Source organism: Macrotis lagotis, chromosome 5 (genome assembly GCF_037893015.1).
Source record: "Macrotis lagotis isolate mMagLag1 chromosome 5, bilby.v1.9.chrom.fasta, whole genome shotgun sequence".
Lineage (NCBI taxonomy): Eukaryota > Metazoa > Chordata > Mammalia > Peramelemorphia > Peramelidae > Macrotis > Macrotis lagotis.
Window position 1 is genome coordinate 219,986,870 of NC_133662.1, and position 144,179 is coordinate 220,131,048.

At 38.9% G+C, this 144,179-nt stretch overlaps 1 protein-coding gene across 1 annotated transcript; it reads right to left on the reverse strand.

Moving 5' to 3' along the window:
• Positions 1-39,284: 39,284 nt before the first annotated feature.
• NGF (nerve growth factor) lies at positions 39,285-118,389 on the reverse strand. Its single transcript, XM_074188510.1, has 3 exons — positions 118,361-118,389; positions 51,651-51,791; positions 39,285-40,125 (listed from the first exon to the last, which is right to left on the reverse strand). Exon 3 carries the CDS (start codon positions 40,111-40,113, stop codon positions 39,376-39,378), a length of 738 nt encoding a protein of 245 aa, XP_074044611.1. The 5' UTR covers positions 40,114-40,125; positions 51,651-51,791; positions 118,361-118,389; the 3' UTR covers positions 39,285-39,375.
• Positions 118,390-144,179: the final 25,790 nt, after the last annotated feature.

The following is a 144,179-nucleotide window of genomic DNA, read 5'->3' on the forward strand; positions in this document are numbered from 1 at the left end:
AGTCATAAAATCTGGGTTCAAATCATGTCCCCTTTAAGCTAACTTTCTTTACTATGTAACCTTGGATAAGTCTTTTAACAATCTTCTGTTTTCTATCTGTAAAATGATGGGGATAGATTAGATGACCTCTGAGATTTCTTCCAGGTTGAAATCTGAAATCTATAAGCATCAGTTTTAAAAATGTTACAAAGCTTTATTTTGAATGACAGCTTCAGAATACAAAATATCTCAGCAGACTGAAATGAATGGATCCTAACCAAGAAGTTGAAATTTAACAGGGAGAAATGTGAAGTTCTGGATTTAACTTCAAAAAAATCAGGAGGAGAAGTATACAGTGGGGAAGATGGGTCTTGACAGAGAGACTTAAATGGCTTTAGTAGAGTGCAAGTTTAGTATAATTTAACAATGTGTCTTGGCAACCCCAAAAGTGAATATGATCTTAAGATGCATTTGTAGAAGTTTTGTCTCCAGATTGATAGAGGTAATAAACAAGACCACTGTCCTCTGCTCAGATCAGACCATTATCTGTGTTGTGCTTTTCATTTATGGTCATCTAGTTTAAGAGGAACTTGGCAAGCTAAAGTGGATCCAGATGAGAGCAAACCAATTGTAAGGGATTGGAAAACCATATCATATGAAGAACAGATGAAGGAGCTGGGGATGTTGAGTTTGGAGGCCAGAAGACTTAGAGAACATGTGACATTTTTTTCCAAGTAATAGAAAGGGTTTAGATTTATTCTGTCTTGTTTCAGAGTATCATAACTTACATTTAGAGATCACTTGATGGTTTGCAAAATGCCTTCCTTCAATAACTTGGTGAGCTAGGTACTATGACTATATCCATTTTATTGATGAGGATGCTGAAGCAATGAGTGGTAAAGTGATTCACAGGATCATAGATTTAGAACCGTAAGGTACCTTAGAGCCCTTTGAATCCAATCCTACCTTTTTGAAAGAACCACAGATTTAGAGCTCACAGTCTGAGTTTCTCTTAAGTGGCATGTTGCATGTTGCCTTGTGATATAGAAAATTCTCAATAAGTATAAGTGATTAAGAAAAAATTGAATGATCAGCTATTGACAGGAATATTATAGAGGATTTTCTATATTGGCTCAGAAGTTTAACTCTCAAATGAGTGATCATGTCCCTTTCTTTAAAATTCTATGAGAATGTGAAAGGAAGCATCGCATCTCTGCCTTGGGTTCAGTCTCTAGGGACAGTTTTTGTTAACAAAACCATAAATTTAGGTCTAGTAAAAGGGCACGAAGAATTGGACAAGCATTTATGAATCAATTGAATTTTGAGAAAACTTTCTGAATAATTAGAGCTGTCCAAATGTCTAGTAGGATACTTCCAAGAAACCAGAAAGTGACTCATCTTTAATGACAAGGTAGAAGGAGGCAGCTTCTGTTCAAAAAGGCTTTGGATTAGATGCCCTTTGCAATCTCTCCTAATACTAAGAAGCTACTATTCTAGGGTCCCTTTGTAGATTTGTCAGTGAAATGTTTCCACCATAGCATACACCACTCAATCTGTCTCTGCATCTATTTACTTTCCACACTGGGGAGAATGTCTTGGAATTCCCTTGTTCCACCCCAACTTTTTAAATGAAAAAATGAAACAAGTGCTTTTAATTCCATAGAAATTAAATAGAAATCTGCCATTTACTTTTCAACTTCATTTTTCTCTCTTCTTTCACATCTTTGCTAAAGCAACTTGGCCAGGGGCTCCCTGAATGTTGCCCCAAGGCTCTGTTCAAGTTTTTATACAGATGTTTTGGAAATCTAAAAAATTTAGATTTTGTCCAAAGCAGTGGTCTGGAAGTGATGACCTGTTTCCAACTAATGTGGTAATCCTTTTCAATTCAATATTTAAAAAAATTCCCATACCCAGAGAACAGTTTAATTCTTTGGTATAACTATCCTATAATGAACACTTTGATATTGTTATCATTACTTTCTTTGGGGACTGTTACTGCAATGTCTTTAATAGGAAGTCACTTGACAAGGGGAAATATATCCTTAGCTTGCCATAGTGGATAAAAGTAGGGGATTTGGAAGGAGAAAGACCTGAGTTCAACACCTATCTTAGACTTGTACTAGCTCTATTATCTTTGGCATCATACTTAACTTTTGATTGAATCAGTTTCCTATTGTGTAAAATTAAGAGTTGTTAATTTTGTGATAAAATATAAAACCAATTTCTTTTTTTTTTGTTTTTAGGTTTTTGCAAGGCAATGGGGTTAAGTGGCTTGCCCAAGGCCACACAGCTAGGTAATTATTAAGTGTCTGAGGCCGGATTTGAACTCAGGTCTTCCTGACTCCAGGGCCAGAGCTCTATCTACTGTGTCACCTAGCCAGCCCTAAAAGCAATTTCTTAAAATAATATAAAATACATTTCCTAATTTGTAAAATATCTTATGTGTAAAACTCCAAAAATTTGTTGTAAGGACCAAGTCAAATCTCTATCTTTTTTGTTCTTTTAAATTTTTAAAAATTTTTCTTTATTTACACATCACTAAAATATTCTTGTTTAAGAGTAAACATAATACCTCCCTCCCCCACAAAAAATATAAAACTTCATGAGAAATAAAGTAAAAGAAAGAGAACAAAAATGTGTTTCAGTCTGTGTTCTGATACCATCAGCTCTGTCTCGGGTGGATCACTTTCTTTATCATACATCCATCATAGTAGTTACTTCCATATTTTCCCACAGTTGCTGTCGCTGATTGTAATTCCCTCCATCCATTCCTCCTCACTACCATACATTATATTTTCTCTCTCCTTTCACTCTGTCCCTCTTCAAAAATGTGTTGTGGAGCAGCCGAGTGGTGCAGTGGACAGAGCACCAGCCCTGAGGCCAGGAGGCCCCAAGCCCACATCTCACCCCAGAGACCCAGCAATTGCCTGGTCCTGTGGTCCTAGACAGATCACCTAATCCCAGCACCTTGCAAAAAAGTAAAAAAAGAAAATGTGTTATATCTGACTATCCTCTCCTATGATCTACCCTCTCTATCACCCACATCCCTCCCTTCCCTTTCCCTGGTCCCCTTCTTTCCCTTTTCTTCTAGATGTCTATACCCTATTGAGTATGTTTGCTGTTTCTTCTCTGTTAGAAATTTCCGATGAGAATGAAGACTCCCTCATTCCCTCTTGTCTTCCCCTCTTCCATACCATTGCAAATGCTACATGAAATATCTTTTACATGAAATATCTTTGCTTATTCCAACTCTCCTTTCTTTTACTCCCAGTATATTTTCTTTTCACCCACTGACTCCAGTTTTACAATATATCTTCAAATTCAGCTCTCTCTAGTGCCTCATCTATAAAATCTCCTTCTACCTGCTCTATTAAATGAGAAGGTTCATGTGAGTATTATTAGTATCATCTTTCCATTCAGGAATACACACAGTTCATCATCATTTAGTCCCTCATAATTTACCCTTCTTGTTTACTCTCTGTGCTTAACTTGAGTCCTGTACTTGAAGATCAAACTTTCTGTTCAGCTCTGGTCATTTCAACAGGAACATTTGAAATTTTCCTATTTCATTAAAAGTCCATCTTTTTCCCTGGAAGAGGACATTCAGTTTTACTGGGTAGTTGATTCTCAGTTGTATTCCAAGCTCCTTTGCCTTCCAGATTATTATATTCCAAGCCCTATGAGTCCTTAATGTAGTTGCTGTTGAGTCCTGTGTGATCCTGATTGCAGCTCCATGATAGCTTTTTTTAGGTTTTTTTTTTTCCAAGGCAATGGGGTTAAAGTGATTTGCCCAAAGCCACACAGCTAGGCAATTATTAAGTGTCTGAGGCAGGATTTGGACTCAGGTATTCCTGACTCCAGGGTTGGTGCTCTATCCACTGTGCCACCTAGCTGCCCCAGCTCCATGATATTTGAATTGTGTCTTTCTGACTGTTTGTAATATTTTCTCTTTGACTTGGGAGTTCTGGAACTTGGTTATAATATTCCTGGGGTTTATTTTTTTTAATCTCTTTGTGGGGGAGGTCAGTGGATTCTCTCAATTTCTATTTTGCCCACTGCTTTGAGGGTATCAGGGCAATTTTCCTGTAGAGATTCTTTAAAAGTGAGGTCAAGGCTCTTTTCCTGATCATGACTTTCAGGGAGCCCAATAATTTTTAATTATCTTTCCTGGATCTGTTTTTCAGATCAATTGTTTTTTCAATGAGATATTTCACATTTTCCTCTTAATTTTTCATTCTTTTGGTGTTGAATTATTGTGTCTTGATTTCTCACAGTCATCAGCTTCCTTTAGCTCCATTATACATCTGAAGGATTTGTTTTCCTCAGAGAGTTTTCTTATTTCTTTTTCCATCTGGCTAATTCTGCTTTTTTTTTTTTTTTAGGTTTTTGCAAGGCAAATGGGGTTAAGTGGCTTGCCCAAGGCCACACAGCTACGTAATTATTAAGTGTTTGAGACTGGATTTGAACCCAGGTACTCCTGACTCCAGGGCTGGTGCTTTATCCACTGTGCCACCTAGCCACCCCCAATTTTGCTTTTTAAAGCATTCTTCTCCTCAATAACTTTGTTTTTAGATTTTTGGCAAGGCGAATGGGGTTAAGTGGCTTGCCCAAGGCCACACAGCTAGTTAATTATTAAGTGTCTGAGACTGGATTTGAACCCAGGTACTCCTGACTCCAGGGCCAGTGCTTTATCCACTGCACCACCTAGCCACCCCCCTCAATAACTTTTTGAACTGTTTTATCCATTTGACCTAAGCTGGTTTTAACATGTTCTTTTCTTCAGCATATTTTTGAATCTCCTTGACTAAATTGCTGACTTTGTTTTCATGTTTTTCCTGCATCTCTCTCATTTCTTTTCCCAATTTTTCTTCTATCTCCCTTACTTGATTTTCAAAATCTTTTTTGAGTTCTGTCATAGCCTGAGCCCAACTTCTATATTTCTTGTAGTTTTTAGATGCAGAAGCTTGAACTTTCTCATCTTCTGATTTGGTCTTCCATGGGACCAAAGTAATTGACTATAGTCAGGTTCCTTTTTTTCCCTGTTTACTCATTTGTCCAACCTGTGCCTGGTTTGGGGGTGCTTCCTGAGTTTTTGAATATTATTGGGACACCTTCCCACAAGAACCTCAGTGTGTGAGGTTCTAACTGCTCTCTTGGTCTGTGAATGACCACAAGCTCACCCCTTTGCCCCAGAGGCTGTGGGGGGGGGGGAGTCCATGCTCTATGGGGGGGCCTAGACTGTGACCAAGGTCTGAATGTGGTCAGAGCCCCAGAGTCCTGTTCCAGGGACAGAGGACAGACCTCGGCAGTCTCCCTTCACTCCCTTACTTTCTGTGGGCTGAGCACTCTGGAGGTTGTCTGGAGACTCCTGTTGGGTGGTTCTATGGGCCTTATTCCATATCCTGGGATCTGGACTGTGCTGAGGGTAGTGCAGGGCCATGCTGGCCTGGGTTTTGTTCTCGCTCTGGCAGAGATCTCCTTGCTGATCTTCCAAGTTGTGCTTGGTGCTCCCTGGGGTGGCAGGTCAGGAAACTGCTTCTGCTGCTGGGAGCCTGTGCTCTTCCCACTATTTTCCAGGTTACCTTGGGCTGGAGAATTGCCTCACTAGATCTTTCTATGGGTTCTGTCTTTTGATAATTTAGTTAGTCATAATTTTGAGGTTTTTGAATTATTTTGGAGAAAGCACCTAAAAGAGGCTCTTCTGCTGCCATCTTGGCTCTGCCCCACCAATTTTTTTTCTATTTAAAAAAAACACCTCATTGGATCCTATCATCCTATATTTCTCTCCCCTTTCACAAGCAAACACCTAGAAAAAGCTCTATTTATCAGTTGCCTCTGTCCCTCTCACTCATAACCTTGCTTCTGATTTCACCCCTTGATTGAAGATTTACTTTCTTCAGTTGCTGATGATTCCTTTCTTGTCGAATCTGATATCCTTTTCTCCATCATCATCTTTTTCAATCAATCTGTATCATTTTTTGCTAATGATTTCCTTCTATTCAGAGATAATTTATCTTTTCTAGAATTTTTCAACACTTTCCTCTCTTGATTCTCCTTTACCCTATTTGTTCATTGTTAATTTCTTTTGCTAATTCATTTTCCATATCACTCTGACTAATTATGAGTGTAACCCCAAGAATCTGTCTCATCTGTTTTTTCCTTCTCTCTTGGTCTATACAGTCTTATTTGGTGACCTCATCAGCTCCAACTTTATGTGAATGACTCCCGAATCTGGATATTCATATTCAGTTTCTCCTAAACTCCAGTTGTAAATCTTTAATTGCTTATTGGTTATTTCTTCTCCTCTCCAAACATAGTTCCTTTTAAATTTCCTTATTTCTATCAATAGACCATCATCCTTCCAATCACTCCTCACTCTCCTTTTCACATACAGCTTTCAAGTTTTGTTGTTTCTTCTGGTATAATTTTTCTACATCTGTCCCCTTCTTTCTACTTATCTGTTCCCCAGTCTGGTTTGGTAATGATAGAACTACTGAAATAGTATTAGATAGAACTACTGAAATATCTAATTAATTTTCAAGCCTTAAGCCTCTCCTCTCTAATCATTTTTTTTATAATAGAGTGAAAGTCTGATCATATTATTCCCCTACTTGCCAAAATTTCTTTTCCCCAAATTTATACAGACTTGAAACGTGCATAAAAAGATCTAGGTTGTAGGGGTAGGTTCAAATTCTACCTCCGACACATACTAGTTCTGGGTTAGTCATTTAACCTCTGTTGCTTCAGTTTTCTCATTTGTAAATTGAAAGACCTAGACTGGATGGTCTCTAAGATATTTCCCATTCTTAGTTTATGATGTGGTGATCTCTGACCCCTTTCTTTTCTTTAATTCTAATGCCCAAATTTTCATCAAATCCCCATAGATATTTTATTCATAGTATCTCTTACATTTACATTCTCCATTACTACCTTAGACCAGGTCCTCATCATTTTCTAGATGGATTATTTTATGTAACAGTATAATAACTAGTATCATAGCCACCAGTTTCACTCCTACTATATTCTACCTTCTATTCAATTGTGATAAATAGCCTGAAATTTTTTTTATTGCTCAATATCCTACAATGGCTCCCTATTGTTTATTACCAAAAATCCAAACATCTTTCTGGACTCCAGGATTCTCCATCAATTTCCTTTTAACCCTTCTTTCCCCATCATCTTTTCCAATTATCTTTGGAAAAATGGGGGAAAAGAGATATATAATAATTCATTAAAGAGAACTAACTAAAAAATTAACCACATAGAATCTGATGTTCAAAAATTTACTAAAAAAGACCTCCTTATAAAGTGGAATTGGCAAATGGAAAAGGATATCAGAAAACTCACTGAAAATAATTCCCTAAAAATTAGAATTGGGTAAGTGGAAGTTAATGACTTCATTAGACACCAAAAAAACAACAAAACAAAATTTTAAAAATAAAAAAATAGAAGAACATGTTAACTATCTCATTGAAAAAACAACTGATCAGGTGAGATAATTTAAGAATTATTGCACTACTTGAAGACCATTGTTAAAAAAAAGACCTTGGACAGAATCTTTCAAGAAATCATCAAGTAAAATTGCCCTGTTGCCTAGAACAAGAAGGTAAAATAATTAAAAGAATTCAGTGATCAATCACCTCCTGAAGGAGATCCCAAAATGAAAACTCCTAGGGATGATATTATAGCCAAATTGTAGAACTCCCAGGTCAAAGAGAAAATATTTCAAGCAACCTGAAAGAAACAATTCAAAATATGATGGAACCACTGACAGGATAACATAAAATTTATCAGCTTCTAATTAAAGGACTGGGGATCTTGAAGTACAATACATGTATGGGCAAGGAACTAGACTTACAACCAAGAATCATCTCTCAAATAAAAGGAACATAATCCTTCAGGGGGAAAATAGATATTCAATGAAATAGAGGACTTTTAAGAATTAGGGACAAGCAGAGCTTAACAGAAAATAGGACTTTTTCATAAACAAGACATAAGGTAAATATGAAAGAGAAATTGTAAGGGATTCAATAAAGTTAAGTTATTTACTTTCAAACATGGAAAGAAGATACTTGTGAATCCTAAGAACTTTATCATTATTAGGACAGTTAGAGGGAATATACATAGAAGATATGGAAGTGAGTTGAATAAGATGTTTAAAAAATAAAATTAATGAGTGAGAAAGAAAAATGCACTGAGAGAAGGGGAAAGGAGAAGTAGAATGAGGTAAATTGTCTAACATAAAAGAGGATGAAAAGAACTTTAACAATATAGGGGAAAATGGGAATAGAATTATTTGAAATTTACCATCATTAGAACTGGTTCAAAAAGGGAATATCACACATATTCAGTTGGGTATAGAAATCTTTCTTAAACTACAGGAAATTAGGAGTGGAAGTGGATAAGAGAAGGGGAGGTTTATAGAAAGGAAGGCAGTTTGGGGAAGACTGTAGCTGAAGCAAAACACTTCTAATTTTTAAAAAATGTTTTTCCCAACTACAAGCAAAGATAGTTTTCAATATTCATCCTTTTGCAAGTTTTTGTATTCTGCATTTTTCTACTACCTTCCTTCCTTGCCCCCTCCTCATGGCAGTAAACAATCTTTTATAGGCTATACATGCACAATCATATTACACATGCTTCCATATTAGTCAAATTGTGAAAGAAGAATTAGAACTAAAGGGGAAAAACTATGATAAAGAAAGAAAAAATACGAAAGAAGTTTTAAAAAGTGGACATATTATGCTTTGCTCTGCCTTCAGACTCCACAGTTTTTTCCTTTGGATATGGATGGCATTTTCCATAACAGGTCTCTTGATCAATGAATTGCTGAGAGGAGTTGAACCCATTATAGTTAATCATCTCAGAATGTTGCTGTTAATATGCATGATGTTCACCTGGTTCTGACGCAAAGCATTTTCAGTGATGGACAGGGTAAAGGGAGAGAGATTAAGAGTGGGATACACATGGGGAAAAATAGGATGGGGGAAATGCACAGTGATTATAACCATAAAAATTATAAAAAGTTTCTTTGAGGGCAGCTAGGTGATACAGTGGCATCAGTCCTAGAGGTAGGAGGACTTGAGTACAAATCCAGCCTCAGACATTTGACACTTGCTAGCTGTGGGACCTTGGGTAAGTCACTTTACCCTGATTATTTCACAAAAAAATGAACCTTTTTCTGAGAAAGTTCTCATTTTTGAAATATATATAGAGAACTAAATAAAATTTATAAAAAATATAAATGGTCAATGTATATGAATAGACAGTTTTCAGACAAAGTTATCAGACCTATCTATATTCATATAAAAAATGCTCTGAATCACTATTGATTAGAGAAATGCAAATTAAAACAACTCTGAAATGCCACCCACACCTATTGGATTGATTGATAGGATGGAAAAGGAAAAGACAAACATTAGAAAGATTGTGGGAAAATTTCAACACTGAGGTACTGTTTGGTTTTTTTTTTAGGTTTTTTTTGCAAGGCAAATGGGGTTAAGTGGCTTGCCCAAGGCTACACAGCTAGGTAATTATTAAGTGTCTGAGACTGGATTTGAACCCAGGTACTCCTGACTCCAGGGCCGGTGCTTTATCCATTGTGCCACCTAGCCACCCCTACACTGATGTACTGTTGATGGAGTTGTATAGCTATTTAACCATTCTGTAGAGCAATTTGGAATCTACCCAAAGGGTTATAAAAGCATGTATGCCCTTTGACCCAGAAATACCACTACTAGGTCTGTATCCCAAAGAGATAAAAAAAAGCCAAAAAAGTATAAAAATACGTATAGTAGCTCTTTTTGTGGTGGCAAAAAATTGAATTGAAAGAATACCTGTCAGTTAGGGAATGACTGAACATGTTGTGGTATATGATTGTGGTGCAATATTAATCTGCTATGAGAAATGATGAACAGGAAACTCTCAGAAAACCTGGAAGGATTTGTGTGAACTGATGCAAAATGACTTGAGGAGAAGCAGGAGAAAAATATATACATTAACAACTATATTGTGCAATGATCAACTTTGAATAACATTACTATTCTTAGCAATACAATGATCAAAGACAATTCGAAAGGAATTATGATGAAAAATGCTATCCATCTTCAGAGAAAGAACTGATGGAATCTTTTTTTTTTGCTTTGTTTTTTACGTTTTTTGCAAGGCAAATGGGGTTAAGTGGCTTACCCAAGGCCACACAGCTAGGTAATTATTAAGTGTCTGAGACCGGATTTGAACCCAGGTACTCCTGACTCCAGGGCTGGTGCTTTATCCACTGCACCACCTAGCTGCCCCAAGAACTGATGGAATCTTAAAGCAGATTAAAACATACTTTTTAAAAGTTTATTTTTCCTTCCTCACTTCCTCCCTCCTTCCCTCCTTCCTTCCCTCCCTCCCTCCCTTCCTCCCTCCCTTCCTTCCTTCCTTCCTTCCTTCCTTCCTTCCTTCCTTCTTCCTTCCTTCCTTCCTTCCTCCTTCCCTCCCTTCCTTGCTCCTTCCCTCCCTCCCTCCCTTCCTTCCTTCCCTCCTTCCTCACTCCTTTCCTCCCTCCCTCCCTTTCTTCCTTCCTTCCTTTCTTCCTTTCTTTCTTCCTTCCTTCCCTCCTTCCTTTCTTCCTTCCTTCCTTCCTCCTTCCCTCCTTCCTTGCTCCTTCCCTCCTCCCTCCCTTCCTTCCCTCCTTCCTTGCTCCTTTCCTCCCTCCCTTCCTTCCTCCCTTCCCTCCTTCCTCGCTCCTTCCCTCCCTCCCTCCCTCCCTCCCTCCCTTCCTTCCTTCCTTCCTTCCTTCCTTCCTTCCTTCCTTCCTTCCTTCCTTCTTTCCTTCCTCCCTTCCCCCTTCTTTCCTCCCCTCCTCCCTCCCTTCCTTCCCCTTCTTTCCTTTCTCTCTCCCTTTCTCTCTCTCTCTCTCTTCTTTTCTGTTTTCTTTTTTAACATGAGTAATATTGAAAAATATTTTATATGACTACACATGCATAGCCTCTATCACATTGCTTGCCTTCTCAGTGAATGGGGTAGAGAAGGAATGGAGGGAAGGTCAGAATTTGGAACTCAAAATTTAAAAAAGTTATTGTTAAAAATTATTTTTACATGTAATTGAGAAAAAACAAATTAAGAAAAATCTCTGAGGAAAAGCACTTAGGGTCCTGGAGCAAAACTCCAGAGTATGACTAAATCAGATTAAAATATAATTAGGATATTTTAACAAAATAAATGACAATATAATTAAAACACAGAAAATAAATAAATGGTAGCTTTTTTATTGTTATTACTATATGTCAAAAGAAAAAGCTTGGGATTAGTCAGTCACAGTTTGTTGTTTGCTTAGGTCCACATTGTCCATATAGATTTGTCTCAAAGCCCCCACAAAAGCAATTTCTCAATGAACCACATTACAGATATATTCAGCTGATGGTGGATTCTGCAAAGGAAAACCTGAGTCTGGTCAACCTGAGTTTAGCTCAGGGTCTAGAAAGTTGAGTTCAGAAAGTTGAAAACTCAGCAGAGGAAATAACATAGCAAATTAAATGGTTTTGAGCCATAACAAAGAGAGTTTTCCTCGGAAACTGTCTTTGTTTCCTTTAATCAAAAGTAATTCCTCCCAGACTATAGGAAAATGCAAACCAGAGCTTTGGTCAATTTGAATAGTCTGCTCTCTCAGATGTCAGACAGTCAGTCAACAAACATTTATTGAGTTTACTATGTGCTGGACACTGTGCTAAGCACTGGGGATATGATGATGATGATGATGATGATGATGATGATGGTGATGATGATGATGATGTTTGTTCTTCATTCTTTTCTAAAATTTAATTGAATTTTTTTAAAGAAAGATTTTATTTTGAATTTTATAATTTTCCCCCTAATCTTGCTTCCCTCCCCCCCACAGAAGGCAGTCTTTTAGTCTTTACATTGTTTCCATGTTATGTACATTGATCTAAGTTGAATGTTATGAGAGAGAAATCAAATCCTTAAGGAAGAAACAAAGTGTAAGAGATAGAAAAATTACATAGTAAGATAATGGTCTTTTTTAAAAAAAATTAAAGGTAATAGTTTTTGGTCTTTGTTCAAACTCTGCAATTCTTTCTCTGCATACAGATGGTATTCTCCACCTCAGATACCCCCAGATTGTGCCCAGTTGTTACACTGATGGAATGAGCAAGTCCATTAAGGTTGACCATCACCCCCATGTTTCTCTAAGGGTGTACAGTGTTCTCCTGATTCTGCTCATCTCACTCAGCATAAGTTCAGGCATGTTCTTCATTCTTTTTTTTTTTAGGTTTTTGCAAGGCAAATGGGGTGAAGTGGCTTGCCCAAGGCCACACAGCTAGGTAATTATTAAGTGTCTGAGATCAGATTTGAACCCAGGTACTCCTGGCTCCAGGGCTGGTGCTTTATCCACGGCACCACCTAGCCGCCCCTATGTTCTTCATTCTTGAAGAAGACCTTGACATCAGGGATTCCATGACAAGTGAGTTGTATTTGAATGAGTTAGGTACTGTGCTAAGTCATCAGCCTAACTTTTTCCTCCAGAGTCATGTGGATCCAGTGACAATATATAAATCAGAATGATTGGAAATGACCCTTAATAAAGAAAGGCAAAAGAGAACCCCTGTTTTCAAGGAGCTCCCCTTCTGATGGAAGAGACAACAGGCAAACAATCATGTACTTCTGACTCTAAATATGAATGTGGAATATAAAAGGCAAGATCTAGGGCATATTAACTTTGTGGAGAGAATATAAGAGGCAGGGTCAAAGGGGTATTAACTTTGGGAAATTGTTTCCTTTGCTACAGAACCTAGAACTAGAAGTGACTTGAAAAGTAGGCTAACTTCCTTACTGTCCATTTTACAGATGAAGAAACTGAGACTCAGACAGTAAATGAATTGTCTAAGGGGATACAGGTAAAGAATGGCAATGAACCTCAGTCCTTTCCCTCCAAATCTATTCTTTCCACTGTGATATACTTCTGTTTGAGATTTCTTGGTAGATCTTTCACTTACTAGGTAACCAGATGTCTTTGTAAGGCCAATGCATATCATTTGTTATTGTTATTAGACATTAGCGTTTGATCTGTTCTAACAATGCTGTACTCTGGAATTGTGAAGCCTGGGTGTTAGTGAAATATCCAATATGTTGTTGCTGCTGTTGCTTGTACTTTGAAAGGAGGACAAACAACAGCAGCACCAACAACTTGCTGAGTCTGTTTGAACAACTCAATTATCCCATATGTTGGCCAGTATGACCAGATAACTGACAAGCCCACAGAAGGCAGGACACAATAAAATGACACTTTTGGTTTTAGTAGAGTTAGTTTCTTTTATTAAAAAAAACATAATTGTATTTTTTTCCATTTGCCAACAGTCTGTTTTCTATCCTTCCCACCATTCATCCATTAAAAAAGAAAAGAAAAACAAAACTCTTGTAACAATTATGCACAGTCAAGAAAAACAAATTACAGCATGTGCCATATTCAAAAATTATATGTCTCACTCTACATCCTGAGTCCTTCATGTCTCTGAGGGGGTGGGAAGCATTTATCATCATTGGTCTTCTGGAATCATGGTTGGTCATTGCATTAATCAGAATTTTCAAGGTGTGTCTTGCCAACGTTATTGTTATCATTGTAAGTAAAAGTGTCAAACCCAAAGCTTGGGAATAGCCAGAATCAGATTAAAATGCAATTGGAAAATATAGAATAAAATGAATAAAAATGTAATAATAAATATATTATATATAAAACATAAAAAATAATAAAGAAAATAGGTGTTATTAATAAGTAGTTTTTAACATTTGACCACAGGGAAAGGGACCTTTTTGTATGGTTTAGAGGTTCTTAGTTTTATTTTTTATTTTATGTCTTTTAGTTTGTTTTTTTGCAAGGCAATGAAGTTAAGTGCCTTGCCCAAGATCTCACAGTTAGTGAGATTCGTGTCTGAGGCTGTATTTGAATTCAGGTCCTCCTGACTCCAGGATCAGTGCTCTATCCACTGGGTCACCTAGCTACCCCTAGTTCTATTTTTTAAAATAGTATTTTTTCCAATTACATATGAAGATAATTTTTAACATGTATTAAGTTTTGAGTTGCAAATTTTTCTCTCTTCCCTCCCTCTCCTTAAAATGGTAAGCATTTTAATACATTCATATATGTTCAGTCATGTAAACCATATTTCTATGTTAGTCATGGAGTGAAAGAAGAAAAAGATAAATGAAAAAATAGCCATGAAAAAATAAAATGAAAATAGTATGCTTTGATCTGCATTCATAGTCTATCAATTCTTTCTCTGGAGGTGGATAGAATTTTTCATCATGAGTCCTTTGGAATTTTTTTGGATCATCATTGTTCAGAAAAACTACATCATTCATAGTTGATCATTGCACAATATCTATCCCTATTTCTATATGCATTAAACATCATTGGTATAATTTTTTCCAGTTCTGCCTCCTTCACCTGAAAAACTGCTTTCTGCATGAGCTTGGACCCTAAACAATCCCAAATATTGATGTGCATTAATACTAGCACTTCTCATTTGAGCTAAGAGTCAAGAATTATAGGAATTGTGGAGTCCATCTTGAATCTTTAAAGTATTGAAGAAGCATCTCTCTCTCATAGCTCCTTCCCCATTCTCCATAATACCACAACCCATCTTCTGCATCCATGATTTTGCACAGGTTGTCTATTATACATGGGAGTCTTGCCCTCACCTCTGGCTCTTGGGATTCTTGACTCATTCAAGACTCAAATCAAATGGGACCTCCTTTGTGCAATTTTTGCTGATTTCTTTCCATCAATTAGTGCTCTTGACCCTTAGTAACTTTTCACTAATTTGCATATAATTTATCTCATCTATATATGTATTATTTTCTCCTTCCTCTACCCCACTCCAATATTCATTCAGTAGAATGAATGCTACTTGAGGACAGAAGGATTAGTTTCATTTTTGTCTTTGTATGATGCCCCACAAAGTGCCCAAAACAAAATGACAATTTAATGAATGCTAATTGAATGGCAGGTAGTGCCAGGCCTGGAGTCAAGGAGACTCATCTTCATGAGTTCAAATCTGAGATCAGACACTTATTAGCTGTAGCTAGCTATCACTCAAACCTCTTTATCTCAGTTTCCTCATCTGGAAAAGCAAATGGCAAACCACTCCTTATCTTTGCTGAGAAAACCTCAAGTGGGACTATAAAGAGTCAGACATGACTGAAAATACTGAACAACAAAGATTTTTTTTTAATGTTTATTTATTCTCATTTTGTACAAATAATGAATTTTTATACATTAATAAAATATTCTTGTTTAAGAGTAAACAAAATATCCCCTCCCCCCTAAAAATATAGACTTGCTTGAGCGATAAAGGGGAGAGAAAAAATTAAAATTAAAAAAATAGTAATAATTGTAGGTATGGCCAGCTGGCACAATGGATGGAGCACCAGTCCTGGAGCTAGGAGCACCTGAGCCTATATCCAGCCCCGTACACCCATCAATCACTCAGCTGTGTGACATGCAAGCCACTCCAACCCCACTGCCCTGCAAAAACCAAAAAAAGAAAAAAACCCAAAATAAAATAAAATAGTAATAATAGTAGGGGTGGCTGGGTGGTGGACAGAGCATTGGCCCTTGAGCCAGAAGCACCTGAGTCCCAATCCAGTCTCAGACACCCAAGGATCACCCTGCTATGCAGCCCCAGGCGGGCCACCCAGCCCCATTTGCCCTGCACCCCCCAAAAAAATAATAATAATAAAAAATGTGCTTCAGTCTTTGTTCCAATACCAGCAACTCTGTTGCCGGTGGATCACATTCTTTGTGGTAAGTCCATCACAAAAGTTATTTCCATATTTTTCCACCGTTGCCATTGCTGATTGCAACTCCCTCCTTTCACATTTCTCCACTACCATGTACTATATTTTCTGTCTCCTTTCACTCTGACTCTGCTGCAGGGTAGTGCAGCAGACAGATCCCCAGCTCTGGGGCCAAGAGGTCCCGAGCCCCCGCTACCACCCCTTAGGCCCAGCATCCACCTGGCCCTATGGTCCCAGACAGGCCATCCACTCCCAGCCCCTTGCAAGAAGTAAAAGAGAAAATGTGTTATATCTGACCACTCTCCCCCCATGGCCCATCCTCTCCTCCATCACTCACATCACCCCTCTTCCCCTGTCCCCCCCCTTCTTACTCCAGATGTCTATGCCCCATTGAGTATATATGCTGTTTCCTCTCCTAGCCACCTCTAATGAGAGCGAAGATTCCCTCATTCCCCCTTGCTTTTCCCCCTTCCATATCATTGCAATAGTTCATTGTGATAAAGAAAAATCTTATTATATGAAATATCTTGACCTATTCCCCCTCTCCTTTTTCTTTCTCCCATTACATTTCCCCTTTTTTCTATTGACTCCATTTTTACACCATATTTTATCTTCAAATTCAGCTTTTTCCTGTGCTTCAACTATTAAAACTCCTTCTACCTGCTCTATTAACTGAGAAGGTTCATATGAGTATTATCAGTGTCATTTTTCTATACAGGAATACGTGCAGTTCATCATCATTAAGTCCCTCATATTTTCCCCTTCTCCTCCAATCTCTATGCTTCACCTGAGTCCTGTATTTGAAGATCAAATCTTCTGTTCAGCTCTGGCCATTCCAACAGGAACATTTGAAATTCCTCTGGTTCATTGAAAGTCCATCTTTTTCCCTGGAAGAGGACATTCATTTTTGCTGGGTAGTTGATTCTCAGTTGCATTCCAAGCTCTTTTGCCTTCTGGTATATTATATTCCAAGCCCTATGAGCTTTTAATGTAATTGCTCCTAAGTCCTGTGTGATCCTGACTACAGCTCCATGATATTTGAATTGTGTCCTTCTGGCTGCTTGTAATATTTTCTCTTTGACTTGGGAGTTCTGGAACTTAGCTATATTATTCCTAGGGATTGGTTTTTTGGGATCTCTTTCTCGGGGGCATTGGTGGATTCTCTCCATTTCTATTTTGCCCTCTGCTTCTAGAATATCAGGGCAATTTTTCCTGTAGTAATTCTTTGAAAATGATGTCAAGGCTCTTTTCCTGATCATGACTTTCAGGTATTCCAATAATTTTAAAATTATCTTTCCTAAATCTGTTTTCCATATTAGTTGTTTTTTTCAATGAGATGTTTCACATTTTCTTCTAATTTTTCATTGTTTTGGTTTTGAAGTATTGATTCCTGATTTCTGGTAAATTCATCAATCTCCCTGAGTTCTATTCTTTGTCTGAAGGATTTGTTTTCCTCAGCGAGCTTTATTATCTCTTTTTTCCATCTGGCCCATTTTACTTTTTAAAGCATTCTTCTCCATAACTTTTTGAACTGTTTTATCCATTTGACCTAAGCTGGTTTTTAGCATGCTATTTTCTTCAGCATTTTTTTGGATTTCCTTGACTAAGCTGCTGACTTCATTTTCATGTTTTTCCTGTATCTTTCTCATTTCTTTTCCCAGTTTTTCTTCTAACTTCCTCATTTGATTTTCAAAGTCTTTTTTGAGCTCTGTCATAGCCTGAGCCCAATTTCTATTTTTCTTGGAGTCTTTAGATGCAGGAGCTTGTGCTTCCTCATCTTCAGACTGAGTATTTTGATTCTTCTTGGGCTCATATGTGAAATATTTCTCAATGGTGTTCCTCTTGTTTTTCTGCTTGCTCATTTTTCCAGCCTGAGGCTGTTTTTGGGGTGCTTCCTGAGCTTTTGGGACACTCCCACAAGGGTCTCAGTGTGTGAGGCTCTGTCCTCCATCCTGGTCTGTAAATGACCATAAGCACCCCCCCTCTGCCATGGGGCTGAGGTGGGGGGGCCCTGCTGTTCTATAGGGGGGGCTTAGACTGTGATCAGGATCTGAATGTAGTCAGAGCCCCAGATTCTTGTTCCAGGGGCAGAGGACAGAGCTCAGCAGTCTCTCTCTCTTCACTCCCCTCCCTCAGCTCAATGGGCTCATGCCCTGGGGGCTCCTGCTTACCAGTTCTGCCTGCTTCTGTTTCCTGGTCTGCCTTGGCCACCCTGCTGCTTGCTGCTAGCTGTGTGCCCTGAGGGATGGGCTTCCTGTGCTCGCTCTGACAGAGGTCCCCCTGCTGTTCCCCCAATTTTTGCTCGGTGCTCCCTGGGGCACAGCTCAGGAAACTCCCCTGCTGCTGGGAGCCATGGCTCCCAGTGCCCTGGGGCTGCCTCTGGGAGGCTGAAGTTCTTTTGCTCTGGTGGCCACCCCTCCAACCCTGGGGGAGCAGAGCCTTTCTGCTCTTTTCCAGGTTACCTGGAGTAGGAGAACTGCCTCACTGGGTCCCTATGTGGATTCTGTCTCTCGAAAGTTTAGTTAGAGGCCTTAGTTTCCAAGTTTTATGAGAGAGCGCCTAAGACAGGATCCTCTCTTGTGGCCATCTTGGCTCCGCCCCCTGAACAACAAAGGTTGAAGGAAATTTGATTGGATATTACCTGACTGCCTTGACCTAGATCCTGGATTATTTTATATGAAATTTTGAGAACTAATGCTCATTTCATGATCATGACAAGAAACACAGTCCTAGACTTTGAAGAGATTTTAGAGATCATCTGGACCAATTCATTGCCTTCTATGTATCTCTTCTACAGTGTCTCTAGTTTACATAGGGGTTAGACACTAACCTAATCCCTGGGGGATTCAAAGAAATGTGAAAACACAATTTCTACCCTTAAAGAGCTCACATTCTAATGGGGAAGACAACAGGCAAATAATGAGAGTCAGCATGGACAACTACATGCATATAAGATTCATATTTTGCAAATTGGAGTTAATCTCGGTGGGGAAGAATTAGCACCTTTATAGCCTGGAAAGGATCCTTGTAGAATGTAGGATTTCAGCTGAGCCTTCAAGGAAGCCAGGAAAACTAGGAGGCAGAAGAAAGGTGGGTAACCATTCTAATCATGAAGTATATGTACATGCATTCCCCTCACTCCATACAATTCATGCAGGAGTAACAGCAATGAGTTAAGTCCTGGATATGAAGGACTTTCAATGCCAAACAGACTACTTTTCAATTTTTAGGTAATAGGGAGCTATGAGAGGTTATTGAGTGACTGGATGATTTAGGAACATCACTTTGGCAGATGTCCTGCTATTGCCAATGGTTAGAGAAGACTGGCTATCAAATGGTGGAATTCTAAAAATTGAGGGAATGTAGCAAGCCTCATCTTGTGAATCACCTAACAGTGTTTAATGTTTCCTTGCATTACTTGCAAGGCTTGCTTTGGAGAATTTGGTCTTTTCCTTGGACATTATCACATCAAGGCTGGGCCAGTTTTATGGCTCCTGGGAGGGCAATGAGCTTTGAAATGTCCCATCACAGACACAGGATCTGTATGTCCCAGCAGCCTCCTTGCAGAGGTATGCTTCTTCTATTCCTTGTCCAGTGGCGACAAAGATGATTTCACATAAGGACAACCCAAGAAAAATATAATCAGGAAGGGCAACTGGGTGCCATATCAAAATAATGTTTGTATGGATGAGCTGGGGATTAGTTGAATAACAGATCAACGTTACTCTAGATAATTGAGAACTGACTCTAATTCAAACTGGGAGCCAAGGATCCACAACTTGTTACAGTTCACATTCCTGAAAGTATGAAACTACAGTGGCTTTCTTGATCTCAGTGGGTGTGTTTGCCCCTCTTTCTGTGTACATAACCCTTTAAGAGAGGTGCCATCATTTTAATCCTCTCCTGGAATATCAGGTTCTTTATCTGTAGGAGACAGTGATATTAGATCCCCTATGTCCTGGCATCCCAAACACTCTGCTTGTCAGGGTTTCAAACTTTCTGTCCTTGAGACTTGGTAGTTTTGGAACAGTTACAGAAGGGAAGGGGGAAGCTGGTTTGTATTAATTCTCTGTGTTACCCTTGGGGTATTATGACTAAGATTTCAGTTCATTACTGGGTCTACAGAACTCATCTCAAAGATCAGGAAGGTCTTTACACTGAATTTTCCTTTGTTCAAATGAAGGTCTAAGCCCAAGAAGGGCCATTTTCTAGTCTTGACCTTGTGCTTAATGGCTTAAATTAGTGGGATAAAGTTGAGAAGACCTTCAAGGGACTGGTTATTTTGCAAGAGTCTTATGGTAAAGTCAGTTGAAATGCGACTTAATTTTTGAAAGAATTAATTGATGGTTGCTATTGTGGATGCTGATTCTTGAGAGGCTACTGTATTTGTTGACAGAAGAGGGTTAGAATAGGACAAGAGAGGAGGTCATATGGCATGTGGATTGGGTGTAGTAGTGGGAGAAGTGAGCCATTGGTTATTTCCTTTTCTAACTTCTTGCTGCTCAGTTATTTCTAACCAAGTGCTGTCAGTACCTTCTAAATTTTGCCCCCGAGGCAATGCTGCAATCGCTCCACCTTGGGCATATCTCTGATGAGTCTTTGTTATGTAAAGAGTCTCAGATCCTTAGAAGAAAAGTAAGTGATGAGAAAAGAAATTTAATTTGGAGAATGACAATTCATTATCAATAATACACCCTATGAATGTAAGCTGATATATAAATCCTGAGATCATTTCTCCCTCCTGCATCTCCCCAGTTCAATAAGTATATATTTCAAGAGTGCAAAATTACTATGATGTGCACTTAAGGAAAACCACACAATAGGAGAATAAATCCTTTGGAGAAAAATGCTATAATACTTTCAAAAGCTACATTAAAATGTTTCTTTTGATTTATCATAGAATTATAACTGCTGCTTTGGATAATTTAGGTCACTCCCAGCCACATAAGGAAAGGATAGTTATGTGCAGTTGGTTGTATTTGTTCTCCTGGAAAGTTCCTGTGTTTAATAGTCTTAAGTTTTTGCCAACATATTCAGGCTGAGGAAAAGTTATCTGTATGGGTAATCAAATGAAATAATATATGCAGAGTGCTTCATGAACCTCATTAATTATGATGCTAACAACTGACATTTACATAGTCTTCAAGATTTACAAAATTATTTATATGCTGTATCTCATTTGCTCTCCATAACAACCTTATGAGGCAGATCCTATAGGTGTAATTACCATATGAAATCACAGATCTCTTCATATATTCAGAGTCTTCACTATCCTGCACCTGTTTATATAAGTAGATAGACAGGCAGACAGATTGGTAGATAAATAGATCTATGGATAAGTAATAAATGAATAGATAGATTTGTTGTTGTTTGGTTATTTCAGTCATGTCTAACTCTTCATGAGCCCAAATGGGCTCATGACAAAATACTGGAGTGGTTTGCCATTTCCTTCTCCAGTTCATTTTGCAGATGAAGAAAACGGGTTTAAGAGAGTTGTTCAGTTATATAGCTAGCTGAGTGTCTGAGGCTAGGGTTGAACTCAGGAAGATGAGTATTTCTGATTCTGGGTCCAACACTGCCACTAGATGCCCCTGAATGGACAGATGTATGTATATGTGTATGTGTGTATATATATATATATGTATATATATATATATATACATATATATATATATATACATATAGATGGTTAGATGGTTGGAGAGACAGACAGAAATAAATGGATAGACAGATAGATAGGTGCATGGATGGATTGGAAGAATAGATAGATATATGAACTGAAATGTATATGAAAGAGACAAACATGGATTGATGAATAGATGGGCAGATAGATGGAGAGAGAGACAGAAAGAGACAGAGACAGAGAGAAAGAGAGACAGAGACAGAGACACAAAGACAGAGACAGAGAGACAGAGGCTCAGCATATAGCCTTTTGCTATGCCAGTTAGCGTAATCTGGGCAATATTGTGTTTTTCTGCATGGATAGTTAGCTCAGTCTCTTTTTCATTACACTGGATCTCAATGAGGAGGTTTGGTGCTGTTTTAAGGTTTTTTTTTTTTTGTTGTTGTTTTTTAGTTTTTGCAAGGCAATGGGGTTAAGTGGCTTACCCAAGGCCACACAGCTAGGTAACTATTAAGTGTCTGAGGTTGGATTTGAATTCAGGTACTCCTGGCTCCAGGGCCGGTGTTCAATCCACTGTGCCACCTAGCCGCCCCAAGCGCCACCTAGCCACCCCTGGTGCTGTCTTGATGCTCTTTTCAATTCCTTCAATGTTAAGTGTGATCTCCTTTTCTACAACATCTACAGGTATGTTTACCCTCCACTCTCCACTCTCCACAACCTCCATCCTAGTTCAAGCCCTCATTCCTTCTTTACCTGGAAAATCCTTCCTCAAGTCTCTTCTCTCTCATTCCCAACCATATTCTAGAGGCACCAACATGACTTTCCCATGGTGCAGTTTTGATCATGTTGTCATGATACTTAATAACTCCAGTGGTTCTCTGTTACCTCTAGGAAAAATATATAAACTGTTTGACATTCAAAGCGCTTCCTAAATTTTCCCCTTCCTCACCTCCCAGTGTTCTTACACTTTTCTCAGTTCCTCTCAGCCTACACTCCAACTATAGTGATCTACGTACTGTTCTACAGAAATTTTACTTCTCTATGTTTTACTTGGATAAACACCATTCTTGGAATGTTTTCCATATTCACCTCTGCCTCATACAATTTCTGGTTTTCAGAATCAACTAAAGTACCTCTTTCTTCAGAAATCCTTTCCTGATCCCTCCTCCCTGATATGCAAGAGGTTGTCTATCTCTCTTTGAACTATTTTATATTCATTAATCTGTATTCTCTGTATAATCATAAGAGAACATGTTCCTTAAAGTTATGAATTATTTTATTTAAGCCATTGTTTTTCCAGTATTTAACACAGTGCAATAGTAATGGCTTAATAAATGTTTGTTGATGGATTGATTAAGTTACAGTAACAGAAGTGTATTGTACCAAATCACCTGCATGCCTTCCTGGTCAAAAAAACCACATCTGTACTCAAGTTTAAAGAGCATTGGCAAACTTCAGTGAGTTGAGAGGAGGACAACCAAGATGATAAGGGGTCTGAACATTGTTCCATATGAAAGTCAGTTGAAAGAGCTGAGAATAATTGGGTTGGTTTAACATATTGTATATTTTAATGATACTTCCAGTCTAAAAGCCATTTTAAATAATATTGTCTCATTTAATCTTCACAACAGCTATGTTAGAGAACTACTACCAAATGAGGAAGATGAGTCTGAGGAAAATTGTGTGCCTTGCTCAAAGCTAAGTAGCTAAGTAGCCAAGTTTCCATTTGAATGCAGGTGTAGCACCACTTGAATCTCAGGCTAGGAATCCTTGAACCTTGGGAAAGATCATAAGATGAGCTAGAGAGAGGTAACATGAGAACTCTCTTCAAATTTTTGAATGACTATTAAAAGAGAGGAAATAAACTTTTTCTGTGTTCTTTTAGAAAACTGAATTAAGAATTAGTGAGTAAAAATTCTGGAGAGGAAGATTTGGGCCTAATATAAGGAAAAACTACTTTGATTTCAGAACCACAGAATTGGTTGTCATTTAGTTCCATGAAAAAATGAACAAGAATCCATGTGATATCCAGTTGTTGCTGCTTGTCCTTAATTCTTGAAGAGGACCATGCAATCAGGACCATGACAGGACCATGAATGAGGGAGGGCTATGGATCAGGATGACTCTATGGCTCCAGATGCAGTGGGAGACCTTTTTTTTTTTTTTTTTTAAGATAAGGTCTTTGGATCCTGTTGAAGTGTTGCAAGATGTTTTGGAGTTTATAGACTAGATTTCTTTCTTAAGGACCAAGCCTTAAGCTCAAATCATTCTGGTTCTCAGTGGTCCCAATAGCCTTAGACTGAAGATCTATTGAGGGGGAAAACCAACTATGCTTTTAAACTTATCCATGCCACCATTGCATAACTATAATTGTTAGGAAGACCTTTCTTGCATAAAGCCTAAATCTTTCTCTTATTCTGCCCTCTGGTAACTTTTGGGAAAACATCTATAGAAGGAAATAAATAGTTAAAGAAACTCTATGAAGAACTGAATTCAAGTCATGCCAACATTTATTTATTAAGGACCTACTATGTGTTAGGCACTGTGCTAAGCATTGAAGAGGTGAAGAAAAGTAAAAGATAATTCCTCTGCCCAAGGGGTTCACAGTCTAATGAAGGAGTTAATATGCAAACAATTATGCACAAAACAAGATATATATATATATATATATATATATATATATATATGTAATAAGAACTAATTAACAAGAAGAAAGACATTAAAATTGAGAAGGGCTGGAAAAGCTTTCTGTCAGGCTTCCTCGATTCTTTTGCTTTTCAGTTCCCATTTATGATATTGTCTTTCTGCTTTACAACATAAATTTTCAAAGGGCAGGGCTTGGCTTTTTGCTTGTATTTTCATCCCCAGGTCTTAGTATAGTGCCTGGCTCATTTTTGTTTTTGTTGTTATTGAATCATTTCAGTCACATGTTACCCTTCAAGACCCTACTTGGGATTTTCTTGGCAAAACTATTGTAGTAGTTTACCATTTCTTACTTCAGTTCATTTTACAGATGAAAAATGAGGCAAAAAAGGAAAAAATGACTTGTTTGGGGCTACACACAAATGTATGATGTTTATGAGAGCCTCCTAATTCTACCAGTCTCTTCTGTCCTTAACTCATTCTCCTTAAAACTATTGGTAAAGTGCAAGTCTCTCTCTCTCTCTCTCTTTCTCTCTCTCTCTCTCTTTATATTTTTTCAAGGCAAATGGGGTTAAGTGGCTTGCCCAAGGCCACACAGCTAGGTCATTATTAAGTGTCTGAGACCGGATTTGAACCCAGGTACTTCTGACTCCAAGGCCGTGCTCTATCCACTATGCCACCTAGCTGTCCCGCCTCTTTTCTTTATAAGAATTTTCAACTGTTCCTTTTGACCCATAGATTCAAATACACACTATTTAGCTTGCCATTTAAAGTCCTTTGGAGTCTGAATTCTGTCTGGCTTTCTAGATTTATTTCATATTAATGCCTTCACTCACTCAATGTTCTGCTCAAATGATCCTTTTTGTCATTTTTCAATTAAATATTTCATTTCTCTTCCTCTTTCTTTTGCACAGACCACATACTTGGAATATATTCCCTCTCCTATTCTGCTTCTTAGAAAGGAAGGAAACTATGGATTTATTAAACGCGTACCACCTTCCTGGCTCTATGTGTGTGTGTGTGTGTGTGTGTGTGTGTGTGTGTGTGTGTGTGTGTGTATGTAAACTTTACAAATATTATTTTATTAGGGATGTAGGCAATATTATTGTCCCTATTTTGCAGTTGAGGAAACTGAGGCAACAGTGATTAAATAACTCTCCCAGAGTCACTAGCTAGTAAGAATCTGAGACTAGATTTACACTACGGTTTTCCTGACTCTAGGTCCATGCTGTTTCCCCTTCAAGGTTCACACGTACAGTTTCCTTTGGGAGGCCTTTCCTGAGACCTGTTTGTTAATGCTTTCCTTTCTCAAATAAAAATTATTTTTGCAAATGTTATATTCTTTCAATAGAATTCAAGTTTCTTGAGAGCAGGGACCATTTTCAGTCCCATTTTCATATTCTTTTTTTTAGTTAATTTTTTCTGGCAAGGCAATGGGGTTAAGTGACATGTTCAAGGTCACACAGCTAGGAAATTTAGTGTCTGAGGCTGGATTTGAACTCAGGTCCTCCTAATTGAGAACTGAATTGAGGATTACCTCACTCACTTTATTAATGTAGCTCAAACTTTCCTCCTTAAAACTGTTTCCTCTTTTTTGCCTTTCCCATTTTTTTTCCCGCCCTTGTCATTCCCTCTTGGCATGTCTGTATTTTCCCAGTTCCTGTCTTGGTGCTTCTGCTCTTTTAGCTCATTAAATGTGGGCTTAATCCGAGACTTTCCATGCTTCCTCCTCCCTCTTCCCATCCATCTACTTCCTGACACAAAAATAGAAGACTAAATGGGCCTAGAGCATGACTAAGCAAAAGTTAGGGTTAATATTTTAATTCTTTTCCATTTGATTCAATTAAACCCAATAAAATATCTACTAAGCCCCTCCTACTTTGTGCAAAACTGTTTTATTAGGTTTTGGGGTTAAAAATACAAGCTTAAGGGAGTTAGGAATCTGTCTCTTCTTCCTAGCCATAGCTCTGGACCTTAAGGGACTTAGCTTCTACTGGGGTAGGGATGGGAATAGTTGTAACATGTACAGAAGACATGGTGATGGCATTTGTGTTGTCTGGGCGAATGTGGGTAAGGCTCACTAATTGACTCACCTGGAGCTGTCATCATGATGTTGAATTGGAGTTGGAAAAGCTAGTATATTTGAACCCTTGCCCTGCCTTTTGGGAGCAGTGGAATTTTTTTTTTTTTAGGTTTTTTTTTTTTTGGCAAGGCAATGGGGTTAAGTGGCTTGCCCAAGGCCACACAGCTAGGTCATTATTAAGTCCAGGACCAGTGCTCTATCCTGAACACCTAGCTGCCCCCTTGAGCAGTGGAATCTTGAGCAAGTGTTGAGCCTCAGTTTTCCTCAGCTGTAAGATGAGGATAGTAATACTTATAATATCCAATGTTTTTGTCTCAGTAGCAAATAGCATTGGCCAAGTCATTTAAGCTCCTTGGGTCTTAGCATGCTTCATTTGAAAATGAAGGGACTGATCTAGATGGCCTCTGAACTCCTTTTCATATTTAAGTATTTGTTCCCATGAGTCTATGAAATAAGTTAATGCCTGGAACGTGCTTTGTATCTAACTAGTGCCATGTAAATAGAAGCTGGGTAGCTAGGTGGCTTAGTGAATAGCCTGTTTAGTATGGTGCCAGGAAGATTTATCTTCCTGAGTTCAGATCTGGCCTCCAATACCTACTAGCTGTGTGATCCTGGTCAAGTCACTTGGCCTTGTTTACTGCAGTTTCTCCATCTGTAAGATGAACTAGAGAAGGAAACAGCAAACTTCTCCAGTATCTTGGCCAAGAAAACCCCAGAATTGTGTCATGAAGAGTCAGATCCAACTGAAAAATGACTGAATAACAACAGTAAAATAGAAGCTATTGTTCATTTAAAGAATAAGGTTGTTTTGCCACTCTTCTAAATACTTGAAATGAACACTAATATTGTTTAAAAGAAAGAAGAATTCTGAGGTTTACCCTCCTGAGTTGAGACTGGAGGTCCAGTCCAGCTTCTGCCCCAGGTGGCCTCCATATGCTAACAGTTTGCTCCTTCTCACTTCATTGTGTATTCAGGATGCAGATTGGAAGACCCATACAGGTTTCTTTCCCCCTCTGTGCTTATCCTCTCTCCATTCAGGATGTGTGTGCTCTGTATTAATTGTCTCTTTATTGCTTTTCTTTGGACAAAGCCTCATTCAATCCACAAAACACTGGAGAGGACTTTCTCTTTTTGACTCACCAAATACACACAAACCACAGGCCAATAAGGCGGTGATTAAAGTTCTTTATGGAATAAATCTCTCATTGACTAGAGCTTCACTTTCTGTTACCACAGTTCATCGAAGCCCTTTGATGTGTGTTGGGCCCTCTCGCTCACAGACCTCAGTGTTATCATCACTTAACAGGGCCATGAATCTTAATACCAGTGTGAATGTTGAGTTTTGAAGAGGTCATGTCCAACAAGAGATACATAGGGAAGTCAACTGGGAGTTCAGACTGGAAAAAAATAGAAAAAGTAAAGGATGGTGGCAGGGGGAAGAGGGAGCTTAAATGAAAGGTAAGTCCAGAAGAAAGGAAAAGAAAATCAGTAAAGACTGGGAAATCTTTCCCAGGTGGAGACTTTGCTCTATGCTGAGTTCCTGGGCCAATATCTGTTGTTGAGGTCATTCCTACCTAGAAAGGCAGCAGTGGATTCAAGAAGACTAGAGAATATCTGACTTAGGAATATACTTAGAGTATATCTGCACACACTTTGACCTTTTGGAGCTTATTTAGTACTGAATTATGGGGCATGCTCCAAAAAAAGTTCAAGCTGCCTAATGATATGTGTTTTCCAGAAATAAAATTTCATGTCCTGTCTCAAGGTTGAGTTTAGGGACCATCAAATTTCTGGGTACAGATTTAGTCCTTTATCTGTGGATTTGGCCCCACACAAAGACAAAAGAGTAGCTTTGGGCAACTATTCACTGAGAGAGGAACTAGCTGTCCACCAGTTCTGATATTAGGTGGTTTGAGTTCTTAGCAGCAGTTTTCTAGCAAAGTTTCCCTTGGAGCAATGGTAAGTCTCATTTTTCATGGTTTTCATAATCTTCTTCCCAAAATAGACCAATATTTTTTGTTTAATGGATGAAAGAGAGATGGTAATTATGACAACAACTCTTATAGCCTCAGAGCTGAGCCAGCTAAAGGAATGGAGATGGATTTTTTTTCTCTTAAAGTCACATTCTTCAAATATGACAAACTGTAAATAAACCCTATAGTGCCTGCTGAGCCCAAGTGGAGTGGTGGAAACACCACATATGGGCACTGGAGAGCTCCAGTTTAGGTTTTTCAAAATGTTTTAGATCACTCCTGACATGGCCTGGCTGTTGGAAGCCATCTGCTTAAAAAGGAATGAAGACAAGCTCTTGGCGGTTGGTGAAGGCTGCCAGTTTTACGCACTTAATTTTGAAACCTCTCATTCGCCAAAGCAGCAACTGCCCATTTTCAGATCAAGGGCAAATGATTAGGAAGAAATTCTTGGGTCTTGGATAAGCTGCCCCAGTAAAAATAAGCATTATTTTTATTGTTGTTTAGTTTTTTAGTCATGTCTGACTCTTTGTGACCCTTTTTTTGGGGGGGGGGGTTTCTTGGCCAACATACTAGAGGGTTTGCCATTTTCTTCTCTAGCCCATTTTACTGAAGAGTTAATTGAGGCAAACGTGGTTAAGTGACTTGCCCAGAGTCACACAACTAGTAATGTTCGATGTTGGATTCGAACTCAGGCTTTCCTGATTCCAGGCCCTCCACTATTCCACTAACTACCCTTAGTTTTATTGGACACAGCTTAAAGAGTATGGCAATATAGAAAGAAATAAGGCCTTTGATGAGATCTTTCTTGGTACCCTTCTCATCTTTCACAAGTGTAGATGAACCCATTTCCTCTAGTGAGCACATACTGTATTTCTACATAAACTAAAAGTACTCTGAGGAGAGAGGCAATTTTCCATTATTTCTTTGTGTCTCCAGAGCCTTGAAAACAACAGAGGATTGTTGGGAGAAATAGGTCATTGGGGTGGAAAATACTTATCCAAGTCAAATGGAGAATGAAAGATTCTGAACAAGGTTGTGATATTGCTTAGCTGACATCCAAGCCACCCATCCTCATCCCTGCTAGCAAAATAGATTTTAAATGGTTAACATCTGTTCTTAGAAACTCAGTTCATTTCCTTAATTGATGGATCGAAATGGAAGGAACTGGCTCATTCAATGGATTCCATCTCTCCCATTGGAGGGTCTCCTGATGACATTTTTTTTCCAGGGGACAGAGAATCATATCAGGCAGGAGCCCAGTCAGCACCCTAAATGACCAAGGCAAGTATCTGGGTGTTCTCCTATCAAAGACAAATTTTGTAAGGAAGTAAGTTGAAATGTGAATTATTTCAGCATTGTGTGTGTGTGTGTGTGTGTGTGTGTGTGTGTGTATGTGTATGTGTGGGGAGAGGAAGTAACAGTAAGTCATTTACCCTATGATTTAAGATTTACAAAGTGTACTTCATGACAGGGGTCTTGTGAGGTACGCATTCATTTGGAGGGCTGAATTCTACTATCACCATTAGGACAAGCCCCATTACTTTATGGTAGCAATGGTTGCCATTTTACATAAGCACTTTCAGGTTGGCAAAGCACTTTGAATACTTTTTCTCTTTTCATCCTCATGACCTGTGAAATAGGTCTCCTTTTATATTTGAGAAAATGGAAACAGGCCTAGGATAATGTAGATTTAGTAAGTCTTAAGCAAGATTTGAACCCAGATCTCCCTCTTCAATGTGAGTATTGCTTAATAAATGCTTATTTCCTTCCTAACTCAGAAGATAAATCATTTAAATTTAATTTGGCCTTAATTTCTTCATTTGTAAAATGAAAGATTCGAACTAGCTGGCCAGAGATTCCTTCCAGCTCTCAACCTATTAAATTTTAATCCTAAATGGAACACTATTTATTCACTACACCAGAATGCTACTTGTTTGGAATTGTTGTTTATTCTTATATATTGTTTTCCTAACCAGATTGTAAGGCCTTCAGGTGTAGGGAAGAACTGATATTTATTTCTCTCTTGTCTTCCATCTCCTATCAAGCAAGCAATCAACGGACATTAAATAAACACCTATTGTGTGCAGAGCAATTGATGAATAAACATCTATTAAGCTACTCCTATGTACCAGATACTGCTCTAAGCTCTGAGATTACAAGGACCACAAGATATTGCCTGTCTTCAAGAAGCTCACTGTCTAATGGGGAGGCAACAAGCAAATACGTCCAAGCAAGCTATAGAAAGGAAAAAGAGAAAAAAAATATGGGAAGGCACTAGAATTAAGAGGCGGTGGGAAAGACTTCCTGTAGAGAATGAGATTTTGGTTGGGTATTGAAGGAAGCCAGGAGGCAGAGATTAGGAGGGAGAATATTCTAGGACTAGGGAATGGTCAGAGATAATTCCCAAAGTCAAAAGATAAATTGTCTCATTCAATGAAAAGTCAGGAAGTCATTGTCACTGGATTGAAAGTATGTGGTAGAAAATGCGGTGTGAAAAGAATGGAAAAGTAGGACAAGGAAAGGTCATAAAGGGTTTTACATGCCCAACGTGTCATTTTGTATTTGATCCTGAAGGGAGCCAATGGAGTTTAAGGGGTGTGTGTGTGTGTGTGTGTGTGTGTGTGTGTGTGTGTGTGTGTGTGTGTGTGTGTGTGTGTGTGTGTGTGTGTGTCTGTGTGTGTCTGTGTGTGTGTGTGTGTCTGTGTGTGTGTGTGTGTGGTGATGGTAATGGTAGGGGTGTGGGAGTGGGGAGAGATTCAGACATGATATAAATCACTGGCAGCTGCATGGAGGATGGACTGGAGTGGGGAGAAACTTGGGACTGGCAGAACTTTCAGTAGGCTATTTTAGTAGTACGGGCATGAGATGATGAGAGCCTGTACTAGAGTGCATAGCTATAATTTTTCGAGCTATTTACAAAAAAAAATTCACACACAATCATTGTCTTCTCCCATTATTGTGGATAATTTAGAATTAGTTGTCAAGTATAATTATTCCCCACTTTGGGTCCAATGCTATCCAACAGATATTCCTTACTCTGACAACCAATATAAATACACAAAGCAGACAACTGTTTAAGATGGCAGGGATAGTTGGCATAAATGAAAGACAAGTGTATCAGATGGGAGAAGGAGACAAGAGATGTTGCATTGGTGAAAGACAACTGTAGACAGAGCTCTGTAAATGATAAACCTTACAGGCACTCGTGGAGGGTGCTGGCTCATACCATTTGTGGGACATCAGACTAGGCCCTGTTTGGACCTCATTTTCCTCATCATGAAGATGAGAAGATTGGACTGCGTGGTACTTAAGATCCTTTGCAACTCTTGATTCTTCCAAAAGTAGTACATTATCCCCTTCTGATAGAAGAAGAAACTGAGGCTCAGAGACTAAAAATGGTATTTCCCATGCACACCCAGCCAATATCTATCAGAGCCATGCTTCTCAGCCAGGTCCCAAGATACCCAGTTCAACCCTCTTCCCACCAAGCCACGCTCCCTGTCATCACAGAATGCTCGCTGAGCACTAGGAGAATTATAATGAGTGTCTCCAGGCTCTGGAGAATAAACTTTTGCTGTCAGTAATCTCCTGGCAAGAGTGAACTCTAAGGTGTCGCTGAAAGAATGTGGAGCGGGCTGATTCCAGTAGGAGGGGCCGCCCGGCTGGACCCATGCTCTGAGGATTGCTATTGCAATCAGAAGGCAACCCAAGTCCGAGTTCCAGAGCCCTTTGAGGAGGTGCCAGGGCTGAAACATGTTTCCAATCATCAGATGTGATTTTGAGACAGTGTACAAGTTGCACTTTCATTCTGCCAAAGTGAAAGGAATGATGAGTTCAAAATAAAGGAGAGGCACCGCTATTCTGGAGGCTGTGCCCAGTGGGGGCAGCCAATGCCAGCCAAGATTAGGAGAATCTCCTCAATCCCAAAGCCTCACCTCTGGAAAGTTGGCCTAAGAGAGCATGCTACTCTTTCCTTGAGTTTTCTTCCAGGTGGGCTCCCTTTCCCTTTCTTCAGGCAGCAAAGAGGATGGAGCTGATATATTAGCAGGAGTCTGTTCCTCCAGTGTGTTTGTTGGCTTGGGGGGGGGGGGTAGCATCCTTAAGTGTTCAGTCTGGAAACAGCATGCATTTTAATACAGCAGAGGGTGACCTGCATTTTCAAACTGGAGAGAGATCTTAACCCTGATTCCCAGCTGTACTCATGAAGTTTTAGACAGAATGTTTTCAAATTAAACTGAGCCAGACATAGGGATGCTTTTTATCCATCCAGTGGAACTAGATTATTAGACATCATCTAGCATATGAGAAAGAGCATGAGGTCTGTTGTCAGAGGAACCGGGTTCAGGTGGAATCCCTTATGCAAAGAGTATGAGGTCTGGTGTCAGAGGACCTCGGCTCAAAAATAATTATTGGTATTTAAGATTCTTTGCAACTCTTAATTCTTCCATAAGAAGTCAATTATCTCCTTTTGGCTGATGAGGAAACTGAGGCTCAAAGACTAACAGTGGCATGTCGCATGCACACCCAGTCAATATGTATCAGAGCCACGATTCTCAGCCAGGTCCCAAGATATCAGGTAATTCAAATTATATTTGAACCCAGGTCCTCTGACATCAGACCTCATGCTCTTTACTGGTGTCTGGGAAGTCACTCATAGTTAAGGGGAACTACTTCTACTCCAGATCCTTCTTAGCTCTGTAATCCTGGGCAAGTAATTTAACTCAAACTCAGTTTCTTCAACTTGAAGATGAGTAGCTTGTGGGTGGCTAGGTGGTGCAGTGGATAGAGCAAGGGCCCTGGAGTCAGGAGGACCTGAGTTCAAATCTGGAATCAGATACTTAATAATGACCTAGCTGTGTGGCCTTGGGTAAGCCACTTAACCCCATTTGCCTTGCAAAAACCTAAAAAAAAAAAAGATGAGTAGCTTGGATGAGATGGTCATGGAGCTATCTTCTAGCCACAGAACTATGTTACAATGAACTGTCCTCATTAACATACTCTATAAAGACTCATTAATAATTATAGTTAATATTTATACGACTTTTAGGGGTTTGCAAAGAACATGTCAAATATTTTCTCATTTGGAGCCTCACTGCTACATAATGATAAGATGCCATTAATCTAATTTTACAGATGAGGAACTGAGTCCGAGAGAAATTAATGACTTGCTAAGAATCAATCACAACTATTTAGTGTCTGAGAAAAGATCTGAATTCAGGTTTCCTTGGCATGAAGTCTACCCATCCATCTACTATATCATGCTTTCCCATTATGAATACGGTCTAGAGATTGAGGCTGGAAACAGACTCTTCCCTACTTCTTTCTTTCTCAAGAATAACATTACTATCACGCTTTTCCTACAAGTCTCTTTCAAGCAGGTACTTCAAATAGTGTTGTCCCTGCCATTATTATCAGTGATAAATGATGTAATGTAAGGTTTGTAAAGCATTTTATGTATATTGTCTATTTGAGCTTCCCAACAACTCTAGGAGGTTGGTGTGATGAGGAAACTGAGGAGCCCAGAGATGAAGGGACTTATCCAGAATTACAGTAAATGTCTAAGGTGACATTTGAACCGAGATTTTCCAGGTCTCCAAGGTGATCGGTTTCTCCATTGTTGCCTGTTTAAGTAATGTTATTTCTAAATAGCAACTGAAGAAACTGAGGTTCAAAACCCCAAAGAAACCTTGATTATCTCAGTTCTTCATCTGTAAAATGAACTGGAGAAGAAAATGGTAAATCATTCAGGATCTCTGCCAAGAAATCCCCAATGGATCACAAAGAGTTAGACGTGAAAGGATTGAACGGCAACAACCTGATCCTAATAAATGTCAGAATTGGGACTTGAAGCCAGACTCCAAACGAAGCACTCCGAGAGTATACCACAGTTGTACTGATTGCCTGTTTTATATAGTAATCATAGAATCCCTGGAAGTACCCTTGAGATCATCTAGAAAGATTATTTGATAGGCGTGTAAATTAGGTTCCAAAGAGATCAACTGACTTGCCCAGAGCTCTGTGTGAGACCCCTGTGGTAGGCCTAGCAAAACATGGAGATAATTCATATTCTCAAGAAGTTTCCGCCCTGGTTCACCTGTCTCTTGGTCTGGGGGTTGGGAGGAGCTGGGGAATGAGGGCATGATCTGCTTGATTAAGAAAATTGGCTATTTGGAGCAGGTCTGTCCAATTTATTCCTTATCATTTGTCAAGGGAGCTGTTCCCATGAACCCAGGTGAACTTTGGGAATTTGAGGGTTTGTCAGCATCCGATTGAAGTGTATTGGGCAAAACAAATTCTGTGTGTTGGACACGTGGAAACTCTCAGAGCCAGTGGTTTTTAAATCTGCCAAGTGGTCAGGGAGTAAACACATCAGGGAAGAAACATGGGGCAGCTCCCCAGCAGCCAATGCACGCAAACCGAAAACAGACCCTTTGCAACTATCTGCCTCATGAGAGCCATATGACTGGAGTCAAGAAATATGCTTGAGGTGCCGAATAAGATGAGCCATCTCAGCGGAGGCTTGTGGGAGCAGCCCAGGCGTCTCCTCCCCTGGGGATGCAAGCACTAGCCTTGGAGTCAGGAAGACATTCTTCTTCATCATTGACTAACGACCCTTTGTTTAAGCAGGGTTAATTAGCTGTTTGGTCCCTGCTGAAAAAAAATCTGTATCCACATTATAGGTCTTCTGCTTTTAGGGGAAGCAGATTTCATCTGGGTCTGGTCTTCTGGTAGAGGAGAGGTCAGAAGGACAAGTATGGAACATTAGCCAGAGTCAGGTAGAATATTTCCTCTCAACTTTGGGTACCAGGAGAAAGATAAAGGATTATTTCATTCAGAAGGATGAGAATTATCAGGACACATTTATTTAGGCATTATCAGGGATGTTCCTTTTTTTTTTTTGCAGGCAGTGACTTACCCAGGGTCTCATATCTAGGTCATTATTAAGTGTCTGAGGCTGGATTTGAACTCAGGTCTTCCTGACTCCAGGACTAGTGCTCTATTTACTGTGCCACCCACCTGCCCCTTGGGGGTTGCTCTGGAGGGAAGATGGCAGAAGAGGAAGAGAAGGGTTTTGGAAGAAATAAGAAAGAAAGGGCCTCATGGACATGGTGTTGGAAAATTCCTTTGGTTGTGCAACTGCTGTTCTTCACAGAGTAATGTGAAATTTTGGGGTGTTTTTCCAACATGAGTTAGAACCCACACATTGCTGACCTCTGGGTCCCTAGAGACATCTTGGGGTAAGTCTACAAACCAAAGCTCCCTTCAGTATGTGGGAGCAAGAGACCAGGCAGCTGAAACCACCAGGCCAGCAACTGTTCTTGGAACCCTCCAAATGGGGGTACAGCCAAACTGATATCCCTCGGTGCTGTGTAAAAACATTTGCTCCCACGCTGGGACTCCACATTTCAGCTCAGGGCAAATTTTGCTTTTGAGAAAGGTGGGGGAGTGGGGAGAGTCAGGGAGAGTCAGATGTTGTTGAGATCCTCTTACACCTGGTGACGCTGGCATGATACCCACAGCTGAGGCTCTGGTGCTAATAGCTTCTCCCCTACAATCTGAATCAGTAGGCTCAGGTAAGTAAATTCTTCTCTAGTCTTCTTCATTCCAGGTGTTTCTGGAATTTCCTATTTTTAAAGTTACCTTTGGAAATCTTTTTTTCAAAAGACCTAATCACCTTGTGTACAAGGCATATCCTTCCAGGGCGATGTGTGGTGGTGTGACAGCTTGTAAGGGAAACCTGTCCTAGCCAGGAGCTTTCTGAGTGGGATTACTCCCTGGGCCCCTTTAACCTTCTCTAAGGATTTGTTAGGGCATGTCAGTTCTATACAGGAAAGAGGCCCCAGTAGCTAAAACTGGGAAGGCCAGTTCACTTGATACTGAGAATCCCAGTTGGTTCTTATAAGCAGCAAGAAAAGAGAAAGTAAGATCTTGGAGGATGGAGCTCTCTTTCTCCCTCTCCATGGTCCCTATCTCAATTAGTATCTCAGCACGGAATGTTCTTGGGGTTTCTTTCCCATAAATCTTTATTCTGGTTGCAGTAGCTTTGATAGAAAAAACAGGACACATTTTATCATGTCTCTTAGGCCAAGCTCCCAGTTTCTCATCTGCCCAGTTTAGTCATGGGGGTAGGGAAAGAGAAAGTTGCAGAAAATATTAACATCTCAATGCATATTTTTCTTGGGAAGTCTTGGACTGATTTTCACAGATTTAAAAAAGACTTGGAAAGAAATTTCACTGGGGGGGGGAATGAAAGATTAAAATGTTAAATGTCAGTCAATTCTGAAGTTGTAAAAGTGGTTTTAAGATAGGTGCTGGAGAAATGAAAGGCACCTAGGCAGAACACAGCCTAAGGGGAAAGATGCTGGCTAGTCAGTTCTCATTTTTATTGATTGACCTCCTCCCCCTGCTTGGAGTCAGAGACATAAACTCTCTCATCTGATGATAGAACTAAATCTAGAAAAGATCTCAGATCTTCTGGTCCAACTCTCATTTTTCAGATAAGGAAACTGAGACCCAGAGAGGTTTAAAAGACTTGCTTAGGGTCATACAACTAATATCTCACTCAGGATTCAAATCCAGAGCTTGATTCCCAAGGCAGCTAAACTACCATGTGAATTCAATTCCCCTCCCCCAAAACTGCTCACTTTGCTGCTACTGGCACTGTAGTTCAGTGGGAAGAGCCCCAGATAATGACCCAGGAGCCCTGAATTCTTGGCCTTACGCTTCTCTCTCCTTTCATATATTTTTAAATGAAAATAGAACAAAGTCATTTTAGGAAAATTGTGCCTCACTTTATCATTTAAAAAAAATTTGCAATGGTGTCCTCATCTAGTTAAGGGAGCTATTAGTAGTAGTTTCATCCTACTCAGGATGAAAAGTTATAGACTTTCTAATTCTAAATTTTGTATTTGGAAAATGGAGATAAGAATACCTGCCCTTGCTACTTCACTGGATTGTAGAAAGAATAAACAAAATATAACGCTGGACCAAAAAAAAAACACCAAAACAAAACAATGCTGGGTTTGGAGTTCCAATCCTGGTCAGAGACTAATTATGACCCTGGGTAAGTCATTTTTGTTTTTAATGTGCCTCGGACAACTCCATAGGGCTTATCTACTAAGTTATTGATGGATCAGATGTTCATAGAAGGAATTAGGTTTATGAATTGCAGATCTTTTCTGAGTCTGTAAAATGAGATCACGAATATAAAAACATTTTGCTCATCTGTTATGCATTACACATGTATGGGATTAGTTTGATCTCAAAAAAATGAGAAGGGAATAAAAACTTTGAATTTATTGGGGAACAACAGAGCAGAATAACTCCCTGTGCTGTCTTGGAATGGACTTCCTTCCCCCCCTTGTTTGTTTATTGCCTCTTCTCAGGATCTGCTCTTTCTCTTCTTTACAGAAGTAGAATTTGGCATCTCTGGAAACTTATGGTCTCTGTTCAACAAGAGAATCTAGTTCGAGAATCTTCTCTTTATATGCCCATACATTGATTTTCTCCAAAGGACTTATGTTAGTACTACTGAAGGGATGATCTTTGGATGGCATGTCAGGAATTGCTGGAAGATTGAGATATTGTCTTTGGAGACTTTTGGAAAGGGAGGAATTTTGAGACTTTGTTTTTGTTTGTTTGTTTTGTTTTGATTTTGCAAGGCAATGGGGTCAAGTGACTTGCCCAAGGTCACACAGCTAGAGAATTATTAAGTGTCTGAGACCAAATTTGAACTCAGGTCCTCCTGACTCCAGGGCCAGTGCTCTATCCACTGTACCACCCAGCTGCCCTGGGAAGACTTTTTAAGGTCCAAGAGTTTTTATGAGATCTGAAGTTTAATAAGTCACTAGATGACAAATTGAGAACCAAGGACAAGTCATAATAGTGGAGACAATTTTCAATGGCATCAGGTCAACTGAGATAGTTTATGTAAAGTACTTTGCAAACCTGAAAATCCTATATTAAAAAAATTACATCATTATTATTATCTAATGTGACAGGCCTAATCTGATGGAGAGTGGCTACATATTTGAGCAACTTTTCAGTAAAATGTGAATTTTACTTTCACCCCTTTACTCTCTCCCCTCTCCCATCAGTTGTCTCTTAAATTTCTCTCTTAAGTAGGTTGTACATTCATTGACAGTGTGTCATAGAGGAAAGAGGTTTGGGATTAGAAGATATGGTTTTAAATTCTACTCCTCTCATTTATTAAATTTTATGTGTGTGTGTGTGTGTGTGTATGTGTGTGTGTGTGTATGAGAGAGAGAGTGTGTGCGAGAGAGACAGACATACATACAGAGAGGAAGGGGGGAGGGAGAGAGAAAGAACCTCTTTTTGTGGGGGGGAGGGAGGATGTGTGAGAATCAGTTAGAGATGGAGGGAGAGAGTGTATGAGAGAAAGATGGATAGCAAGGGAAAGAGAGTGGTGAGAGAGACAGAGACCCAGAGAGAACCTGGGAAATTCAGTTAACCTACCTGGGTTTCAGTTTCCTTGTCTGCAAAATGAGGGAGCTGACCTAGATCAGAGGTGTTAAATATTCCCCAACTGCAGCTCAAACCAGATGAATGGAATTGGAAAATAATGAACAAAATAAATAAAAATACAATATAACATAGATAATGTTAAGGTGTGGTTTTCTAAGCCAATAAGCTGCTAAAAAGGGATTTTTATGTTTAGCAGACCCCATTCCTATTTGAGTTTGATATCAGAAGCCCAATTGATCTCCTAAGTCCCTTTCACCTCTAAGTCTGATTCTCAGAGCCAGAAACCTCTCTTTTCATGACCTGTGACCATCTCCATAGCCCTTATACCACACAGACATTCAACCGTACTACAGAAAAGTTTCAGTTATCCATCCTGTGTCTTTGGATGCACCAGAATCCCAGAACCGCAGGCTACTTGATTTTCACCTGAAAGAATGAAAATTACTCTTCCTAACTGAATGTTTCTTATACTGTTTTATATTTCCCGTAATGGCTAATGGGGAGAGGGAGGTTGGAGTGAATTGTTTTTTTTTGAGAGAAGTTAAGGATTAGAAAACAGAAAACCAGAAATGACTTGGTGATTGATAATCCGCCCTAGGAAAACCCAATTGGCCACAGTAAGGTGCCTGAAAGGGACTGACGCATAGGATGTTTCCAAAAAGTTTAATAAATAATGTTTTTTTTAACTGTATAAACTATAAATACACCATGCAATCCTTATAATTTAAAATAATTTACAGGCTGAGGTAGGGAGGGGCCTGGGAGAGTTCTGGGGGGCTGGCTGGGCCGGCTCAGGGTCTCCCGGTCTTCCTGCTAAGCACGCACACGCAGGCAGTGTCGATGCGGATGAAGCGCCAGGCCGCCTGCTTGCCCTCCATGGTCAAGGCCTTGACGAAGGTGTGCGTGGTGGTACAGTACGAGTTCCAGTGCTTGGAGTCGATCCCTCGGCACCCGCTGGAGACGGGTTTGGGGTCCCTGCACCTCGTCTCGAAAAAATACTGTTTGAAGACGTTGTTGTTGATGTTGACCTCGGCCAGCACCGTCACCTCCTTGCCCTTGATGTCGGTGGCCGTGTTCTTGTCCCCGACCCACACGCTGACGCTGTCGCACACGGAGAACTCGCCCCGGTGGAAGACGGGGTGCGCCGAGCGCCTGCCCCTGGAAGTCCGGTTGAGCGGGGCGCTGTCCGACCCCTCAGCCCCCAAGTCCAAGTCCTCGTCCGCGATCTGGGAATTCGCGAACGGCGCATCTGCGATGACGGGTGGGGGCTGGGTGCTAAACAACACTCGCGGGGAGCGCAGTCGCCTCTTTTTAAAAAGTTTGGGGTCCACGGTCACGTTCAGAGTCTGCCCCGCTGGCCTGCTCTCTACCGGCCCGGCAGGGTAGTGAACTGTGTCCGGATCGTGGCGGGGCTTAGTCCGCTGGGCTTGGGGAACGGGGTGCCCTGCTGTGCCATCGTCTTCCGTCTGGGGGGTTGCCCGTACGCCGATCAGAAAAGCTGTGATCAGAGCGTAGAACAACATGGACATCACTCTGGGCGCCTGCAGTGGGACAAAACAGGAGGTTACCATTGGTGGCCCCGAGGCTCCCCCAAAGGGACAGAAGCCGGGCAACTTGGGGGGCTGCCCTTTCGCCTTAGTTTTCCAACGGCATGCTAGGAAAGTTTTTCAGCATTCATCCCCTTGCAGTTTTAGAAGTTACACAGTTTTCTACCATCCTCTTTCCCCACCCTCCTCCCCTTAGAGGCAGACAGTGTTGGACTTGTGTTTAACATGTTTACATATTAGCATTACATATATGTACATAAACTACACATATTTTATGTATGAGGACTCATGGGATAGGAAGGAAAAACATTAGAGAAATTTTAAAAAGCAAACATCATATCCATTCAGATTCTGTGGCTTGTGTTTCTGTTTGTTTCCTTTTATTTACTCTGGATGTAGATATGGGTGCTATGGAGATAGTCTAGGTCATGAAAAGAGAGAGGGTTCTCACCCTGAGAATCAGATTTAGAAGTGAAAGGGACCTTGGGGATCAATAGGGCTACTCATATCAAACTCAAATAGAAATAGGGTCTACGAAACTGCATACGCATCCTTGCTGGCAGTTTATTGGCATAGAAAACCACAGCTTAACATTGTCTATGCTGTTCAAAACAGGTCTGCCAGGGTTGTCCCAGCTCTCTGGACTTGTGAGAGGAGCTGCATCCATCATAGCTGGTCAACTCACAATGTTGTTTTAAACAACATTGCAGACAGTGTTCTCTTGGTTCTGCTCCCTTCACTCAGCATCAGCTCACGTAATTCTTTCCATGCTTCTCTAAAGTCTGACTATTCATCTTTTCTTATAGAACAACAGTACTACATGACATTCATATACCATACTCTGTTCAATCGTTGTCCAGTTGATAGGGGCTGCCCTTTTCTAGGATAACATTGCTATTTCCCAAACTCCTCAGCTCATGTCTCCCTCAATGTCTCTGAAAAGACTTTATTTTATATCTAGGATATTTTCTTAGGTTTGCTTTAAGGATTGCAATTGTAATAATCATATTTATTATACTTATAACAATATAATATTATATTATTTTCTTTTCATCTTCACAATCCCATGCTTTATTATTCCCATTTTACAGAGGAGGAAATTGAGTTTGGGGAAGGCTAAATACTTGCTCAGGGTCACTGCTGGCAGCATTCAAATTCTGGTCTTCCTGATTCAAAAGTCCAGGGTTACCTGGTTTCCTTTAGATAAGGCATTTTTAACAGTTTAATTTGTTATGGATCCCTCCAACAGACTGGAAAACTTATGTATATCTTCTCAGAAGGGCAGCTAGGTGATGCAGTGGCTAGAGCATCAGCCCCGCAGTCAGGAGGATCTGAGTTCAAATTCAACCTCAGATACTTAATATTTACTAGCTATGTGATCAGGGCAAGTCACTTAACCCTAATTACCTCACAGTTGTCCTGAATCCTATCTGGCCACTGGACCCAGATGACTCTGGAGGAACAAGTGAGGCTAGTGACTTAGCATAGTCTCCTTCACTCAAATTTAATTCACATGCTTATCATGGCATCACCTCCCTGATGTCATGGTCTTCAAAAGCAAAGGATAAGTCATGATCTTCTCAGAATATCCATATATTTCGATATGGAATTCAAAGGTATTATATTGCAATAGTTATAAAAAAAAAGTTCATAGCCACCAGGTTTAAAATCTCTTCTTCAAATTTTCCTGTAAATGTTTCTTTTTAAAAAGAATATTTTAATTTAGATATTTTATTTTTATTTTATATGCTTCTGATAAAATTAGTTAATATTTGAATAATGCTTTAAGGTTTGCAAGAAACTTTATAAACTTTACTTCCTTTGATCCTCACACTTGGGAGGGTGGTACTAGTTTTCTCTCCAATTAATATATGAGGAAACTAAAATTCAGAGATGTGAATTGATTTGCCCAGTCTCACAACAGTTTATCTGAGGCAAATCTGACTGCAAGGTTTGACTTTATTTTTGTCTTGTTTTTCTAGAGCCTTATACAGTGTCTTTCATAATGTTGGCTCATAAGAAAGGTTTGTTAAATTGTATTGGATTATGTAAGAAGTAAGGGATTTAGTCTTGTGTATCCCAAGTTCTTGGTTATGCCAACATCCACTGTAGGCTATGATGGGAACATAGGGTGTTACTGGTGGTCTGGGCAGGAGGAGGAGTCAGGGACATTTTTGTGGCTTGTAGGCTGTGTTTTCAGCACTCTTCCCACAGAGCAATAAAAGGTCTTAGACAACCAAGGTCACCAGATTGGGTTGTTTTGGGTTTGTGCTACTTGTATTTGGAACATTTCTTGTCAAAGCTAGGACAGGACTTGGGTGTTCCTTTGGCAAATTTTGTAACTTGCATCCTCCATCTTCCCCCCCCCCAAACTCTTCTCTAAAGTTTTGTGCCTTCACTATCCCATGTCACCTTATGACAAAATTAAGAACTATCTGCTGTGGAGTTTTCTGGTGGCAAAAAATGTGTTTATTTATTTTTTTTAAAAAAGAGCCACCAAACCTAAAATGCTTCCTACTTCTTTGTTTGGTCCTAGGAGGCTAATGCTTGCCTTGCCTACTAAGCCTTCCCCCTGCAGACATGTGTGTCTCTTACAGGGTCAGGACTGTTATTCTTAAGGAGGAAATCTCAACTTCTCCCACTGCCTCAACCTGTGGATGTGACAGTGCCTCTTTTGCCTGCCTCTCTCTTGATCCTTTAGCTCATTTTACATAAGGACTCTGAAGCCCTGGTGGAAACTGGAAAAGGTCACTGGTTTCATACATATTTTATGACCTTTCATTCTGAAATGTTCTTGTCACCTTCCTGCAATTCTCAAGACAGAACAAGGGTTCTTAATCTTTTTTTTTGGGGGGGGGCATGGATTCCTTTAGCAATCTGATGAAACCCATGGACTCCTTGGAACGATGGTTTGTTTCCTATGTTTGTGATTGGGGAAGATGTTAAATAACAGAGGCTAGTGAAAATAATATCCAAGTTCACAGAGACACCTTGTTCCTGAAATCTATGCATGGACCTCAGGTTAAGAACCCCTACATTAAAGCTACACACTATTACGGAACTGAAATAGCCACAAGCTTCAGAACCACTCCTCCGAAGCTACAGGGCTCTGTGCTTGGTGATCATCCCAAGGACCAGTTTCTATCCCTACCTTAACTGCCTTACTGAATTCTACACTCTCAGGTTCAGTCCACTCTAGTATCAATCTAAACTCGGTTCAGAGATGAAAATCCTAGCATTGTTGATTTAGAGATGAAAAGGACCTTAAAAGCCATCCAAATTCAACACGCTCCTCTTACAGGTGTGGAAACCAGGACTTACAGAGAATGACTGGCCCAAGGTCATGTGAGCGATGAATGACAGAGATAATACCTATAATAAATATCCTTTCTGAATTTGTCTCACTTGTGATTGTTTTAACTCTAAACTATTTTTCACATTGATTTTCTCATTTAACTAGTCATAGAAACCAAGTTGGAAGGCATCTTGAGAAGTAGGGAATCCTCTCTACAATATATCTAACATCTTCCAATCCTACCTGCCTGGGTGGCAGGTAGGTGAGGGGTTATTATTACTATTTGAAAGTCGAAGGAAGAAAAAAAGAAAGTTGAAGGAGCTGACAGATAGAGAAATGAAGTAGCTCACCTAAGGTCACATTCAGATAGAGTAAGCACCAGAATCAGGGAGAAAGTTCAGATCTCCTAGTGTTCTTTCCATTGCACTAACCTGTCCTCCACAAGTCAATAACTATTTCCATTTATCAGTGATAAAGAAAAGATGTGAAGGGCGGCTAGGTGGCACAGTGGATAGAGCACTGGCCCTGGAGTAAGGAGGACCTGAGTTCAAATCCGGTCTCAGACACTTAATAATTACCTAGCTGTGTGACCTTGGGCAAGTCACTTAATCCTGTGTGCCTTGCAAAAAAAAAAACCTAAAAAGAAAGAAAAAAAAGAAAAGATGTGATCCAGTCCCTCTCCTACCCATTCAGAGCTGCTGCATTCAGAGTAAATGTGAGCTTTATATTGAGAAGATTAACCAATTCTAGATATAGGCATATAGGCTGAGCTTGAGGGCTTCCTGTGAGGAGGGCAGATGCTATGGAGACAGAAACAGGCTCAGATAAACCCCAGATTTTTTGCTTTTCTGGGTTCTGTGGGAACACTTTTCCTGACCTTCACTGCCCCCTGCCTCCCCTGACCACTTAGCCTCTTGCCATTTCAGTCAAAAACCCAGGTCTTTGTCTTCTTCCTCAGGATATCCTGAGAATGTCTAATAGGACATTCTCCACCCCCCATTTGGTTTTTATGAGGGGTTAAGTGACTTGCCCAAGTTCACTAGTATCACGTATCCAAGGATAGATTTGAATTCAGATCCTCCTGACTCCAGAGTTGGTTGGTGCTCTATCCACTGCCCCCTCAATAGGACATTCTTCACCCCCCTTTGGTTTTTATGCGGGGTTAAGTGATATCAAAATTACATAATAAGATAACTGGATACAGATGGTATTCTTCCTAAAATTGCTCCTGATTGTTGCACTGATGAAATGAGCAAGTCCTTTAAGATTGAACATCAGCCTCCTTACAGCTCTTGATCCAACTCATCATATCATGGACTGAAATTTCCCCTCAGGATTCAACTTTGTTCCAGTATCCTGACTTTCATCTTTACTAGTTTTGTGACTATGAGTGAGTTACTTAACCACAATTCACAATTTTTCTCTTGTATGAGATACTCTTGATACTAACCTCCTGGGGTAATTGTGAGGAAATCAATTTGTAATTCAGGAAATGCTGCAGTAATATTAGTGTCTTATAGCATCTGATGATAATAATAGTTGGCATTGATCTATCACTTTCCCGTTTGTAAAATCCTTCACATGTTATTTTGTATAGTCCTCATAAAAACCCTGCAAGTTAGATATTATTATTATCCCAATCTTAAGGATGAAGAAACTGAGATGCAGAGTACCAGTAACTTCTTTTGGGTCATACAACTAGTAAATGTATGAGGCAGCATTTGAACTCAGGTTTTCCTGCCTTCCTGCAATCCATCCTCTGTGACACACAGCTACTTCTTATATATAACCTTTGTTCAGCTCCTCCTGCTGCTCTGCTCTTAGGAATGGAGGTGACCCTGGGATTTTAGGAGCCAAACAATCTTACCAAGTTTGAAAGGAATTGGGTTTACGCCCAGTAACAGACTGTGTCTATAATCCAAGGACCAGCTAACTAAGCACAGAGACTCATCCCCAGGGACCTAGGCACTGCATGATGGATTTAAAAAAAATTTTTTTGGCTACAGCAATTCACAAAGATCATCTCTTAAGGACATGGAGAGGGGGGAAAGGGTGCAAATTATCCATAGGAGGCACATCTACACTCACAAAATTGGGGATCTTCAATATTATTGTGGTCATTATTATAGGTATGTCTAATCACATCTTTCCTCTACAAAAATGTAATATTCTGGAGGGCAGGAAACATATCTTATTCATAAGATAATAACTTTAGAGATAGAAGAATCCTCAGAGGACATTTGATTCAGACCCCTTATTATTCATAAGGAGTAAGGGAGGTTATATTTCAGTGTCAGAGGTCACCCAGGTAGACATAGCAGAGTTAGAATTAGAACCCAGATCTCTGATTTCAAAGCCATCTCACAAGGCTAGTACAGGACCTTGCATGTGGTAGGAACACAATATATAAGCTTCAAAGAATGAGGGGGTAGGGTTAGGGGCTAAAATAAACCATTGCCTGATTTCTTTTAGTTATAGTCTGATATCTTTCCAGCGTCATCAGGGCTGAAAATAATAAATTTTGTATTAATAGTGTCCTCTGGAACACATAGTAAAGTAACTGGGGGCAGAATATAATGAGGTGGGGAGTTTCCAGATGGTCCTTGGATATCTACAAATATGATAGTGACCCTGAATTTCCCCAGAGGTGCACACAGTCTGAACAAGACACAGATTTTCATCTTTAGTAACAGATAGATGATAGGGAAGCCAATAATCTGATCAGATGTCCTTTCCCTTTTTCATTGTCATTCCTGTCTGATTTAGTCTTGAGATACTGGAGCACTATATGGAGCATCATATTTAATTCATATTTTAACAAAGTCATTGGCAAAATGGACAACATCTGGAGCATAGGTTATCCATCTTTTTTTGTATCCTGAATCCTATTGACAGTCTGGGGAGCTCTTCCTACCATCACATTTTTTAAATGTACAAAATAAAACACATAGGATTGCCAAGGAAACCCATTATTTTAACATAATTTTTCATTTTCCATGTTCATAGACTCCCTGAAATCCTTTCATGGACCACAAGTTAAGACTTCTTGATATAGAGTATGATGATTGAGATAGTGAAAAGACTGGAATCCTGAAAATCAGTTGAAGGAATTAGAGATGTTTAATTTGAGGAAGAGAAACCTTGGAATGAGTTGACTAACGGTTGTGCTAGAGCTAGCTCATGCTGGCTCTAAAGAGTCCATTGTTAAAAAACTTGGAAAGACTTATATGAACGGGTACAGAGTGAAGTGAGCAAAACCAGGAGAACATTGTATGCAATAACAGCAATATTGTATGATAATTACTGTGAATGACTGGGTTATTTTCAATAATTTAATGATCTAAGAAAACCCCAAAGGACCCATGATAAAAAATGCTATCTCCTTCCAGAGAGACTGATGGAGTCTAATTGTGGACCAAAACATTTCCTTCCTTCCTTCCTTCCTTCCTTCCTTCCTTCCTTCCTTCCTTCCTTCCTTCCTTCCTTCCTTCCTGTTTGAGTTTTCTTCCACAAAATAACTAATATAGAAATGTGTTTTACATGATTGCACAGCCTCAGAATTGGGGGAGGGAAGGGAGGAAGAAAATTTGGAAGTCAAAATTAAAAATAACAAATATTGAAATTACTTTTACATGTAATTGGAGAAAATTAAATTTTATTAAAAAAAGAAAGAGCTCATTGTTAAATTTTCACCATGAACATCCACACTACAAAAATCTATAAATACTATAAATTGGATATAATTGCATTGTTTGGTTGATTGTCTAGATGCAAGAAAGTGAATAAAATATTAAGAAGGCAGATTACATGTGTGTACTGTGCTCACAGTATTCCCCACCCCCCCCAAGTTGATTGTTAAACATTTACCAGCAAGTTTCTGTCTTGACTGTATTCAGGTATATGAATGACTTTCATGTGGAATAAGGATTTGACTCCTTCCATTTGTCTCCAGAGGTTAGAGCTATTAGCAGTGGGTGGAAGGAACAAGGGGACACTGTGCTGCAGTGGACAGAGCACTGGACTCAAGAAACTCTCATTCAGATCTTGCCTTTAAGATATTTATCCTCTGACTGACCCTAAGCAAATCACTTGCTTGTTCTAATGGACCTCAGTTTCCTCACTTATAAAATGAAGTGGTTGGATTTAATTACAAACTCTAAGGTTCTCTAAGTTTTAATTCTGCACTCCTATGTGACAAATTTCAGACTTAAATAAGGAAAAACATCATAAAAAGGGGGAAATCTTGGAGTAAAGTCTGGATGTTGGAGAGGGGATCCCAGCCCAGGAATGGGTTTAGACTAAATGACCTCTGGGGTCTTTCCAACTCTGAGATGCTGTGTGACCTCTGGCAAGCAGAGAAGGAGTCAGTAGCATGGTTGGATTCCTAATTACCTTTTCTCTATTTTCTTGGTTCACTTGTTGACCTGGACATGGAAGTCCAGTGAATAATTTGGTAGTATTAATATCTAGTTAGTGGATCATCCAGACCCTGGGGTTTTGTGTATTCTTCCTTATATTCTTCCTTTCCTTCCTTCTGTCTGTGGAAACTGACCTTGGGATCCATCACCTTCCCCAGCTTTAATAATAATTATTAATAATTATCACTAATTGATATATCACTGTTTTTTCACTAAAATTTATATCATGATTGTTACAAAGTAACATGCCCTCTCATTTCAACTTTATAAATAACCCTATTGTTATCCCTACATTACACATTAGGAAAATGAGACTGAAAAAGATTAAGCAAAACTTGTTCAGAGTCATGGATTCTAGAAAGTGACTGAGATAGGTTTGGGACACAGGTCTTCTATAATCTCACGCTGGTGCTCCATCTACTAGTCTTTGCCTAACTTTTTGCATCACGCTTTCATCAGATGGAAAACATGTATATCCCATCATCAGTCTGGGTTTTTGCTCATCAGTTTTGATCAGTTTTGACAGGCAGAAACTTGAAACTCTTAAAGAAGGTCTGGACAGTCCATTCAACTTTGTTCTATTCCACCATTCTCCATTGTCAAGGATTCAGTTCAAATCAGTTCAATTCAACTCAATATTCAAGTTAGTGGCTCTCACCCTGGCTTGTTTCATGACCTTTAAAGAGGCCTTTAACCTTTGTGGGGTTTAGTTTCTTTACCTATAAAATGAAGCATTGTACTTAGAAAGGGATAGGATCCCTCTCCAATTCAAAACTCCAATCCTATGATCTCTGAGTCTTAAAGAGGTATTGACTTGCCAGCACTAAACTCTATAGGTAGAGATTTTTCATTTTTATTGAACATATCTACACATAGCTACAAGTGCTTATTAGCCCCTGGTGAGCTGTTTATGCATATGTCCATTTGGTGTTTTAAATGGGATTACAGAAAATATAGATGATTCATATAATTATTATAATTATAAATATGTTATATACAATATTATATGTACATATCTCTATTATATGTCATAGAAAATGGGTAATCCTGGTAGACATGCTTAAATTTAGAATTTGAGGACATCTAACCATAGTAGAAACTTGAATGAAATTAGAAATTTCAAATACTTTGAAATGTCCTGAGTATGTATCTCATAAGGTGGGGAAAGGGGTAGTGAAGAGAGATTTTTTTTCATCTTAACAGAAATTTCTTTAAAGTTAGGATAAAAAAGTTTTCTTGAGATTGTGGCATTATTGATTTGATCTTGTTATCCCTCTCCCCACCCCCTCCTACAACTCCAAAAGATTCTTTAAAAAAGTTTTTGCAATCTATTCCAGTGATATCATTCAGTAATCAGTTTGAAAAAAGAAATATTGTCTCCTTAGTTAGTGGTGAACAATGGAAGAAGTCCCATATATTTGTTTGTTTCATTAAAGCAAAGCAAAATGATCAGCCAATATGATCTCGTATCCTGCTCCACCAACCAATCTGAGTACTATCAAGACCTACCTGTGGGAGAGGCAGCTTGGGTGAATGATTACTTTCAAGACTGATTCTCCCTCAGAAATTCTTGTACAAAAAAAGTCATTTTTTAAATTCATCCTGTCAACTCTCTATGGCCCCATTTGAGATTTTCTTGGCAAAGACACTGGAGTGGTTTGTCATTCCCTTCTCCAGTTCGTTTGACAGATGAGGAACTGAGGCAAACAGGATTAAGTGACTTGCTCAGGGTCACACACCTAGTAAATATCATAGGAAAGATTTGAATTCAGGAGAATGAATCTTCTTGTCTCTAGATCTGGTACTCTAATATACTACCTAATTGTACCAGAAGACTTGGGTTCGAATCCTACCTCTGGTACCTACTACCTTTGAGATCTTGGACAAACCCGGAAAATGTAAGGATTGAAAAAGATGGTCTCTGATGCTCCTTTCCATAACAAAACTATGAATGAAATATTTTATTTACTTTGCCCCACCCTGGAATGGAATAAGTAAGATTCAAAGAAAAGAGGTAGGTCAGAATGCCCCACTGACTTGATCCTTACATCATCTTTCCATCATTCTGTCTGGAAGGGTTGCTATCTCCCTAGCTTTGCAGCTGATTGTTCAGTTTAATCAGTACTCTCCAATCATTCACATGGTCAAAGAACCTTGGCCAAAAAAAAATACCCTATAGATTCTTGTCCAAAATCCACTTTACCTGACTAGATAACACATCCGCTGGATGGAACTTGGCAACTGGCCCACATATTTGTACAGGGCTTGTGGAACTAATAGCACCAGAAGACTTGGCAAAGATGCTGAATGGGAGGGAACTATAGAAGGGAACAAAAATTTCTGCTAAAGTCAAGTAAGAGCCAAGAACTATGCTAGTGTTTTCCAGTTATTCGACTAAGGAGCTAGGAAGACTAAGTGTTAAAGTGAGAGGAAATTCGTGCTGTTAAATGAAGACCTTTTTCTCCTCCTCTTTTTCTGTCTTGCTATTTGTCTCTCCCTCCATTCTTAGAAAGACTGAAGGATCACTCACTTTTTCTAATTTTTCATTCTCTCTCTCTCTCTCTCTCTCTCTCTCTCTCTCTCTCTCTCTCTCTCTCTTTCTCTAGCTTAATGGAACAGACTCTTTTGAAGTGTAGATGGTTCCCGATGGTCAGTAAGAAAAGTTCTAAGGCTCCCCTTAATATAAATTTTAGCATATTTGAGCTGAAAGTGTCCTGTGAGGTTATTGTATCCAATTGTAATTGTGTATTAGAGATAAGGAAAGGGAGGTTAAGAGAAGAAAGGACTTGTTGAAGTGATTTCTAGTTAGTTCTAACTAGTCAGTTGTACATGTATGATTTGAGCTATGGCTTGCAGTTCTAATGTGCTGTGCATTCTCAGGTATATGATATTAGAACAGAGAAGGGATTAATAGAATAAAACCCAAACTCACCACTGCTTCTCCTCCATTAGGTTTTATTGGGAGATCTAACACTGGAGATGTGCTCCTTCCAAAGGAAAACGATGTAACTCAAGTCTCCTATTTAAAAGGCTAGTAACTGATAGAGTAAAGGTATGCTTCCCTAGCCTTCAACATTCAGATATATACTCAGCCAAGTATTCTATGTTACACAGATATTTAGATAGAGGGAAATTATTTAGAAACTCTTTTTTTTGCTGCATGCAAATATTGGACCTAATGTAGATATAACCTAAATAACCTCTGAGAAGAACATTTAAAAGCCTGAGAATTCAACACAGGTGGCACAGATGCCCAGGTTGTATGTCCTTGAGCTCCTCCAACTCTCTTGATCATTCCTAGAACATGTATGCATTCACTGAATTAATGAAAAAAGAATCTATGATCTCCTTCTACAAAATAAACCCTGAGATGGGTGAAGGGAAATTCGGGGAGGTTCTAGGTGAAATAAATGACCTCCAAAGAGCCAAAGTCAGCTTTGAATGAATGAGTGGACTGTTTAAGAACAAAAGGCCCTGACTTTGGACACCATGCCCATGGACTCAGAGTTTAAAGGTAGAATGGCTTGGGCCCATGTGATGCCAGGAGAGATGGGGTTAGCAGGAAGACCTTTAGGAAAATCTTCTCCCAGGCAGGTCTGGAGACCTCTTATATATGCTTATATTAGCATAGACATGTCCTTTCACATCCAGTTCATAATCCAGGTCCATTCTAAACAGCACTTGAGCTCAGAAATATTCCTTTTCCTCAGTTTTAGGCTCATTCCACAGCTCTTCAGTTACTTTCTGGGTTTCTTCCTTGCCATGAAAGATGCCGGAGGTGTTTGAATGATTACATGAGCTCTTACCTCAGTGTGGCCTGGACAGAAAGCTGCTCCACGGGGAAAGCTTTTATTGGGTCCAGACGCTGAGCTGCATTTGGGTCCAGCATGCCATCTGGCCCCCTCAGACTGCACAGCCAAGGGCCAGTGGAGTCTCAGGCCCGGACTCTAGAGGAGGAATAGCATACATATCAGATATAATATCTCATTGGAATCAGAAGTCGGAATCCCTGGTATTCTCAAAACCCCAAATAAGGTGAGATTGCCCCCAAAGGACACTTGTGGATGGGGGGGGTATGAGAGAGAAGAGGGAACAATTGTTCCTTTGCTCCCAGAAACTCTATCCTGTAGTCTGTGGATTGGCCGAGGCAATGTTCTTGGGAGAGAGGGTTAGTCTATGACCCTTGTGTCAGGATTAATTCCTTTGGTTTGTTCTTGGGCATGGTCCATGACTACTTTTATACTCAACAAAGTGACTTCAAATCCAACAACAGATTCATGTGACTGAAGACAGAGGCACCCTTATCAGATGACAAAAATGAAAATCATTTTATATGCTACACATTTGCCGAAATACAGCCAACTTTGGAACAGTATAATGAGGGTAAATCAAACTGAAAAAAAAAATGTCCAGACAATTCAGAACAAGTCAGTGCTTTGAAGAAAACTCAGATGAGCAATCACAGCAAATTAAAAAAAATGCAAGTATTTGAGTGATAAGGGTAAATTTATTTATGAAACTGTGGCAGAAATACCAGAGGACCAGGTCAAAGTTCAAATTTTAGGAATCTAGAGATAGAGGGAGAGGACAAAATGACTGAAGGGGCAGGGGTATCATTTAGTCTTTTCTTTATGTGAATACTTATGGAATAGTTCTTTATCCCCCTCTTTTCCCTCAAGTAATTATTAAAGGTTTAAATGGGGGTGGAGGATGGGAAGATATTAGAATGGTATTCTTTCTCTTCCAATCTGTATTTTTTTATTCAGAAGTAAAAATGATCGCTCCCATCCTGCTTCTTCCATCTTTTTCTTTCATCATTTTAAGGACTTATCTTTTCACCCTGCCTACAGGAAACCTTCTGGGTGAATATTTTTCCAATGCTAACACAAAAGAATTAACTAAACGTTGCAGAGTATGTGGTGTCCATGTACTATAGTCCTTTTCATCCTTGGAAGTAACACCCCAACTCTGTGGTATTTATAATAAACCTGTAAGATAGGTGGTATGAGAGCTGTTATCTACATTTCACAGAAGAGAAAAAATGGAAGAATTGAATATCCTCTAATCAGAAACTGGGAATACCTCCTCCCCTTTCCTTTCTCAAGCTCTGAAATTTGGTTTGGCCTTAAGAAATGATTGAAACACCTCTGACTCTTAATTAGGTTTTGGGCCTAGAGGGAACATCTATCTGGCAGTCTTTAGAAAGAGTCCAGGTGCTCATGTGGAAAAGACATTGAATTCAGACTGTTCCAAGTTGGAGGATGATTTCTGAAGAGGGTATGTTCTAGGTAGGTATTGAGGTAAACAATCAGAATTTATCTACTTGAGGGAAATAAGATATGGGCAGTCAAAGTGGAATGGGGTTGACCAAACTTGACAAAATCATCCCCATCTTCCACACCTCAATGCAATAAATTCCTTCAGTGGGCCATTTTCCCAACTCCAAACATTTTGTGGACCTCAATGCATTAAAGTTGAATCCAAGATAGGTCAGTATAGTGGGGAAAAAACTCTTAGCATCCGAGTAAGGATGACAACAATTGTGTGAAGTAGTTGTTATGTTCATGTCGATTTTTTTTTAGATGAGGAAAGAATGAGTACACAGAGACCCTTTGGCCAGAGTCAAACCACTAGTGTCTGAGGGAGAATTCAAACTTAGATGTTCCTGACTCCAAGTCATATACTCTTTCCACTAGGCCATTTTTCTGTCTCTATACAAATAAATAAAATTCAAGTAAGAGAAATGCATAAAAGAATCATGAAGTACCATGGGAATAGATGTGGGAGAAATTAGTTCTAGGGTTTTATAAATTTTACCTGGGTCTTGAAAGAAAGGTAGAGTGCCAACAAGTTGAGTAAGGCTTGGGTGGGAGAAGACATTTCAGGTGGAAGGAATAGATGTGGAGTTGGGAAAAACTGAGGCATTTGAAGGATGGCAAAAAGTCTCATTTGCCTCTTCATTCTCATTTTAAATGGACCAAGTTGACTTTTGGGTCACTTTAACATCATTGAATGTGAACCCCTTTGTAAAATCTATAGTCCTTTGGTAGAGTTATTTCTGTCACTTAAGTGTATTTTCTGAGTAACTGCAGTCTTGTATATTCTTGGATCTTCAGGGAGGTATGTCTGGTGGTACAAAGTAGGCAAGAACATGTTATCTATATAGTGCAGTCTTAATAAAGGGATGGTTATCATCCCTTGATGATGAATTTGACACATCCTATCAACTGATGCTGAAGAACTAGCAAAAGCATTTTTTTTGTTCAAATGATCCACAACAGACATGGGAAAGACCCTAGATTCTCTCTCCAAGTGGTTTATGTTAACAAAGTTTCTTGGGCACCTTCTTGGACTCTAAAAACAGATTAGCCATCAGATCCAGGATTTACAGGGATTGTTGAAGGGGAGAAGGTGGATTTAATAGGGGGGAATACCTGTAAGCCAAGGATACTTGTATGTATGTGTGAAAGAGAGAAAGATATAGAGCATTCTCCCTAGGGTGATTGGTAGTATCAGTTGACTCCAGGGGCCATCCTCTTTTTTTATGATACTAATAATGATGGAAAGCAAAAATATAGATTTTGAAAGCAGTGAGTCCCAGAAGTCATGAGTCCTGAGCTCTAGATTGGGCTCTGTCATGATTAGCTATGAAATCTTAAACCTAATTGCCTCACCTTTTAATGCCCCTTGATTCCTCCCCTTTAAATGGGGAAGAAGAAAGGGGTTGATTGCACCAGAGAATATTTACATTAGACCCTGGAACCAGAATAACATTGACCCTTTTAGCCTAAACTAGATGATTTTATTTCAAATTCAGCTGAGAGGCTAAGGCAAATAGCAAATATTTCAAATTAATATCCTATTTAAGTCAAATCTTAATAGAAATATCAGTTTTTCTGCTAGTTATTATATCCAAGGAATGAATGAAGGTCATGTGACTGAGGCCAATTTCTCATCTCTGCCCTGACTATACATTTATCTATTTCCTTTATTCCAGTAGTTCTCAAGTTATTTTGATCCAGATTGTAAGATATCATGGGCCATCTCCCATCTACTTTCTACCTATTTCCTCTCAATGTATTCCCCTGCCTGCCCCTCCAATTCTCACTGCTGCAAGAAATTCATTACTGGTAGAATAGAAAGACTGACATTGTGATGGAATGTTATTGAGATTTATCATGAGTAAATTATCAATTTATTACAGAAACAAAAGTAGACATAAGAGAACTGGGGCTATCTCACAGATGCTTAGAGATACCTATACTGACTTTTTTGACCCTTTCAAGGTATAGTAGAAAAGAACATTGGATCACAAAGGGAGTTTATCATTAGAATAGGAGTTTCTTGAGGGCAGGGGCTTTTTAAAAATATTTCTTTGTATTTCTAGTACCTGACAAATATTAAGTGCCCAATAAAATGTTCTTTGTTTGATTGATTTTGATCAGTTCAGAAGGCTAAGGTTTGAATTTACTCTTTGTCATCTGTTACCTTGGTGACTTATAACCAATCTGGGCTGCAAAGGAGAATAGACTTAGAGCTAAAAGGGATCTTAGAGGACCCCCCTCATTTTATAGATGAGGAAACTGAGTCCCCGAGAAGGGAGGTGATTTACTGGTGGTCATATAGTTAGCAGACAGATTGGGATTTTAGCTGAAGTCTTTTCCCTTCAAATTCAGCATACCACACTACCTTCATTTCCTCATTTTCAAAAATGAGAATGTTATTCTTAGCTATCTAAATTCTATTTTCTTTAGATCTATTTTCTAAAAATCTGCTGCTTTCCTTAATTCTTAATCACATATATACATGTATGTTAATTTGCACATATGTTTGAAGATTACTATTCATATGTATGATTAAAAGTCAAGGATTTAGGAAGTTCACCAAAAATGACCTTTAGATTGACCTTTCATCTTTCTTCCTTTTCATATGTTTGTAGAGTGAATGCTTGGCAGTGTTGCCTAGCTCAGATGGTGGAAAGCTTCTAAAAAAGCAGTAGTATAATCCTAATCAGGAAATTAAGAAAGTTGGATTCAAATCCAGGTCCTCTAACATCTTCATATAAATGTAAAGCATGTTATCTCTCACTGGAGACATTCAGACAAAGACTGGTTACCCCTTGTTGGATATAACCTTCCTGGGTGTCAGTTTTATCTTCTAGAAAAATGAGGGGGTTAGACTAGATGACTTATGGGGTCACTTCCAGCTTTATCATCCCATCATTCTGTGATGCTATGATTTCTAAGTATGAAGAAAGTTGGTACTTTTGTGGGCTGAGGAAATGCTACATCAATGTGCTTCTCTAGTTCAATCCAAGGATCTATGATTCCACTCATCTGGGACTTCCTTAGCCCACTTAGAACTCCTGTAGCTAAAAAATATTGTCAAGTGGGGGCTAACCTTCTGGTGATGAATCTCTGAACTTAGAGAAGTTAGACTTCAGATGAGTTCATTTGATTTTACTTGCTGAATCTTATACTTCTTTGCCATAGTTTCAAGAAGCCAGGGTTGCCTCTATGCCATAATAATGATAATATTAATCTGATACTTTAAGATTGGCATAGTGCTTTGTAAGAATTATCTCATTTTTATCCATATCTCTTTTTATAAGCAAGGTATGAATTCATTTAGAGTTTTTAAATGTGAGCCATTAATATATAATTATTATTGTCATTACCATCTCCCAAGTCCCTCCCTCCTTTCTTTATTCTTTATCAATTCTTATTCAGAATACATGGTTGTGGGAAGATGGGGATAAAATTTGGACACTTTTATTCTGGAGGTCCAATTCATCTTTTAGTCTAATCTTCCTATTCTCCTTATTTTTGGCCTAATCAGGAATTCTTTAGTATGGAACCTGACCATGAGTTTTGCCAACTAGTGGGCTTCTTAATTTCATGGAATTAGAAAAAAAATCACTTTGGTTAGTTTCGACTGATTGCAATGTTTGAGAAAATACAACATGTTTAACTATCTAGTGGTTTTGGCACATCGAATAGGAAAATAGCAGACCTGGTACCAAGGCCTTGGGAAGGCATTAAGAGCTCAGAAAATTGCTTTGTTTTTCAACAGACAAAAATTTTAAAATGGACAGTTTCAGGGTATGTCCCTTTCAAAGAGAAATGGTCCAATGGACTCCTCAGGGGAGATCCTGGATCTATTTCAGAAATACTTGCCAGCCACCATCAGCCGCCCCTTGGGTCTCCCCAGAGAAAATGCAGCTTAAAGGAAAGGCCATTGTGGTTGGCTGACCTTGAAATTTCAGATTCAAAGGGACTTTGATGTGCTTGTGAGTGGTTTGCTATTGTTAGAGGCTGTCCACAGAGGGCATGTTATTTACCTGACTGGCCTCATGGTATGTGTAGCAGCCTACACTACAGAGAAATGGTCATAGAACAATGCTATTAATGTGGTCAACACAAAGACAGCTAAACACAAAGCAGTCTGCCATGAGGACAGTATATTTTTGTAAGCCTCCACTGCTGAAATAGTAACCCTCATCATGGAGCCCATCAGCTTAGTAATACTAATGATATATCTATAATCTCTTCAGCAGTGCCAAAAACAATCCAACAATTTTTCAAACTTCTTTGAGACCCTAAGAAAACATTTCCTTGGTTCCAACTGGCTGATCCTTAAACCACAAGAAAGATCTGTTTCAGTTATGTTTTTGGCCTTTCTCTGCTCTGTACTTTGTGTACTCATGACTGAGAGTAAATGACAACACCCTGTCAAAGGGGACCACTCAGGTTAGCTGGTGGCCAGGTCTCCATTGGATGATTCCAGCCATAGACATCAAGGTTGAAACCAAAGTGGCATCTTGACTGGCTGCCCAGGTCCTAGCACTGTATCCCCACTGGTCTGATCAGATTAAATGTCCTTAGTTTTGCCTTTTCTTTCTCAGTGTGAGGTATGTTTTCCAAGCAATAGGTCAAGCAGTGTTACAATACATAAGCGTATAATGCAATTCAGATGTCATTTAAGAAAAATCAAGGGAAGCTGCATCCTTTAAAAAGATCAGGTCATAACAGACTGCCTTCTGTGGGGGGTGGGGGAAGGGAAGCAAGATTGGGGAAAAATTGTAAAAAATTCAAAATAAAAAAAAAAAGAAAGGACAAGTGCAAACAAACAAACAGAAAGATCAGGCCAGAATCTAACTTAAAAGACATGTAGACTTAAGGGCTTTCTCAAAGCCAAGACAGTAAGTTTCACAATTAAAGAATTTCAATGGGGGGAGTGATGGAACTTGCATTTAAATATTTCAGCCATGAGGCTAGCACCTTTGTTCCTAAAGACATTCTAAGGAGTGATGAATTGTCTGCTAGAACCATGGGACTGTTTCCACTGAGAAAATTCCAGCATATCCCCATCCTCCATACTACCTTGTGTCCAAGGAAAACATTGAGGACCCATGTCCTGAGCCTGGTGAGCATCACTCAGCCCTTGGGACAGTCAAACTAAATTTTGACTTTACCCATACCCTTCTGCCCCAAGGATTCTACTGAAGGCACTTGGGAGCAAGAGTTGACATAACATCTTTGATGCCTTTCCTGTTTCTTGCTAAGATTTCTTGGCATGTCCATTCACTTCACACCCAGAAAATCTGACTCAAGGCATGAAAGAGATAACTTGGTCCCACTCTGCCCAGACATGCTTCTCAGGCAGATCGTGGGTTATTTGGGGCTAAGATAAAGGACAGGGAAGGGAGGTCCTCTTCTAGAAATGAAGAATTTCCTCCCCTAGCTGCATTTGTCTGGAGCCCTACATTTTAGCTGCTTCCCGTGTATCATTTTTTTTTTTTACCAGCCTGAGTCTTAAATTGGCTCCTTCTTCCCATCCTGTATGGCATGTGCCTCATGGAGAATGGTGGAATGTCAGCCAAGCGGTTAACTCTAATGAAGGACTATTTGAAGGGGTATTTTTAAGCTTAGGTAAAGCGGAGCTCTTTCATTATCTCGGGAGGAAAGGTCAGAGGAGATGGAAACCTGCTGTCCTTCTACAGTCATATGATTCCCACGTAATTACATCTCAGAATATTCCCAATCTTCTAGCATTTCTCCTCTGGGGTTTCATTTGACCATGACATCGTGAACAAAAGGAAAAACTACACACCAGGGGAATTCATCGAGGGGTTAACAAGAGCCCCACAGTGTGCATCTGTCTCTGGAGGCCCCAAATCTTTTGAGTAATAAGAGAAGGCCAGAGATTGAGAGCAGATTGTGTTCGCCCTTCCCCTCCTCTATACTCAGTGCACACCTACAGGATAAAGAAAATCCGCTGGTAGTTAACCTGTTATTATCTCACATTTAACATTGGGGAAAATGTGAAATAGAATTTTGATCTTCAGTTATTTCAGTTCTGCATTACCTTAGTTCATCAAGTCTTAGAATTGGAGGATCATGATCTAAGAATGGAATGGGATTCATTTAATCCAACTTCCTTATTTCTCAGATGAGGAAACTGAGGCAGGGAGTTTCAATGACTTGCCTCTGGCCATACCACAAGAAGGAGAATTTGAATCCAAGTGTTCTGACTTCAGAACCAATGTTCTTTCCACTATAAAATGGCTTGGAATTTTAGAATTATCTAATCCAAAGTCTTTATTTGGCAGATATGAAAATTGTAGGTTCAGAAATTGTCAGAGCCGGACCTGATACTCTGACAATTTAACTTTCAATTCTGACATTCAATTAAACAATTTAAGTCCCCGTTGTCTAGAGCACTGCGATGGGTATGGAGGAACATACAAAAGTTTAAAAAGACTAGTACTGCCCCTCATGAAGTTTACAGATAAGACACATGCACAGGCAATGCCATGTATTATAGTAAGTAGTAATAACGCTGACCATCAGAGAGAAACCAGAGAGGACAGTATGATGGTAATATAAGAGAGTGAAAAGGATCACTGCCTGGCAGTGGGGGTGGGGGAGGCAAGGGGGAAGGGAAAGAAGACCAAAGGAAAGCTTTAGCTTGGAAGGAAGTACCTGAATTTGCCTTTAAAACATAGATTCATGGACAAAGAAGTTGCTGTTCTGGTATGCTGTGTTTCACCCCCAAACTAGTCACCTCCTCTGAGCAGGAGAGATGATTTGCTATTTGTACCAACATTGGGTTGAAATTGTTGACTGCCCATGCCTGGTGTCTCCTCTCTGTAACTGGGAGATACAGGCAAAGATCTTGCAGCTGGGGTGCCATTATCTGTAATCACTGAAAACAAAGATGCTGAGTAACCGACTTAAAAATTATTTTTGAAATGACCCATTTTTGCTTCATTCCTAGGCAGTCAGTCACATTGCTATTTGGGAGATGCACAGATTCCATTCATCATATGACTGTTAGAGCTACAATCTTAGGCACTAGAGGAGCCAGTGGACAGTATGGCAGAAAGGATAGGGCGCTGGACTTTGAAGTGAGGGTGAAGTAGCTTGCAGCACACTCATATCTTACTCATCTCTAAAAAATCCCTTCCTTGATCTGACTATCCTCAACTAGTTACTGTCTTTATCTTTCCTCTGCCCTTGACTAAACTCTTTGAGAAAGAGATCTACGGGAGGTGTTTCCACTTCTGTCTCTCTTGATTCAAACCTGCAATCTGGCATACAACATCATAATTTAAATGCAACAGCCCACTTCAAAGTTAATAATGATTTTTTTTTTTTTGCAAGGCAAATGGGGTTAAGTGGCTTGCCCAAGGCCACACAACTAGGTCATTATTAAGTGTCTGAGACCGGATTTGAACCCAGGTACTCCTGACTCCACTGCGCCACCTAGCCGCCCCAATAATGATTTCTTCATTGTCAGATGGAGTGGTCTTTTCTCAGTCTTTGAAGCTTTTGACACTGTTACCCTTTTGAACTGAATACTCTCTCCTCATAGTTTTGTGACTAAGCTAGTCCTCCTCTTACCTGACTGACAACCTTCCCAATCTATTTTACTAGAGGAAACCTATTTACTAGGCAAGTCTATTAATCATGGATGTTTCCTAAGCTTCTGTCACAGGCTTTCTTCTCTTTTTCCTCTTTACCATCCAACTTGGTGATTACACCAGCTCCCATAGATTCAGTTATCATTTCTTTCTATGGATGGTTATCAAACCTATATTTTCAGCCTTAGTCCCTCTCTCCAGAGTTCTTCTGTCACATCACCAACTGACTTTTGAACTTCACTAATCGTTATGTTCTGTAGACATCTGAAACTCAACCTGTACAAAATAGAATTCATTATATCTCTCCCTCACCCTGAAACTTCCCTCCCCACCCCTTCCCAATTTTCCTTTGACTATCAAGGGCACCACTATCTTCCCAGGCTCACAACCTTGATGTTATTATTAACTTCTCACACTCACTCCACTCATCCAATCTGTTGTTAAATCTTGTCATTATCACATCTCTTGTAGACATCTGCTTTTCTGCATTCATACATCCATTCCCTGGCACAGTCTGGAAACTTCAGGGATTTTTGCAATAACCTTCTTCTTGGTCTTCTTATCCAAAATCCTTCCCTATTTCAATCTATCATCCATTCAGCTGCCAAAATGGTTTTCCTAAAGTACAGCTATGTCCTATTCAATAAAGTCAAGTATCTTTCTATTGCCTCCAAGATCAAGTATAAAGTCTTCAATGTAGTTTTCAAAGCCCTTCACAACTTGAATTCTTCCTGTTTTTCTTATCTTCCTTCATTGTGTTCCCTTCCATTCATTCTACCATCCAACTACACTGGCCTTTATTCTTCCAAATCATGGCTACCTGACATGCCTGGAATACTCTGCCCCTTCATGTCCACCATCACTGGCTTTCTTCAAGACTAAGCTCAAATCCTGCCTTTAGTTATCTTCCATTTACATGTCATTTCTGTACCTAATGGCCTACAAGTTGTCTCCCCCATTGGGATGTGAGACCCTTGAAGGCGGGGGTATGTTTAACTTTTCTTTGTATACCCATTGGTTAGCACAATGCCTAAAAATGTTGACATACTGTCACTAGCTTTGTGATCCTGGGTAAATCACAATCTCTCCATGTTTCAGTTTCCTTATCTATGAAATGACCAGATGGACATGATGCACTCTTAGATCTTTTTTCCAGTTCTAAATCTCTAGGGAGAGAATCCATAGCATACTCCTACTTTCTGATACCTTATCATCAGTAAATAGTTAAGTGTTCCTTTGAATTCACTACTTTTTCCCCCCTTTTTGCAAGGCAATGGGGTTAAGTGACTTGGTCACATAGCTAGGTGTGTCTGAGGCTGGATTTGAACTCAGGTCCTCCTGACTCCAGGGCCAGTGCTTTATCCACTGTGCCACCTAGTTGCCCCTAGTTCACTTAACTTTTGCAAGAAGATAGCCAAATTCAAAATACTGCCCAGTAGTGCAGGGAGCTTGGAGAGCCTCTGCATCAGAGATGTCAGACTCTCAGCAGGTTCCCATAAGACTCTAGGAGTCCAACCAGATTAAAATACAATTAAGAAGTGTTTAACAAACTAAAAAAAATGCAACATTATATTATTTGCAGACACATTAACATGGATCATGTTATTTTTGTGGTTTTCTAAGTCAACGTTAGACCTGCAGGGAGGCATCTTTATTTGCGTTTGACACTACTAGTCTACACAGTTATTCTAGGTCATTCAGCAAAAGCAGACGGACTTAGTAATGAGTTACTGGAACTGACTCCAGGGTTACTGGAAAACCTGCTTTTCATGTTGGCTTGGATAGCCAGGCCTGCAAACTGTACCAAGTACTTTGGAAAATAGAAGAAAGCTATCTAGGCAGACAGAAGACAGGTGGATGGAAAGCTTTTGGCCAGTTAACTTTTGATGAGCAGAGACTCTGAGGCATTAATAAGGCCTTATTTCTACTTAAACTTGAGTACTTAAAAATGCACACAGGTGCTATGGAAAACTCATTGGACTCTCTCTCTCTCTTTCTAGTTTTGTCTATTTTTTTGTCCATATTTTCCATGAATGAAGAATGCTATGCTCTGTCTCAGTCTCTGGCTGTATGCTGGACCCCCTAGAAAAGGCAGATGCCTCATTGTTTAGTTACAACCCATGATGTGAGACAGAAAATGAAACACACACAGACACACACACAGACACAGACACAGACACAGACACACACACACACACACACACACACACACACACACACACACACACGACAGCGAGACCGGAGATTGTGCAATCAGTAATGAAAACCATTTGTGAGAATTTTCCCTTCTGTCTGTATTGAGATCCCTGCTGAGTGGGGGCCCAGACTTGCATAGGGGCCTTCTAGTGACTAGCTCCCCAGCTTTGACTTCTAAGATAAACAAATATGTGAGCCACTGGACCAGATACTTTTTGCTAGACTGCCAAGCCTGATCCTCTCTTCCCTATCCCAATCTTCTTAGACATTTTCCACTTTCTACCCCATGGACTGATTATCAGCCCATGCATTAATGTGTATTTATTGCAGTTATTTTATTGCTTTTTCTCCCTGGTTGGATTTTATTTTGAAGCAGACGACATCCATCCAAGATCCCAGAACAAATTGTTTCTGAGGTAGAATGGAGTGGCATTTAACATTCCTCCTCTAACTTAATACTTAAAAATGACAAAGTGAATGTATTTCTTTTGGGTTTATGAGGCAAATTTAAACTTATTTTCTCCTTTGATCCTCATACCTTGACCTCTTTCTGCCTTTTCAATCTCCTTGAGTCTTCCTCCTTGCATGTATTCTAAGAACACTGTAGCTATTTTCACCCCCATTTTAAAGGTGCAAAAATAGAGACTCTAAGTGATTGCATTACTTGCCCAGGTTGACACAAGTGGTAGATGTCAGAGGCAGATTTTGATCACAGATCTTTTTGACATCAAGCTCAGTATCCTTTCCACTATGTTACTTTTACCAAACAGAATCCTTGAAAACTTAGGAGTGGTGTGGCAGGATAATGATATTGACTGCGTATTATCAAAAAGTTGCTTCTCATCTGGGATGAGCCTTGGTTTGAAAGTAGGCTCTGGGCAGTTACTTCCCACTGGAGACTTAGGGGCATCACAACACTTGGGAGCACTTATGTTCACTGTGGTATAGTTATTGCCTCCACCAGTGTAGAGCATTCTCATACTGTAACTCAGAGATGACAAACCCTGGTCAAAAATCCCCAGTGAGGCCAGAATAAAATTAAGATGTAATTGGGAAATATTTAACAACATAAATAAAAATATAATGAAACATAGATAATGGTAATATATAATTTTCTAACTCAATATGCAGCCTTCAGAGATCCTTATGTACAATTTGGTGACCCTCTTTTTAGTTTGGTAACACTAGTGTAAGATTCTTGCTAAGGGAATCTTAAATCAGCTGTAGGGAATTTATTTAGTGTCTTAGAAGCTTTCCTCTGGATATTTTTTTTAGGTTTTTTGCAAGGCAAATGGGGTTAAGTGGCTTACCCAAGGCCATACAGCTAGGTAATTATTCAGTGTATGAGACCGGATTTGAACCCAGGTACTCCTGACTCCAAGGCCAGTGCTTTATCCACTACGCCACTATGCCACCCACCTCTGGATATTTTAATATTTACTGGACCCTAGAACAGGCCCGTGGGCATCGGGGAGGAGAGGTCCATCTATTGTCCATTCCTCTGTCTATATTTCCAGCCCATCTCTTTTTTCCATATATATGTGTGTATATATATATATATATATATATACATAATATATGTAAATGTATGGATATATTCCATTGATATGTTCCATGGAGCTCCTTGAATGTAAATAATGATTAGAAATATATGACACTCTCCTTGTATACACTATGAATCTTTTCTCCTCTTAAAATTTGATTTTTTTGAGATTGTGGTATCCTATGAGTCAATTAAGACACAGAATCATCAAGACATTACAGGAGTTAAAAAATAAAGACGTCTTCAGTTTGCAGATCATTGAAAGGTTTCTATGGTTTTCCAAATACAAGTCTAACCTATTCTCCTATTCAGTTCTGGACTCAGCCTACCCTACAGCTGCAGTACCTGTCTAAGATTTATGTTATGATGGGCTAACTCGATGCATCTTTCATCCAATTGCATGTCATCACCTAGTGATGAGCATTCTTCATCGTTTTTGTATTTTCTTGGTGAGGTCAGTTTCTTTTGTGTGATTATGGATTACATCAAGGGGATCCTCGAGTATTCTAGGATGCAATCAGTCTAATGTAATTCAAAAACAAAATCTTCTGGAGAGCTTCACCAACTAAAAGCAATATGAAAGCTCAAGACAGGGAGACAGACATATGTTCGCCAAAGGTCTTCACTAGGGTCATGAAGGATGTCCTGCCAAAGATTAAATAAACTAGAGGTTAGAGACTAAAGATGGTAACATAACATGTAATTTCTCATATTACAGATAGTTATCTGTTGTCTCTTATTTCCTCTTATGCTGTAAGTTCCATGAAACTAGAAATTGTGTCTTAACTTAAATTCCCATCTTTGTCAGTCTTACTCAGGGTACCACACACAGTAGGTTCATAACATGTGTTGAATGAATATAAGGGACTTGCACTAGTGAAAGTTCAACTTCTGACATTGAAATATACTCATTTATTATAAACTTGCCATTTATAGAGTGTTTTTTAAGGCTTACAGGACATTGTACATGCATTATCAAATTTGATTCTTATATTCTCTGAAGTAGTTGCCACAGATATTATTCTCACTTCACAGATGAAAAAATTGAGACTTAGATTAAATAACTTTTCCTGGTCATAAAAGCTAATAGTTGGGAACATAATACAAACCCAGTTCTTTCCAGACTCTGTCCAGCACCTTCTTTAAGGTATCACATTTAGACAAATAAGGGCAGAAACTCAACCCATCCTCAGTCCTTATTGATAAAAGGAGTTTCCTTTTCCAGGATTTTCCCACTCCAACTCTTAGATGAGGAAACTTCCACAACCAAAGTAAGTTGGTATCTTGACTCCAATTTATAGTCTTAGAGAATTGCCAAGAACACTGAAATGACAAGTGTCAATAGGTGACAGTGATTAGATTTGAACCTAATTCTCCCTTGCTCTAAGGCTGATTCTAGCTATATTACACACTGATGCTTGACAAATAACTAAGCTTTTAAGCATTCATCAATATGTATTCTCTTCTATATATTCTTCCTCCTTCCTGTGTATTCTTCCCCCACCCCCAATCCTGTATATTGTTCCAGAGACAACTGATTTTCCTGCCTATCCTGAGACTCAGCTCTGAATTCTAGTTACAAGGTGATGACTTTCATAGATTTCTCTGAGTCTGACAACATTCTGCAGCCTGGACAGCTGTGCGTATAGGTCAAAGGCTGCACAAAACAAGAGAACCACTGGAAATATTTGATGGCAAATTCTCCCAACCTCCCTGGTCATTGCCCATTCTTGCTTGAAGACCAGATCTCTCTTTATTCTATCTGTGGTTGCTTCTCTTTGAGCTCATGACTAGCTAAAACCACCAAATCTTCTTCATAGAAATTGCCAAGTAAGCATTCTGATCTGAAATGTGTGATGGATGTGTGCGGTCTATCTGGTTTTGAGGTAAGCCAGCCTTTTAATTTCAACATGCCTCAAAAATCAGTGAAATTCCTGAATCCGTATGAAGAGGTACAGCTTGGTCACCAAAGTTTGTATAGATAAAGTGTCCACTCTTCTTGGGTAAATAAAATCACATGGTAGAATTTTTCATCTCATTTTGGAAATGACTCATCTTCCTTGATGAAAGGGAATTAGTTTTAACCTGGACCATTTCCTTTTTTGTAGAGGCAGCATTGACCTTGTGGATAGGAAACCAGCAGAGTTGTTTGGACACTGAGCAGGTGAGCTGTTCAGTTCATAAGTGGGCTGCCATTCTGATGTTCAGAGGCAGAGCTGTGGTTTTTAAAGAGGAAGGATGGTGACCGGTGCTCAGGAATACTAAAATGACTCTAACTCTGTGGACTTTGAATTGAATTGATTTATTGGTGGGGAGAGAAATTGACTCAGGTAAGTGTAGGAAGTGTGAAGAAAATTATATCTCCTATGATATGGATAACCTGAGGTCCCTTCCCATATGTAAGTACTTCTGTGGTCTCCATTTTGTCTGTGTCTCTGTACACTATGATTATTCTTGGCATTTTCACCCAAGCAGGAGGAGGTCTTTTCATTAGAATGGTGAGTCTATTAGAATAAAGTAATTCAGATTCAGTCTAATTAGCATTCTTCAAAGGTCACTGAGCCAAGACTCTGCAATTTAACCATGTTACACTGAAAAGAACAATGGTTCTGGAATTAAAAAACCTGGATCAAAATTCTGTTTCTGCTTTAATACCTGTGTGACTTTGAATAATTCACTTAATATTTCTGGTCTTCAGTATCACTTATCTTTAAGAAAAGAATATTAGACTAGATCAGAAGTGTCAAATTCATGGCCCACAGGCTGTTCCTGAGAGTTGCCCAAACCATATTAAAATATTATCAGGAAATGATTTGACAAAATAAATAACAATACGATACCACATATAATGCTAATTTGTGTTTAAGTCAATATGCTCCCAGTAGGGATCAGTTTCTTTTTGAGTTTTGATACCACTGCAGTAGATGACTTCTCATGAATTTTCCAGTACCAGGCCTATGATTCCAAAGTCATTCCTTTAAGGGGATCTTTGAATCTGATGTACCCAAAAGTAAATAGCTAAATGGCACAGAAGGAACTAGAATACTGGGCTTGGTATCAAGAATGGTCAAGAAAAAATCCTGCCTAAATATCTGTGGCACTGGGCAAGTCTTTTCACCCCTGACCTTAAGTTCCCTATCTTCAAAATGAAGGGTTTGACTTTTGAGGTCTCGTCTGGTTTTGAAATCTAACTTCCTATGAAATACTGCAAAACAAGTTCACATTTTTTAACTCTCTAGACTTTTAAGTCTGTCCACAGAGGAATAACAGACTTAAGGTACAGGTCACGGAATGCTGTAATTTTTACATGTATGTTAGAAAGAGGAAGCTTGTTGAACTGTGAGAGTGTTCCAGTGGGGGATCCAATGATCAAGTTCTACCATTGGCAATCTATGTGACTTTGGTAAAAATTTTTGTAAAAAGTTACTTAACTTCACTAAGTCTTGGGATAGTCATTCATAAGATGAGGATAGGAAAACAAACACTATTCACATCCTAAAGTTATTGTGAGGATTAAATAAGATAATGTATATAAAATTCTTTGTACCTATAAAGTGCTATAGAAATTCTGATTAAGAATAAAATCAATGGTAACAAAGGTAGCAACCCCAGAGTCATCCTGCACTCTATTCACCACCCTTCTTGTTGCTATATAAAATCAGTACTCATGTTTCATTGATTTGACTTCCAAAAAATATCTGATATTTACCTCCTTCTCTCTCCTTATCCAGTCACTGGTCTTATTCAGGCCCTCATTATTCTTTCCCAGATTACTGATTACAATTATTGTCTAATTGCTCTTCTTGCCTTAAACCTCTCTCTTCTCTCCAATCCATCACACACTTCCTAAAGTCATTTCTTTTTGTTCAATTTTAAACTTTTCTTTAAAAATTTATTTATTTAAGGCAATGGGGTTAAGTGACTTGCCTAAGATCACACAGTTAGGTATTTATTAAGTGCCTAAGGTCAGATTTGAAGTCAGGTCATCCTGGCTCCCAGCCTGGTGCTCTATCCACTGTGCCACCTAGCTGCCCCACAGTCATTTCTATAGCATAAATCTGACCAAATCACTACCATGCTCAACAATTTCCATTGACTCCCAAATGCTTCTAGTAAAAAATACATTTTTTTCTGTAAATTTTGGTAAAATTTACCTTTTGTCTGGATATGCTACAACATATCAATGTTGTTCTTAAAATGTGATGCCTCTAACTCAACTAAATACCTTGCTTGTGGTTTCATCAGGACAGAATACAGTGGGACTATCATTTCCAAGTCCTGGATGCTCTATATATTACTGCATCTTAGGATCATATTAACTTTTTTAGGAGCCTCATCATATTTATGATTACTACTGAGCTTGTAGGCCACTAAAACCACAAGATTTTTTTAAAAATTGAATCATTAGCTATCCTCTACTATCTTACTTTGTACTTGTTAAGTTGATGTTTTGAATCTAAGCCTAAGTCTCTATATTCATACATATTACTTTTCATCTTATTAAATCTGTCTTGCATCTTGGCCTTTAAAAATCTTTTTGGCTGCACCATCTTTCATTCAGTGTATTAACTATCCTTGTCAGCTGTCTGACAGATCTGATATTCATCTATGCCATTTATGCCTTTACTCAAGTCATGGAATAATGTTAAACAGCTTAGGCCAAATTCAGATCTGAAACCCACAAATACAGAAGTCTTTTCTGGTGGATATCAAATGATTGGTAACTACTCTTTGGGTCAGGTTTGTTAACCAGGATCATGGTATTATAGGAACCTAGCTTCAAAATCACTGGGATCTCAGTGGTTTCCTGGCCTTATTTTATAGAAAAGAAAACTGAAGCTCAGGGAAATGAAGTGATTTGTTGGAAATAAGTGGTAGAGCTAGGATTCGTAGGGTCATATCTACTCTAACACATTTCCTTTAAGCCACTTGATTGTATCATTCCCTATTATCCTTCACAAGATCTGTCTTGTCTGTGAGAATATTGCACAATACTTTATCAAATGCTCTCTTAAAATCTAGGTAAACTATGATCACATCACTGCCCTGATCTATTTTACTTGTTCAGTAGCCCTATCAAAAAAAAAAGTCAATTGAATTATGCTGACTCAATGACCATTGCTTTCTTTTCTGGTTGTTCACTAATCCTCCTTTAATAATAATATATCCTAGGGGGTGGGGGGAGGGAAGTACGATTGAGGGGAAAATTGTAAAACTCAAATAATGTCTTTAATAAAAAAATAAAATTAAATGAAAAAATAATAATATATCCTAGATTTTTTTTTTCAGGAATGAAAGTCAAACTTACTGACCTGTAAGCTCATAATTCAGAGAGCATGAAGAACCTTTAATAAGGCATCCCAAGAACCTGAGATCAACTAGCTGATATAATCCAGTTTGAGATTATCTGGATAATCCTAAAGTATTGTCTGGACACAAAAGAGGAGTCACTGATTCTGACTGGAGAGAATATTTGTTAAACTACATATATCTGGGAATGTGCAGTAGACCTTTTGGGAAAGGAGTAGTGGTGACAAGTTAGGAATGTGACTTTTGCAAACTAAAATGGTTTTAATCCATTTTGTGGGTTTAATTCACTATTAAAATTGTGAATATAGAAAATGATTATAAGGAAGGCCAGGGGAAAAAAAAAAGTCACTGATTTCAGATGATGGGGAGTGCTTCTTGATCAGTTAAATTTGGGGGGGCAATAACAAAGACAAACCCCAAAGTAGCTTTGGTCAAATGTTGTCTGTTCATATTTCCATTCAAGGTCATGCAATAGAAAAAATCTCCTACACTTACAGGAAAACCTAGAATATAATATCTTTGTCAAGCTTAATCAGAACCAGAGTAAAATTCCAGCCGCCAAGAATAGAAACAGACGCTAATGATTTCATTTTTGGTCCAAACTATACAGTGTTTGCTTTGCCGGTTTTGTTTGTCACTTTCTCAAACAAGGAATTAGAGAAGGATGACTGGTTTGTGGGAATACAAGAAATCAATCAACATGGAGCAGAAACGTAAAGAGATCAAATGTCATATGTCCTCAGGGAGGATCTTTCAGAAGTGGATTCCTTTTTTCCTGGCATCTCTGTCAATTGGTCCATCAGTGGTGAATTAGCTTTTTTCATATTCTCTAAGCAGCCAGCACTCTATGTGAGAAGTTATACCACAAGGCCAAAGAAAGAATGCCTGGGGGGGTTACTGTCATTCTTTTTAAAGGAGATGAATCACGGAATCATAGACTACCAGAATTGAAAAAGACCTCAGAGGTCATCTTAGTGCAATCCCTTAAATGAAGTATGCATCCTATCTACAGCAACCCGACATAATCATTTAGTCTCTGCTTGAACACCTTCCAGGTCAGACAAATCACTTTCTCCTCAATTGGCCCATTCCCTTTTTAGCCATTTCTGATTATTGGGGTAGTCTTCCATCCACCTCCTGGTAAGTTCCCTTATTGGCTATAGTTTTGTCTTCTAGGACCAAGTAGGACAAATCTGATTTCTTTTCCATACAAGAGCCCTTCAAATATTTGAGTCCAGAAACCATATTTCCTCTACAACGTCCCTAGGATAAACACAGGGGTGTGCTGAAGCCAGCTCTCACCGGCTCCTGCTGACTGTCTAACTTTTAGTCTCCAACTCAGAAACTGACAAATACTACTAATCAGAGATTTTTTTATTGTTAATCCTTAAGAAAGTGATGGAGAAAATGTTAATAATTCATTTTGAAAGTGTGTCATGTTTTTTTTGAGAGCTGGTTGTTAAACATTTACCAGCATCACCCTGGATAAACACTATCATTTTTCCAGTTCAATTTCTTAAGGCTTGGTTTTCTTATCCCGTGATTTCCATTTGTACTGTCTCTAGTCCAGATTGGAACATCAAACACCAGACCTGATCTGATCAGAACAGAATCCTGTTAGATTATCACTGTTGGACACCATTGTCCTTATGGTTGTCTTGATTTGTCATCCTAACAAAAATAATTCATCCTCTGCTTCAAAAACCTTCAATGATGGGGAGATCACTATCTCCTAAAATAACATTTCATATCGAGACAACTCAAAATCTTAGAAGCTCTTCCTTCTTCTGAACCCCAAATCTTCCTGCCTCTAATTTCCACACAAGGATCTGAGATCATTAGTAATTAACACAAATAATTAGTCCTTAATATTTGATCAGACATCTATTAGAAATCTCAACATTTTTATGTATAGAATAAGGAATGTAATGAACCAGGACTCAGTTTATACTCCAATTGGGTTTTAAATTTTAAAAATCTCATCCCTCACTCCCTTGGCTTCCAATTCACTGCCTTCAGAAACCCTTTCACCATGCTAAGGAGGGCTTTCTTTGTGGCTCTTCAAGCACTAAGCTAGGAATCAGGACCCTGGAAATCTATTTTTAAGGACTATTCTTTCATTAAGCTTCCTTTTCTCCATCTACACATGAGATTAGAAGAATCATCTTTGTCTTTTTGGGAGGTAGTGTAAATGTAGGTAAGATCACAGAAGAACAGTAAAACTTGAAGAAATGGTGTGACCTAGGCCTCTCATTTTCTTGCCTGGGGAGGGGAAGGGAAATGTACAAGTTCACACAACTCCTCTGTGGCACAACCAGACTTGAATTTAAGCTTCCTGATTTTAAATCCAATGCCATCCCCCACATCATGCTGCCTCTTTAAAAAGTACTGTTTTGCCCAGTGGAGCAATCACTGTTAAGTCAGCCAGTACTTCTCCAAACTATAGAATAGCCAGCAAGTCACAAATACATAAGTTGGTCATTAATTCTGAAGTTTGGACCCAGGCCCCATTGGGCACTAGCTGTGAACTGAGTAATGTTGGCACTGCAGCTGGTCTTGGCAATGACATTGGAATGGCTGAGTGTACTTAGGGGCCAGCTCAGGGCTGAGCTCAGGCCCCTGACTGAGGGAGCAGTTGACAGCTCCAGTGCCCAGGTCACCACTCTTCTTCTATGGACCATATCCATACAGAGTCTGGTATTTGTATGGATTGGGAAGCTCCCCAATGTGGAGCATCTCAGAGAATTACTATATTACAGAGAGAGAGAGAGAGAGAGAGAGAGAGAGAGAGAGAGAGAGAGAGAGAGAGAGAGAGAGAATGAATATGAGAAGGGATAGGATAGAGAAAACAGAGAGGACCCACTCCATGAGAAAAAAAGGATAGGAAAAAAGGGATGAAGATAGGAAGGGAGAGGAGGGGCAGACAGAGCAGATAGAGAGGTGGAGAGTCAGAGAAAAGAGAGTAAGAAGACAGAATGAAAACACATGGGGGGAGAGAGAGAGAGAGAGAGAGAGAGAGAGAGAGAGAGAGAGAGAGAGAGAGAGAGAGAGACAGAGAGACAGAGAGAGAGAGAGAGACAGAGAGAGACAGAGACAGAGATGGAGACAGAGACAGAGAGACAGAGATGGAGTGTGCAGGGGAGAATAGCTTTGAAGATGACCTCAATCTTAGCTTTAATGAGCTACAAGAAATCTCCACACAAATCACAACCAGATTCTACATCCACCGGATGCCTGGAATTTACTGTTTCTCTTGAGGAAAACTCTCTGTTAGGCCCAGACAAATCTGCACAGGGAGCAGGTAATCATTGCCCTTTATGATTGACAGTCACTCCCCAAAGAGCCCATACCTAACTACCAGCTTCCATTATCCTTCAAAGAACTTCCTAATGTTGCTGCAGTCATCGATTTGTAATGAGAGTAATTTTGCCAGAAGAATCCCAACTCTCAGCCCAAGAACCCCAGGGCCACAACATACATGTCTGTGGTAGAACAGCAGCAATGATTTCATGGTCTTGCTGGGGTTTCAGCAATGTCTTGGAATCCTCCATGGTCTCAATCTAGATATTGTTAACCTTGGGGCAGCTAGGCTGGACATGAGAAAGAATGAGACTGAAAGTCTTAATGATCCTCTGATTCAGAGAAAATATCTGGGGAAGGACTCAAGAGTAAAAAAGGACAGAGGACAGCATCAAGGGAATTGAGGCTTTCCAATGATCCAGCTGGCAAGTTACAGTGTATCTCCATTTAATCAAATTCATGGCCACTATTTAAAAAACCCCAAACAAAATGCTGATAAATGATCTTGAACCTTAGCTTGAGCTCGCTAGTTGTGCTGAACAACCGTAGGTCATAAATCTGGGACATTGGCTCCAATTCACACTGTAGATGAATTCGATCTATCTCAAGCATGTGTCCCCATGACTCACTGCTCACTACTGTCATTTTCCCTAAAATACACCTGCTCCTTTTCTGATCAACCCACAATGAGGTCAAAGGAAACTATAGAGGTGAAGTCTAAGACCCCTAGCCTTTCTTTTCCAGTGAGGGGGGGAGGGTCAGGCAGCCACAATAGTGAGGGATCTGGAAACAATTTCACATGAAGACTGAATGAAGGAGTTGGGGATGTTAAGGATGGAGAAGACAAGACAGGCTGAACAAAACAGAGACAGAGAAAGATGGAGGAAAAGACAGAGAGATGCAGGTCAAAATGAGAGGGGGAAAGAGAAGGCGATGAGGTATAATTTTCAAAGGACACTATTGTAGGTCAGGGCTTGACTCCTAGTCCTCTAATTATTAGCTATATGATTTAGTTATAGGCACAAGTTCTCCGGCCTCAGTTTCTTCACTTTTAAAATGAAAGGGCTTCAAGGGTAGTTAGGTAGTGCTGTGGATAGAGCACCGGCCCTGAAGTCAGGAAGACCTGAGTTCAAGTAAGACCTTAGACACTTAATTATTACCTAGCTGTGTGAACTTGGGCAAGTCACTGAGCCCCATTGCTTTGCAAAAATAAATAACTAAAAACGAAAGGGCTTGACTGGATGATCTCAAAAGTTCCTTCCAGTTCTAACATTCTGGAATTCTGTGAGAAGACCAAGCGAGAACATAAGAGCGGCTTTGCTATTTTCTTTTGGAAGACTGAAAATACAAAAAAGAAGAATCTAACCCCCACCTTATACCTGTAACCTATTATTATATTATCTCATCTTCTGCCCTTTGAAATTCAGTCAAAATAGTCCTATCTGTCATAGGGGTATATGTGTTTATACATCTGCATGTACATGAATGTCCACATGTGTGGCTGCATATAGGCACATAGATGCATATGTATAAACACATTTTTATATACATACAAAACACTCATCTCTTTTAATAGAATCCTTGAGAGTTCAGATTATTTCATTCTTTATATGTGTATCCTAAATACTATACCTAGCATGTGATGATGTTTGTTCTTCATTCTCAAAGAAGACCATGATATCAAGGGAGGTAATATCATGACAAACACATGAACTGAATTTGAGTGAGGGGGTACTGTGTTAACTCACTTTCTCCTCCAGAACCAGCTGGGTCCAGTAACCACATATGAATCAGAATGATTGGAAAGTACCCTGTATGCATGGCAATCAGGGTTAAGTGACTTGCCCAAGGTAGCACAATTAGTCAAGTGTCTGAGGTTCTGGTTTCAAACTCACTTCTTCCTGACTCCAGAACCAGACCAGTGCTCCATCTACTGTACCACCTTGCTGCCCTTGTCTACCATATAGTACGAGGTTGATAACCACTTATTGATTGCCTGACTGATTGTCTGAGTAGCTTTGCTAAGTGTAGCTTGAGGGTAGACCTGAAATGTTAGAATTCAGATTTTTGCTGAATTAGAAAGGAACTTTCTAATGAGTAGATCTGAACAGCAATAGAACAAACTGCCCCATAAGGATTGATTTCTTCAACAGATAAAAAAGTAGTAAAATTTAAGTTACAAAGATATTTCCTTTCAGCTAACAAGAGGCTTTCAGTTTTATTTTAGAAGGGATTTCAATATTAAATGGAAGGGTGACTAAATAGCTTCTGACATTCCTTTTTTAAAGAATCACAGAATCTCTGAACTGGAAAAGAAGTCACATGGTACCACCTAATAATATCCCTGACTAGTGCTTACCCAAACTCCACTGGAAAACCTCCAGGCAAACAAAAGTCACTGCTTAATAATAACAATATTAATATTTAGCATGTATATTGTGCTTTAAGGTTTGCAACTCTCAGTTGTCATTTGATCTTACCAGCAACCATGGGAGGTAAGTACTTTGATTATGCCCATTTTTACTGCTAAGAAAACTGAAACTGAAAGCAGTGACTTGCTCAGGGTCACACAGCATCTTAAGACAGTCTTATTCTCCTTTTGCAAATAATGCATGGAAATAGCTCCAATTTTCAATTGTGACCCTGTCTTGAACTGAAATATATGTACCTTTCTACCATTTTGACACATTATTTCTAGCTTTGCAAGATGGGGTCAAATAAACTATATTAATCCCTTTTCCCCATGACAGTCCTTTAAATACTTGAACACAACTAGCATATTCCCCCCAGTATATTGTCTTCTCCAGGTTCAGCACTACAGTTCCTTCAACCATTTCTTCAATGATAAGCATTCTCATCACCTTCCTCTGTAAACACACCAATGTCCTTCCTAAAATGTGGTAATCCAGAAGTGCATGAAATCCTTTCCCACCTATGGCCTAATCAGGGCAAGGGAGAATCACATTCCTGATTCTGGATAATGTTTTTAGTAATTCAGCCTAAGTTGCATTGTTATATTGCACGATTGACTCATTTTGAACTTGCACTCCATTGAAACTCTAGATTATTTTTACTTGATTGCTTTCCTGCCCTCTCTTCCTCTCAGAACCTTTCTCATTTAACATTTTCCATTTTTTTCCCTCTTTTTCAGAGTATGAGTTATGCAATCAGAAATCCTAGGTATGAATCTTGCTTTGGTCATGACCATAAGTCACTTCATTTTTCTTCAATGGTTTGATATGGTCATAAGTCTCTTCAATTTAATAAATACATATATGCATGTACATATATATATATATATATATATATATATATATATATATATATATATACAGACAGACAGACAGACATATATGTATTAGTTTCCTTATCTGTGAAATGAGGTGGTTAGATGAGATGATCTCTAAGGTCCCTTTCAGTTATAAATCTATGGCCCCATGATCTTATGTTTCTGCAAATTGGTTTTTCCAAGCCTTATGTTATTCATACAATTGATAGTCATATCATCTATGCTTTCATCTAAGTCATTGGAAAAAAGTATTAAAAAGTCAGGGGCCAAGGAAAGATGCCTGAGGCATTCCACTATGAGGTTGACATTACTTTTCAGGCATAGTCATTCAACCAATTCCTAATCCACTTAACTGTACTATTATCAATTTCACAGCCCTCTATCTTGTCTACAAACGTATCATTAGAAGCTGTCTAATACCTGCTGAAATCCAGGTAAACTGTCTGTGGTATTCTGATTGTTCAGTCTAGTAACCTTGTAAAAGATGTTGACAGTCTATGCTTGGAATACTTCCAGTGATGAACAGATTAGACCTCACAAGGTGACCTGTTCTGTGATTGGACAGGTCTAATTGGCAAAATCTTCTGATGGAGCCAAAATACAAATTCTTGTAATGTCTAGCCATTTATTCTGCTCTCTGGAGCTACACAATGAGTATAGTTATGTTTCTTCCTATATGAAGCTCCTACAAAGATAGACATTGTACTCTCCTTTGGTCTTTTCACAGAATTATTGGATGTTAGATATAAAGTGACAGATGAACAAAAAAGACTTAAAGGAAAAAAAGGAAACTAAAAAAAATAAAGAAATGGAAGGAACTGGTATAACCCATTCATTCTACAGATGAGGAAAGTGAAGTCCAGAGAAGTGAAGGCCACACAGCTAGAAAATGGAAGGACCAGGACTTAAAGCTAGGTCTTCTGATTTCTCTATCCCTAGACTCTTTAACCTACATCATAGATTTTCCCATTCCTTTCTTCAGTCTTATGCTTCCAACCATTTTAGTTATTCTTCATGTAAAATTGTTTCCAGATTCTTCACCATAATTACTTCCCTCCTTTGAAATCTTGCTCTAAATTTGTCAATAACCTGACTAAACTATAGAGCCTAGAAGAGAGGGGCAATGGATCTTAGGTTTAAACACTGTGACCTCCTTTAATTCATCAAAGAAAAAGAGCAACTGTTCTTTAAGTAAAACAATGGGTCACAAGAACATGCTGGAGAAAGTTCATATTTGTCTGAAGGGTAGGCTTGAACCCAAAGCCTAGATTTATAACCTAGGGAAATTCAATATAATGAGGTTAGTCTGGTATGACTTGTCAATGAGGCCATGTTTCCTTATAGTTATCACAACTTCCATTTCCAATTGAAGTCAGGCTCACTGGCCTGCAACTTGAAAGATCATTTTCTTCTCTTATTTGAAAATTAGAACATTTGTCAGTATGCAGTCTTGTGACAGTGATAGATTCTTTCTAAGATTAAATGCTGCAATGTGGTTGAGTAGCAGCATGGTAGAATGGATAGGGATCTGACCAGGGTTGTCTAGTCATTGATGAATTTTGTGACTTTGGGTAAATGACTTTATTTTTCTTTATCCCTAAAATGAGAGGATTAGACTTGATGATCTCCAAGGTACCTTAGGGCTCTAAATCTGATTTTACAAGTCTATATAAGCATTTCTTGTGCAACGTAGGTTTATTTCACTAACCTCAGAAGTTCTCTACACTGATCACACAAGCTGAATACCTTCATCTCAACCCTCCAGTTCCTTTTCAACTGCCTTTTTTGTGTAGAATGTAAGCTTCTGGAGGGCAGGGACTGTCTTTCTGCATATATTTGTTTTCCCAGTGGTTAAGCATAGTACCAGTTACATTGTATGGGGGTTAATAAATGTTGGTTGACTGAGGATCTGACTAGTTTTTTATTGATAAGGAAAGCTTTTTTAGCTAATTGAGTCCTCCTTTCATCTTTCTCTCCTTGGCCTTTTCATCCAGTGGGTCTCTTTTATAACTGCAGGACTCAACTTCTTTTTTTATAGAGTATCTATATTATAGACTAACTATTTCCAGTTTAGAGTGAGCATAGTTTGTTTGCAGTTAACTTACCTTGTGGATGGTATGTCCAAATCTGCCTATTATAATACCATCTGCCTCACACGATTGAGGATCAAACGAGATCACATACATAAAAAGGGTTTTGCAAACCTGAATGTGTTAAACGTTAGCTTCATGTTAGGAATGCATTCTTTTACATCTGCTTCCCAGCGTTCCTCTCTTCCTTGAGGATATATTTTATTCTTGAAGGCTTTTTTGATACCAACCTCCTACCCCAAATGTTATCACCCCCCCTCCCCAGACAATTTTTCATTGAACTACTTTGAATACATTTGTATTTATTCACTTTATATTTATGCTCTTTTTTATATACACTATCTTCCCATTAGAATGAAGTTCATTGTAAGAAGATATTGCTTCATTTATTATATTTGTTTCCCCAGCATTTAGCCTAATGTCTAGGCAGTTAGGTGAATAGAGGGCTAGAACTGGAGTCAGCAAGTTCAAACACAGTTATCAGATACTTAACTAACACGGGTATTTTAGGCAAGTGATGTAACCTCTCTCTCTGTCTTCATCTCTTAGATATGGGGATAATACGACACAGGGTAATTGTGAAGATCCAATACAATAATGTTTGTAAAGTGCTTTACAGACCTTAAGTTATTATATAAATATTATATTTATATATTATATAAATATTACATATCATATAAACAATAATAAGTATTTATTATTAAAAATAATAAATATTTGATGATTGATTGACATGTCCGTAAGTTATTTATAAAATGGCTCTTTGACAATTTGGAGTTATGCCTCCAAAGTTACTAAAAAAGATACTACAAAGATACCCTTTGACCCAGCAAAGCCACCACTAGACCTGTGCCCCAAAAGAGATGGGAAAAAGAGGAAAAGATTCAGCATAAACATTTATAGCACTTCTTTTTGAGGTGGCAAAAAGCCTGGAAATGAAAGGGGTACATGTACCCTGGGGAATGACTGAAGAAAATATGGTGTAAGAAGAGCATATTCATGGTATCCATGTATCTGGGTGACTTTGGGCAAATCATTTTCTCTGTCATTCCTATGGCAATAAAATGTTATTGTGCTGAAAGAAACTGTAAGAGAAATAGTTTCAAAGAAACCTGTAAAGACTTGAATAACTGATGCAGGGTGAAGTGAGAAGAACCAAGAGAAGAAGCCATATCCATGCGATAACAGAAACAATAGAAAGACAAATGATGTTCAAAGACTTGCAATGAATAAAAAGAGAACTGATGAAGAATTCTATCTACCTCCTAACTGAAAGGGGATGAATTCAGGATGCAGAATAACACATACATTTTGTAACATAGTCGGAGCGAGGATTTGTTTTGCTTGACTATGCATGTTTGTTATAAAGCTTTTATTTTTGTTTTTAATGGGGGGAGAGAGGTGGGAAGAGGAGAAAATAAATGCTGGCTCTTTGTAAAGAAAATAACTTTTAAAAATCTATTAAGAGCTCTTCTATAGTTCCCTGATACCCAACATAAAGTTGCTTAATAAATAAGTTAATAAATGAGGTTGCTTAATAAATGCTTCTTCATATAGTTTTATAACAAAGTTTTGAACTGATGAGATGTTTCTATGTATTCATCTTTATGCTCAAAGAGCTATCATTTCATTGAATGTAGGTCTTCCCTCTAGTTGGCACAGTGGATAGAGAACTGGGCTATAAGTCAGGAAGACCTGAGTTCAAATTTGGCCTTAGACACTTATTAGCTGTGTGTCCCTGGAGAACCTGTTTGCCTCAGTTTCTTCATATGTAAAATGAGTTGGAGAAAGAAATAGCAAACTACTCCAGTAACTTTGACAAGAAAACCCCAAATGGGGTTCACAAAGAACTGGAGAAGACTGAAAATGACTGAACTACAAACAAATAAATACAAAACAGTACTCAGTGTTGATGAATCTTGAGAAATGTAACTAAGCTGGTCTTTGTATGAAAAAGCCATATAGTCCACCATTGACTTTGTACATATAATCCCTCTAATCTGTAAATGACTTTAGAGGTTCAATTCAACCCCATCGTTTTTCTAGGTGAGGAAATTGTGACATGGAAGTGAAGTGGGTCAAATCACCCAGGCAGCAATTGAGCATATTTAAAAATGAGTGCCTGTCTTCAAATACAGTGCTTTTCCCATTACCCCACAATGCCTTCCACTTTTGGTGCAGTGCTTAGGAACTTGAGGTCACCTTCATGACACAATGAGGCATTAGAGTAGGACTTTATTTAATAGTGATTTATGAGCGTCTTTAAATCTTTTCAAGTGTTTCAGTTGTTTCTCCCCCATCAGATTAGAGGAGACTGTGAACTTTTCAAGGTTAGGACTGTTTATTTTCTTTCTTTCTTTCTTTCTTTCTTTCTTTCTTTCTTTCTTTCTTTCTTTCTTTCTTTCTTTCTTTCTTTCTTTCTTTCTTCCTTCCGAGCCTTCCTGAGGCTCTGCCACATAGTAGAACTTTAATGAATAATACTGTTGGCCAACTAAGAACCCAAGATTTATAAATGGCTCTCTTCTTCAGTTTCCCAGTCAGCCCTGGCTTCCACAATTCTGCCTTATTGTCAAAACTCTCATGGAATCTGAATATGCAATTAACTCAAGCTTATCTGCTTTACTTTAAGCAAATAGTGGAAATACCATGAAATTATAAGGACAAAATTTGATTTTGTGGAAGAACTGAAAAAATGCACCACTTCTCTTTCATCTTTGCTGAGCTGGGGAGCTATGGGTATAGAACATCACATATATTGGTCAGAGGCAGTTGATGTAATGTTTAGCTGCTTAAACATTTTTTACTTTGAAAAAATTCTTGGTTGCCAGAAATGACTTGGAAGTATTGACTAATCAAATTCTGTGGGCTGCATCATACCTGGAGATCTTTCTAGTTCAGCACCTCAGTCTTTAAGATAGAATGTTTGTTAAGGGTGATACAGAGATCATGAATAGAAACTGAAGCTATGAAATCCAGATAGCTAAGAGGCAGCAAAAGTGGAACCAGGTCAGAGTTTCCAGTATGACAAGGGAAGGCAGCTAAGTTTTAAACCTGCTAAGTTTTGAGTGTGAGCATTTACACTTCAGAAATCTTTCAAATCAGTTTTATTTATTATTCTATTGATAGTCTGGATTTAAGAAAGTGATAGAAAAATAGTCATCAAACTTCAAAGTGTGTCCTGCGGTACCTCCCCTCCTACTCAGTTGGTTGTTAAATATTTATTAGCATTCCCCTTTTAGTAGCAGAGAAGGCTTAACAAAGGTAGGAATAATGCCTCAAATGGGGGAGTAATCCCCAAAGAATGACAAAATTTTAGCATCAATGAAGATGAAAGAAGAGGAGGGGAAGTTTGTGTAAGGGAGGCAGCAGCTCTCCTCTGCAGGAACACAATGAAAAGGCCCATTTCCTGATGTAAGTTAGTTATGGAGACAGGGCTGACATATTCCCTAAATATGGAAACACATGGAGACATGGAGAAATAGGAACAATGACCAGTTAGCCACTGGGACAGCTGTTCCTTATTACTCTCCATCATTACTAATTAGGAAAAAATCTATTTAAGCCAATGTTGGAGCCAGGCATAATGCTGATGATCATTAGCCTGGCACATTTGGTTCTAGAGAAGTCAAAGAAATTGTATTGTGGCAAATCAATAGATTTAGGGTTCAGGAGATTGGAATAGGAACAATGATTCATAGGCATTCTTTTACAGACAGGGGTCTTAGGGTTTTATCCTTCTGTGTTCCTCTGTTAGTAGCTATAACTTTCCATAGGGAGACTGAAGAATGGGAAGGGCTCAGCTCTGTGTATTTATATTGGGCAGAGAACAGAGACCTTAAGAATAAGAACCTGTCCTATCTTTATCGTACATAGATGGTCAAAGCAAGTTGGAGCATAACAGTTTTCTCAAGTCAAAAGAGGGAATCGTTTGTGATGTGACATGGCCATGGGTTCTGCTAAGTAAATATGTGTGTGAAAATCTCCTGTTGAAACTTTCCTGTTGTCATCCGAAGAGGTGAAATGATGGCAGGTAGGTGGTCTGTGACAGTCTGTACTGATAGTCTGAGCATCAAACTGCAGATGCCAGAAGAGGTGATCTTTGCACAGCAAAAAGAAGCCAGGCCAACTTTTAAGAGTGGCTATGAATAATCTAAAAACCAAAAAACTTCATGTGAAACTATTTAAGAATTGACTTATTTGTTAAATTATAACCATACTCAGTGTAACTATGCTAAAACTTAACCTCCGAGATATATATATATATATATGTATATATATATATATATATATATATGTATATATAGTATAGTAGAAGGGTAATTAATATGGAAAGTGTCTAAAGGACTGTTTCTTGATAACACAATTACTCAGGGAATATAACTCAAGCGTGCGACAAATCTAGCCGCCAATGCCAAATTTGTTTGAAATTTATACACTATTGGCAACAAGAAATTAACAACCTCACAAATGTTACCAGTTGTGGCAAAGCCTAATCGGTATTAAATTCTGTAATGAATAGCTAAACAGCCTCTTTATTCTTGGGATTTCCATGTGTCAAATCAGAAACTTGGCTGTTCTCCTAATCCTAGGTCAAACTGTGAAGTTCTCAACACAGACTGTGTCTATATGCTAAAAGTAAATATAGCCAATTTGCTGTGGCTTGTCTATAAGGAAGCAATTCACTTGAATGGCAGTATTAAGGCAAATCTTAACTAATCACAGGCTTGATGAATTGTTGAAAACTGCTGGGATCCACATGGTTGCATGGACATGGGGTTTATGCTGAAGCCATTGTGTGGCTAGTACATGGCTCAGAGGAGAGAGAACTGAGCCTGGAATCAGAAAATCTGCGATCAAATCCAGCTTCAGACATTGTCTAGCTATGTGGCCCCTGAGTAAAATCACTTTACCTCAGCTTATCTCAGTTATCCCAATTGCAAAATGAAGATAATAACAGCACCTGCCTCTCAGGGTGGTTGTGATGATAAAACAAGATTACATTTGTAAAAGTGCTTGGGACACAGTAGGTGGCATGAAAATGGTTATTCCTTTTTCCCTTGTGCCATTATTTATGACTTCTGAAAGGGATCACAAATGATCATTTAGACCAACTCAGAGGTTGATCAAAAAAAATGAATCTGACATTTGAAGGCATTATGAAAAACATCTTGCATTTCACATTCAAAGAATACTTCTCAATGAAGTTAAGAAACCAAAAGGATGAGCAGTTTAAAAAAATTTCTATAGTCCAGGCAATCACCAGTAGAATAATTTGGTTTAATATCCTCCCTGAACCCAGAGATGGGCTAAGTATTCTGGAGGGGGGGCACAAGATAAATAAAGAAATGGCTTACTATTTAGTTGAAGAGACAATATTGGCAGAGAAGAAACAAATGGAGAAAAATAAAAGATATTATGCAATCAGAACCTATAATCCCTACTGCCAAAGAGGCTGAGGCTGGTGGATCATTTGGGCTCACATTTTCTAAGCTGCATTAGGGTTAAAGCCAAAAAGGTGTCTTCACTAAGATGGAGGTAGAGAAGACAAAATTACACAACCAGATATTTTGGAGAACGACAATAAAATATGATGGCTGCCCCACTCTCCTCACCTTGCAGGGAATGTATGAGGTAGTGGTAGTTAAGCACTGGGCTGCTTAAGGAGGGTCAGATTAGTCTAGGTCAGAAACAGAGCAACTCAAAGCTCCTAGGCTGATCAGCTTGGGATCTGGTCCATGAGAACCCATGTACTTCTAGCCTGGGCAAAATAGGGATACTCAGACTCAAAAATCAACAAACAAACACAAAACAAAAGAAAGGAATGTAATATGTAATTATGTGTTAAGCTATATGACAGAACTGTCCAAATAAGCCTTTTCAGGAGATAGTGTTATCTCTCAACTCAGAGGTCTGACTCCATCTCGATTGTAGTGGAGAGGATTCTGACTTGGGTGTAGCTTGGACTAGATCTAACTTTGAAGTTCTCTTGACACTCAGTTTCTAGAATTCTATGACCATAAGGATCTCAGGCCATGACTACCTACGGAATTGAGAGAAGTGGAATATCAGTGAGTACTGGAATAATCAAAGGGAGATTTCTTGAGGGAAAGGAAGCTTGAACTGGGCCTTGGAAGCAAGTGTCTGACTACCCAAAGAAACCTCCAGTTCTAATGGAGTCAACGATGCAAGATGTAGGCTAGATTTCATTAGAGAGTTTTTTTTAATGCAAATCAGGGAGAGGCAGAGAAGAATCAGAATCCAGTAGGCTTCATTGAAAAGGTTTCCATGAGGGACCTCCCCACAGTACAAATTTAATAAAGTTCTAATTTAACCTCTGAAACTGAAATGAGATAAGAATCAACAGTTTGCATTTGTGTATATTTAAAATATATACATATATATATATATATATATATATATGATATGTATTCTGGTTGGGTATATACTTTATTTTTTTTTATTTTTATTTTTTTGCAAGGCAATGGGGTTAAGTGATTTGCCCAAGGCCACACAGCTAGGTAATTAGTAAGTGTCTGAGGTAGGATTTGAACTCAGATCCCTCCTGATTCCAGGGCCTGTGTGCTATTCACTGCACCACCTAGCTGCCCCCAGGGTATAAACTTTAAAAAAATCTTTTGCTCTGAGCTGCTTATTTGTGTTTGATCTTAGAAAACTGAAGGACCCTTGGTGATTTATGGTTGTTGGAGATGTAGGGAGCCATCCACTGTATATTATTATGGGGTAGTTTGGAGAATATTGATCAAGCAAGTGAGGGAGAGCCCTTTCTGGGGCTAGAAATCTGCCCAGTAGAGAATTCAAGGGCTTCAGGGAGGATGTCTGGTAAAGGTGATCCTGAAACCATGAACAAAAATTAAATCTAAGTAATCCAGATAGGAAGGAGGCAGCAACAAACAGCGAGATTCAGAGGACCAGGTCAGAGTATCCAATAAAGGAAATCCAGAATCAGTCGACCCCAAGCAGTCAGTCATAGGAGGATTCAGTATCTGGGTTCTGGTAAGGAAAGTGCTTGCCTAGAGTTCTATTATCTAAGATAAATTCTTTGGCCTCCTCCCCTTGCAACAAGCCAATCAATCCTTCATACTTGGATTGCTGGGAGGAGGGGGGTGGTAATTCTGGATGATGATAGCCGTGATTTTCCCTCAAAACAAACTATATTTTATTTTGCCTTCCATAACCTTTCTGGCAGATTTCCAAATGGCAGAAATATTAGTGGGCCCTAGACTATAAATTTTTTTTTTCTAAAACTGCCCATCCTTTTGGTTTCTTAATCTCATGAGAACTATTCTTTGAATGTGATATGCAAAGATGTTTTTCATAATGCTTTCAAATGTCAGATTCACTTTTTTGATCAACCTCTAATAACTTATCTTCTATGCCTTAAGAAGCATTTATCCCAATTCAGAGATTTTAATTACTGTGGGAATAGACTTTAGATTTTTTTTTGCAAGGATCTAATGGAACATTTGGTAAATTTACATTTTTGTAGATTTGCAGACCTAAGGAAATCTAGGAGGGAAGGAGGAAGTGAAATCTATTTCAACAAGCAATTTTGAATTCAAGATGAAGAAAATGATTATTAGCTTATTTTAGATCCTTCAACTAACATGATCCTTGATAACCCCAGCATTTAGTACGAACGAGGCACTTCTTGGCTATATCTAAAACACCTAGATAAAGCTATAAAAACAAATATCATGGAGAACCTCAGGCATGAAAAAGGAAGGCAGAATGATGGTTGATAATGTATTCAAAAGTCAAAGAGAAAGTAACTGGTAACAGCATCAGAAATAGGATTTATGTCCTCAGATATCTGTATACCAGTGCAAAGAGTGATAGGCAATAAAAACATGCCCTGTAAATGAAAAGAGATGACAAAGGCAGGAAATAGTCAATATTGTGGACACATGAATGCATTGTTGATAGAGTCAGGAATTAGGACATTTGGAATCATACAAATGAAGTTGTTAAAATTTCCATATGCTTTGACCCAGAGAGGCCCCTGATAGGCACATACCCTCTCCCCCTGCAAGAGGTCATTGACAAAAAGGCTCCATATACACCAAAGTATTTATTGCAGTACTTTTTGTGGGAGCCAAGAATCAAAAACAAAGTAGATGCCCGGAAAATGGGGGAATGGCTAAACAAATTGTAGTATATGAATGAGACAATTATTATGCTGTAAGAACTGACAAATAGGGTGGATAGAGAGAGAGACATGGAAAGACTTGCATGAACTAGCAAAGTGCAGCAACAGAGCCAAGAAAACAATCTATGCATTGACTACAACATTCTATGTGAAAATAGCGATAACTTCAAAACAATCAAAACTAATTTTGCAAAATTACAAATAAATCCTAGAGAAGAGATAGGAAAAGATAACCCCACCCCCTACTCTTTTGCAGAGGAAGAAAGGTTCAGTCTATGGGTATGGAATATTGAAAATATGTCAGATTTTTAAAGGAATTGATTGATTTTGTTGATTTTTTTCTCATTTATTTTTAAATAAATTATTGTTACAAAAGAAATCTCTCTGGGAATGGGGAGAGGGAAAGATATATGATAAATTTAGATGATATGGAAATAAAAGATATTAAACATCTTTTTAAAAAGTGAGAATCTAGACCTTATGATTGGAATATAGGAATGAAAACACTCAATTTGTTTTTTAGAACAAACATCAGATAAAAGAGATGTCAGGGTGGTATTGTCAAACATATAGGGAAATCTTAACCTAAGGAGGGCAATCAACTAACATTTATTAGCTCTTACTATGTGACAGAAACTATGTACCCAGAAATATAGCTGTTTCTCATGTAGGAAAGTTGACTAGTGCCCAGAAGCTAGTCACCTTTTGAGTTCATCCAGAAGAGCAGGGAGTAGGGAGAGTTTGGGGTTGGCCCAAGCTCAATGGATTAAAAAGATGTCAGCACAATCTCACTGCCTTGAGAAAATTCAAGTGTAAACTTCTTTGTTTAATCTAAATCTTGTTTAGATGCCCGTTTCCTTTATCTTAGTTGAACTTAGACCAAATTGGTATTTTTTTTAATCTCTTGGATTCTGGCTCCACTATCAGCCTCTGCTTCTGGATCTTAGACATACATCTTATTTCAGGACCCTTTTTGTAAATTTTGTTATTTTAGAAGCATTAATGATGGTTTCATATACCTTGATGGACCATTGCATGTTAAATACAACATTAACTTCACCAGAAAAGCCTGAACTCCTAGGACCAGAACAACAGAACAGCATTGCAGCCCAATGGTACAGCTCTCAGCTATACACTTCACCCAGGGTTGTTCTTGCCTAGAAAGACTAGATTTATTGTATATTTAAGGAGGACCCTTGTGCAAGCAAATATGTGTTGAATGATATGACCCTTAAAGTTCCTTTCAACTGTGAGATCAAAATGATTGAAATCAAGTGAAAGTACAGAGTATCACGATTCTGTTGTGTACTGAATGATGCTATAGAGAATTTTTGAGATACTGTGAGTAGGTTGGTTGGTCCACAGAATTGTGTATTCACAGGGGAGTATTATGTGAGCTGCTAGTGCAGTGGATAGCATATGGGATCTGGAGTCAGCCTAATCATCTTTCTAAATTCATATCTGGTCTCAGATACTTACTAGTCAGGCATATCACTTTATCTTAGTTTCCTCATCTTTAAAATGGGCTGAAGAAGAAAATGGCAGACTTCTTTAATATCTTTGGCAAGAAAACCCCCAATGGGACCAAAAAGAGTTGGACACAATATACTCACTCAGATGTGTGAAGGTTGTTGAAATAAATCTTGAGCATGGGAAGCTGACATCTCTCCTTTTCCTACCTAGCTAGATTCAAGGAAGACTGTTTGCCATATGATGGAAAGTCATCTAATGAGTTGGCATCCATTACCAGCTATAGAAAGAAATTTGTAGAAGAGACTGTCAAGGACAGCTTCATGATACTGTGATGAGAGGGTTAGTGAAAGGACTCAGTACAAGGAAAAGCTGATTTACTTAGATGTTAAAATTCTAATTTCCCTAGATATGAAACTAAATATGATGCTTTTTTCTTTGTTTTGGGCCATATTCCCCTCTCCTCCTTCAGATACCCTCTCCATTCTATGTTCTTCCCAGTTGAATCTTTGAAATCCACTAAAAATAATGAATATGGAATATATAATATATATATATATCTGTAAGGCATTGTCCCATCCTTAGTAAACTTAAACACTCTCATCCCTGACATAACAGATCACCACATCCCCATCCCTGAAAGCAATTGAATGTCCAATAGCAAAGTACTGATCTCATAAACAAGCACTAGAAATATAGAGAGCAGAATGGAAGTGAGAGAAGAAACCCCAACAGTCAGTCCCATTTTATAGATGAGATAATTTGAGAGAATATTGAAAGGTCATTTAGTCTATCCCTTGATTTACAGAAAAAAAATCAGGATATACCCTTCTTCCCTCTTCCCATTCCCTTCATCTCTTACATATTCCTGTCAACCAAAAACAGGACAATTTTTACAAGGATCAGAAAATATATAATAAATAAAAGCTCAAATAAAAGATATATGCATGTATATATATATATATATATGTATACACACACACACATACACACAAATACATATAACATATCTCCAAATATCCTCACCTGTAAAATTGAGACCATATCCAGTAACAATTAAAATGCCACTTTGGGGATTTCCCCAAACTAAGGTGAAAAAGTAATGTTTGATGTCAACCTATTTAAATCATTTTGGATTTTCCTAGTCATATATAAAAATGTCTAATTTTTGAATTGGTCATTGTGTATGATGAAGGGGGAAGGGAAAGAGTGGAAATAATAATTTTATGACCTGGGTGTTTATGTGTGTGTAATATATGCACACAGAATGCTATGCTTACATGCATAATATATCCCCATACTCACTGCACGCAATGAAAACGCTGTGTGCATGAACATATAAAACTCATTAAATGCACATGATCTACACCTAAATACATAATACATATGTGTATATTTTTATACACAATAAATGTGTGCAAATGTATACACAAAACAATATAGATTTTTATTTTGTTTTTTCATTTGGGGTATTCTTGGCAAAGGTATTGGAGTGGTTTGCCATTTGCTTCTCCAGCTTGTTTTACAAATAAGGAACTAAGGAAAACAAGATTAAGTGATTTGCACAATTAGGAATTATCTGAGGCCAGATTTGACCTCAAGGAAATGAGCTTTCCTGACTCCAGGCCTAGCACTCTATCCACTGAAACACTTAGTTGCCTATAATTAATATTATGTACATATAATATTAATTATATTATATAATATACATGTTATATGTACATAGAATATAAAATATACATATATTACAAAATATATATACATATTACCTATATATTTGACCATATAAACTTACATAATAAGTTTATGCTAATGTGCATATATCAATATACAATATAGAATAAATGGATTATATACATATATAAATATATATACACACACATGAAGACACAATATTGGCTTCACTACATTTCCTTCAGTTTTCCTCAAGGACACCAGAATGCTATATTTGACTTTGTCTGTAGGCAAAGGGATGGCCTAAATGATGCCCAGGACTCCCTTCCTGCTCTATTGATTTTTAATATTCCAGAATTGTTCCTATATGTTTGGAAAGAAGATGAGACTGGCACCTGAAGTATTCAGGGTATGATCTGATTGTTGTATTCTACCACCTATGGGTCTATTAGAACATCTGTATCCTCTAGGGATCAGGGACAACATCTCAGTATCACTTGACCCCAAGTCCCTGTTTCCTTTTGGAATTTCTCCAATCCTGGTTCAATTCAAGTTTTGATCTAGTGACTTTTGGGGCTTCAAAGCTGGGTTAGGATTTGTTCTTTAACATTAGTGAATTGACTTCATTATAGAAAAAACAACAACCATGAAGTCTGGAATTCCACCCACACATGGAAAACGAGGCTCATAAAAGAAAACAATGATGTTGTGTTTGTCGCGCAGAGAGCGCCCCATCCAAGCACATGGCATAATTTGTTTTTTTTCGGTGCTCTTCACCTGGGATTGATAAGGAGCAACAAGTGAGCTAATGTCAGGAGGCGATACAGCATAAATACTTGGAACCTCTATATAACTGGGAATACGTTCCCAACACTGGCAGAAGTCCCATCTTTACTATGATGTTTTGATACTTATCAGCAAAGAGATCTTTATTTAACATATTTAGACAATGACTATAAAACCATAAACAAGTTAATTATTTCAATGATAATAAGAAAAACACGCCTTCATCTTAGACAAAGCATATTTGAATCAAGTAAATTGGTCTCTAGGGCTGACCCAAAGCAGAATGTTAAAAAGCAGGCAAACCTGGTCTGTAATATCCCTTATTTTTTCTTCCTAACTTGTGTCTTCATAATGCCACCTCTTTCCCTTTCATTGGCCCTTCTCTAAAGTTTCTAGTACCCTTTTGTTGCCACTTAGCTATCTGGTTATCCCTGGATGGGCACCTCTTGAAGAAATTATATATATATATATATATATATATATATATATATATATATATATATATATATATATATATATTTTGGCAGCTAGGTGACTCAGTGGATAGAGCACTGGTCCTGGAGTCAGGAGGACCTGAGTTCAAATCCAGCCTCAGACACTTAATAAATACCTAGTTGTGTGACCTTGGGCAAGTCACTTAACCCCATTGCCTTAATAAATAAAATAAAAAAATGCATATTTCTTGTTCATCTATCCTAATTATCTCATGCCATGTCTCAGCTCTGAAATGTATATCTAATCTATAAGTAAATATATACACACAAATATACATATCTATAAGTGTATATATACCCACATTATATATATATATATATACATACATATATATATATATATATATATATATATATATATATATATATATATATATATACATATATGTACTTGATTCCATTCTTTTGAGACTTGGTTAGGTACCAGAACAAGAAAATCATGTCAGTTTTTCAAGCATTCATGATTTTGTTGATGTATATCTCTCTTCCTTCATTAATTCAGATTTCAATCTCTCCACATATTAGGAAGATTTAGAGACCATCATCACTTAGTAGTCAGTGCTGTGGTGATGGTCCACAGGCAATAGATATATGGTATACTCAAAGTCTTTCCAGATCAACTAATTATTAGGGCAGGACTTGTCAAGAGGTTGTATTTTCCAGATGCAGTCTTCAAGAACTCAGGGGCATCTCCAATGCCATAATGAGGCAATGAGGAACAGATTTGAATTCAGGGAATAAGCAAAGGGAAGTTGGTCTTCAATACTTCCAACTAATTTATGACCTCCTCCATGTAGGTCCTCCCTCCAACAGTATAGATTACAATCTATCCACACTTTCTTCTCAGAAATCCATAAATCATCTCTATAGTGTCCACCCAATGTCCTGGGGCCCTTCCTCTAGTTATTTAAACATGGCCTGGGTATCATTACAAACAAGGGACATGATCTTTCGCTCTCACTACATGACTGACTATTTCCTTTTTTAGTCATACATCTCTGATTGTATTTTACATAAATTCTGTGCTTGCAGTTTATTGCTTGCTACATGTTATTGCCTATTTACACTCATCATGCATCTTTCTATTGCCCTCTGAGTGACCTTCAGTTTGGAGATTGTGATATCTAAGATTTGCAGTCATACATCATCAGTGGAAGAATACTGGCACTAGAAATATAGTGTTTTATTTCACTGAAATTGTATAAAGCACTCATCAATTCCCAGATGCAGTTCAGCCCACTCTTTTTTAATTTGATTTTGGGCCAAATTCATTGTCCAGCTGGAGTATCTCTCCAAAATATATGTCTTGATAGATCAGCTCAATGGGTCACCCATCCAAATGCATATCATAGCCCAAACAAAAGGCATTCTTCAACAGTTTAGTTTTTCTTGGATTGTCAGGCTAAACTTTTCCAAGTGGGTGTGAATCTCAATTAGGAGGCTCAGCAAGGTTATTTGCAAACATGAAAATCTGAAGGAACCCACTATCTATCTGAAATTTTTCTTCCGGGACTCATTCTTCAAGAGAGTGACAAGTGCCTTTTAGTTGTGACACCTCCACTCTTATAGCTTGATAGATGTTAATAATCAGAGAACCATCAAAGTTATTTGCTATTGCCTCCCTCACCACATGCATGGATACACCCTGTTGGAGGAGATCCCTTATGGATGAATTTTTTTTTCTACTAAGTTAAATGCTTTAAAAAATCAACTATTATATGACTATGAGTAAGTTGCTTAAATTACCTAGGCCTCAGTTTCTTCATCAGTAAGATAAGAATAAAACTGGTATGATGGATGGAGTACTAGGTCTAGAATAAGGAATACTTGAATTCAAATCCAGCTGCAGGCTCTTACTAGCTATTAACTTCTATTTGCCTCATTTTCTTCATCTATAAAGTGAGAATAATAATAGCAGACAATATATGAATGTTAGCCATCATTATCAACATCATTCCTCCAGGACCCTCTCTCATCAGCAGCTAAGACTGGAACCTTTCCATCCTCTGCATTGTGCTTTCTACAGTTCCTTTCCTTTGGGCTCTGCTTGGGTTTTGCATTCCAATAGATACTTACTGGAAGTTCAATATTCATTACCCACAAGAGACCCACCTGTAGAAGTGAAAACATTCGAGAAGGAGGTGGGGAGGGACACTATGGGTACATCTTTTCATCAAAACCAATAAAAGTGATCATCAATATCTAAGACTGGCTCTAACTGGGAGATTTGACCTGGAAAGTTTTGTGTATCTCCAGGGCTATACTTGATATATTATGCTCAGACTTCTGAGGGAAAAGGAGGCTTTCACATTCACTAGTTCTCCAGAAGGATCCTTCAGCATTTTTTTTTACCATCCCACAAAACTTTTATTTCCCAAGGTTGTTTTCTCTTCAAGTCTATCAGCCTGAAGAAGCATTTCCACTTCCTTTAGGCTGTATTCTGTTCCACCTGCCCTGAATCATTCTCTGCCAACCCCCCCCCCCCCACCACTTCTTTCTAACATGACTTCTGAGCCATGGCTAAGTATAGAAAGTACAGACTTGAGTGTTTTACTGGCTCAAAGTTTACTTTGGGAAATAAGTACCCTAAGGAAGGTGCCTTGGGTTCCTTTCTCTTAATATAAAGCTCATTAGGGCAGTTAGATGGCACAGTAGTTAGAGCATTGGCCTTGGAATCAGGATGACTGATTATGAATGAAGGATGACTATTAGAAAAGGCAACATCTCTCAATTTTGATCATTGCCCCCTTTTCAAGGGGGCTCATAGGCTTGTAAGAGTACCTAAATTCAGAACTAAAGGAGATAGTAGTCTGTATAGCTCAAACTCTCCTCCAAATAAATAAAATACCTTTCAATGACTGCTTTTCAAAAAGCCTTATTGTGTTTAATATTAGACATTAAAATAATTTTAGAAGATTTAACAAGCTTAACTTGCTTAAAGTGAGGAGTTCTTTCCTTAACAAAAAGTTTAAAAATCACTATCTAGCCATTTATTTTATAATATAAGACAGCCATGGTCCAACCAGAGAGGTTTGGATCATACAATCCACTGGGATTCAAGCCCAGGTCCTCTGCACTCTTTTCAACCCTATACCTAGGCAAAGAATTTCCACAGATCAAGGATACCTATCTGTATATTCTATTCCTTCAACTCTACAACTATTATTCACTTTTTATCACCTGTCTTCATGCTTACACTCTCTCTCTCTTTCTCTCTCTCTCTCTCTCTCTCTCTCTCTCTCTCTCTCTCTCTCTCTCTCTCTCTCTCTGCCTTTCCCTTTTCTATGCAATGTGAGCACTCATATAAACCTAGAAAATAAAACTTTTCCATTGGGAGTCTCCTCTCCCCAGACTGGCCCCTTAGCTCCCATCTGCCAGCACCCCCCCCAATCCTCTTAAAAATTCTTCTGGAAAGCTGGCCCCATAGTGGCCATCTGCCCACAGAAGAATTGGGAGTAGTATGTATGATGATCATGATTCTGGGCTTTAAAAACTGCTGGAGTCTTGTGACTCTGAATTTTAACCATCTCCTCCCACCTGGTATTTTTGGTCTGTATGAATGCCTCTCCTTCAAGGATCTGTGAGCCTGATCTCTTACTTTAAAAGTATTATACAAGTGATCTGAGTGCAACTCTCCATCCTTAGGCTGGGGCTGCTGGCAGCATTGGCTGAATATTAATGAACAATGTAAGCCTAGTAACCCCAGCCTGCTACCAAATTCCTGAGGGGTCAGAGGCTGACTTCTAGTCTACCCATGGCTAAATGTCTCATATTCTGCCAGGCACATGTGGGCGGTTGATAAATATCATTAGATGATGGCGGCAATGGCAAAGACCATAACAAGAGGCCTTTCTTTGGCCACTTGCTATTTAAATTTCTAGGATTTTCTGCAATCCAAGGATAAACCTGTAAAAAGAAGGAACTACCTTCCCCTATCCCCCCCATTAAGGAAGAACAGGGAAAAGGGACCTTTACTTGATCTAATTGGCACCTCAATTACTGCTGGGTTGGCCAACCCCTCTTGGAACTATATTTGGTCTCCAGGCTGCTCCAGTTGTGACATATCAATTCAATAAATATATATTGAGTAGTATCTAGCATGTGCCAAGAATTGGATATTAGGGTGAACAGGTGCACAGATGAATAACTGCAAAACACAAATATAGTAAATCTAAAGACAATTTCCTGGTATGTTGGTGGTGGTGGTGGGGATAGGAGCAGAGAATACCAAGAACCAGGAGAATCAATAAAGGCCACTTGGATGAGTTGGTACTTGGGTCATGAAAGGAACTGGGAGTTACAACAAATTGAGGGAAAGAAGGAGAGCATTCTATGTGTGGAGATGTCACTGATGCAAAGCTACATAAGCAAAAGATAAAATTAATAGATGGTAATAGCAAGTATGCTAATCTGACTACAAGAGAAAGTTCCTGACCTACAACTTTGCACTATCATTCTTTTCCCTTAGTCATCAGGAAATAGAGTTTGGGTTATTCTTAAGAGGGTTGGCTTTCCTAGTAATTAAAGGAATTATGGGCAAAAAACCAAACAAACAAAATTTACCAAACACAGATTGTCAAACCATAGAGAATAAGAATTTCCTTTATCCCTAATCTGGTCATGGAGGCTGACACAAGCTTCCTGAACCACTTCCTCCTGCTCCCTTTGATCTACTTCCCCACCTTAGTCTTGCCAAATGGTCAGACACAGAACTCTGCATCTGCCAACCCCCTCACCCCCAATCAAATCCATGTCTATGCCAAAGCTGTCACTCTCCCATTAACTGCCTGGGTCAATTTTAAGCCAGTTTTCACATGGGCAAAGATCTACCCCCTTTCTCTAGCAGTGGTTTACTGAGACAAAAACCTCTTTTTTTCTCCCATCTCCACCCATATCCCCTGCCCCAATCATAATAGCTCAGATAGTCACACAAATCCCATCCACAGTAAGAAAAGGGTGATTTCTTCCTATAGCTGCCATCTGGAAATTCCTGTCTTGGAGACAAGCCACTACAACTTTCAGGAGGTCCAGAACACTTGGTCTCAACTTGTTCCTTGGAGAGATCAATCCTGCACCTGTAAATTGGTCATCTCCTGCCTCAACCATGGTTTAGACTAGACCTATGTGCAAACCACTGAAATGTATGAAACAATGATTGAAAGAGAGTGGGTCAGGCAGAAGATGATCTCATTGGGCAACTACTGAGTAGATAAGTTTACTTAATTTCTACCTGTGGGAAAAAAGTATTGCATTTAACTATTTCTCTAGCTATGATGACCCATAGAGTCATCTTACTTACAGAAAATATTTTACTTCAAGCACTGTATGCAGGCATCAGGAAGATATTTGAGAAACATTATCTAAGCTCAGCCATTAATTTTGGGTTAAAATTGATCAAGTTTCACATTCTCTCTAGGCAGTCAGTTTTTTATTGCATAGAATCATAAGCTTTAGAGCTAGGAGTGAATTTCAGGAGTAATTTAATCTGACTCCCTAATTTTACAAATGAGAAAATAGAGACTGAAAGGTGACTTGCTCAAGGTCACAGAATTTAAACCCAGGTATTCCTGACTCCAAATCTAATGCTCTTTCCTCCTGTAATACAGCTACATTTTATAAAAAAAAATAAGTTGAGAGAGTTAGACTAGGTGGTTCCTAATTTCCTTTCTAGCTCTGTGATTCTATAAATCTTACTGGAAGAAACACGTTTTTTTGGGGGGCAGTTTCTTTTTTCTGGGGATCAAAGGAAAGAAAAAGAAAGGAAGAAAGCAAGGGAGGAATAAAGGAAACAAGTATTTCTTAAGAACCTACTATATGACAGACACTGTTTGCTAATCACTTAATTAATATGATTTCATTTGATCCTCACCATCCTGGAAGTTGAGTGCTATTGTTATTTCCATTTTATAGTTGAAGAAACAGAGATGAATAAAGTCTTAGTGACTTGTCCAGGATCACACAGATAGAAAGAGTCTGAAGATGGATTGAACTCAGATCTTCCTGACTCCAGGTGCATCCCTCTGTCCACTGAGCCACCTAAGTGGGAGTAGTAGGGGGGAAGGAAAAGGGAAGGGAAAGAGAAGGTGGGAAAGATGTGATGCAGTGCCTCACAAACATTATAAAGCTGTGATACAAACTGGAATGAATTAGAGCTCTGATCCTTTGTTTTGTAGATTCAGAAAATAACTCAGAGATAGAAAGTGACCATGCAAAATGGAGAAAGCATTGTCCTTAGGGCGCCCTGATTCCAAATCCTGTGCTCTTTTAACCACACCATATTACTTCTCAGGGATACCACTCTTCCCTTTTCTTTTGTCCTTTGTGTTCAAAATCATGAGGGAATGGGAAAACTCCTCCTGGAACTCTGATTCCAGATCCTCAAACCAAAGTGAACATTCCTGTCATCTGTTTTTTTTTTTTTCCAGATGGGTGAATGCTACATATACCAATGACTGATGTCAATTGGATATAAGAATGTCTTCTTCCTTACGTCTCATAAGATTAGCTACTTAGGCTGTTAGTTGATTAACTATAGAATTGCTGCCATCTTGTAAATGCTTTTACTCTTTTTCATTACTCTCTCATTTGGGCTTGTTGGCATGGGTTGGGCTAAATGAGCAATAAGATCTCTCCCAACTTTAAAAGTCTGTGTCTAGAGAAGGCCCATGTCACAGATGTAAGAACTATATGAGTGGCAACTGTGCCCACACTGAGAGCAAAAGGAAGTTGCTGCCAGAGATTATATTTTGGTACTAAATGATGAGTAGGACCTGGAAGGAGAAAGTACCATAGGGTCTTTGATTTAATATAGGAAGGGAACATAGAGACCATTGAGTCAAACCTGCTCATTTTATAGATGAAAAGACTAAGGCAAAGTATTTAGATGAATTGCCCAGTTTTACACAGCTGTCAAACGTCTAAGGAAGGATTCAAACTCAATGTAGGTATTTTCCCCCTTCATCACCACAACCCTTCCATGTTTTCTTATTTTGCAAAGTCCTAAGGGAACTTCTGCTAGTTTCCTATTTTAACTTTTTATTCTCACTAACCATGTGCTAAACTCACTTGTTTCTATGCTACTGAAAGACTTCAAGTGCCATAGTCCCTTCTATGTTTTGGGCTGACTCTGGAGAGGCAGTGTAGGCCCTTTGACCCTCCCTTAATAGGTCTTGCAGACAGCTTCCTGGGCTAGAGCTATCCATCAAAGAGAATCTTTCATCTAACCTTAAGGTGAAAGTATAGTGATGAGTTTCTGCAATCTAGTACCTTCATTTCTTTAGAGCAGGGAGTCTTAATCTGGGACTCTGGAACTTTTTAAAAAAATACTTTGAGGGGCAGCTAGGTGGTGCAGTGGATAAAGCACCGGCCCTGGAGTCAGGAGTACCTGGGTTCAAATCCAGTCTCAGACACTTAATAATGACCTAGCGGTGTGGGCTTGGGCAAGCCACTTAACCCCATTTGCCTTGCAAAAACCTTAAAAAAAATAAAAAATACTTTGATAGTTAAGCTTTGACATAATTGTTTTTCTTTAAAATCCTATGTACTTTATTTTATACTTTTAGAAACATCATTCTGGGAAGGGCTCCATTGGCCTGTCCAGATGACCAAAGGGTTGTATCCATTATACAAAAAATGTTGAATCTTTAACCTAAGAATAATGTTTATATCTTCTTGAAAGGCAGACACCTTACAAGAGGGATGAGTTCAAATTGTTATGAGTGAGCTCTACCTTGATGTTTTTGTTTTTTTTTTTAACATTCAAGCTTCATTTTTGATTACTGGTGGGCTAAAGGGAATAGGGGGCATTGAAGATAAAGGGAAGGGAAGCAGGAGGCTACTGAATATTCAATTGAAAGGAAAAGGAAGGGCCCACCTCCATCACTTTACCTCCAGTTGGCTTTGGATCATAGAGGTTTTTAAGAATCCAAAAGTAAAAATAAACAAGGTGGCATTTCTGAGGGCACAGGGAAGTAGATGCCCTAAACCATGAGAAAAACAGTTTTTATGACTTCCTCAGTCTGTGGTTTTTTGGTGAAGGTGTGATTTTTCTGGGACTTCCAAGCCTTACAGTGGTAATGAGACTATTTCTCCTGGAAAACCTGGACTTCTATCAACTGTGAGTCAGTGTTAACAAGACATTAGGATAAGCATCCACATCTAAATCTCACTGTCATTATATCAGTCCTTATTCCTTGTAAATCTTCATGATGACACCTTTGGTATATCTTAGATAACTTCAATCTACAGGACTTAAAGACTATATCTGTAGATCAATAAAATGAGGATTGAACAGTTTAACCTTCCCCGGAATACCTTGATATTCTGACAGCAGGAGGAGACAAAGTTGTGAGTAAGTGTCCTGGCATGGTCCTGTGGGCAGAAGGCCATGATTTCCTTCTGTGTGAAAGCCTGGCTCAACTTTAGACTGATTACAGGCTGACCAGATCATTGGGATGCCTTGTATTTCTGAGATGAATCACCATTGCATCCCCACAGATATGATACCTTGCCAGGTCTCTCTGGAACTACTATCTAGGGGTTCAGGAAAGTCTTTTTTTGAGGGCTATAGCCTTGAGAGTATAACTCTTGATGATTCAAATTCATGCTCATGATAAAGACATAAGGGAGGCAACTTGGCATCATGAATAGATTGCCAGGCATGGAGTCAGAAATAATACTGTCAATAATTTCTATAGTACTTTACATGTTATCTCCTGATATTCATAATAACCTTGTGAGATAGGTTCTACTTCATTTTATAATTCAGAAAATTGAGTTTGAGAGAAGTACAGTGCCATATTCAGAGTTATCAGTTAATAATTGTCTAAGATTAGATTTGAACTCAGTCATTCTTGACTTGGTATCCAGTGCTTTGGAGATCCATGATACCATCTAACTGTGTTCCTTCATCTGGTAGTTTTCCATATCAATGAAACCCTATATTCAGTTATTGTGTTCACTTTTTCAGTCATGCCCAACTCTTCATGACCCCATCTTTGGTCTTCTTAGCAAAGATACTGAAGTGTTTTGCCATTTTCTTCTCTAGCTCATTTTACAGATAAAGAACCAAAGCAAGTACCTAGCCCTAAACCACTGAAACAGTTATGAATTTACTTTTGTCCAATTCTGTTGTTTCACACCTTTAGTCATGTCTCAAATTGGCATCAGGGCGAGGAACCCAGAAGGGTCACAAAATATCCTCCTTCCACCTAAGCACAAAATGGAATGGAGGCTGTTTTGGTAGGGTGGGATAGTCAATACAGAATGGGTCAGTCTTCACCAGTGTGATGATAGCAGTAACTCTATCATTGCTCTCCTTTATGTGTAAGAACTCAAAGATGCGCTAATGCCCTCCAACTCTGTACAGGACCACTGTTGCCTTTTTTATTTGCCATTTGTCCTTTCAGAAAATACAAGGCAAGGACAGGGAAGGGGAATAGACAGCATACCAGAAAGTAAAAGCACAATTGTTTTCTAGTTCAGAGGTCAGTATATTATAAGTGCCCTCGTGGAGGTAAGGAGTTCAGCCTCTTCTTCGCTTTAAGTCTTTCCTTCCTGACTGAAAAATCTGGCTTCTCTTCCTAATCTCCTTTTTTTTTTTTTTTTTTAAAAAGTAGTCATTAAGTTTTTCCCAATTAGCATTGATAGTGATTTTTTTTAGTTGATTCTCAGGAATGATGTCTGGGGTTTAGACAAAATAGCCGTTGTAGACAGTTCTCCACACCCCAGAGCTGGTTGATTTTTTTCCCCCAGTCTCCACACCCAGAGTCTTTTCTTCTTCTCCAAACTGCTCTCCTCCTGCTCCTGACCTTAATTAACTTAATCCTTTCTCTTCCTCTCTGACTCATCACAGTTTTTTTCCTTCTTGTTGTTCAGAAGTTTCTGTTCTCAGACTCCTCCTAACCATCCAACACCTAAAGTCCACACTATCTTTCACCTTTTGTTCTCCAGAACTCTATATTCCAGTCAAACTGGCCTGCTAGTTGTGTCAAATACAAGGCATTCCTTCCATTCATCTATCTCTGGGACTTAGCACAGCTGACCTCCCCCACCTCCCCCATCACACATCTTTCTGGAATGAACACCTTTCCCAACCTCACCTAACCTCACCTTATGGGATCCCTACTTTCCTTTAAATTCCAACTTAGGTGTCACCTTCTATGCCTATGCCTATCCTGATTCTCTCCCCCACCCCCAGTGGTTAGTGATCTCATCCTCTTAAAATTACTTTATATAACTTTCTATATAATTTGCATTGACTCATCTGTGGATGTTCTTAGCATCCTCTGTCTGTTTTTCTGTCACTCTGTCCCCATCACTGTAAAGTAGAAGGGCAATGAACAAATATAAGGGATAATTCTTTGTTCCATGTGTCTGGGACTGATAGAACAACTGATGCGATGATGGACAACTGACGTGGAAGGAACTGAATTCAACAATCTCACAGCCCCTTTAGGGACTCCAAACTCCCACAAAAACAAAGACCCAGCATTTTAATATCAACCTTTCACTGGTGGATGGCAAGTGGAACATGGGATAAGTTGTTATCAGAAGAATCTAAAATGAATACTACACAGAAGATGATGGAGATGTACCTGCTGGGTTTGTGAACAGACTACAATGTGATATGCAAGAAATCCCATTGAAGAATTAGTGTTAGAATATCACCTCAAGGAACTAAGGTAGTAAAGATGAGGTAGACTGGTTACATAGCAAGGGTGGAGAGACTGATTGAAGGACAGCCGGAGAATTCCACTGGTACTTTCCTCATATCAGGAGAAACTGAGGAAAGCTTTCAGAAAATGGATGACTTTGAGTAACTTAAGTCAAGACATAGTCGAGTCCCAAAAGATGGGCAGGTTCATATAGACTGTGACTTGTATTATTAGAGGGAACTTCCAAAGTAATCAGATCACAGAACCATTTTATATTGACCATTGAATATATCTGACCATCTGTTGTATTACCTCCCCTCCCCAATCAATAGAATTTAGGCTCCCTAAACTGACTAGTTTCAACTGCTTCTAATGACTCTAATTATAGGATCAGTGATTTAGAGCTAGAGAGGAACCAGAAGAAGCCTTGGCATCTGGTAAACTGGGGTTCAAGTCCTTTCTCTAGCAAGTATTAACTATGATTATGGATAGATTACTGAATCATGCAATCCCTGAGGAAATTCTCCTAGACTATCAGTGATGGTTTTTACTGTTGAATCCTTTCAGTTATGTTCAACTGTGTCCAACTCTTTGTGATCCCATTTGGGGTTTCCTTGGCCAAGATTGTGAGACGGTTTGCCATTTCTTTCCCCAGCTCATTTTATAGAAGAGGAAACTGAAGTAAACAGGGTCAAGTGACTTGTTCAGGGTCACACAACTATTAAGTGCCTGAGGTTGGATTTGAACACAGGAAGACAAGCTTTCTGATTCTCAGGACAGTTCTCTATCCATCATGTCACCTAACTGCTCAGTAATGGACAGTCGTTGGTGGAAAACTCTATTATGGGTTCACAGACACAAGAAAGCAACTTTCTCCTAAAACATGAATTGCTACCAAGGTAAAATGACTGGGGAAGGGGATGGGTATCTGCAGACTTCACATAGTTGATATTCTGCTATGAAAACACTATGGACAATTAGATGAATATAGCAAAATTCCACAAAGCACTTTAAAAAAATCTTTAAAACATTTAATGATCTATTTTATTTTAGAGGGAAAGGCATGTCATGAATCAAACCAAAAATAAAAAAAAAACACTTGAAAACTCCAAAACCCCCCCCCAAATATTTTCTTTCTTTTCCAAGATACAGAGTTGCTGACACATGGGTAGAGAATTTAGAGGCAGAGTTTGAAGTATGATCTTTTTAAGAAAAAACTTTGTAATTAGTGACCTTTCTTGTTAAATAACAAAGAATACTCTTGAGCCCAGTTCAAAGGAAAGCTAAGTCCTAGAATCATTCAGTTTCATATGTGGTAAGAAACTTTCTCTTCTAGTGTGTCATATTTTGGGACAATTGGCTCCATTTACCTTTGCAAGTTTCAGAAAAGGGTGGGAATAAACTTTTTAAACATTTTTTTTTTGCATTGGAGCCATAGTCATCCTTTGCCATTTTCGGAAAGGTAGGTAGAATGAAAACAGCTCAGACTAACTCAGTGAAAAAAAATGAGCAAAAAACAACAACACTGATATTTAATAGCTGCCTGAGCATCCTTCCCTTTTCTTGATGGGTCTGAATGATTAGCTTTAATGTGGGAGCTAGGGTGATGTAATAAATACAGTAAAAGATTCTTTTGCTTTTACTGTCCTGTTCTTAAGGCATGAGGAACCCTAGTTCCTTGTAATTATATAATTAATGGGATGCCATTCATCTTATTTTTAATGTAAGATATCTTCTTATTATGAACTTAACAAATATGAGCATTTCATAAAAAGAAAACAGAAAAGAGAGATTGTGAATTTCTGTTGTGTACCAATTGAATTTTTTTAAAAAAAGTTTTTATTAAATTTAACACTATAATAATAAATCTGCCCTGCTCGCCTGAGTTCACTTTTGAACCCCTCTTCTTCTGTGTATTTTTTTAAATGCCATTCATTTTATAGGGGAAAAGGGATCATCTGGTGATAATGGTGACCAGGTTTGAAGTATAAACCTTCCCTCCCCATTCTCAAAGCTTTTCTTCCCTTGAACCATCCTTCTAACCATATGTACAATTGTCTACCTAGGAAAGAGTAAGAAAAGGCAAGAATTTGGATTAGGTTTAGATAAAAATATGTCATTGAACTGAATACCATCAATGTAGTCTTTGCATCCAAGAACTGAAAATAGAGAGAAGTTATGGAGTAAGAGACATGGGAACTATCCGAGATGGAAGAAGATAAATCTGTGATGTGAGAAGATGAGGCCAGACATTTGACATTAATTATCTGCCCTTGGAACTCAAATTGGATAGTCTCTTATTCAAACTATCATCTGGTAGCTTTTTGTTGTTTTTGGTGTTTGAGCAAAGGGGCCATAGGATGAAGGTGACAATGTGACAGTTAACCAGTTATATGACCATGAGAAAAGGCACTGTTATGTGATTCACTTTGACCTCCAGTTTCTTCATCTGTAAAATATATCCACTACTAAACCTGTAGCATTTACCTCAGAGAGTTATTAAGGATTAAGGGAGAGCTTTATTCATTTATCAACAAGCATTTATTAATTAAATGCCTACCATGTATCTTTAAGACTTACTTCTAGGGGTGTGTGTGTGTGTGTGTGTGTGTGTGTGTGTGTGTGTGTGTGTGTGTTTATCTTCCTTTCACACTGTATAGAATTTGTACCTATAGTTATGTGTATACTGTCCCATTTGAATATAAACTTCATGAAGGCAGATATGGTACTTTTGCCTTTTTTTTGTATACTCAGCACTAAGCACAGTGCTTGATAGCTATTTAAATGCTCATTGACCGACTTACAAACACTATAGTATGCATTGAGAATACAGGGATGAAATAGTTCCTTAAGGAGCTTACATTCTCAAAGAGAACCACAGTTTGAATTCAGGTCAGTAAATTCAAAATAAAATATTTTTTAAAATGACTTCGAGGTTTGGGGTATTTAGTTGGTGCCATGGATAGAGCACTGTCATTGGAATCAGAGGACTGAGTTCAAAAAAGACACTTGATACTTACTAGCTGGTGACCTTGGGCAAGTCACTTAACTCCATTGTCTTGCAAAAAAAAAAAAGCTAAAACAAAAAAAAATGACTTCTGTCAAGGAGGTTATTAGCAACTTAGAGGGGAGAAAAGGGGACAGCCAAATCAGCATTGTATAGAAGGTATCACAAGTTGATCCCAGAAGAAGGTTTGGTATTTTAAAAGAGAAGGAAGAGGTAACCTTTCTTCCTTAGAATTCTATCTCTCAGGACATTCTTGCTGGAGAGAAATAAAGATTGGGGTAAGAGTTGGGATGAGGGTTAGAGTCAGGAGCAGGATCTGAATGGGTCTGAATGAAAAAGTGAGTTCCTTTGTTTGCTGATTTTACCAGGTTATAAAAGCCAGAGAAATGAAGAAGGAAGTTCATATTATAAGTAACAGTAAATATGTCTATTTGACTGGAACACAAGGTAAGTAAAAGCGAACATTGTGTAAGAAACCTGAAAAGGTAAGTTAGAGACAGATTATGATGGGAACTTTTATTTTATCCTCTAAGTAAAGAAGCAGAATGACTTGGTCAGACTTGTGTTTTAGGAAGATTAATGGTAGCTGTGTGGGAATGGATGGAGTGGAAAGGGATAAGATTAAAGGTAGGGAGAACAACAAAGTTATTGCAATTGTTCAGGTGAAAAGTGATGAGAGTCTGAACAATGTGTAAGTAGAAGAGAGAAGATGACTGGGAGATCAATCATGGGAGATGACTGAATGTGCAGAAGGGTGAGAGACAGATCTGAGATTGGGATCTGGGTGACTGAAAGAAATGTGATACCCCTAACAGATAGAATATGGTTAGAAAGAAGGATGGGTTACAGAAGAAAGGCTAGGGATGGATATATAGAGCTAAGTGTCATGAGTTTCACAATGATAATTCAATCCATTGGAGCTGATGAGATCACCAAGAGATGGTATATATGGAGAAAGGGTTACAGGAATGATCATTGATGGGTACACCTAGACATGAAATGGGGAAAGACATGGTTGATGATTCAGTAAAACAGAATAAAAAGGAATGACTACACAGGTAGGAGGAGAATTAGGAGACAGTAAAATCATGGAAGACCTAGGGAGGAGAATGGTCCACTGTGATCAAAGAATTCAGAACTGGAAGGGACCTTAAACAATCTTTTCCTTTTGATGATGAAAAAATTGAGGGTCAAAGTCACATAGGTTGCATAGGTTACTGGATTTGGGCCTGAATGAAGGAGTGAGTTCTTTTGATGCTGTTCAAATTTTCTGATTGTTGATTTCACCAAGAAAGACTTAGACCCAGGATAACACACAATTTCCCCTGTTATGGGAAAATTCTAGGCCCAGGACTCTGGGAAGAATCTTCTTTAAAATTATGACAATGTCAACATTTTAATGGTATCTTAGCCCTATTGGCCTTATAAAAATATACCATGGGGAGAGGGATGTGATTTTGTGGGAAATTAAAACCCTTTTACAGACATCGAAACCAGGATATGATGAAGTCCTGCTTCTACTCCTAGTCATCTGGAAGACTCTTCAGTCCTGTCATAAGAGATTTAGACAGCTTCTGATCAACTGTGAATTTTGCTTCTGGAGAAGCTAACAAATCTCAAGGTCCTCATAGAATTACAATCATAATTGTTCCTACTGATGCAGCAACTGAAGGGAAGAATCATGAGATTATAAATTTAGATCTGTAAGGGAGTTTAGGAATCAATTTGTCTAAACATCTCATTTCTCTGGAAGCTGAAGCACACTGATGTCAAATGATTGGTCTAAGGTCAGAAAGGGTCACAAAAGGGGGTAGAGCCAAAATTCATCTAAATACCTCATCCAAGATATTAGACTAATTACCAGAGATCAGATGTAGCATTTGATCTCAGCTCTTGCTTAACTCTAATTTCAGTACTCCAAAAGGAGATCCCTCCCTAAGCATGGAAAATGGGAGTAGGGAACATTAAAAGATACTGTTTAATGATGGATAGCTAGCATGTAAATAGTATTTCAAAATTTGCAAAGTTCTTTACAAGTAGGACTTCATTTGGGTCTCACAACAGTCGTCTGAAGTAGAAACTATTATTATTTCCATTTCACAGATGAGGAAACTGAAATGAGAGGCACAAAGGTCGCACAGCCCTCTGTATCAGGATTTGAATTCACATCTCCCTTACTTCCAGTCTAACACTCTATACATTGTGCCAACTAATTGTTAAAATGAAGGTGAATGAAAGAATGAAAAAATATTTATTAAGTGCTTACTGTATGCGAAGCATTTTAATAAATATTGGGTGAACAAATCGAAATTCCCACTCTAATTTGAGAAGAAAAGCAACAGGGAGAATGGAAAGGTTCAGAAGTCTTAAGGCTCAGTACTAGGAGAGACTGAAAGAGGGGAAGGATAGATTTCTGGATTGTCTGACCAGTTGGCATGTAGGTCAAAGGCTCCTTTCAGTCTTAGTTTTCTACAGAAGTATGTCTTCTCACTTTTTTGCTCATCACAACTCAAATCTAAAATTAGGTTTCTATTCACTGGAGTGTAAATGCGTGTGTGTGTGTGTGTGTGTGTGTGTGTGTGTGTGTGTGTGTGTATGCACGTGCATGAACACACATGCTCTGGCTTATTTTTGTAGGAATGATTTTGTATCTAGAGCCAGCAAAGATACCAAGCTGTAGGAGGATCAGTGGCTATCTGAACCAAATTTTGGTAGGGGCAAGGAAGGGAGAAGAAGCTGAGAAAAGCAAAGTCCAGAATCAGGTACTGGTTGGTTTTAGGGCTGATGGATGGCCCACACAATGACTTCACTCCAAGCAATGCAAAAGCTAATTGAGAAAACATGTTCCAGTGATGTCTTCATGGAAAAATCCAGATTGGGGCATTTTTTTTATTCCTTTAGAATTCCTTGAATATTTGTTGTGCGTGTCTCTACAGCCTCCTGGATCATTACCCCACTCTTACTAAGAAGAACTAAGATTTCCAGCTTTATCTGAAGCTAAGTCTGTGAGGGGTGGAACTCCCCCAGAGGGCTAATGGACCAGTGGTCTGTCAGAGTATGGGGCAGGGAGAAAGATAATCTGCCTTTTTGTGCTTTTCTATGGAGAGAGAGAGAAGCAACAAGTTCCTGGAAATTCATTTTCTCCTCCATCCATCATCATCACCCCACCCCACCATACATACCATGCCTCAGTCTATTTTCAATGACTCCCCTCTACAGAATGCCTTCTTTTCCTCCTACTTCTGTCAAAGTCCTCTTAATACTTCAAGGGCCATCTCCTCCATGAAACCCTCTTTCCACCAATTCCAGTCAACTGAAGAGAAACTTATTAAACACTCCAATGAGTTAGAAACTTAATTGGTGCTGAGGAGACAAAGGGAACAGGGAAACAGACTAAGTGGAGTTAACATTCCAATGAGAGGATATTCTGTGCTCATAGATGAATATAATCCAGTTCAAGGAGCAACTCAATCCATCAAACAATAAACATTTTATAAAGTACCTATTCTGAACTAAATACTATGTGAAGTACTGGGGACACTAAAAAGAGGCAAAAGACAGCCCCTGAAAATGTATACTTTCAAGGAGAGAACAACATGCAAATGCAAAGCAAGTTAAATACTAAACAGGAGAAATAGAAAATAATTAACAGGAGGAAGGCACAAGAATTAAAGCTGGATGGTTCAGGAAGGACTTCCTGGAAGAGGGAAAGGGGAAGAAAAGGAAATAAGCATTTATATAGCAATTACTATGCCTGTGTACAGACCCAGAAGGAAATAAGTATGCACGTAGCATATACTATGTGTCAGATCCTAAAGGGAATAAGCATTCATACAGTGTCTGCTGCATGCCAGAACCCAAAGAGAATAAGTATGCATAGAGCACCTACTATGTGCCAGACCTCGAAGAGAGTAAGCATTCATATAGCACCTACCACGTGCTGGATCTGAAAGGGAACAGGCATGCCTATAGCACGTCCTATACGACAGGCACTATACTGAGTACTTTACAAATATGATTTCATTTGATCCTCATAGCAAGCCTACAGTATAGGTACTATATTATTCCCATTTTATGGGTAAAGAAATTGAGGCAAGAAGAAGTTAAGTGACTTGCCCCGGGTCATACAACTAATAAGTACCCAAGCCCACATTTGAACTCAGGTCTTCCTGGCTCTGGCTCCAGCACTCTACCTACTGTGCCACCTAGCTGCTTCAGGAAATAGCACTTGACCTGAACCTTCCAAGAAGACAGGAATTCTGCGAGGCAGAGAGGAAAGGTTGCCATTCAAGGTGTGAGAATGTCTTGAGGGAATGTACTATAGAGACATGCAGAGTTATGGGAACAGTATGTTTGTCAGTGGTACTTAATGGGGAGGTGTGTGAAATAAAGCTGGTGTGGTTGGGTTGATTCAGAATGTGGAGAATGCTAAATGCTAGGCTGAGGAATGATTCCCCTAATTCCAATTCCTGTAGCTCTTAGTGTCTATACTAGGTAATTTAGTGCTCTAAAAAGCTCAGTATTTAGCTTTCTGTCTATGTTTAATTATTTTCTATGTAGGGGAGAAAGAAAAAGAGGGCATTCCAGGGGCGATAAGATGTGTGGCTAGAGCTTGGAGAGCTTCCTGGAGGCAGAGGAATGACCATAAAGTGTGTAGGAAACTTGTAGTTCTATGTAAGGTCTTTGAGGACTGGCACCATATCTCATGTTTCTTGTTATTTCCCACAGTTACTTGCATAATACTGAGCTTTTAAATCTGATGATCTGGGATCAAGGGAATTTGCCCTTTCTGTTTTTTTAAAAGTCATAGGTTATCATTTATCAATTAAGAACCATATCTAAAATCAATGGAGATAATTATTTTATCACTGATTGTTTCATAAACTTTGTATGATAAACTACTTTCTTTTTCCATTTAAATTTATTTCTTCCCAATTCCTTTATCTCTCTAAAAGTCAAAAGGAAATAGAGATATTGTTGAATTGGGTAAGGAACTAAAATAAGATGATAGGATTTAAAGCTAAAAGAGGTCATGGAGTCCAATACTCTCCTAAAAATACCTACAAATACCTTCAGTCAAAATGGCAATTTCAAAGAATTCCATATTGAAAGGATGATATTTCATCATTTCCAAAATAAAATCTGGGGCAAAATAATACATCTGAATGTACACTGATCTTCCACCCATATGTCAAGGGGCTTGTAAAGATTATTTAAAATAAGGAATGCAAAACAACCAGAATGATAATTATAAAATGTCAAAATAAACAATGATTTCTTATGCCAGAAATACCAATAGTAGATTTATACAAATTAGGGCATCTAAAATGGAAATAAAATGGGAGATGGGGGACAAGTGCCCCAGGGTTCAATTTTAAATGGAAAGATAGATCTAAGAAATGCAAATGGAATGTACAATATGTTAGAAACCTGCCTTTTCATTTTTATTTTCTCTCTAACTGGTCGCTCTACTCTAATCCTTTCGGTTTGCCATAGATATTCCCTACATACCATTTCTTTCTTATCAATGAGGCTTAGGAGAGAAAGTGCTAGATCTGGAGTCAGAGAGATTTGGATTCAATTCCAACCTGGGACATTTATCTCTGTGATCTTGGTCAAGACACTATACCTCTTTGGACCTCAGTTTCCTTATCTGTAAAATGATGGGACCCGAACCGTCAGCCTCTCAGTTCCTTCCAGTTATAATCTATACTTCTATGATCCTTTCCTCTTCCAGGCACTACCCATCATTCAGAACTTTAAGTTATAACAATGCTAAGATCAGAGGATGTAAAAGTTGGGAGAGCCTCAAGAATGACTTGTTCAAACCCTCCATTTTACAAAGGAAACAAATGGAATCCCAGAGGACCCAAAATGTGAAGTAACTTGCCCAAAGTACTATGGCAGATCCAGGATTTGATTCCAAATTCTATGACAATATTCCCTATGCTACTTAAGGATCACGACCACATCTTCTGCATGGGATCAAGGGTTAGTTCAATAAATGTTTTTGATGGCACCTATCAATCTATGCTTTTTATTCTGAGGCTGCTTCCTTCAGTAAAATCAGCAAGCATTAATTGTTCCCTGCTTTAAAACTAGGCAATTAAAACCACCTTGACTCACATTTCTTGAGGGTGAGGTGAAGAAGGGGGAGTAGGGAGGGTCAGAGGCAACACTAGCCTCTTGGCTTATTATCTTTGATACTTTGATGAATCTGTGATCTCACTCTTGCGGGTCCTCCCTCTAATGATGCAGAACGTAAACCATCCACATCCTTTCATCCTTTCATCCTACATGACTGTGTTCACACACTCCCATATGTCCTCTTCAGGTGGGTCCACCCAACATTCTGGAGGCCTTCCTCTAATTCATAGGATCACAGATTGAAAACTGAAAGGAATCTTAGTAACCATCAAGACCAACACCCTCTTTTTGCAGGTTCAGCAAGAGAAGTTCAGAGAGCTGAACAAAGAAAGCAACAAAACCAAATGATTAAGTCAGGATGATAAAGTCAGATCTTTTTGAGTTCAAATCCTGTGTTCTTCCCAATGCACTATGTTGTCTGGATACTGAGTGGATAGTAATGGAGCATGTGGACTTTTGCTCCATGACTGGCCCACTTTCTTTTCAGTGATACACTTCTAGGATATTCTTTAAAAGCTTAACAAATGCTTTTCATTCATTCATCCTTTATGTGACTTCTCTTGTGAAATTCTTGGATGTTAATGTTTATCATCATAGGTTCAGAATATCTGGGTCTTTTGATTTAGGTTTTTCATTTCTCTTGAGAGAGATGGCCATTCGGTGCAAGGAATGAGATACATACAACTTATTCTAGATAGGGAAATCACAGCTGTCTGAAATATAACAAGGCAATTTAGCACATCTGTACCAGATAGCAAATATTTTGTGGTTACTTGGAAACGATCACTGTAGTTTAACGGATTGTAAATTTTCATATGCTAATAGGCTACTGTGGTAAGTTTGGACATTCAATCACCACATCTTAGTCAGATCCTTCCATTTCTAGAGTTTTTTTGGTTTTTAGAAAAGACCAATGTTGGGCCCCAAATATCTCAAACTTCTCCTTTAAGCCTAAGTTGTAAATTCACAGGAAAATTCTGAGCTTTGAATCTGAATCCAAAGACAAGAAGGAGGAAGAGGAGGAAAAGGAATAAGAAAGAAGACTTTAGAACAGCTAGGTTGCATAGTGGGTAGAGCACCAACTCTGGAGTTGGGAGGACCTCAGTTCAAATGTGACCTCAGACACTTAATAATTATCTAGCTGTGAAACCTTGGGCAAGTCACTTAACCCCATTGCCTTGCAACCCCCCCCAAAAAGCCCCCCCCAAGATTTTATACACTACAAAAGCACCTAGACTATAGACTACCTAGGGTATTCAAAGCAACTATTTAATGGGATCATAACTTAAAAGAGATTAGAAGAAAGTACAGTGGAAAGAACCCTGAATTTGGAGGCAAATGGCATGGGTTTAAATCTCAACAATGTCACTTATTACCTGCACTGTTAAGCATTGGAAGGGAAAGATCTTGGTCCTGGGGGTGGTGTGGTTGGTCAATATGTTGGGAAAGACACTTCCCCTTGGAGGCAGGAAGAGACCCCTGGGGCAGAGACTCTGGCAAGATGCTGATGGTGAGGTTATCAGATAAGTAGAAGCTTCCCATTTTCTGTAGTTTCTGTTTTATTCCATTAATTGCCTTAAAAGTCAATTCTAACAGAAGCCCCTTCTATCATCTTCTCTGTTCTTTTATTTTTTATTTTTATTTTTTTAGATTTTTCAAGGCAATGGGGCTAAGTGGCTTGCCCAAGGCCACATGGCTAAGTAATTATTAAGTGTCTGAGGTTGGATTTGAACCCAGGTACTCCTGACTCCAGCGCCAGTGCTCTATTCACTCTGCCACCTAGCCGCCCACTTCTCTGTTCTTAATAAATATCAAGCATCTCCTGGTTTTGGAAATCTCATTCTCTGAGACTGTCTTCATTTTACTCCTTTCAAAGAAAGGAACTATTCTGGGGTAGGTGGATAGGTGGAGGATGGATAATCTCAAGCAATTTTTCTAAGTCTCTCTCTTCATTGTAGAAAAGTACCCTAATTTGAAAATTAAATGGGATATTATGGACTCTCATGTATTCTAACAGCTTGTGCCCATTTTTATTCATGTTTTGTGGATATGAATGTTGTTTTAATTGACCTAGAAGGGAAGGTTCTACATGTCTGATGACTCAAAGTAAGAACTCCCTGGTGAGTGACTGAGTGTGATCTAGGGAAGGATTTCCTCTTCACATCCACACAGTAGACATGGGGAGAGGGCAGACAGGAGGCTTGGTTTTTTTTCCAACGTGTGATAGAAAAGAAAACTGCTAAGTCACAACCTATTCTCTTGTCATGATGTCATCACATCTTTTCCACACTTCTCAGTGCCCTCCCTCCCCCAATATTCATTGCTTCCCATCTCCCTGGAGTCAAGTACCTGCAGAAACAATGCCAGATATTGAGGGTAGAATTATATAGCTGGACTAAAGATAAATGTCATTTTAGGGGTATATGTGTTTAGGGAGGATTTGGATTTTGAAGTCTCAATCAAAAGATTCAAACTGCCTCTGGAGATTAAAAAAAATCTTTATTTTCTTACTTTGGCTCAGTTCTGTAGCTGGAAGTCCTTACCTGCTAGGAATAAATGTTTCTATTCATAGGATCAGAAATTTATAACTTGACAAGTTTAGAGACTATCCTTTTCATTTCACAGGTGAAAAGAACATGGTCCAGATTAGTGAAATGACTTCTCAAGGACACAGAAAAAGTTTGGGACTTGGGGCAGCTAGGTGGCGCAGTGGATAGAGTACTGGCCCTGGAGTCAGGAGTACCTGAGTTCAAATGTGACTTCAGACAATAATTACCTAGCTGTGTGACCTTGAGCAAGCCACTTAACCCTATTTGCCTTGCAAAAAGAAAAAAAAGTTTGGTACTCAAGTCCTCTTCCTGTAAGTCTTTCTTCTACCAATTCTTTGGATCGTGAAATATTTATCTATTGATTATTTATTTATATTACAATCAGTTTGGCCCATATAGTTCTTGGAATTAGAACATATGCCTACCTTCTAGTTTTTGAGGAAACAAGGGGTCCATTGTAATCTCTAGTCTCTAAAACCCAAACCAAACCCATCCCTGAAATGTTTAAACTCATTTATGATTGAAAGTTCTTTGAAATTGCTCAGGGAAAAAAAAACCATCTTCTGGACCTTAGTTAAGTGTTTGGATGGGTGGTCTGCAAACTTAGAGTTACCTCACTGAATGAATGAATGAATAAAAAAGTCACAGGGCTTGGGGACATAAATCCTGCCCCAGAAGCAAGAGATAGTCTGCCAATAAATACTTAGCTGTGTGACCTTGGGCAAGTCACTTAATCCCATTGTCTTCCAAAAACCAAAGCAAAACTAAAACAAAAAAGAGACAGCCTGCCCTCAAATAGCTTGCAGTTTAATTAGGATGGAGTGTCCCAGGTGGTGTGTTTTGGCAAATGACTGATGAATCTATTCCAATAATGAGAGTACTGACAGGGGTTGGAACACCAGGGACAGGGAAGGATATGTTGTTGAAGGCTGGGTCTGGAAAGAACTCTCACCAACCACAAGTAGAATTGGACAGCCGGGTAGAAAATGGACAACTAGATGGAGGCAAAGGCAAGAGGGACGGCAAGAACATGAACGGAGAGAGGGGCCTGCACTTGATTTACAGAAATGTGATGTGGACGTTTGGCAGTCATAACTGTACCAAGATCAAATTCAGATTAGAGGGTAGAAGTATGTATGATAGATACTATAGATACATAATCATTGTCTAGTATGTCATAGGGATATTTTTGGGGAAGTGGGTGGGTTATGAGTTGCTCAAAATGGCCTCTGGGTCCCTTCAAATTCTTAAATTTGGTGATTTTGTGAATCTGATTGTAATTATGCTTACTGATTTAGGGGGATGAGAAGGAAAGTGAACCCTCAGAGAGAGGCATCAGGGTGACAGGATGCTTTTGGAGTTTAATGAAATGAGGCACAAAGAAGAAGCATCCTGAGAAAAAGATCCATCTGTCCCATCTTAGTCATGGCTCTAACCATAAGCCACCCATTTGGTAACTTCCCAAAGCAGACACAGTAATTACAAAACCAATACAAATAAGGGGAGAGAGTAAAATCCCTCTTTCTAATGTGCAAAGAGAAAGTTTGATGTTAGCAAAAGAGAATTCCTAGTCCCTAGATAGGTTTCCTACCAAAAAAAAAAAGAACCCTGGCATCCAAACCAGCTTTCACTGCTTTTGATTTCAGTGTCTGCTGGGGTCATTCATCATCTGTCCCTCAGAAGTGAATCCCTTCATATGAGCTCTTCTCATCTAGTCCTTGAAGGAGAACCCTTCATATGGTGATTAGTGTAATGGAGTGGCTGAACCAATTTTCTGTAGTGTTTGCTTTTGTGACCACTGGACTGAAAGCATTCCATGGACTTGATGTGAGTAATTCTTGATATGTAATTCAAACTTCTCAGATTTTTTTCAGCAGTTTACATTCAGTAACCATGAGAAACTTTCCTTGGGCTCTTCCCGTCCTGGCAGCTAGAGACCTTCCTCTTATCCTGACTCCCAATTCCATCTCAGTGCAAAGCTCAGGGGATTGGGTGGAAAGCTACTGCTTTAGTCTGGGTCTGGAACCTGCCCCTGCTTCTACAGAACACACTGGGAATATTTGGGGTGGAATAAGAAGACTTGGAATGGCAGTTTCATTTTCTCAGAAGTGATTAGAAAAGAAGGGCTACTGAAGATGCTCCAGGTTAAACTAAATTGGAAGGAGTAGGTATGTTCCCTGTGTTTTGAAGGGATGGGCAAAGGAGGAGAGAGTATTATTCCTATATCCTCAGGGCCTTGCACAAGGGTTTATAGGATCAGCTAGTCAGTCAACAGGCACCCAAGTCTGAATTAAGTGCTAAGCACCGTGCTAAGGAAAACAAAAGACAGTCACTGCTCTCAAGGAGTTCACAGTCTGATGGGGGAGGTGACATGAAATCAACTGGGAACAATAAAGCTAAATACACAGTAAATGGAAGTTAATCAACAGAGTGAAAGGACCAGACTGTAAGAGGCATTAGTAAAGCATTCATTTAGAAAGTGGAATTTTAGTTGGAAGTCAGGGAATCCAGGCAGTAGAAATAAGAAGAGAGAGTATTAAACATGGGGACCAGCTAGATAAGATGAGAAAGCTGAGGGACATTGCTTGTTAAATGATTTTCACAAGGTTACATGGGTAATAAGTTTTGGTACTATTTATACCAAGATTTCTGATAAGTGTTTATAGAATTAAATTGAACTACCTCCCTTCCAAAAAAAAAACAAAACAAAAAAGGAAACAATCTTGCCAGCAATATTTCCCTATTACCTTTCCCATTCCTCAGTCCCCTTAATAGAATCCTCAAACTTCATGCCACCCTTTAGGGCCATCTCATCCATTTCTCTCCATCATCATTTTATCAGGAATTCATCAGTATAAAAATGTAGGGGGGTAACAGTGAGAATTCAGTGATTTGGATGGGGGAAAGTTAGTAATCAGCCCTCCTTTCAAGGTAGCCCCCTGAGATTTACAAGAGGTTAGATTCTTTCATTTAGGTCCAGAAAAGGGAATATACCTTCCCTCCATATCAGGTTCCTCTCTGTCTTTTTGCTCTTGGATGTTTTATTTTATTTCTATTTTATTTTTCTGCTGACAGACAACTAGTCTTCATCAATAGCCTCTGGCTAGGAAATGAAATGTGAGCTGCCCATATTGATACTTGGCAATGGTAACAAAAGAGGCCCATCAGGTTGGCTGAACTTACTGCTCATTTGGGAGTTTGTTCACCTGACAAAGGGAGAGCGAGAGGGAGAGGCAGAATTAAAGGAAAGACTCTAAGATCAGGGCGTTGTCCAGTCTCTGGCACAAGGTAGGCACTTGATAAATATTTATGGCATCGAATGGAATCAGAAATTCCTCCCCCAGGGCAGGTTGGGGGGCTGTCTCCAGTCCCTGAATAGTCTTGGTATAGATTCTCTAGAGATCATTCATTATTGCCAGCTAGCTCCCACTCCACAGCTAGGAGTCCCAAGTGGGGATCATGACACCCCAAGGCAGTGAGTGAGGGTCTGAGGCCGTAGCCCGGCAGAGCAATGGGCAGAGTCATTTCCTTAGGGATTTCCTTCACTTCAGATTATATATTGACAGAGCAGAATCAGTGAAGAGCTCACTTCTTTTGTTCCCAACTGGGGACGTGTACTTCGTTTCTCCTAATACCCCAAGCACCCGAAAGGCTTTTCTGTAATAGACTTTAATACTCGAAACACCCATAAATTATCCTGCAAACTGTTACAACTTCCAATCTGGAACGACTTGGAAAAACCAGCCCAGCAAGCAGGATCTTTTTTTAATCTCTCACTTTTTAGGAGCACAGAAAGTGAGGGCAGTCAACCCTTTTCATCATAATCTGGGAGTTATGTTCTTATGGAGAACAACCACCTCAGTCGGCCCAAAGTCAACTGCTTTTGGGTGGTGGTTGCTGGCCCTCCTCAATCCCCCCCCCCCCCACTCTGTCTGTCTCTGTTTCTGTCTCTCTGTCTGTTTTTGTCTCTGTCTCTGCTTTCAGTCTGTGTCTGTAACTGTTTTTCTCTCTGTGTCTTTAGTGCTCTAAAAAGCTAAGTATTTAGCTTTCTGTCTATGTTTAATTATTTTTTATGTAGGGGAGAAAGAAAAAGAGGGCATTCCAGGGGCAATAAGATGTGTGGCTAGAGCTTGGAGAGCTTCCTGGAGGAAGGTGGGTTTTTTTTTTATTTTTTATTTATTTATTTGTCTATTTTTTTTTAATTTCTTAGTCTGTCTCTGTTTCTGTCTCTGTCTCCTCTCTCTCTCTCTCTCTCTCTCTCTCTCTCTCTCTCTCTCTCTCTGTCTGTCTGTCTGTCTCTGTCTCTGTCTCTGTCTCTGCCTCTGTCTCTGTGTCGGTCCTCTCTGTTTTAGCTAAAGAAGGTGGTGCCACCTGAGCCAAGCCTCCCCTGCACCTGGCAACACCCGACAGGGAAGGATGTCCCACGAAGGAGGAGCTGAAGCCTTGGCTCCCTGGGCCAGGCACCTGAAGGTGCCCGTGGCGTTTTGAAAATGAAAAGACTGGCGCAGCCCAGCCCCGCTGCCAGTTTCTTGACAGTGACCCCACCGGCGTGCCCATGGCCAGAAACGGAGCCTTTGCCCATGGGCACCCCGAGGGTCCGGGAGCTCGGGCGGCGAGAGACCTGCTCCCTCAGGGTCCCGACTTGGGCCAGGGCAGGCTGGAGGGGGGGGGACGGGAAAGTGAGCGCGGGGCTCTTCGCCTCACCTGGGGAGCCCCTGGGACGGCGCGCTGCCACCCTCCGGGTGCAGCCCCCTTCGGGGCCAGCCTGGTACCTGCCTCTCCCGACCTTCGGCGCGACCTCCGCCGCCTCCCCAGCCCCTTCCCCAGTCAGCCCGGGCGCCGGCCGGCGGGGTCCGGCGCGGAGCGCGGCCGGGGCGCACGGCGCCGAGCCCCGGCGCCGCCCGGCACACTCACCTCGCCTCGGGGGGCCGGGAGCCTAGGGGCTGCCCGGAGCGTGGCGGGTCTCGGCGGGCCGGCGTCCGTGGCCACTGCGGCGGGCGAGGCCGGCCATGCACCCTGGCCCCGGGGCCGGCCGTGCGCGCCTCTGGCTCGGGCGGCCCGGACTCCTGGCTCGGAGCTCCGCTCCCCTCGGGCTCGCAGCGCTTTCTGCGGGAGCGGCTGGCTCGCGCTCTGCTCCTTAGCAGCGCCTTAGTCCCTCCCCTTCCATGCTGGCTCCAAACCGCCTCCCCCCTTCCTGCCCCCACCCCACCCCCAGCCCGGCACCTGCTCCCACTGCCCGGGAAGCAGCGCCCCTCCGGAGGGGAAGGGGCCCGGGAGCAGCGGGCTGGGGGTCCCAGGCCGGCGCCAGACTCGGGGAGCTCGTCTGCCCGGGTCACCAGCCGCTCTAAGGAGGGAGAGGGGGGCCGGGGCTCTCGGGGGCCCCCGGGGAGGACGCGAGCCTACTCTCTGGGGCTCCCGGGACCCCTCCTCGCCCACCTGAGCCTCGCGGGTGGGCAGACGCTTCTCTGATGGTCGCAGCCCTCCTTTGCCCGACGTGTCGGAGCCGATCCCCAGGAGAGAAGCCCTGAGGGGTGGCCCGGGGAAGCCGAGGCCCTAGAGGGAGCCTTAATGGGGGGGCGTGCAAGAGGGGGTTTGGTGACAGCAGAGGTGCCACTAAGGAATGGCTGCGGTTCCTTTGCCAGGGGCGGCCGATGCCAAAGTGGAGGGCATAGGTGCTCCGGCTGGAACTCGAGCGCGTCCACACACACACACATGCACACACACACACATACACACACGTACACACACACACACACGCACACGCACACGCACCCGCACGCCTCGCGTTCCCCCACAGCTCAGAAACCCGATAGATGTCTTTTCTCAGCTGTGCGCCCCTCTTTCCTAGGCTCCTTCTGTCCTCTTGTATGTGGCTTGCTCTTGGTTACCTTCCCACTCCACCCCCCCCCCCTCCCCGTGGATGTCTTGAAGCTTCCTTTTGAAAGCCAAGTTGGAGGGACCTTGGTTGGTTGGTTGCCTGAGCAAAACGTGGCTCGGCCCCACGTGGTCCAGTCCAGTGCCAAAGGCCTGCTGGCACATCATCCACTGCCCTGCCAAGTTTTCACCAGTGTGAACTGTTGAAGGGCCCGGTTATCACACCCCCGCCCCTCGCTCTTCTCCTCCCTTTCCCCCTACCCCGCGGCCCCTGGAAGCTGTGTTTTATTCTAACCTTTGAGAAATCTTCTGTCTTGGCCCCACTGCCTGATAGACTAGGAGATTGGTCAGTGGACGGGGGTAAGGGGATAACCTTATATAGTCTGGTGGAAGTACAGCAAAAGGCCCCACTTTTGCCAGCCGAAAGTCACCCCACCCCTAGCCCCAGGTGTCTGCAGGTGGTAGAGACACCTTGATTGATCTCTCTCGGAGTTCTCCTTTCTCAAGTCTGAGAAGGGGAAGGAAGACTGAAATGGATCCCTCACTCCAGACCCTTTACCTGCCACACCCTGGGACCGCAGGCTTTTCAGGAAGGTGTTTCCTTTAGCAAAAGGATGAAACCGGGACCTAAGTTAAAATGGCATCTTTGAGAGTCACCTTTCTCCAGTGCATCTTGGACCAGGATCAAAGGCAGTCGTATCCTAAACTGCCCACCTTGGAGGGCTGGACCTGAGGTCTCCATTGCCAGGTAGCAATTCTGATAAAGCAAGGAAGTCCTTGGGGCAGTGACCAACTTACCTCGGTCTTTCCAGCTGCTGGAAACTGGAGGTACCAAAAAGTGAAACAGTGCTGTGTCCAGTGGCAAGATCTCTGACTCAGAGCTGGAGACTCAGTGATTGCCTTTAGGGTAGCAACTGCTTTCTGTGTTTTCTTTGTATCCTTGGTGCTGAACACTACCAAGTGCTGCATTGGAGAGTGTATTATTACTCAGACACTTTATGGCTATGTGACCCTGGGCAAGTCACTTAAGCTCTGTGTGCTTCAGTTTCCTAATCTGTAAAATGAGAAAAACAGTAGCACCTACCTTCACCTTGTGAAGATCAAATAAGATAATAAATAATGGCAAAATACCACAGTGCCTAGCAAGATAGTAATGGTTATGTACATGTTACCTATTATTATTATCATTAACTCAAGCAACTATCATGTGCTAGAAACTATAGGCTAAAGAATAGCTGAGGATAACAAAGACAAAGACAGAATTTTCCCTACTCTCAAGGAGACTTTTTTGTAAGACCTTTGACCTAGTCTTATTTTGTACTCTTTAACTAAATGACTTTCCTTTTCCCACCCATATGCCTTTGCTCAGGCAAAGGTCAGGGATACTCTTCCTCCTCACTTTTGCTTAGCACAACCCCCAGCTTCCTTCTAAACTCTGCTAAATTGTGACCTCCTGTGGGGTCTATTCTGATTCCTCCACCTCTCCCTCCTTGGAAATTACTTTTATTTACTAGGTATGCTTTCCCCAACCCTCCAAAAGATCATTAGGGAATGTATCTTTGTAGCCACAGTATCTAGTACTCTGATTGGCAAATAGGAATAAAGCTAGGAATCAGACCTGTGATTGGGATTTGTTTGGATTTAATAAATTATTTTTGAATGAATGAGTGCAGACAGACCCTTACATTCTATAGGAGGAAACAAGATGTCCATAGATAAAGTGATAGAATAAATACAAATTGATTTGAGAAAGGACAAATAATTGGGGGAAGCAATAAAGACTTCTTATAGGAGGTGGTGCTTGATGTCTGCTTTGAAGAAAGGTGGGTGTTTATTGGATTTGACTTGATTGGACCAGAATCTGGGACCATGAATCTGCATCCTGTATCTGCTGTTTACTGCCCTGTGATTATGGGGAAGACATTTCACTTGTGTGAGTTACATATTTGTCATCTCTAAAACGAAAAGTGTTGAATTAAATTATTTTTACAATTTCACATCTTAATTTGAGCCTGACTATTCCATGGCACATCTTGGAAAATTAAGACACAGTGATTTGATGTTTTTTTTCCCAAAGTATTGAATCAAAAGAACTAAAACAAATCCTCAACTCCAACTTATTATTCAGTCAGTATATCTGTGCTGGGGCCTTGGAAATTACCTAATCTGAGTCCCTCATTGTACAGATAATGAACTCACAGACCAGAGAGATTAAATGATATGCCAAAAGCCACACTGGTAGTTAGAGGTGCAGACTATTTGAACTCAGGTCTTTTAACTTCAAATCTAGTGCTTATTACTGCACACTAGTGAATCAATAAATGACTTAATGCATTAATTCTCTCATTTCATCCTTTCTACAATCCTTTGAAGGGAAAAAATAGTGCAAGTATTATCAATACAAGGTTACTGATGTGTGCCATAGTGGATAGAGTCAGCTTCAGATCTAGGAGCTGTGCCCTCTGACCCTTTTGTGATCCTGAGCCAATCGTTAACCCCTCAATATCTTAGGGAATTCTCTAAGACCATCAGTTGCAAAGGATGAATTGTTTTATAAAGGTAGAGAGAATTTCTATACTGGTAAACTCATGGGTTCTATCTTTATCCTTTACAGATTAGGAAAATGAGCCTTATGAAAGTTAAATGATCTAAGATTCTTCATCTAGGGGTGGCTAGGTGGCGTAGTGGATAAAGCACCAGCCTTGGAGTCAGGAGTACCTGGGTTCAAATCCGACCTCAGACACTTAATAGTTACCTAGCCATGTGGCCTTGGGCAAGTCACTTAACCTCGTTTGCCTTGCAAAAACCTAAAAAAAAAGATTCTTCATCTAGTACATGACACTGGTACTCAAAATAAAAGTCTTCCAAATACAAATCCAGTATCCCTTTCATTAAGGTGTGTGGTTGTACAGGGTGAGAATATGAATGGGAACTGAGGCAAATATTAAACTATAGTGTCTTCATTTGCGCTTAATTATGATCCTCATCATCATCAAAATTCACATTTAACCATTACTTTAAGGTTTCCTCAGGATTGCTCACGACAGCTCTCTAAGCACTACATTCAAAAAAAATTCAAAGACCATGTCTAAGATGATACAACTAAGTTTGAAGATTGAAACCAGGGTCCTCCAGATGCTACAAAATCCTCTGTTTAGCATTCAAAGTCCTTCATAACCTAACCCTTTCTGACCTTTCCAGTCTTCTTGTCCCATACTCTCTACCATAGTTCTCTATTTAGTAACACTAGCCATGAGATGTTCCTTGACCAAGACCCTCTATCTCTCAATTTTAGGTATTTTATCTGATTATCCTCCTGGAATGCTTTTCCTTCCTTATCTTGCCTCCTGGCTCCCCTGGTTTTATTTCAATCCCTGCCAAAATCCCACCTTCTATAGGAAATGTTTCCTAATCCATCTTAATTCTAGTGTCCCCCCTTTATTAATTATTTTCCATTTATCCTTTATAAAACTCATCTGTATATATATCTGTTGTCTCTCAAATTAGATTGTGAGTTTCCTGGGGGTGGGGACCATCTTTTGCCTTTTTTTTGAATCCCTAGAGTTTAGCACAATGCCAGGTTATAGTAGGTATTAAGGATGATGATGTTTGTTCTTCACTCCCAAAGAGGGTCACAACATCAGGGAGATAATGCCATGACAATCAAGTGAATTGAATTTGAGTGAGCAACTGCTGTGCTAAGCTACCAGCCTCATTTTCTTCTTTGGAACCTTCTGGGTCCAGTGGCTGGGTATAGATTAAGATTATTGGAGATGAGCCTGGATGTGAGGCAATCAGAATTAAGTGACTTGCCCAAGGACACATGGCTAGTAAATCTCAAGTGTTTGAGGACACATTTGAACTCAGGTCCTTCTGACTCCAGAGCTGGTGCTCTATCAACTGCGCCACCTAGCTGTCTTAGGTGTTTAATACATATTTATTGACAGGTATCTCTGGTCACTGAGTTCATCAAAATTAGTCCACTGTTTCTAAACTCCCTAGAAAAACAAATTAGTGCTGGATTAAGAGATAGTCCAAGGAATAGAAGCTGGTCAGGCAGAATTCCCCATTTCTGAGATGGGTTTTTGCAGAGCAGTCTTGACCAAACCTTGTAACTCAAAGGTGAAGACAGGAGGTTTGAAAAACACCATAAATGGTCCTTTCTGCATAGACATCCTCATAGTCAACATTATCCATTAGGAAATTTATCATCTTCTATTAAGCAAGGGCATTTTCAGACAATAGGATATTATTTAGTTCATCACTCATATCATGTATAAACTTGTCTAAAGACACCAACTCAACCTTTGTAATAACTGTGCAAGAATTTGGGGATGAAGTTTAAACTTTAGATGAATAGAAAGCTCTTTTTGGAAGGCAGAACTTCAATAGATGTGTCCCAAAAGAAGGAAATACTTAAAGGATTTTGAAACCATGGGCAACCTGGAGTATTTTGGTTTTCTTTCATTTGTTAGATAGAAGAGGGACTGTGAGAAGAGGGACTAAGGGCTGAATACAGGGCTGCCCCTCTACTCGATTTCATTTTCTTGTACATGTATATGGACTGCTGTTTACTAATGGCCATATAATGGCCATGATCATGGCCATAAATCAGAAAACTTGGGTTCTGATCCCAACTTGCTACTTTCTACTTATTGTTGGGCAATTCTCTAAACCTCTTTGATCCTATCTTCTTATCTGTAAGGCAAAAATGTTAGATTAGAGATTCCTCATAGGGGAAATCTAGGAAATATGAAACTGACTTCTGAACCTCAGTTTTCTCCCTTGTATGAATGAGATAATACATCAAAGGATTGTAGGTAAGGAAGTACTTTGCTTTCTTATCCTTTCCTCACTTCTGTATTCTCTACAGTCCCAAACTAACTGGCTAACTTCTATTCTTCAAAGTATACTCAATCCCCTATCTCTTGTCTTGACAGACTCCCTGTTCCCCCAGGCCCCCAATACTTTCATCTCCAAGGTCATTGTGTAACTGCTTTTGAAGATACAAACGCCAATAGCTAAGCATATGTATGAATAATTATATGTATATAAATATAATGTGTCTCTTTATATACACATATTTATACTTATATATATATTTAGATGCTAATGAAGAGAATGTATATATATACATATATAGATATAGATATAGATATATAGATATAGATATAGATATACACATACATGTTATGTCTCCCATTAGAATCTAGGCTTCTTGAGGTCAGAGACTAGTTTTTAACTTTCTATCTCCAGCACCAGGCTGACAATAGAGCAGAGACTTTATCAATATCTGTTCTATTGATTACAAATTATTATAGGAATATTCCAATATTTTAAGGACCTGTGATTTCATATGGGTGATATTTCTTTCCCCCGCCCCAGTCACATCACAATTCTTCCAAATTTTATCCGATAGTCATTGTGAATTGTTGTTCCCATTACCCCTATTTTTATAAATTAAAAGAAATCCATCACTTGTTGGATGGTCTTCAGATGATGAGCCCTTCTGAACATAGTGAGCCTTCTCTTTGAGTGACATGAACTATCTTTTGCTAGTTTCATATCTGGGACCTTTTTTCCGCTTGATAGAACCTACTTGATCCTATATTGCACAGGTATAGTCTTTAAAGAACATGACAATGGCATGACAAGACATTGGAGGAAGAATTTGGTGGAGTCCTCTATAGAAATTTAAGGCCTTAAGCTTAGGGGATTTGGAATTAGACAGGGATATTTGAGATCATTTACCCAAATAACAAATTTCACATGGAAGAAAACTAAGACCCAGATCAGAGGAGACTCACTCAGTCATGAACTTTTTGGGCAGTAGACTTAGGATTCAAACCAGGGATGATTCAAACCAGTTAACTTTTTGAGTGAGCTTTTGCCTCTCGGAAATCAGCAAATAGTATAGATCAAGGATTTATTATTTTGTTGCTTATCTAGATTTAAGAAAGTGATGGAGAAATGTAAAGATTTCAAATTAAACTAAAAAATTGTCCTTTATATGTTCCCTCCTCTTTGCATGTTTTTAGACGTTTACCAGCATACTCTTGATTCGAAACCAAGTCTCCTACTCTTTTTGATATTGCAAAACAGAATATCATAAATGAAGGGGAATACATATGGAAAACATAAACTACTTGATAGCTTACAGATGGGACTTGGTATATATTGTGCTGTTCATTGTAGGAAAGGAAGAGATCAGTAGCCAGCCACAACAACTTGGGCAAGTGAGGCTCAGTAACTGTTACTACTAATAATAGCTAACTTTTATACATTAAAGCTAGTCAATGTTTTGTATTCACAGTAATCTTATGAGGTAGGTAACATCTTCTTTTACAGATGAGGGAACTGAGGCAGAGACAAGTTAAGTATGAGCAAAAAATTTGTCAGAGACAGAGGTAGGACTTCAATCTCAGTCAGTCTAATGTCAAATCTAGAACTCTATGATAGATATTTATTGCTCCTTCTTGGGACAGAAATGGAGAGGGGAAGAAGAGTTGGAGAGGGGGATTTCAAAGGCAAAAGAATGGTCTGGTGTAGATACCAAGATGTAAGTTGTTTCAATGTGAGATTGTTCCGTGAGACAGCCAAAATGCAGATAGAAGGAGAACCAGGACTAAAGGTATCTCACTAGTCTTCATTCTATCCAATATGAGTCGACTAATGTGTCTTATTTTTGTTAAGAGAAACATCAATTTAGATATGGATTGAATGATAGCAATTCAAATAAAGCATATTGCTACCATTTAAGGCTCATGGTCAAAATATTCCAATCTAATAAAGGGGATGGTGTAAAGGTGCTCCAAGAGCCAGAGCTGGTTTATTCAAGTCAGGATCATTTTCTGTAACACTTTTCAATCTCAAGAAGGAAAAGGAATAAACATTTCTATATTGCAGAGGGGCAATATAATATGCTAGCACTCTGTCAAGGGTTTTTCACAAATATCTTATTTGAACCTCACAATAACTCTGCAAGATAAGTGCTGTTATTCTCACTATTTAGCAGTTACGGAAACTGAAGCAAATAGAGAACAAATAACTTGCCCATGTCACAAAAGTATTTGAGGCTGGATTTGAACTCAGGTCTTCCTAACCTCAGGCCCATTTACTATGGATCAGTTGCCTCTTGCACTCAGGCCCTATGAATTTCCTTTGGTTGCTTGGTTAAGAAAAGTGTACTTAATTTGACACAATTAATTCTGAAATTGAATAAAATGAAACTTTGGATTTTTTTCATGGCACTTAACACAAATCTTTGTTTTGAACAGGTATAGTATATGTTACCCTGATTTTTAAAAAGGAAGATTAAAACTAAGAAAACTGTAGGATGGCAAATGATTTAGATTCTTTACATATTATTAAAGGAATGTTTTATGAACATCTAGAAGAGGAAACAGGAATTGCAAAAAAGGCACCAATAAGAACAGTTTCTGCCACACTTAGTTTTCTTTTCTTGACAAGATTTTTAGAGTGATAGATCAAGGTGATGTTGCATATGTATTTTCTTTGGATTTTAGCAAAGAATTTAATAACTCTTTTTGAGGTGGAGCAAGATGATAACAGGGCTAGGTGGATTTGGAGGTGGCTGAATGACCATGGGTAGGAAGTAGGTATCAATAGCTTGGTGCAACCTTGGAGGAAAAACTCCAGGAGAAAACCACTAGAATTTGAGCTATATCTGTACTATAAAAATGTTTATCAAAGACTTGGATGATACAATTATTAAATTTTTGGATAATACAAAACTAAAGGGATTATCTAACATGCTTAATGACAGAATCTTAAAAAAAGTCTCTTTAATTGAATCCCATCCTTCCCATCTGATGCAAGACTCCTCACTCACCCCAACCCTGGCAGTCTATATTCCCCAAAGACTATAAGAAACATTATCTCATAGTGTCTAACCAAGAGCTGGGATGAGTGTACGACCCATCTCCTTACGTCTCCTATTTTTTCCCCTCCAACTATGCAAATTCCTCTGTCCTATATTCCTATCCAAAAGACAATGATTCATATCTGGGGAAATCAAAAAAATTAGTCCATTATTCATCAGTAATCATCTCTGTTTAAGCAGAGTGTTTAAGGTTTCCTGAAAGCTTTAGACTCTTATGTTCTATTTATTCCTCTATGGTTTTACTTTATTCTGTTAACTGATAGGTCAATCTTCCTTTTCCACTTCTCTTTGAAATAATAACTTAGCGTTTCATCATTTAGTCTAGTCCTGATAATTATATCTATTTGTCTTTCTGTTTTGTTTGGGGATGTTTGTAGTTGAAACTGTTTATTCACTTCTATTTCATGCAGTTTTCAGGTATTATTTCCTACATTATTTTATTCAGATTTTTTGATTTGTCGTGTTCTTTTGGGAGAACTATGATTCTCAGTGTCTCTTTTACCATTCAGTTTTCAAGGCCAGTCATCAGTTTGTCTATAAACAACTCATAGGTTCTTGACATTTAACATTTAACATTCTGCTTCCTTTTGCTTCTCTTCTGTCAAATTTTCCTCCATTTTGGTATTTTTCTATGACGAATTTAATCTCTTTTTTCATCCTGCTATTTCTTTCCACAGGTTCTCTATCCTAGATTCAATTTTCCTTCTGCTAATTATGTTTTTAAATGCTGTATTAAGAATTCCATTTTCTGACTCTCACAACAAAATTACTGTATTAAAATAAAATAAATAACAACAAAGAATTCCATTTTTGTATTGAGAAGTCTATTTTTTAAAGTATAAACTCATTCATAGCTTGTTTTATGAAGATTTGCTTTTCTTTTCAAACATTTTGAATTGTCTTGCTATTCTTCCATGATATCTGGGGAATCAACAGAATTCTGTTTTACTAGTTTTCAAACACTATTAGTTAACTTTCCTTCGTATTGCAATATTTGCTAATCATACTTTGATTTCTTTGTGATTTTACTCATCTTTCCTTCTGTTTCTTAGTATCTTCTTGACTGATTGATATTTGTGACCTTAGTACTTAGTAAGACTTTCCCTCATGATTTGATATTGATATTTCAACATTTTAATTATATGTTATTCATTTTCTGCCTCCCCCCATACTGGTGTCATGGATCCTGTGGTTTGGTTGCAGCCCCTTTGTATTGAAAATATGGAATTTCCAATCATGGTTCCTGCCATGAGAAATCTCCAAATGACTGGACTGATTCCAGTTAGGTTTCCTGTCTCCCTCCCGTCCCAAGGTTTGTCACATCATCTGGGAAAAATACAAGTTCAACTTCTCATCCCCAACTTCTCTGTCCCCCTCTCTCCTCGGGGCAAGTATATTAAACCAGCCCTAGAGTTGACTATCCTAGGGTCAGGTCTCCAATCACAAAGCAGATGATTTTCAGTTCATTGGAATCCCCTACAGCTATCTTCCCTTTCTCCGTAGTATTGGGCATTTCCAGCTTCTGCTGCTTCTTATGGGATAGGGATGAGGACATCTGAAAAAAGGATGAGATCCCTGAAGGATGGTGGTCTCTCTCTTCAGTAACTTCCAGGATGTGAGACTTTTCCCAGCTGGGTTTCCGTTCACTTTTCCTCAGGCCTAATATAACTCCCTGTTGGGCCTCACTGACTTGATTCTTTCCTCTTCTCTACTCTTTTCCTTTACTTCCATGGAAAGAGTCAGCATTTTCTCCTTCCTGTTGGATAGGGAGGTTATAAATAATAGAGTCCTTCGAGAACAGAGAAGTCAGGTGGCATAGAGGATAGAATGCTAGGTCTAAAAAAGACCCTTTTGTTGGGAAAGAATGAAAGTGAAAGGAAAAGGAGAGGGCAGAGGATAAGATGGATAGTTAGTGTCATGGAAACAATGAATATGAACTTGGATGGAATTCAAAGGATAATGGAGGATAGAAAGGCCTGGCAAATGAGAGTTAAAAAGACCTGGGTTCAAATTCTCTCTCAGACAATTATTAACTGTGTAACCCTAGGCCACCAGGTGGCATGGTTGATAGAGCACTGAACCTAGAGTCAGGTAGACTCATCTTTGTGAATTCAAATCTGGCCCCAGACAATTACTAGCTATAAGACCCAGGGCAAGTCACTTAAACCTTTTGCATCAATTTCCTAAACTATAAGGTGATCTGGAGAAGGAAATGGCAAATCATTCCTGTCTCTTTGCCAAGAAAAATCCTAAATGGTGTCACAAGGAGTCACAACTGAAAATGACTGAACAACAACCTATGCTGGGCAAATCAATTAAACTTTGTCTTCTTCAAATTCCTCAACTATAAAACCGAGATGATAAAATAGCGTCAACTTCATGGAGTTATTGACCCTGTAAGAATAAAATAAGCTAATATTTGTAAAGCACTTAGCATAGTACTCAGCACATAGATGAGTTGGACATGACTGAAATGACTCACTAACAATAGCACATAGTAGGCACTTAATGTACATTTGTTCCTTCCTTTCTTCCTATCTGCCTCTATAATGATGGTGGTAGAGGGGCAGAAGGGAGGTGTAAAGTGACACTAGTCATGCGTTTTGGAATATCTATAAATATTAATGTATCAGTTTGCAATCTAAATGGGAGATCTCTGCCTATTTGTTAATGAGTTCCCAAATTGGTAGAGATAGTGAATTACATCAATATTGAGATTTTTGCTACCAGAAGAAAAGAAGTTGCAAATAAATGAAAGAATAACTTGTCAATTCTTTTTAGAGAAGCAAATAAAGGAATTGATAGTTGTTTATGGATCCAAAGTAATCTCATACTGTCTCAAATGATCAAAAAAGATCATAAGTCTCTAAGAGGAAAATGGCAAGTCAAAAACAAAAGAAAATAAAACCAAAAAAACAAGCTCTGAGCATTATGATTAAGAAATGATACATGAAAATTGTTGGAAAATATGGGATTTCTCAGTATAAAAAATGAAATGTCAATGAAAAGAATCCACAGATCATCTCCAGAAGGAAAGAAAACCCTCTGCTGCAAATTCCAAGACATATAGTGGTTAAATAGAACTAATTCAATCACAAACAGCAAATTCTGCAAATGATTCTGGAGAAAGACCTTTAATTATAAAGGAAAGGATATTACAATAGCACAAAACTATTCTGTATCCACCAGAAGTTAAAAGAATGGAATAATGTATTCAGAGGAAACAAGGAACTCAAGATACAACCCAAAGTGACATACCCTGCAAATCTGAGACTAATTATCAATTTAAAAAGATAGATATTCAATAAAAGAAGGATATTTGAAACATTCCTACAAAAAGAAAAAGCAAAACAAAACCAAAAAACCACAGACATGAGTAGAGTATTTACTTTGTAAACACTCCATGAAACAGAAATGCAAGAAAGGTATATAAATACAGCCACCAAGGAAAGCAGAAATAGCAAAATAAAACAGCCAATAAAGTAACATGTGGAACTTATTATATAAGTTTGTCCTTATTCTTTTTCTTTTTTAAAAAAAATTGTTTTATTATACAGCATATGTCTTACAGAAATCATTATAAAATACAGATGGTATCTATGTAATACATTATCTTTTTCAATTAATATTCTCCATTCATTCCCAATAATTGTCACATAAATAAGTGCTGATCTATTATGGTAGTACTTTGAAATTGTTGTGAACCATTGCATAATAAATAAATTAAATTGAAACTAATGTATTTTATAGCATAAATATTCTTCATTATTACTGAGTTTTTTAATTAATCTGTTCCTTCTTCTACTTTCCCCACAAAGCACATTTAAAAAAAATCCCTCATAGCACACAAAGCTGCATATTCTGTCAAAATAAACATTTACATAGGCCATGTCCAAAAGCATGTGTCTTGGGGTGGCTAGGTGGTGTAGTGGATAAAGCACCAGCCTTGGAGTCAGGAGTACCTGGGTTCAAATGCGGTATCAGACACTTAGTAATTACCTAGCTGTGTGGCCTTAGGCAAGCCACTTAACCCCATTTGCCTTGCAAAAAAAAAAAAAACCTAAAAAAAAAGCATGCGTCTTTCTGCATCTTAAATTCATTACCTCTCTGTCAAAAGGTTATTGAAGTGTTTTATCTTCATTCTTTTGTACTCATGATTTATCTTTGCATTGACTAGAATTCTAAAGTTTTTCAATGTCATTTTTCTTTATAGTGTTTTTAATCATTAAATAAATAGTTCTTGTAATTCTGATCCCTTTGCTTTGCATCAGTTCATAGAGGTCTTCCTAGTTTCCACTAAAATTGTCTATTTTGTCATTTCTTATTTTATTTTATTCTTATTTTTATTTCATCATATTCTTATTTTGAAAGGCAAATAAAGGAGTTGATGGCTATTGTATTATGGATAGTATTCCATTACATTTCCATATCATAATTTGTTAAGCCATTGCCCCATAGGAAGCTCTCCTCTTAAGTTTCCAACTTTTGGTTACCACAGAAAGGACAAATATAAATTAAAATTTTTTTCTACATATAAGTGCCTTTTAAAATTTTTCTTAGTAGTGCTATAGCTGAGTCAAAGGGTATGCATATTTAAGTAACTTTGGGTGGCATAGTTAAAATTCCTTTCTAGAATGACTGGATCAATTCAAAGTTTCAACAACAGTAGTTGTTCTGTCATTTTCAGTCATGTCCAACTCTTTCTGACCCCGTTTAGGGTTTTCTTGGCAAAGATACTGAATCCCACTACATCTCATTTCACATATGAGGTAAACAAGGTGAAGTGATTTGCCCAAGGACAGACAATTAGCAAGTATCTGAGTCTGGATTTGAACTCAGGTCTTCCTGACACCAGGCACTCTATCCACTGCAACACCTAGCTGCTCAATAGTTCAGTAGGATACCTGTTTTCTTGCAGCTCCTCCAGTACTAATCATTTTCTTCTCTTGCAAGTTTTGTCATCTAATAGATTGAAGTGGAGCCTTATAGTTTTAATTTGAATTTCTCTGATAATTACTGATTGAGAGCATTTTCCTATATATTTAAATACCTTCCTTTAAAAACTTCCAGTTCATATCTTTTTTTTAAGGTTTTTGTAAGGCAAAAGGGGTTAAGTGGCTTGCCCAAGGCCACACAGCTAGGTAATTATTAAGTGTCTGAGACCGGATTTCAACCCAGGTACTCCTGACTCCAGGGCCGATGCTTTATCCACTACACCACCTAGCCACCCCTATATCTTTTGATTATTGTCTATCAAAGAATGGTTTGAAGTCTTATAAATTTGAATCAGTTCCTTGTATATCCTGAATATGAAATTTTTTTTTAAAGACACATTTTGTGGTACTCTACCCTTTGAAGGCACATCTGCATAACTTTGTTCATTTTTGTACCACATTGATGAACTACAGAAAATAAAGAAAAGGCAGTTAGGTTGTCAAAAGTTCTCAAGACAATGGGACATGATGATTGGTTGAAGAAACTAAGAAAGTTTAGACTAATGAAGAGAACATTCGGGGGGTGGGGTTAGATGGGGAGAATAAGAGCTATTTCTAAGTGTTTAAAATATAGAAGAGAAATTTTTTCTGCTTGGTCCCAGAAGGCAAAGCCAAAAACAATCAGGAGAATTTAGATAGGTTTGGTATAAAGAAAAACCTCTGAACAGTTAGTGCTGTCCCAATATGGAATGGCCTATAATGGGAGGTTACAGGTTCTCCTTCACTGGAGGTCTTCAAGACAGCTTGTGGCAGATGCTAGGAAGGAAATTTATGGTCAAGTACAGATGCATTTAATGGTTTCGAAATTCCATCCCAAATATGAGTCTTAATAATACTTGAATGAATGAATGAAATTAATAACTGTTGAAGACAAATACGATTATTGACACACAATTAATTAATCCTTGGGGATTTGTTTGCAGAAGATTTGCAATACAACAGCCACACCTGGGAGACTTCCTACAATTAATTGGTGATGCAGTGGATAGAGTGCCAAGCCTGGAGTCAGGAAAGCTCATCATTTTGAACTCAAATATAGGCTCAGAAAGTTACTAACTGTGTGACCCTGGGCAAGTCACTTAACCCTGGTTGCCTCAGATTCTTCATCTGTAAAATGAACTGGAAAAGGAAGTAGCAAACCACTCCAGCATCTTTCCCAAGAAAACCTCAAATGGGGTCTTAAAGAGTTGGTTACTACTGAAATAACAGCAATAACATTCTCATCCAGGAAACTTTAAATTGAAAAAGGGGGTAGAACATGGAGAGATGACATTAGTTATGTCATGCACAGGATTACAGTAAAGATGTCCAGAAATGTATGAATGTAACTGGGGAAAATGTTGGGAGTAATGCTCATGGTCTTAAATAAACAAATTCAAATGGGTAGAAAAATGGAATAAAAGAAATGGATTTAAAATTTTAGCACAAAGAGACAAATTTTGATTTGATAAGATAGGACTTGTGACTGAAATATGGCAAAAGAAACATATTTGATAGTAATAGCTAACTAACATTTATGATTTGTTAAAGAAAAGATGCATGGTAAGCAAGAATCATCGATGAAATCTAATAAGATAAAATTAAATAGGGAGAAATGAAAACTACTTAAGTTCAAAATATTAGTTGTGATAAAAATGACATGGTGAGATGTGACTTAATGATACTTCCTCTGTGAAAGATGTAGCTTAGAAAGCTGTATATGAAGCAACAGTGTGAGATAGATCTCACACACACACACACACACACACACACACACACTATACAAAAGCACACACTCATACACCTATATACTAATACACCTAAACATGAATCTAATATAACTGCAGCAGAAGTACAGTATTCAAAATGAAGGAGGAAATGGTCCTATCATACTCTGGCCTAGTCAGACAACATCTGTTGGATTTGTGTTTATTCTTGGGAACCCTATCTTATCCAGGCTGATGAACACACTGTAGTGGTTCAGAAGAGGGTGACATGTCATATAAAGTTTCATTAAAGGACATGGAGCTATCTAGACAAGAGGTAGCAGGTAGAGTAGGTGCTGGCAGATCTCGGGCCTTGGGGTAGAAGTTACAGGAGGTCATGTTGTAGCTAGACATATGCAGTAGAAGGCTGGGACCGTCTCTAACTGGCTGGAGAGAGCCATGTGTTAAATGTTCAGTGTGAACCTTCATACCTTAGAAATTGTTAATCACCATAAAAAAGGGTTTGATTCATTGTTCTGTTGGTTGTCCAGACTCAGGAAATAATACAAATTAAAAGTATATGGACATGCCCCCCCCCAAAAAAATCCTGGTTATTAACATTTTACTAGACTAGCCTTACTCTATAAATATTGATTGAGCTCAGGAGCAGTGGAGGAGACTCAGGAAATGATATGATCCCCAGCTTGGAGGTCTGACAGAGGTGACTATAAATTCCTTCTCTTCCTCCTCCTCCTCCTCCTCTTTCCCTTCCTATCACCACCACCACCTTCTACTTCTATATTTACTACTACCACCACCACTACTACTACTACTGCTATTGCTGCTGCTCCTGCTACTACTACTTCCACCATCACCAGCACGTCTTCATCTACTTCTACTTCTACTTCTTCTTCTGCTACTGCTACTACCACCACCACTACTATTACTACCACTACTACTACTACTACTACCACTACTACTACCACTACCCACTACTACTACCACTACCACTACTACCACTACTACTACCACCCCCACTACTACTACCACTACTACTACTACTACTACCACTACTACTACCACTACCACTACTACTACCACCACTACTACTACTACCACTACCACACCCACTACTACTACTACCACTACTGCTACTACTACTACTACTACTACTACTACTACCACTACCACTACCACTGCCACTACTACTACCACTACTACTACCACCACTACTACTACCACTACTACTACCACTACCACCACTACTACTACTACCACCACCACTACTACTACTACTATCACCACCACCACCACCACTACAAACTAGCATTTATATTACTCATAGTATAGTACCTAGCACACAATAGACATATCAATATTTATTAATTGCCTAATTCACTTTTCAAATGACTTTGCATACTTTTCCATTACTTTTCTCATTGGAGTCTTACTACACTCCTGGATATAGGAAGGAAAGTTCCAATGTGTTCCCTTTAAAGGAGTTAATTCCCTCCTCCTGGAAATGTTCACTACGTAGCTAGAGGACCCCTTGACAATGAGGTTTTAGGACAGATTCACTTACCTGGCAGAGGATTAGATTAGAGGACCCCTATGATCCCTTTGAGTTCTAAGATTCTTTGCTTCCTTAATCCTTGAGCTGGACCTGCCCATCCCCCTTTCCTTTCCAACCTTCCTTGAAGAATCAAAGAACAACCGCCTGCCCGCTGGGGTCATTTCCAGAAGCCTCTCTTCTTCTTGACCAGTGAGCAGTGAGCAGCTTGGATAACTGTTCAGTATCTTCAGAAAGATGGGGCAAAAAAGGACAGTACAAACATGCCAACGGTATTTTTCTATATGAGATTTTCTTGAAAGAGCTTTTATCTAGGGTATCAAAATAACCAACAGCTGAAGCATTTGCTGACTCGCAGGGGGAAATGTAGAACGCACAGTAATTGTTGTTATTTCTGAAGGATTCAGAAGCCTGGAGCCGGTTAGGTCCCTGTCAACAGCAACACTTCCCCTTAGCACTAAGCTACTGCCTAGTTCTTCATTCCAGAAGGCCAGAACAAAGTGCACAAGCTATTTAAAACAGGAGCTTTGGTGATGCTCTGCCAGCAAAGATGGGAAAATGTGATCCATTCACTATACACGCGTGAAGTATGGAAATATCTTCCCAAATTTTTGTAAAAGTACAGGTTTTTCTCTAGTGCTAAGCTTCCCAACCCTTCTTAATCCTAGTTCTCTCACTTCGTTAATTATTTCCTATTTATCATGTATATGTTTATTTGCTGTCTCCTCTGTTAGACTGTAAATTCATTGAGGGGAGAGATGATCTTCTGCCTCTTTTTTTGTATTCCTCAGTGCCTATAAATATATAATCAATGTAATACAATCAATAAATGTTTTTGATTGGGTTTTTTTTTTTTTGCAATGGTGTTAAGTGGCTTGCCTGAAGTCATACAACTAGTATCAAATGTCTGAGATCACATTTGAACTCAGGTCTTCCTGACTCAGAACCAATGCTCTATCCATTATCCCATATAGCTGCCCCTAGATTGACTGAATTTTTATAAAAGTGACAATTTTTTTCTATTGCCAACCATAATCCCCAAGCATAGAGAAGCAAAATCCCTTCCAGAAATCCAGAAGAAGTTATCAGAAATTCAAGCCAACTCAAATCAGCAAACATTTGTTGAATATCTACTATGTGAAATGAACCACACTGGGGCTTAGAGAGAGTCAAAGGAAATAGTGTCTTGCTTTCAAGGAACTTACATTCCATTGGAACACAATATATAGTATTCTAGAATGGAAGTTATGAGAAACCTAAATTATGCCAAAGATTGGGAAGAATTGCACATCACAGATCTAGAAATGGAAAGGAATTAGAGGTTGATGAGTCCAGCCCCTGCATTTCATATAAGGAAGAAACTGAGGCACAAAGTGATCAAGAGATCTTTCTAGAGTCACAAAGATAGAATTTGAACCCAGATTTTTCTGATTATATATCCATTGCCTAATAGACTATACCATGCTGCCTTGGTTAATCTGCACATTCTCTCCCCTGGGAAGCTGATCCATGAACTCAACTCCAAATATCAACTGTATTGAGGATTGTTCCTCAAATGAGTCCAGACTACTCAATCAAGTTCAGTTTGCAATCAACACTTTTGAATGTCCACCAAAGCTAGCATAGCAATTGTTATGGGGCAACCATTCCAATTCCCAATTATGCTAGCAATTTGGATTCCCAGAGGACAGTTACTAAATTTATTCAGGGTACTAACTGTAACTGAGAGAACACTGAATACTCAGGAAAAAGGCTTGGTTTTTGCTTCCAATTTTGCCTTGTACTAGTGACTTTTGACAAGTTATTTCACTGCTTTGAATTTCTATAAAGTGAGGACATGTACTGGTTGATTTTTCAAATCCTTTTGGCTCCAGCAATCTATGAAACTACTGTGACATTGAATGAAAAGTGGAACTCACATTAAATACATATTATACATAGAGATAATCCATATGAGTATGACTTTTATATGTTTACAGATATTCCATAAGTCACAATATTTAGCGATCTAAGGGACTTTAGAGATTATCTGACAGCTCTTCCATCTCATCATTTTACAGATAAGAAAACTGAGGCTCAGTGGGGTTAAATGACTTGCTCAAAGTCATATATTTAAGTGACTGTTTAAGGACCCCCAAATTCCACTATACCATATACCAGGAAATGATGAACTCTTTTTTTTCCATCAAATTTTGCAATTAATTAAGTGGCTTTATTAAGGACTTCCTTATGCCAAAATTTGAGTTAAATGTTGGACAGAGAAAAAATGGAAAAAAAATAAATAGGAACCTAAACCTAAAATAATTCTAATTGCTAAGGCCATATTCAGATAATTATATCCATCTCAGGGGTAGTGGTGTAGTTCTGGAGTCAGGAAGAGTCATCAGGAAGAGTTCAAAATTAGCCTCAGACACATACTAGATGTTTGATCCTGGGCTAGTCGCTAAAACCTGTATGCCTCATCTCCTCATTTGTAAAATCATCTGGAGAAGGAAATGAAAAACCACTTCCAAGAAAACCCCAAAATGGCATCACAAAGACATGACTGAAGTGACTGAACACACACTAACACAATATGGTAAATCACAGTAAATCAAATACCAGACCTAAAGTCAGGAAGACCTGAATTCCAATCTGGACAAATCATTTAAACTCTGTCAGCCTCACTTTCCTCATCTGTCAAATGGGGAAAATAATAGTAAAATCACAGTTTTGTTGTGAGGATCACAAGTGTTATTATTATTATTATTATTATTATTATTGTTATATGAATTAAAATCTTGTCTTCCATATCTCTCAATATTCTCTCATGCTTCAGACATATAATTATCAGCTTGGCCTACTGAGAACACTTGTCATTCCTTAAGATAGGAGCTCTTCATTTTTTTATGAAGTCCTTTGGCAGTCTAGTGGAGCCTATGAGTCTCTTCTCAGAATAATGTTTTAAAATGTATAAAATAAAATAAAATGGATAGGATTTTCAAGAACCCCCAATTATACTGAAATGAAGTTATCATAATATTTTTTTAAAAACAAGTTTATCGAATTCAAGTTAAGAATACCTGCTTTATGTGAATGTCCATCAATTGGGCAATGGCTGAACAAATTGTGATATATGTATATTATGGACCATTATTGTTCTGTTAGAAACCAGGAGGGATAGGAATTTAGAGAAGCTGGAAGGATTTGCATGAACTGATGCTGAGTGAGATGAGCAGAACCAGAAAAACACTGTACACCCTAACAGCAACATGGGGGCGATGATCAACTTTGATGGACTTGCTCATTCCATCAGTGCAATAATCAGGGACAATTTTAGGGTATCTGTGATGGAGAATACCATCTGTATCCAGAGAAAGAACTGTGGAGTTTAAACAAAGACCAAAGACTATTACCTTTAATTTAAATTTAAAAGAAAAAAAGCATCATGTAATTTTTCTATCTCTTATATATATTTTTTCCTTTAGGATATGATTTCTTTCTCAACACATTCAAGTTTGATAACGTATAGCATGGAAACAATGTAAAGACAATCAGACCACCTTCTGTGGGGGGTGGGGAGGAGGGAAGCAAGATTAGGGGAAAAATTATAAAATTCAAAAAAAATTAATTTTAAAAAATGAAAAAAGAATACCTGCTTGCAGGTGTTACAGAATTAATAACTTTTGTGGTCTGTTTGTATATACTGCTCTTTTAATGGGCAGAACCATATAACTCTACAATGTGTTCTTGTCTCCATGTCTTTTTCCTGGTTGTACTCTGGGCCTGAAATTTGTTACCTCCTAACCTCCATCTCTCAGAATCATTGCTTTTCTTCTTAATTCAATGCAAATTTTCCTTTTACAGTGAAGACTTTTTTGATCTTCCCAACTATTAAAACAGGAGTTTGCATCTATTTTTGTATATATTTACAATAGAAACTCACACATAGGAATACAAGCTCTTTGAGGACAGGACTAGTTTTACTTTTACCATTGTATTTCTGCCACTTACAATAAAACTCCAATACAGTATAAATGAAGGAACTGTTTTTATTATAGTTACTTATTAGGTGCCTAACCTTGAGTTACGGCTGAAGAAATAAATACAAAAGTGAAGACAATCCCTGCCTTCAAAGAGCTTGAATTTTAATGGTAGAAATAGAAGGGTTAGGGTTAGGGTTAGGGTTAAGAATAATAGAAGTGTCCATTTTAATATATTCAATCAAGAGTCTAGGATAGTGGTAATTTGATTGCAGTACTTAGAAAAGGAAGGGGGAAGGCAAAGGAGAGTATTAGCTCATACCTAGAGAAGAACAAGAAAATGACTGGGATGAAAATGAGGATGCATGGTCCCAGGGAGTAGAGAGCCCAGTGGTTTAGTTCCTCCCTTGGGGGTATAGCATGTTATATAGAACAAGGGCAGGTACAGGAAAAGAAGGGAGAAAAAAATGGCAGAGAGGAGGATAAAGAGATCTAGTAGGTACTTAAATGCTTGTTAATAATTTTGATTTGGCTTGCTTTGGGTTAGAAAAATCCTCATTTCCAGAAGTTTCCAAGAAGAATCTGGATCGATCTTTTCTGGTTCACTGAAGAATTCAGAAGGGATTGATACATGCCTGTAGAATGGAATTGAACATTATGACTTTTAAGAATTCTTCCACATCTAAAGTTCTATGATTTAGGATATCTGGTTTTTTTAGCCCAATGTTCTATGCCATATTTGCAATCATAACAGTTTGTTATTTTCTACTACATTTTCCCAAGCTGGGAAACATACCAGTTGAGACTTTGGGTATATTTTAGATATTCACATGGAGAGTTTAAACAAAATGCTTTAACTTAAAATTAAATAAATTAACCTAAAATGTAGAATAGTATGGGAGAATGGAAAGAGTTTGAAATGAACTTAGAAGTTGAAAAACTTGAAATGCTTTCACTTGGGGAAAAATTGGGAGGCATGGTCCATATCTACCTATTTCTCATCTCTACCATGTGACATGATAGGTAATATGAACATAGGGGTTGTCATCACACTAGAAAGGAGTTTACCTTTCACCTGAGGGAGAAAAAGGCATGAATGAGACTATAGCTGTGGCATCTAAACTTCTTATGATAGTAAATTGATAAAGCACATCATAATAATTTTATTTATCTATTTATTCTTATTTTGTACAAATGATGTTTTATACATTACTAAAATATTCTTGTTTAAGAGTAAACATAATAATTTTTAAAGGAAATGATTTTGAATATTCCTTTGCTTCAGAGAAGAAATTTACCTTTTCCATTGTGAGCTTTCTCATGCCCAATTCAGTACCTTGGAACAGTCTCATTTGCCTGGGCTAGTTATGGTTCTGTTCTGGAGTGTTAGATCCTAGGTCCAGAATAAACCCTAATGACTGGGGGGGATTAGAAAAGTCATTTTTGTCTCTGGTCTCAGTTTCCTTTTCTGTAAAGTGAGGCTCCTCTGTGACTGTAGGCTGTAATGGTAGAAGCATGCTTAAGAAGTGAACTTACACATTGCTATTCTACTATTCCCTGAGGCTGTCATGTCCTCAGACTGTCCTCCCTTCTTTCCCTCAATAGAGACAGCATTCTAGCTAAGGCTTTTCTGATGTATATTCATTTACAGGCATTCTAATTTTAAAAGTTCTCCATGTGAAAGGATGACTTTGATATTCAGCAGGAATTTATTTCTTCCTATTAGCATCACATTATACAAGTCTCTGACAGATTAATCACAGCTATTGTTTTGCTGTTTATTCTTACCACAGTATAATTTTACTTTCAAAATTTTTTTTAATTAAGAAGGAAGTACAGTAGGGGGAAGGCATCTTTCCTGCCAAAGGCTTCTCTAGCCCTTGGGGTGTGCAGGTGGGTAATGGGAGCTGCCTGCAGCCTGGGTGAAGACATCCCAGGCTCTATAGCTGCTCTCCCATCAGCCATCACTAGGGAAGAATGCGAGTCCTAGGAGATGACAGGTGAACCATGAATGCTTGGTTGGGTCAGAGCAATGCATTTATCTAATAGTTTTTCCTTTTTCTTTTTTTTCAAATTAGCATTCTTGACCTCATAGTAATATATATATATATTTATATATGTACCCCTCTAGTCTTTCCCAGCTGAAGCTGGAATTCCAACTGTCCCATTGTTATCTAGAATTAGGAAAAAATGAACCTTGCAAGGTAGGAAGGATTTGGGATCACCTCTTGATCTAAGGAATCCTAGAGAGGCCTCCTAAGTTGTTAGACCCAGTACACAAGCTATTTTAAAAAGGCGACTACCTTAACTGTTGTTCACTTAAAGGATTCATAAGCATTTTTGAATCTATGTTCTAGTCTTCATTCTGTTCATTTTCATCTGACTATGTTCTAGCTTTGATTGTTTTCCTAACTCAGTGACCTCATTCGAGACATTTAGCTAGAGCTTCTGGTCAGTTACCTCAATTATAAAATATTCAAGTGGATTGTAAATTCATTTGTGAATGGTTTCTTCAATCATTCAGCTCACAACTCCAAAGTATCTGTCACATAGTAGGCACTTAATAATTTCTATTTCTTTCCTCTTCTTTTCCCATCTTTTACTGTATAATTCTTATTCACATGTTCCCCTATGTTTGCCTCTAGAGATCCACCCATCTTATGGGAGGACGTCCTTATTTTCTTTGGACATCACTACCAATGGGTAGTTCCTCCTTTATCCCTAATACTCACTCTGTGCTCAGCCCATCTTTTTTCCCTCCTTAGTGCATTTCTTTCATGATAACCTGTATTTAATTCTCTTTTGTAATTCTTTGTGATGTATTACAGCTTGCTTATACTCACCATTTGACTCTCCATTGTCCTGAGTGACATTTTATTTTCAATTTTTCTGAGATTATAGTATTTCATGGCTGTTAGTCATAGAGCTACACTGGTAGAACACTATTTTAAAGATGAGCCTTGGGGCAGCTTGGTGGTGCAGTGGATAAAGCACTGCCCCTAGAGTCAGGAGGACCTGGGTTCAAATCCAGCCTCAGACACTTAATAATTACCTAGCTGTGTGGCCTTGGGAAAGCCACTTAACCCCATTTGCCTTGCCAAAAAAACCTAAAAAAAAAGATGAGCCTTTGTTTCAGGGAAAGTTTAGGATCACTTAAGGCAACTTTATAATTCCCCAAGGCAGTCCAGTCTCTTCTTTTGCAGTTTAGTGTCAAACCCACTTCTTTGTCCATTTGCAGGATCTGTCTGAGGTCTCAACCCACTTCATTAACTTTATATCTACACCCCTACTAGCCCTACCTGCAAACTCTTAGCACTTTCATCTGACCCCTGGGATTTTCCACTTGCTCTGCAATTGAAATATCTTTCTTGTGTTATCTCTCCCAGTTAGAATGTGAACTCCTTGGGAACAGGGACAATCTTGGCTTTTTTCCAGCTCTTAGTGCAATGTTTAGCATAGTAAACAGTTAAATGCTTTTTCATTCATTCATCTCCACATGACTATATCTCTATCTCTGTCTTTTCATATCATTGTCTCTAGTTTTTTTTCCTTCTCAGGTCATTCAATTTTCTTCCCTTTGGGAATAACTTCAAATCTAGTTTTAAGCTTTAATTGTATGTCTTTTCCCCCCTTTCTCTTTGTCATTTGTGTAACACTTTTCTACTCTTTGCTGTTCCAACAAGGGTCATCTCCTCTGATTTACCTTAGATTCCTTTCCCCCAATTGAAGTTCCATTTCTCTTTCCTTTGGGAAGACCCTTTTCTTTCTAAGATACTGGGATGTGTAAAACTGTTCTCTTGAATATCTTCACCTTCTTTTTCTTCAGCAAGGGGATTGATCTACCTCTTTAATTCCATCAATACTCATTAGACTGTGGCAGAAATAACAAAATCGGGGCGGCTAGGTGGCACAGTGGATAAAGCACCCGCCCTGGAGTCAGAAGTACCTGGGTTCAAATCTGCTCTCAGACACTTCATAATTACCTAGCTGTGTGGCCTTGGGCAAGCCACTTAACCCCATTTGCCTTGCAAAAACCTAAAAAAAAAAGGAAGAAATAACAATATGAAATCTTCATTTCAAGTGATTGGACAATTTCTCCTGCTCTTCATAACATATTCTGCCTTATTTTCCATTAACTTCTGGTGGCCATTTAGACCTGAATCCTACAATCCCACTCATTCTTTCTTTAATCTCAATAGCAATTCCACAATCTTATCCCACTTTCCCATCAGTCTTTCATGAATCTCCTGTTTTATCAATTTTCCTACCCACCAATCCATTGTCAATTTCCTTTTTCCTTTTTTAACTTCTCTTGTCTTACCAACGCTTTTCCTCTTTTTCCTTCTTGAATTTATCTCCCTCAATTGTCTGTCCTAGGTTTCTTTGATTCTCTTTAATCCTTCTCTTTGATCATATTCTTTTTTCCATCCCAGAAGTAGAATCAGGACCATTATCTAGGTTTAGAGAGGAAATGAAAGTGGAAACGTATATTGAAGAAGATGAGAGAGGATGAAATCAAGGGTATGTGTAAATGGATTGACTTTGGTAAGAAGGACCATATTTTCATCAGCAACTGAAATAAAGGAAGAGACATGGTGGGATATGATGATAAAGGTTTCTGAGATGAAGAGGAGAGAAGAAAGTCTTCAAGAATGGTCTCAATAAAGGTGTTCTTCAGAAAATTTTGCAAAGACTTGCATGAATTGATGCCAAGTGAGATGAGCAAAATGAGGAGAACATTGTGC

Excerpts from the sequence above, each read along its gene's own strand:
- NGF (XM_074188510.1), bottom strand. The coding sequence starts at position 40,113 with ATGTCCATGTTGTTCTACGCTCTGATCACAGCTTTTCTGATCGGCGTA.